The 144,179-nt window shown below is 40.7% G+C and overlaps 1 protein-coding gene across 2 annotated transcripts; it reads left to right on the forward strand.

Annotated features, from left to right (window-relative positions):
- The first annotated feature begins 28,143 nt into the window (after positions 1-28,143).
- Positions 28,144-94,788, forward strand: SAMD5 (sterile alpha motif domain containing 5). Of its 2 annotated transcripts, XM_061428248.1 has the most exons (3): positions 28,144-28,902; positions 77,855-77,912; positions 88,734-94,788. In XM_061428248.1, the coding sequence occupies exons 1-2, from the start codon at positions 28,438-28,440 to the stop codon at positions 77,876-77,878; spliced, it is 489 nt and encodes a 162-aa protein (XP_061284232.1). In that variant the 5' UTR covers positions 28,144-28,437; the 3' UTR covers positions 77,879-77,912; positions 88,734-94,788. The 2 variants fall into 2 exon arrangements, with proteins under 2 accessions (XP_061284232.1, XP_061284231.1); XM_061428247.1 differs by lacking the exon at positions 77,855-77,912 and having other exon boundaries at positions 28,149-28,902.
- Positions 94,789-144,179: the final 49,391 nt, after the last annotated feature.

Raw genomic sequence — 144,179 nt, forward strand, 5'->3', positions numbered from 1 at the left:
CGCGGGAAAATAAATTTCTGTTGTTTAAGCTGCGTAGTCAATTTAGGAACACCCAGTACATTTTAGGGACACTAATTTCACCTCTTACTGAATTAACTTTCAGAAGTATCAGAATTCAATAGTCCATAGATTAATCCTGCCTGTAAAAAGTTCCTCTTTACTGTCAGTAGTTAGCATATGACTTAGCCTACTGAATGTGTTAATAAATATGGAACAGTATGTTATTTGTTGAAAATTTTTATGCATCAAATTATCATTTGTGGTTCCAAGAGTGTACATCTTATCATAAATGTCATCTTCCTTTTAAAAATGATTCAGAACAATCTCTTTTTGCTACAGTTGAAAAATGTTCAAATACGAAAGGAAAATGCACACTACAAATGGTGTATACTCCAAAGTTATGTGTTCTTTGAGAGATCTGAATGCTTTCACATATACATTCAGGACTTTAGATGTAAACATACTGACAAAATCAATTTTGTTTTCTCATGACTATAAATATAACTTTTGAAATACAAAGTTATGAATTGCCCTCCACTATCTCTTGCAATTATAGAAGTTTTCCACAAGTAGGTATAGATCAAAATGAATTGTTGCTGATGACCATCATGAATACACTGAAGATGGTATCTTTATTTATTTATTTATATTTGGCTGCCCTGGGTCTTCACTGCTGCGCTCGGGCTCGCTCTAGTTGCGGGAGGCGGGGGCTACCCTCTAGTTGCAGTGGGCAGGCTTCTCGTTGCGGTGGCTTCTCTTATGGAAGGGCACGGGCTCTAGAGTGTTTGGGCTTCAGTAATTGTGGCATATGGGCTCAGGAGTTGTGGTTCCTGGAATCTAGAGCACAGGCTCGATACTTGTGGCGGACAGGCTTAGCTGCTCTGCAGCACATGGTATCTTCCCGGATCCGGGATCAAGCCCATGTCTCCAGCGTTGGCGGGTGGATTCTCTACCAGTGAGCCACCAGGGAAGCCCCTCAGATGGTAAGTTTATAAGAAGGAAACAGGTAATACATGAGTTAAAACCACAATAGTTGTCTGCTGTTATGGGCTACATGCTGATGGCTGGGCTACATGCTGAGGGCTGGGCTACATGCTGAGGGCGGGGCTACGTAGATGTTTCACTGTGACTCACGCTGTCACAGCCAAGAGGAAAACAAGCACAAGAGCACTTGTTTATAGACCTCAGGAATGACAACCCCTTTGCGCATAAGTCATATTCTAAAACAAATGACTTAACTCTCTGCTGTTTTTAAATTTTCGTGAACACCCAGCACTCCTCCCAGGCAATGTCCCCTCCAGCTTGTATATGTTGCTGCTGCTGAGTTGCTTCAGTCACCTCTGACTGTGCGATGCTATGGACTGCAGCCCGCCAGGCTCCTCTGTCCGTTGTATTCTCTAGGTAAGAATACTGGAGTGGGTTACCATGCCCTTCTCCAGGGGATCTGCCCGACTCAGGGATAAAACCCGGGTCTCCTGCAATGCAGGCAGATTCTTTACCGCTGAGCCACGCGGGAAGCCCACATCTCATATATTCTTGTATCTAAACTCACATGTATTGAGTTTAGATACAGGTGATTAGTTAACATAATTTTATATTCTATAGATACTTAGTCAAACATTTGTTAACATTTATTAATTTGATTCTGCAGTATTCCTTCAAGACATGAAATCTCTCTTTTTTAAAATCACAAATATTTCATGGTACCATGAAAAGTGCATAGGCTCCAGTGTTGTGTTTATGGTGTCCAGTGGATTAAAGAGTCCTGCCATGTTGTAGGACCTTGCAGACCAATGGTTTACTACCGTAACTGACTAGTTGGCTGTGTCTTATAGACTAATTCTCAAGTTTTCAGTTTCAGAAATGGCTTAGTCAGTTCATCTAAAAGCAGTTTGACAAATAGTACTGACAAGCAGTGGAGTGGTAAACCAGAAACATGATGGGACAATTTATAATGAAAAACACAATAATTTGTAATGTTCACATCATCAATATGGCATATAATTATCTCTGGAGGGAGAATGACTTAAGTAAATTAAGTTTGGAAGTCAGATTATGAGTCATTCCTATACATCTAAGACTGAAGCAGATTTGTCTCTTTGGTTACGTGTCTTTACTAAGGAGTATCTGTTGTCTAGGATACTTATCAACATTTCACTTGGTTATTCTGGTTTGAATAATGAATGTATGGCTAATTGTGTACAAACCTAACAAACCCTTCCAAAGTGGCTGCAAAATTTTGCATTTCTCTCAGCAGTGTATGACAGTTCCAGTTATTCCAAATCCTTGTCAACCCTCCGTATTGTCAGTTTTTTTTTTTTTTAATTGTAGCCATTCTAGTAGGTATATGATGGAATCTCATTTTTATTTTAATTTGCATGTCCTTAATCACTAGTGAGATTGAATATATTTTCACACTTATTTGCTGTTTTCATCTCTTTTATGGTCAAATCAAATATTTTGCTTATATTTGCTCAGTATTTTGTTATGGCCAACCAGCAGATTCTGTATAATTTTTGCTAGATCTATCCCTAGATTTTTCTGTTTTTGTAGCTATTGTAAATGGTACTGTAAAAAGCAGTTTTCATACATTTCTGCTATATAGGAAGATGATTCAGTTGTATGTGTTGACCTGGTATCTTATACTATGACTTGGCATATGAGTATTAGAGTGTTTTTGTTTATTCCTTGAGATTTTTATTGTAGATAATCATACCATCTGCAAATAGGGCAGTTTTATTTCTTACTTTTCAATTGGTATGCTACCATCCGATCTATCATCTATCTATCCATCCATATAAAATCTGTCTTGTCTTATTGTACTACTTAAGATGTACTATGCTCAATAGGAATGGTAACAGTGGCCACCCTTGCCTTCTTCTTGATCATTTTACTTTTTCAGTTTCAAAATTTCAGCTTGGTTCATCTTTATATCTTCAATTTCTTTGCTGAGGCTATTTTTCCGTTAGTTTCTAGAATGTTCACAATTGCTGGCTGTAATATTTGTATAGCTACTGCTTTCAAGTCTTCCTCAGATCCTTCCAATATCTGTGTCATATCAGCATTGGCATCTGTTGATTGTCCTTCCCTGTGAAAATTGTCCTGATTCTTCATTATCCCCCAAAGAAATCCCATACCCATTAGCAGTTATTTCCCATTTTCTCTGTTTTCAGGCCTGGTCCTAGGCAATCTACTTTTGACTTCTGTAAATTTTCCTATTATGAATATTTTATATAAATGTAATCATTCAATATAGTCTTTTGTTATTGGCCTCTTTCATCATTATAGTATTTTCAAGAGTCATGCATGTTGTAGCATGTATAAACACATCATTCTTTTATTGCTGAGTAATTGGAAGGACTGATGTTGAAGCTGAAACTTCAATATTTTGGCCACCTGATGCGAAGGGCTGACTCACTTGAAAAGACCCTGATGCTGGGAAAGATTGAGGGCAGGAGGAGAAGGGGATGACAGAAGATGAGATGGTTGGATGGCATCACCGACTCAATGGACATGAGTTTGAGTAAACTCCGGGAGTTGGTGATGGACAGGGAGGCCTGGCGTGCTGCGGTTCATGGGGTCGCACAGAGTCAGGCACGACTGAACGACTGAACTGAACTGAATTTTCCATTATATGGATAGAAGCTACTTTATGCATTCATCACTTGATGAAAATTTAGGTTGTTTCTAGTTATTCATTATTACAAATAATGCTGCTATGAATATTCCTGTACAATTGTTCATGTAAACATATGTTTAAATTTATCGTGGGTAGATACTTAAGAGTGGAACTGTTGGATCATATGGTAAATATATGTTAATATTTTGAGAAACTCCCAAAATCATTTCCAAAGTAAGTGCATTATTTCACAATTTCATTAGCATTGTTTAAGTGTTCCAAATTCTGCACATCATCACTGTCATTTTAGATATAAAATCGTGTATCATTGTTGCTTTAATGTTCCTTTCCCTGATGGCCAGTGGTTTTTTTTTGCTGAGGACTGAGGAAATGTCTGTTCAAATCTTTTACCCATTGTTACTTGTCTTTTTATTGTTATGAGTGTTCTTTATATACACAGAATACAAATCCTTTCTCAGATGAATGATCAGGTAAATTTTTTCTCAATTTATAGGTTGTATTTCATTTTTGTAATGTCCTTTGAAACATAAAAATTATAATTTTAATGAACATCTTTTTCTTCAGTTCCTTGTACTTTTAATGTCCTATCTATGTTTCATTCTAAGACTTTGAAGTTTTACCTCATATACAGAGGTCTCTGAACCATTCTGAGTTAATTTTTGTAAACGGCATCAAGTAGGAGTCCAGTTTTATTCATTTGCATTGTATATCCAGTTTTTGCACCCCTATTTGTTGAAAAGGCTATTTTTATCTTGTTGATTGGACTTGGCATCCTTGCCAAAGAGCAGTTGACTGTAAATATGAGGATTTATTTGTGTACTTTTGATTCTATTCCACTGATCTATTCTACCCTCTGCATCTACCCTTATGCTGGTACCACCTTGTCTTATTCCTGTAACTTTGTAAAAAGTTCTGAAATAAATAAATAAAAGTTCTCCAATGTTGTTCTTTTTCAATACTTTTTTTGCTTATTTCTATTTCATGTACCTTAAATTGACATCTAAATTTTAGGATCATCTTGTTAATTTCTTCCAAAAAAGCCAACCATACTCTGGGTTGAATAAAATTTGTAGATCAATTTGAGAAATACTGCCATTTCAACAATATTAATTCTTCTGAACCAAGAACTTGGGACACCTTTCCACTTCTTTAGGTCTTCTTTAATTTCTTTAAGCAATGTTTTATAATTTTCAGAGTATAAGTTCTGTACTTCTTTCATGAAATGTATTCCTAAGTATTTTTAAATTGTAATTTACAATTGTAAATGATACTTTTCTTCTTGCTTTCATTTTGCATGGTTCCACTGAGTTTTAACTTCAACACTGTATTTTTAATTCCTGAAAGTCCCATTTGTATCTTTTTTCATAGTGACCTAATAATTCAAGCTTTACCATATATTCTTTTAATGTAAAAGGTGATCAGATTTGGTATTTCAGTATATGAAATCTCTGCAAGTATATTCTGCTCATCTGTTCTCATCTATGTCTCTATTGTAGAGATTTCTTTCCTCCTTTGTTTTCCCCCTTTAATTGCATGAATGATGTAAGATTTAGCTTGAAAGTGTTCAGAGATCCTTTGGAATTGCTTCTGCCAGATCTTTGGGGACACCGACAACCCTTATCACTTGGAATTACTTTACCACCAGGGTAAGTATGCATTTCTGTACCAAACCTACCTGGATGTTAGGAATCTTCTAGGGAAACCTGTGTTTCCTCTGACACTCAGAGCCAAATTTGAGATGTTTGCCAATGCTCTCCCTTCATACGGTGATAGTTCCCAGACTTACCTTATTACTGAGGTTATCATCCTCTGTAAGTTATATTTTTACATGGGGGGATCAACTATACAAACCTCTACTCTGCTCAAAGTGCCAGGTTTTGTTTGTGGCTCTTTTTTTTTTAAGGCCTCATATGTTATTTTTCAAATATTTATTTATTTATTTGACTGTGCCACACCTTAGTTCTGGCATGGGGTATAATTAGTTGCAGCATGTGAGATCAACTGGATCTCTAGTTGACCACGATTCAGTCCAGACCCCTGCATTGGGAGAGTGGAGTCTTAGTCACTAGACCACCAGAGAAGTCCTTGTATGGGTTCTTTAAATCCCAAATTCTTGTCCCCCAGAGATTGCCAAATACCAAGGACAAACACCTGATTCCAGCACTTTCATGCCACAGCAAATTCACACTTTATTATCATTTTTGCTCTTATTATTATTTGTACTTTTCTATCAGATCAACCATACGTTATAAAATACTTAAAATTATATAGCAATTTTCCTTTCTTCTGAACTTCATTTCTTCTGCAATATTAACTACAGTGGATTTTAATTAATGTCTTTTTAATTTCACTCCAGCGAAGGTGGGGAATTTGATTCTGGTTCTAGCAACATGACCTTTGGTTAGTCTTTCTTTCTCTCTGTGTCTTAGCAACTCCATCTATGAAAAATGAAGAGATTGGGCTAAATTATCCTTATGGACCCTTTCAGCTGTAAATGTTCATTGCAGATGCAATAATTCTTAATTATGCAGAGACTTCAATAGTTATTAATCACGTAGTGGGAGTTTTTTTTTTTTTTTTTTACATTGCAGGGATGAGATTGTTTTACTCAAAACTATAGTTTTTCTCTGACCTGAGTGGCTCATTCATTTTCTCTTCTATAGTGGGAGTACTTGTACTGGGGCCTGTACACCTGATTGATGACTATTATAATTCCACTTTAAAATATTAGAAGAGTAAAAAAAATACACCAAAATAAAAATTGTTTTTTTCCTTCACTTCGATTTTAATAGTACCCAGAAGAGGTAAAATAGCAATGACATATCCTTGAAAGCAAGATGTTCCGTAATTACTATTAATGACTTTAAATTTTTATTTTATTTTGGCAGCATCACATGGTTTGTGGGATCCTGGTTCCCTGACCAGGGATCAAACCCAGACCCCTGGCAGTGAGAGCATGGAGTCTTAACCACTGGACAACCAGTGAATTCTTCTAAAATTTTTTGAGATATGGTTTGGCTTTCTTTAGAAGAGTTATTGGTTATAGAAATTCTCCAAAAATTTCAGATAGCATTCAGAGATAACTATATATTTAGCCAATTCAACACTTTCAAAGCCATTCAAAAAACAAGCCATAAATCGGCAGCAGACATTGAAAAGGAAAAATCCTCTTGGAGCAAACACTATTTACTACCAAGAACCCATGAATGATAGAGAACAATATAAACCAAAAGGGTGTTTTCTTCTGTCATTTGAAGTTGCAGGAGCAAGTCTATATCCTTGAAGAAATGAAATGCACTGAGACAGCATGAAATACATTATTCAGTTGCTTGCTACATAATGTGATTTAAATTGTTTTTCCTTCCATTATCCTCGGCTCGTGGGCACTTAAGTTGAGGCAGATTTATGAGCAGTTCATAATTAACAAGTGTTCCTCTCCAACAAAGATAGTAGCCTCATCTGGGGGGAGATGGGGTCTTTCTCTCTGTCCCCACTGAGCTTCTCCATCCGCACCTTTGCTTCCCTCCAGTGTACGACTCCATTAACTTCAAAAGCAAATTAGAATCTAGTCTTTTAACTGTAGTTACTCCATTCAAATCAAAAGGTACTTAATTAGTTCGTGTCTAGGATATATTAGTGTAATAACAGCATCTAGTATAAATAGTATAACAGGATGGTCTAAGACGAAGTGGGTTCAGAAAAGATTTTGAACCTGAATTATGACCAACGCCTAAAGGACAGCCTGGACACCATCTGTGATTCTAGCCTACATTCGTTAGACTGTCACCCATTCATAAAGTCTTAAAAGACCCATTTGGCCATGTTTGGTGGGTCATGAGTCAGTCTTGTGACACGAGTTGAAGTTGGAAAGTTGTCTTCTCCAAGATGGTTTCGGCAAAGTCTATTTTCAGCAAATATGAGAAGCCCCAGAAGGAAGTGATTTATCTAGTTTTCTTCTCCTACCTCCAATTTGCCCACGCCTGGCGCTCCAAGCCCCGAGAACCCCTTGTTGTACTGGCAGAGCCACAGCCGCAAAACGTGAGGACAGAAAGGAGGCTTCTGACTGTCATGATGTTGCTTTTCTCTCTGTCTATACCTCGTGATCACCTGGGAGGAAGTCCCTGGGCATATATTAAATTTCAGCTCGCTTTGCCCAGCTTTGGAAAGTGTGATATACATCCTGCTGTGTTTCACAGGATGGTTTAGTGATACAGAAGCCAAGAAAAGAAGTATTTCCAGAGAAGGGAGTGGGTAACTGCATTGAATGCCGCTGAGAGAACAGAGAAGAGCTCTTTAAATTTGACAGCGTGAGGGGAGTCATGGGTGATCTTTGAAGAGGGGAAAGATATTTGACTGGGAGGAGCTAAGGAGAAACAAGAGGTAAAGATAACTCTGGTACTTATTCTATAAAGAATAATAGGAAAGAGGGATGTACCTCAAGAGGATCATGGGGGTCAGGGAAGTGCTCCTAAGAAGGAAAACATCAGAGAAGTTTCTGTGCAGATGACAACAATCCAGTGGACATTAATAATGCATTTCCTCTTCTAGGAACTTACAAATATAATCAGAAATGTGAACAAAAAGAAATGTACAAAAATGTTCATTTTATGTCCATTTAAATTAGTGAAAAAATGTATAAAAGTGGAAAAGAAATGTGCCAAACTGCCAACAGCAGTTATCCTTGGTTGATGGAATTATGAATAAGTAGTGATAAAAGTAAGAAGTAAGAAATTATTTTCTCCTTCATTGTTTATTTTCTAAATTTTCAATGTGAGTATATATTTCTCTTAAAATAAATGTAAGAATAACATTTTCTTTTTAAATATGTGAATGTATCAAATCCCCATTAAATATGTTTAGATATTATTCCTCATGATAACATCTAACACAGTCTGATTAAGGAGAAATAAATTCTTATTTGTAGAGAAAGCCAGAAAAGACATATGTCTATAAGAATTTCAAATTTTTTTATATTCTCCATTTCAAGATGAGAATATTTATTTCCAAACCTAGCCTATGACTTTAAAGATGGAAAAATAAAATTTGCAGGTAATATTTATTTTTACAAAAAGAGAGTTGCTTACTTTCTACTAGACCTGCAAGCATTTCATATGAATACACAGTTCAACCAAATGGATTTAGGTGCATTTACAAAAATTGCATTAGGTGTGCAAATTATGATTGAATAAAATGCGTCATGGTAAGTTAAGTGTGTAAACCAAATGTTTAAGAAATGCTTCTGTTAATATCTTAAGTATAATAACTCTACATGTGCAGGTTGTCCAGTTTAAAACTCATAATTAGAATCTAGTGAAGCAGATGACAAAACAGATGCCTAGAATACAAATGTGTAATTTATCCTTGTATATGATTAATTTATGATCCGCTCTGCTTTGAAAATTTTGAAATAAGCCCATACATATTCCAAAAACTCATTTTTATTAAAAGTGGTTTGTTTCACAGACAACACAATTTTATATTTAATTTAATTTTCATTATTATCTTCTGGAACAACTGTTTTTTCCCTGAAATATTAAAGAAGAAAAATGTTTTATTAGGTATACAATTTACAACAACAGCAGGATCTGCTACTTTATTTTTTATGACATTTATTGTCTTGTGTTTTTAAAAATTCACAAGACAGTAAATTCCTTAGTGAACTATTTTTCCCATCTTCAAAGCATTGGTTTTATTTTTGAAATTCTGGTTATGTCCAAGGTTATAACATGTGTCCCTTATTTTTATGAGCACCAATTTCAAGTATCATAGCTAAAAATCAAGTAAATATCTTTATAAAGAAAAGTAAAATCTGAAACATTTCACAAGAAATACACAATAGACTGTGACCTTATTAAGACTGCTTGACTACCAACCACACAGAAGATCTTGTTAAACTTTAATCCCCTTCTTATACCTTTAATAATAATCACAATAATTTTTTGAGCGTTAGGAGGTACACTGTGGCTCTACAGAAATGCTGTCGGCACCTGGAGAGGCCATTTATCTCCACTGTTACTACCCTTCTTTCTTTCTGTGAAGTCTCTAATTTTACTTTATTTTGACATCTCTTCTGATTTTGACACTGACAGTTGGTTTACTGCCTGCTTCTCAACCTCTTTCTTCAATTATGGAACATCTACTCTTGGCAAGGTTTTTTGCCATTGCTTTTACATAGCTGCCTCTGGAAAGTTTTTAAAAATCAGATTATTTCAGGTGCTTTGATAATTGTTGATCAAGGATCCACAAGGATATGTTAAATGTAATGCAATGAAAAGAACATACAATTTGGAGCTGTGAGACCTGGGGTTGATAATCCTTTGTCTGTCACTTAATAGTTATGTGACTATAAATGACCAAGAGCCTTTCTGAACCCTGGTTTCCACACCTTACAGCGATAAAAATACTTATATCAAGGCTTATAGTGAATGAGGTGCACAAAAGATAAAGTTCTCAAAAGTGCTTTGTACAGTGAAATACTAACGCTATTGTTATTTTAAAACTGTAATGGTTCTGACTTGGTCTTCCTTTACTCCTAGTTGTCTCTGAGGCTTTCCACATCTATAATTGAATCTGCTATTTTCTCTTTGTTAAAATTAAAGTTTATGCTAAAACCTAAATGCAACCATGCTCTGGAGCCCACAAATTAGCACATTATTCTTTCCCAGTTTATCTATAGGACACACGCATGGTTCTAGGCAGAGGAGCGTGCAATGCAGGACGCTTAACTTTAAACAATGAAACGACAGAGATAAATTAGAAAAGTGCTAGGAAGAGCTGGGAAGAATAAGACCACTTTTCATTTTATTTCAAAGTTCTTTGAGGCTGCTCTAATCATTCTGGTGCAAATCTGTAAACACAATAGGCAATCAATGTTTCAAAATAAAATCATCTGAAGGAACAGACCAAGAGGGCCAGATAACTTAGAGGGCTTTAAAAATCCTAATAACTAAGTGTCTTTGCAATCTACAAATGGATTCCAAATAACTGGAGTCATGTACAAATACATTATTACAGTAACATACATTATTCCAATTATGCATATAATGAAAGTATTATCTTTACCAAGAAATTACAGAAATTATGCATGCTCTTTAATGCAAGCTTGCTAGGTCTAGAAGTGCCGTGTGGATTTTTCCACCATGGAGATCTTTACAGATCTTTTAAAGAACTGCTCATCGTTTCTGCATTCATTCTAAAAATAGTCGTTAAATACCTCTCATATATTAGGAAATAAGTATAAACAGTATATAAAACAGCCACTATCCCGCCCCCAATCTCTGTTCTGATTGAACCTCATTAAATATTGTGTCAGATGATAATAAGTTGCAGGGAGAAAAATAAAATCAGGGAGGATAGTGAACTGTGCAGTAGTGGGGGAGAATTTTTGCTTATTTATTTGCTTGTTTGTTTGGCCCTTTAATTAGGGTAGCCAAAAAAATCCCATTTGAATAAAGATGAAGGAAAAAGTGAGGGAGCAGGCCTGGCAGGTCAGATGGGGAAGCTTCTTCAGGCGTAGGCAGCAGCCAGGGTTAAGATTTCAAGGGTCAGCATGTGCGTCTGGCATGCTTGACCATCAGCAAGGAGATGACTGTCCTGGAGCGGAGTAAGGCGGTGGGAAGGTTGCTGGAGCTGTCCATGTATCCAGTAGGGCTTTACAGAAAATCGTGAAACCATTGGTTTCTCTTCTGAGAGAAAAGATGGGCAGACATGGAGGGCACCAAACAGAGGCCTGACTAAATCTGAACGGGATCGCTCCGGCTGCTGTGTGTGGATACACGGGATGGGGGCAAGTGCAGGAGCCGGGAGATAGGGTTAGGATGCTGCTGTGAGAGGTGATGGAAAGCCTGGACCAGGCTAGTGATGCTAAGATTACCTGAAAGTGTCATTGCAAGCATCCAAAATGGTGGCCAGAGAAGAAGGAGATAATTCAATTTAGAAACTCCTGTATTTGTAAGGGCTTCCCTGGTGGCTCAGATAGTAAAGCGTTTGTCTGCAATGCGGGAGACCTGGGTTCAATCCCTGGGTTGGGAAGATCCCCTGGAGAAGAAAATGGCAACCCACTCCAGTACTCTTGCCTGGAAAATTCCATGGACTGAGGAGCCTGGTAGGCGACAGTCCATGGGGTCGCATAGAGTCAGACACGACTGGGTTACTACCTTGGGGGTATTTGTAAGATAGGAAGAAGAAGAGGAAACCAGATAGTCTCAGAGTTCCCAGAGTCCAGGTCTCTGCTAGACCCTCCACCTTAATTTTGGTTCAGATGTCGAGACTGGTAATGCCACACACACCCTGAGAGGTTATGAAAAAGTTGCTTAAATAATTGAGGTTTCTGGGCAGCAGGGATTAGAGGGGAGGGGATTGGAGGGGAGGCTCGTCTCGCAGGTCAAAATGGCCTGAGAGTGGAAGGAAAGGAAACTAACTCAGGGTTTTTATTGTGGTTGAGTGTTGGGACGGTGGTGAGAATTCTAGTGGATGTGCAGAGGTTTGTGTGGTTTGAATCTCCCATTGGATCCACTTGCTCTTTCTTATCAACTTGCCAGTTCGTGACACACCAGGGAGAGAAGGGTAAGGATTAAAAGCTGTGGGCAGTCAAACATCAAAATTGGAGTCTGACTCTTTATTATAGCCCCTAACCCAGTTTTAAAGGAGTTGGGTCCTCTAAAAGGTATTTCTCCTCCTGAAGAAGTAATGCCAGAGATAATATAAATATTAGAAAAAGATATTTATTGACTCATTCACAATTTCTTGTTTGTGCTTGTAATATATTATAATTGCAAAAATAAAAAAATACAGAAAAGTATAAAACAGAAATTAAAATTTCCTCATAACCTTATCATCCTAAAATAATTACAGTGATCCTTTTTGTATATTGCCTTCCTGTATAGATTAGTTTGATTATCAGAAAAATAAGTTTAAAAAATAATGACATGAACTTTTTTCTGGTGTACATTGACCCCTTTCCTCAATTCAATCTCTATATAACTGCTGTTCTCAAACCTTTTTTAACTTATAATAAAGTTAACACTACTGTTCAATTTTGCTTACTGTCTCTGGTAATGCTTTCAGCCTATTCTCTTGTTTTTTTAAACATGGCAGAACTGAATCTACTGTATTTTTTAAAAGTCGGCAAATCTATGTTTCTTTGTCAGAGAAGTGTTATTTTTACCAGGTGTATTTTTATTTTGCTGTCAAGAATCCACGGGAATTTGAACTTGATCTTTACTATTCAATGCCTCTTGGAAAGTTAAGAATCACCACAGGACCACAAACCTCTACACCACTCCACAAAAAATACATTGTATATTTGAAAATCCACAGTCTCTTACCACTCTCATCTTTCAGGTGCTTAAAGAACCTGTCAGATTCAAAGGCAGAACCACGAACTTTTACGTTTAAAAGATTTCATGGAAGTTTGGCAATGGTGCTTCTGAAGTCAACTAGAATGGGCACTGCTTACCCCCACTACTCTCATCTTTTCATATTCCTTACTGCTGTTCCTCAGAGCACTTTTCATTGCCACAACTCAGGGACAAATAGGAAAAAGAATCCTGTGTCATGTGTTGCTTGTCATCTACTCTTTCTTGGTCACTTTTTGTTTGTTTGTTTGCTGTGTTCCATTTAGTGAATATCAACCTACATAGTCAGTTCCATGATAAAGCTAGTGGAGTTAGCTCGGTCATAAGGCGAAGATGGCACGGCCTTGCGCTTTGCAAAGAAAACCCTCAAAGATATGAAGACCTTCAAAGATTTTGGTTCTCAGGGACTTCCCTGGTGGTCCAGTGTGAAGACTGCACCTTTCAATGTCGGGGTTGTGGGATCAGTCTTTGGTTTGGGAGTTAAGATTCAATATGCCTTGAAACCAAAAAACCAAAACATGAAACAGAAACAAGATTGTAACAATTCAGTAAAGACTTTCAAAATGGTCTACGTCAAAGACATCTTAAAAGAAAAAAAAAAAAGACCTTGGTTCTCAAGGTGGTCCCAGAAAATCCCCCTGCATACATGCCCCGACACTTCAGTCATGTCCGACTCTTTGCAACCCCATGGACCATAGCCCACCGGGCTGCTCTGTCCTTGGAATTTTCCAGACAAGTAGAGTGGGTTGCCATACCCTCCTCCAGGAGATCTTTCTGATCCAGGAATTGAACCTGTGTCTCCTGCATTGCAGACAGATTCTTTACCGCTGAGCCACTGCAAAAGCCCCAGGAAATCACCTTATGGCTTTTCAAAAGAAGGTTGACCTTGGATCATAGAAATATGTGAATGTGTTTCCACTTCACTTACATCAGAGACATTTGTGTAAAGGATACAATATAAGTATATGTAGATAACAAACTTTTTCAGGGGGAAATGCATTTCGGGCTCTTTGTGGAATGATCTAGAAGAGTGTTTTCTGATACTTATGTGGAACACAAAGCCTAGAACATTTACTGTTGGCCCTTGACAGGAAAGCAGATCCCTGCCCTGGTCATCCACATTCACACGGAGAGGACTGTTTATGTCAAAGTTTATTAAAAATTGGTAGTTAATTTAGCATTATAACTATATACATTAATTATAAAAACTAAATTATTGTCAGGTACTGACTCATAAATAGTGAGATTATATTTATTGCAAAAATGTCTAGAAATGGGGAATATCATTCTCAGGCAGGACATTGGAATCACATGGTAAAAAGAAACAAAGCAAGTGACTTTGGAAGAAAGCATGTGGTCTTTTGTTTAACTCATTCTTTGTCGTTGTTTTTGTTCAGTCACTCAGTCACGTATTGGAGCTTCAAGGCCTTGTTAGTTCCTGCACTTGAACTACATTGTGATAAAAACCAGCGTAAGACCTACTTTAACTTTATGAACAGTATTAGGTGAGCTTAGCTTGGTGTGATATATACAAAGCTATAAAAATCTACTTGTTCTCTCAAGAAGTTAATATTAACATTATTATTAATAATCGTACTAAGCAGGGGCTGCTGGATCTGAGAATTCATCTTTCACTGGTGTCTTTAAAGCCCATTAATTTGTACTGATATTAAGAAGCAGAAGACATTTTTTTCTTATGTACAAAGAATATTTTGAATTTCCTCTTGTCTTAACTTGATGTAGGCACATGAAAAATCTATATGAAAGGGAAATTCAGATTGGGATTTTATCACAGAAAAATGGAATTTTACAAAAAGAAGTTATGTTAAAATATTTTGCTTACAAATTACTCTGTACTGTGTGAGACACTTAAAAAAAACTTTTAGGTGATTTCTGTGACATATCATATCACATATTTGTGCTCTGTTGCTCAGTCACATCCAATTCTTTGCAAGCCCATGGACTGTAGCCAACCAGACTCCTCAACCCATGGAATTTCCTAGGCAAGAATACTGGAGTGGGTTGCCATTTCCTACTCCAGGGGATCTTCCTGGCCCGGGGATCAAACTTGTGTCTCCTGCACTGGCAGGTGGAGTCTTTACCACTAGTGCCACCTTGGAAGCCCACAGCATTCCCATAAAAGTGTAGGAGCTATGTGCGTCTTAAAGAAAGGCACGACCCTGTATCTTTCTACTACACACTAACATCTATGACATTTATTTCAAATAATTCTGCCCTTACCCAGAAATTCCGTAAGGAATTAGAAAATACACAGACATAAGTTCCTGTAATATTGCATATTTATCATTTTATTCATATTTATCGGGCTTCCCAGGTAGCTCGAAGTGTAAAGAATCTGCAATGCTGGAGACCTGGGTTTGATCCCTGGGTTGGGAATATCCCCTGGAGAAGGGCATGGCAACCAACTCCAGTATTCTTGCCTGGAGAATCCCATGGACAGAGAAACCTGGCAGGCTCCATTCCATGGGGTTGCAAAGAGTAGGACACGACTGAGCGATTTTCACTTCACTTCACATTTATCATTTAGTATTTGCTTCATAGAATTTCTACTTTAGTGGACACCCTAAGTTTTTTGTCAAGAAACTTTTAAACAGTTTTTCCCATTAATCTTATAAAATTTCTTGGAAAAAGTAGTTTTCTTAAAGATCTTCTTTTTGGACGTCTTCAGGAAAAGTCTACTTTATAGCTTTTACATTTTATAAATCTTTCACGATATAAATTATTCCCACCTTCCTTTTACCTTTGGCAGCACAATATTTCAGAATTTTCTGGAAAGAAAAAGCTTAAGTCATTTCCCATCATTTCTAGGTATAAGATTAAATTAATCTAACAAAATTTAGAGAAGAAACTCTTCCTTTCACGGAGCATTTGTGCTCTTTTCTTTTATTTCCTTTGTACCTGAAATTTATGTGCTCAAAGGGATTTGTAAATCATTTTCGCCATCCACACCACTGATCTCAGACACTGGAAAAACATTTTTGAGTCTTGATTTCCTTTCCTGCAGCATTTTCAGGATGACAGATTATACTAAGATAATTTCGATTAGAATGTAAATTGGATTATCTGGAATTCTATCAAGTATAGTCATTTTCTCCTCTTCACTCTAATATCAAGATTAGTACAGTAATGATGTACTGATTAGTACTGTACTGTACTCATGTACTGATACACTGCAATGAGTAACTGATGCTCCTATTTATTACCCCAACGTACCACACTGTCCTCTGAATCAAGAAGGTTGCCAGTATGGTTTCAGTAGTTATTTTATTTATACTAATCCTTTAAATATGTACAATCTTATTTAACAGAGTCCTGTTAGCCAGATTATTCAATTAACTAGATCAGTTCTTTCCTTGCTTTATGTTGGATAACAGAAAGACTGTCAAATTTTAAGTTTGTTGGGTTATTCCACTTTTTCATTTTCTATATGTAAATCCTCTCTTGCATCTTATTCTTTTTTTTTTCTAAGTCAAAGTGTGTTTAAAGTGAATTTTCCAGCAACTCTGCACTTGCACCACAGCACCTCAGTGCCACTGAAGAAGAACACACAATGCTGCCAACTGGTCTCATTCAATGTATGGCCATAGGTGCAAATATGACCCCGGGATTCCTGGCATCCCTGCTATATTTCTCTAGTCAATTCACTCTCCCACTCTCTAGGATGACTGTTCTTACACTATCTCCTATCTCCCTTGCCTTCTTCTTCTTTTTCATCAGATGACTTTGCCTTTGGTCATCAATCAGAACAGAACTTCCACATCCTTCCATCCCCACATCTACTCAGCTACCTGTGTCTGTCCCCACAGACTTGCTTTCTCACCTGTTACAAATGAAACGCACCAGCTGGGCTCCTACCCAAGGCCAGAGCACCCACGCCTGCCTTGGATTCCATTTACATCCCCTCACAGCCACCCAGGCGCTCTGCTCCTGTATCACCCATCCCCCCCCCCCAGATTCCTGAATCCTTCCATTTGGCAGCCCCACATGCAGAAATTTCTCATTACTGAAAAAGACCCTTCCATACTGCATGACATTCTCTAGCCCCCACCCATTTCTCTGGTCCCTTATGGTTACAGCCCCTATATTGTCACAGCCACTTGCTCCCCTCAGTGTCCCTTGAGCCCACCCCCATGGATGAGACTGCTCTGGGCAAGGCCAGAAACTAGCCTTCCTGTTGCCAATCCAGGTCAGCTTCAGTTCTTACACCTCTGGATCCCTCGGCAGCAATGGATGCAGTTGCTCATCTTGAAATGGCTTTACTCACAGGTTCCATGCTGTGCTCACCGGCTGATCCTTCTCCTCTCCTGTGGCTCCTCGGAGTCCCTCCCAGAGTCTCCATGTTGAGGTACATGTTCATTGCATGCCTTCTTTAATCTAATCTCACTTTATCCTATGATTTTATGTACCCAACTACATGCTGAAATGGCCAAGGTGGCTCAGTGGTAAAGAATCTGCCTGCAATCCAGGAGACTTGGGTTTGATCTCTGGGTTGGGAAGACGAGGAGGAGGAGGAGAGTATGGACCAAGCTGGAGGAGGGTATGGAAACCCACTCCAGTATTCTTGCCTAGGAAATCCCATGGAGAGAGGAGCCTGGTGGGTTACAGTCCATGAGGTCACAAAGAATCCAACACAACTGAGCGACTAAACAACACAACAATGATATTTCTACCTCCTGTTCTCCCCTGACTGCAGACACCCCTTGAATAACTCCACTTAGATGACTGTCAGGTGCCTGAAACTTGGTATGTTAGAATGAGGACTCTTGCTTCTTCTCCCTCCCCACTCCCAAACTCACTCCTGTCTCTTCCATTTTAGAAGATGGCAACTGGTCCCTCACTTGCTCATGTCAAATATTTAGGAGTCCACAGCCCACATCTAGCAAGCATTCCTACTGCAGGCAGTCTTTGGAGATATTGCAGGTTCAATTCCAGACCACTGCAATAAAGTGAATATCACAATAAAGCAAGTCGTAAGAATTTTTTTGTTTCTCAATGCATATAAAAGTTATGTGTACACTATATTGAAGTCTATTAAGCGTGTGATGGCATCGCATCTTTAAAAACAATGTACATACCTTAATTAAAAGATAATGCTGTTGGGGAACAAAAGGATGCTGATTGAATTGTGCAACTCAGGGTTGCCACAAACCTCCAATGTATGAAAAATGCAATATCTTCAAATGAGGTATGTCTGTGTCATAAATTCTGAACATTTCTCACCCCAGATTTGCCTCTGTAGGGACCAAGTCCCAGGCTTTGCTAGACCTATTGAGCACTGCTTCTGCCCTTGATCCCTCTGGTCTCTATTCCATGAAGTAGATAGAATAGTCCTATTAAATTATGAATCAGCTCAAGTTCTCCTAGCCCAGAACCCTCCAGTGACTTTTCATCATATTTGTGTGCTGTGTGTTAAATCACTTCAGTTGTGTCCGACTCTTTGAGACGGTATGAACTGTAGCCTGCCAGTCTCCTCTGTCCATGGGATTCTCCGGGCAAGAATACTGGAGTGGGTCCCGATCCAGGAATCGAACCTGTATCCCTTATGTCTCCTGAACCAGCAGACGACTTCTTTACCACTATCACCACCCAGTTTAAAATAGGGCCAAATACCCCTTGCAGCAATTTGGTCCTGCCTCGCCTCTCTGATTCCTCTTGCTTCCACTCTCCTGTGCTTTTCTTTTTCCCCCCACAGTTCATAAACCTTCTCGTTTCTCCCCAAATGCACCACGTTTGATCCTGCCTCAGTACCTTTCCATTTGGTGTTGTGGCTACCCAGAGCACTCCTTCCTCCAGGTATTTCATGACATGTTCTCTTCCCTTTATTTTTCTTTATATTTTTATCTGCATCTGAAATGATATACTGTTTTATTTGAATCTTTCAAGGACAGAAACTGTGTCCCTCTTTAGGCAGTGCTATATCCCCACACTTAAAAAAGTGCGAGAAACATGACAGGCACTCAATGAATATTAAAAGATAAAAACTAATCAATGAAATAAGGTATTTAAAATTTTTTTAGTTCTAGTTCCACCTACTTGCGTACTGGACATTGATTATACTCTTTGAAATGGAGCTTTTGTCACAGGTATGGTTCTAGTTGTCTGCAACTCTGGACCTTTACATAATCTCTCTGATCTCTGTCAGTGTCAACATCACCTCTTGAGAGTGGCGTGAGTGCCCCGTTGGTTCAGTTGTGTCTGTTAGCAACCCCATGGACTGTAGCCTGCTAGGCTGCTCTGTCCATGGTTTTCCCAGGCAAGAATACTGGAGTGGGTTGCCATTTCCTTCTCCAGGGAATCTTCCCAACCCAGGGATTGAACCTGTGTATCTTGCATTGCAGATGGATTCTTTACCATTGAGCCACCAGGGGAAGCCCCCCTTGAGAGTGGTAAGGACTGTAATTACAACAGACCACCTTGTGTTCATTTAAGAGTTTCAAGTCACCCACAGAATAATGTGGAATTTGCGCTGCCTGTATATTTGTTTACCTTTTATTATGAAAATCAGAAAATGTAAGATCGTAAAGAAAATAATATAATGAACCCAATTTAATATCACCCAGCTTCAACAATTAATTAATCGTTGAGCTTGTTTCATGTAATGGATTTTTCAAAAAGTTTGTTTTGGTTTGTTAGCCAAAACTTTTTGGCCAGCTCCGTATCTCAACTTCTTACTTCTCCAGGTTAACTCTGAAACAAATCTAGGCATTATCTCATTTCACCTGCAAAATTTGCATCTCTATTGTGTGGTTACATTAAAAAAAAAAAACAACACAGTTAACCATAATACTGGTATCACACCTTAAAATTATCAATTTCTTAATATCAACAATTAGTCAATATTCACATTTTTCTCATTTTCTTATAAAAATATTTAACAATGTTTGTTTGAATCAGGTTCCAGAAAAAGTCTGTATTTTTTAATTGTTTGATCTGCCTTTTGTTCCTCGTCAAAGTCCCTGTCTCCTAATTCCCCTCCCCACCCACTCTCTATTTTGCCACTTTTGTGGAAGAAACAAGGCCTTTTTTCCCCTGCAATCTCCTTTCATTCTGGATTTTGCTGATTGTACCTTCCACATTTTTATTCTCACACTCTTGTAAGTGTGGAGATATAGTGTTTCCTATAAATTGCTAAAGTGAAAGTGGAGAGTGAAAAAGTTGGCTTAAAGTTCAACATTCAGAAAACGAAGATCATGGCATCCGGTCCCATCACTTCATGGGAAATAGATGGGGAAACAGTGGAAACAGTGTCAGACTTTATTTTTTTGGGCTCCAAAATTACTGCAGATGGTGATTGCAGCCATGAAATTAAAAGACGCTTACTGCTTGGATGGAAAGTTATGAACAACCTAGATAGCATATTCAAAAGCAGAGATATTACTTTGCCAACAAAGGTCCGTCTAGTCAAGGCTATGGTTTTTCCTGTGGTCATGTATGAATGTGAGAGTTGGACTGTGAAGAAGGCTGAGCTCTGAAGAATTGATGCTTTTGAACTGTGGTGTTGGAGGACTCTTGAGAGTCCCTTGGACTGCAAGGTGATCCAACCAGTCCATTCTGAAGGAGATCAGCCCTGGGATTTCTTTGGAAGGAATCTAAAGCTGAAACTCCAGTACGTTGGCCACCTCATGTGAAGAGTTGACTCATTGGAAAAGACTCTGAAGCTGGGAAGGATTGGGGGCAGGAGGAGAAGGGGACGCCAGAGGATGAGATGGCTGGATGGCATCACTGACTCGATGGACGTGGGTCTGGGTGAACTCCAGGAGTTGGTGATGGACAGGGAGGCCTGGCGTGCTGTGATTCATGGGGTCACAAAGAGTTGGACATGACTGAGCGACTGAACTGAACTGAACTGATAAATTGCTAATTATTTGTAGAGCTTTGATCAGAATCAAGTTCAACATAACTTTTAGCAAAACCTCTTCATAGGTAGTATCTACTTCCAATTGGAAGTAATAGTAATATCTGGATGTTCCTCTTTTAGTGATGCTGTCAGCTGTTAACATACTACTTAGATTAGCAGTTATCGAATTTTTTGCCTTATGAGTATATTACAGTCTTAAAAATTATCAAGGATCCTGCAGAGCTTTTGCTTTTGTGGATTTTATCTACTGATATTTACTATTTTAGAAAGTAAAACAGAGAAAACTTTAAAATATTTCTTTTTTGGGAATTAACTGGCAGTCCAATGGTTAGGACTCCACACTCTCACAGCCAAGGGTCCTGCTTTGATCCCTGGTCAGGGAACTAAAGCCCACAAACTTACAATAGTTATTTGTTTAAAATAACAATAATCAAACATTATATGTTAACATAAATAGCTTTTATGTGGAAAACTCTATTTTCCAAAGTAAAAAATTAGCAAGAAGAGCACTGTTTAATATATTTATTAATCTCTTTTATTAATCTCTTAAGCCAGACTGCTGGCTTCTTCCTTTTTTTTCTGTATTCAATCTGTTGCAACATGTTGCTTTACTTTAAGTACATTAAAAAAAAAAATCCATCATCACAAAGATGTGTTGTTAGAAGTGGAAGGATTGTTTTAACACCCTTTTCAGATAATTGTAGATATTTTTCTTGGTACTATATGAAACCTTGATGAACACCTTTAGTTTTCTAAAGATTAGTTGCAATGTGAGATCTAAAACCACATCAGTGAACGTTTCCTATTCAGTTACAGATAGGTTTATCTTCCTTTTTTAGTGGATCTCTCAGCAGGCATGAATTTGTGACAATATTTGGAAAATATACTGATATAGGTAGAACTTCCAAATGTTGACGTATTTCTTTATTCAGTATCAAAGAATCACATTGATTAATAACCACTGGCTATTTTTTAAAAATCTGTCTTAGAAGCTTTCAAGCTCATGGTAACAAACTAAGGTTTCCATAGGGGCCCCAGTTACATGCAGGTTTCCTTTAAGTTAAAGGTTCAAGAGTGTTCAAGAATTTTAGACTGTATATCCCAACAGCAAACTTAAACCAAGTAAGAAGAAAGAGGTGAAAACAAATATATAAAATTAATCTACCTCAAAAAAGAACACTTACAACCTCTCAGTCAATAGGGAGCCAAATAGACCTCAGGAAGTAGCCTCACCAAATCATTTATCCTAAGACCGGATTGGAAATCAACTGTTAGGTGGGAACAACTAATATTTGTTCAGTTTTTGACACCTGTTCATAAACTGAGTGATTTCACAGTTGTGATTAGGTAAATAACTTGCACTTGTCAGAGATAGCTTTCATCAATATTATTTCACTTGTATTGAGATTATTTTGATTATATCAGTATAACCTAATTTTCAGGTGGTAAGTTAACTTTGCAGATTTAAATGAGAAAAAAAAAAAGTTACTGCTAAGAGCTTCCTATCATTTAACAAAATAGCTTCACCTATCATCTTTACCTTGCTGCTGCTGCTAAGTCGCTTCAGTCGTGTCCAACTCTGTGAGACCCCATAGATGGCAGCCCACCAAGCTCCCCGGTCCCTGGGATTCTCCAGGCGAGAACACTGGAGTGGGCTGCCATTTCCTTCTCCAAGGCGTGAAAGTGAAAAGTGAAAGTGAAGTCGCTCAGTCGTGTCCAACTCTTAGTGACCCCATGGACTGCAGCCTACCAGGCTCCTCCATCCATGGGATTTTCCAGGCAAGAGTGCTGGGAGTGGGGTGCCATTGCCTTCTCCATCTTTATCTTAGGAAACACCAAACTAATTCTTTCTTCTGGTTCCTGAGAGCATTTGAAAATATAGAAATTGGGGGGCTTACCAGAATGGTAAAGAATTAGGCTGCAGTGCAGAAGACCTGAGTTCGATCCTTGTGTCAGGAAGATCCCCTGGAGGAGAGCATGGCAACCCACTCCAGTATTCTTGCCTGGAGAATCCCATGGACAGAGGAGCCTGGTAGGCTACAGTCCATGGGGTCACAGAGAGTCAGACACAACTGAGCAACTGAACAGCAGGAGAGTGGACCAGAGATAAGAGTATAAGATTGTTAAAAAAACATATCTCATTTTATTTTCTATCTCTATTAATCTCTTGCTTGGCTCTTTCTGTTAGTGATCTCCAGGTCTCTGACTTTTTGAACTTTTTTTTTTTTTTTTACCCTTTGTTCCTTCCTTAAAGAAAGAAAGGCCTGTTATAATAGTAATGAATTATCTAATGGAATCCTGCTGCTGCTCCCTACTGCTCCATGTCTCTCCTTCTTTCATACACGTGTTGTCACGCACAAGTATAATGTATACGGCTCAGACATATTAACAGACATCCCCGCCCACCCTGCCCCCAATTAAGTTGCCAGCCCAACGCCTGACTCCCAGCCACTGAACAGATTGCCTGTTACATCACTCAAGTCCATTATTCTTTTTTCTCCCTATGGCATATGCTCCTCCTAGATGCTTTTCAGCTCGTAGTTTAAACAGAGGCAAGACATATTCTGCATTTGAAGATTAATATTATATATCCTTGACTTTTACAAGCCTAGACACCCTGGGGACTGACATTTAATAGATGTTAATGGAATTTAATTTTTACACACCCTATGTGTGAACATTTATCTTCAAAAAAAAAAATGGTGTGAAACCTCATGAAACCTTATGTGGCACCAAGAAAATTTCACAACAAATTATTTTTCATTCTATATCCTTAAATCAAGTTACAGAGCCTGAGCAAAGTAGAAAAGCTGTCTTCTGAGATTTAGAATTTAAAACTTGAATATAATTATCATTAATTTATTACACTGAGTATCAACAGGCATTTTGCCAGTTATTACCATTACAAAACAGTTCAAAAGAATGTCTAAAAAGAAACATTTAGAAACTTTGTCTAAGATAGGTTAAAAAAGAAAACCTATTTTATTCTTGATTTTCATCAGGTGAGGGGTCCTCTCTCAAAAAAAATATCTGGCCCCAAACATTAAATAATAATCAGCATCATAAATGTTTTGGACATTTTCTTAAAAAGAAATTCTAATAAAGCAATACCACTTGAGAATACTTGTAAAATTATAGGTACTTGACAATGTGTGTTGAGTAAATTAATTTGGTGTTCTAAGGCTGTGCCTAGAAGCATAATAGCCACTTGTATTTTTTAAAGTACATTTTTGTCTGGATGTAGAATAGTTTAATTACAAATTTTGGCTAATGTAATGATTCATGGAATTTGAATAATTAATTAAAGATAGAAGAAAATATCACCTTCGTAATCTTAATTCATGAACCCACATACAAAAAAACAAAAAACTATGGGTTTATTCTCTACATATTTAGAATGCTGAAATCTCTCCAGTTCCAATTAATGAAAAAAAAACTTCTCTTTTTGCTTCAGTGTCTGGCACTGAAGTGCCTACTTAATAAACATTTGATGAGTAAATGAATGATTTTGACAGTAGCCAGGCGCTTACAGCAAAATGAGGTAATGCAGGGCATTGTGAAGAACACGGGAGGAAACAGATCTGGGTTCCTGTCCTAGATCTGTCACCAACAAGGGGCGTGACCTTAGGTAAGTGACCTGACTTTCAGAGCCTCAACTTCCTTCGTGTAAACATGGATGCTTGAGATGACCTTGAAAGGCCTTCTAGCTCCAAAAAACTACAGTTCTAAATCTTTAAAATTGCCTGTTTTACTTTGGATTTTAGCCTTGTGTCTCTCCCTCCCCTTAAACCTACAAAACTCTTGTATTTGAGATTACACATAGTTGCCTCTGGAACTAAATCTATTTAGAGAGGTTCAATATGCCAAGGCAAGCAGAAGAAAGAGCCTTGAGGGCTCACACATAAAAGGCTTGAGCAAGTGCAGGAAAGGAGAGAGGTTACTAGAAGTATCTGGAAAGTGTTGTTTGGACTAGTGAAGACTCCACATAGCAGGCTTTCTCTAGAGGTAATAGTAAGTTTTATTTATGACTGATTAGCAAGTGATTAATTTAGAAAAGGCTTCCCTTCCAAAGAGAGTACCAGGATGCTTTATTTCCTAATTGGATACTGACTTGCCCATAAATAAAGGGAGAATCACTGCCGCCGGCTGGGGAGACACTTTGACGTAGCAGGTTTGTTCTTGTCTCTGCCCTGATTTACTGTATGACCTTGGGCAAGTCATTTATCTTTCCCCAAACCAGTTTCCCTAATTATAAAATGGAAATAAAAACACTGCTGCCCTTCTCTAAGGATTAATGAGCAAGGTGAACATCTCTCAGCTCACAGAGGGGAAAAGGCTGTAGATAAGCAAGCAAAGAACCCCTTGGTAATACTGTTGGAATTTTCATACAACTGGGGAAAGAAAAAAAAAAATCACAGCAGTACAACATGGACCTTTCACTTTCCCACTCTAAAAACAAAATGCATTCCCTTATTACAACCAGTCAGATGTTTTCTGCATGTTCTCTAGAAGCTTCCTGGCTGAACACAAGCACTGAATCAATGCCTCCGGAGTTCTAACCCTCGCTCTCCTGTGAACAGTGGTGACATCTTGGGTGGGAGGAACAGGGATTCTTTTAGCTGCCTCCCTTTCTTCTGCAGGATGTTGTTGTTGTTTGTCACTAAGTCATGTCTTGCTCTTTTGTGACCCTGGTGTACTAGGGCCCACTAGGCTCCTCTGTCCGTGGTATTTTTCCCGCAAGAATACTGGAGAGGGTTGCCATTTCCTTCTCCAGAGGCTCTTCCCATCTCAGGGATCGAAGCACTGTCTCCTGGAAGATTCTTTACCACTGAGCAACCAGGGAAGCCCCATACTGTATAATAATATGATATTTGCCATATATACAGAGAAATGTGTAGGTTCCTGGCATATAGGAAGTTCCAAAGAAACATCTGATATAACTTCTTTTCTCAGCATTATTCAAAGTGCTGGAATATTTGCCTCCTACAAGTCAAAGGTCCTTATGAAACAGTGTCTGGGTACAACGGTGAATCTGATGCAAAAAATAAACATTCATATTTTAAAAGGGGGCCAGGAACTAGTATAAAACCTTGAAGATACTTCTTTCGCTGAACTAAATCAAGTTTGGGGTAATTTATGGCACCCCTCTCCAGTACTCTTGCCTGGAAAATCCCATGGACGGAGGAGCCTGGTAGGCTGCAGTCCATGGGGTCGCTAAGAGTCGGACACGACTGAGCGACTTCACTTTCACTTTTCACTTTCATGCATTGGATAAGGAAATGGCAACCCACTCCAGTGTTCTTGCCTGGAGAATCCCAGGGACGGGGGAGCCTAGTGGGCTGCCCTCGGGTCGCACAGAGTCGGACTCGACTGAAGCGACTTAGCAGCAGCAGCAGAACACCTTAAAATTCAGTCACGCTATCGCTAGGGGGCACTGTGAGTCCGCCTTGGAGCGAGAGAGGAGGTGAGCCGCGAGGGGCGGAAAGGACTTAGTGATTCTAGCGCCGAAGCGCGCAGAAGACTAGCATCCTAACAGAGCCGACGACTCCAGCTCGAGCTCCGGAAGGGATGACCCGGGTGACCCAGAGGGGATGGGGAAGGGCTACTTGCATCCCCACGGCTCTCCGCGCTCGATTTCCCACCTCCCACCAGGTTCCTTCCAGGCAGATCCTTCCTGGCAACTGTTCTTAATCTGCTAGTCCCGAGGCTTGGGAACCCGGGTCATCCTCTTCCCTCCGCCCCCAAATATAGGGAATATTTTGGGTGCAATTAGGTGCGTTAGTTTCCCGCCTCAAAGGGCAAAAGCTATTTGATTCTTTAAGGGGTCTATATCGCCAAAGGGGTTACACTCTTCTGATTTAGGTAAAGCGGACCCTCTCCCCGCCCTAAAGACCAAATGTGCAGATCTGGAAACGACACTGAAATCATCGTGGTCCACCTCCAGGGTCGGGGCTAGTGGCTGGAACGTCCCCACGGAGACTCCAGGAGAAAAGTCCAGTTCAGGTCCTGAAATGGCTCAGGTGCGTAGCTGAATCTCCCATCCCCGAAAAGAGAGGAGACAGTGACCTTGCCCACCGAGTACTTAGACCCAAATTTCCCGAGCCCAAGAAGAGGTCAAGACACTCAAGGAAACTCGGGCGAGGTACTCGGGCTGTTCAACCTGCTTCTCGGGTCCCCACCCCAGGGGCCTGTTCAGGTATTGAGCGCGAAAGAGACAAGTCGGTAGATTTCGTTCTTCCCAAGAGAGAAAGTGTGGCGGGCGGAGGTCCGCGCGTCTCCTCTAACGCGAGCTGGGTGGTGGTGTATCGAGGTCCACGCGATCCCGGGGCGGGAGGCGTGCGCTCTGCTGCCCAGGCTCCGGGACTGAACACCTCGAAGTGCCGTCCCTGGAGGACAGAGCCACTCGGGGAGGTCGGGCAGGATGCTGGGTGGTGGCGGTGGGACCGGAAGGAAAGCGTAGTGGACACGAGGGTGAGAGGACCCGGTGGGGGACCGCAAGGGATGCGCCAGCGGAGGGAAAGCACAACCCAACCCAAACTTTCGCGGACCCCGGGGTCTAGGAAGCGCGAGCCAGGCAGAACCACCAGCCTCTCCCACCGCCCGGTGCGCCCAGCTGTAGCGAGGAGGGGCCGAGCGCAGCGCGGGCTGGAAACGGGCGGTCCCCGCGTCGCGCCCACTCGCCGAGCCAACGCGCCGCTGCTCCCGGCGCTGAGCGGCGGTCCACCTGAGAAGCCGGACCGCGGGGCTCCGGCCTGCGCGCGGGCTCGGACGAAAGGGGAAATCCAACACGGATCGGGAAACCAGAGTGGAAACTTGACCTCACAGCCTCGCCCCGCCGGGGGAAGTGCCCTTGGGCGGCCGGCGACTGCGCAGGCTGGAGTCAGGCTCGGGAAGAAGTGAGCGCAGAGATTTTCACGGGCTAGAGAAAACGGATTAAAAAGACACGTAAAAAGCCATCCAAGGCGGCCGCTGGAGCCCGGCAGTTTGGAAGACCACCCCCTTTCCCGCTAGGAGGACAACCGTGACTCGCACTCGCCGAGACCAGGCGCTCCTGGGCGGCCTCGGGTCTGCGCGGAGGAGGTGTCTCTCCAACGCCGGGAGCATATTCAGACGCCCACGGCAGCGGCCAGGGATTGAGATGCGGCGCGCAGCCGGGGGACCGTCCCGGCTGAGGAAGGTCCGGGGCGGAGCCGGGCACCGCTGACCTCGCGCGGGTCCGAGGGGTGTGCCCGGGCCCCGCCCGCCTCCGCCCCCTCGCGCGCCCGCCGTGCGCTCCTCCCCGCGGCGGCTGTGGCGGCGAATCCAGGGGCTGCGCGGAGCGGCTCGCCCAGCCGCCAGTGCCTGCAAGCTCCGGGTTGCTTGGGGAATTCACTTGGCTGCTTTGCCGCTACTCCCTCCTCAGGCTTCTGATGGCTTTCTGTCTCCGGCCCTGTCCCTCTCTTTAAAAGGAAAACTTTACCGAGATTTCGTTTTCCCCTTTGGAGGAAGAGGATTAAAAGTTCTCAGAACTGGTGCCGCTCGGGCGCCGGGACGCTGTTTGCCGGCGGGGTTCCGGTGCCACCATGTGCACCAACATAGTTTACGAGTGGCTGAAAGCGCTGCAGCTCCCGCAGTACGCCGAGTCCTTCGTGGATAACGGCTACGATGACCTGGAGGTGTGCAAGCAGATCGGGGACCCGGACCTGGACGCCATCGGGGTGCTGGCGCCCGCGCACCGCCGCCGCATCCTGGAGGCCGTGCGCCGGCTGCGCGAGCAGGACGCCGCCGCCGCCGGCCTCTACTTCACGCTGGAGCCGCAGCCGCCGCCCGCGCCACCCGGGCCGTCCCCGCTCGCCGTCCCCACCCGCCGCCTGGGGGAGTCGTGCGGCGGCCCGAGCCAGGGCCCCCGCGGGGACCCCCGCGGCCAGACGACCGCCCCTCGCGGCAGGGAGCTGGTGAGCTACCCGAAACTGAAGCTGAAGATCATGATCCGGGATAAGCTCGTCCGCGACGGCATCCACCTGAGCAAGCCTCCGTACTCCCGCAAGGTAAGGGGGCGCCGCCCGGACTGCGCGGGGCGCGCGGCTTAGGGACCCGCCCAGCCGCTCGGCTCCGGCTTGGGGCAGCCCATTCCGGGAGACGACGCGAGACGAGGATGCTTCGGGCGTTTGGGATCCTTTTCTGTGTTCTTTCTGTCTTCGCTCTTTTATTCCCTCCTCCCTGGTGTTAAGACAGGACCTCTCACCCAGGTGTTAATAATTCTCCACTAGGACCAAGTCCCCCGCGTAGTCTCGGTCAGCAACTGGACGCTCGGTGCTCCCCCAGTGGGGCCCCGGGCAGTTCTTGATAGCCTCCGTGTATTTTGGGGTCTAGGGGTACCAGAAGAATGGTTAAACCCCACATGGTTCTCGATCTTTCTTTTTTCTCGTTCTTTTCCTTGCCTTTTCTAGAAGCTGCCAAGGGAAACTGGCCAACTCTTTTCATCAAAGAGTGAGAATTGATGCCCTGTTGCTCTCAATTCCATTCAGTCGCATCCCAGCACCGCTGCACATTTGGAACGCGAATGACTGACCTGAACAGTGTAGGGGAAAAGTTAACAGAAAGCCAAGTCGGCCCACTTGGAATAAGTTCCTTCGACTTAGGTAGAGGGAGGTAGTGGGTGCTCAGGGCGTTGGAGGTCCCAGGGCCACTGAAGGTGCGCTGCTGAGTTCTGTGCTGGGTCACCAGTTTGGTTGATTATTAATTCAGGTGAGATGAAGCAGGTGCTACGGACTTCTCAGTGGGTTCGAATGTGGGAAAGGAGGGCACAACCCAAGGAAGTGAGATTTTTCGTCACCAGTGAGGAATTCCCTAGGGAAGGAGCCTGGAAAGAAGCAGGGAAGTTGTGGCAGCCACTGTGTGAGGAAGGCTGAACTGTGGATTTGAGCGTTTAATGATTATTTCTTTCGAGAACTCGGCCTCCAGCTGAGACTGTTCAGCTTAGGCTTCTGCAGCCATCCAGGTAGAGGGGTCCTAACTTGAAAGGAGGAAGTAGACAGTACATGGAATCCTCAAGCCTGCCTGGGGTTACTGTAGGAAAAGGAGCACCTCAACGGGAAAGTCAGGACAGAGAGAGGCCCAGGGGGAAATGATGGTGCTGCTGCTCTTGCTGGCGAGGAGTGAACACCGCCTGCAAACAGGGCCAGGCGGATAATCCACACGTTGTGTGCTTGTCTGGGGCGCTTGCATTGCTTTATAGTCTGAAGACCATAACGTCTGGATTCAAGGAAGTTCCAAAGAAAACTGTAAAAAGTAGACAGAGGAGTTCAGGCCACTCAGACTTCTGTGATAACAGCCCAGGAAGTGAGGTGGGCTTGGGCTGTGAGAGTGTGAGCACCTGGGCACATGGTGAGAGCACAGGTCAAGTCCTGGCCAGAAAGGGATGCCAAGAACAAGTTCATGTCACTTGGTATTGCTTATGCTTCAGGAGGAGAGCTGGGTGCTGGGCTGGGAGGACAGAGGAGAGGATGGGCTGTAGGCAAGGTTGATGTGCAGGAAGTAACACATTTTGATTCTGATGCTTAAAAAGACAGACTAGATATCAAACAGAATCTAAAAAGAATCAGTGGAGGAGGATTCTAAGCTCATGAGTGCCGGGCCATCGGCTTTGGACTGTGCGTTCCTGCCTAAATCAGTGTATGATATGGGTAAGAGCAATTTAATGAAGAAAATTTCAGCTTACATTGTAGTACGATTTACTTTTCATGTAAATAATAATTTTGGTCAACTTCTATATGTAAATCCCATAACAATAATGTTCGATAATAAAAATGTACCCCTTTTCACTTTCTATGCCTATGTAATTCTCTTTCTCAAACTGAAGAATAAAATGAGGCCAGAATGTTTTTGAACCACTTCCACTGATGCTCCCAACTGGGGACCAGAAAAATGTGGCTGACAAATTTAATTGTAAAAATATTCTGTTACTTTATATATTTTTTGCAAGAAAAACATACACTAAATTATAAATAATTATACTTAGAAACCAAAATATAATTAGTATAGTCCAAACTGAGCATGCACGTGTATAGTGCCAGATTATGTTGGTCATTCTGAATTTGTTGCTTATGTGTCCATTATCTCTTTCAGTTTTGGATTTTAGTTTATTTAAGATGTTTTTGGATGCAGCTTGTTTCTTTACAGACAGGTTTAGGACTCCTCTTTAAAATGTGATCCAATTTTTAATTTCCTCAGATTCCTTGGCTCTGTTATGATCAGAAAATATAATATTTATTATGTGCGTTTGGAATTCTGCTTATTAGAGAGGCCTCACCTCTTCTTTATAGTCTGTGCATGGCTGATCCTTGTAATTTTTTTGTACTGTGGTGAGATTATTAGATGGTTTGAAAGCAGATTTTACCAAGGGTGATCAAGGCAGGTAGAGTGAGCCCTTACAGAAGAAAGTAAGTTGCAGAGTTTCCCCAAGAATTATTTGAAAGGACTGTAGGATTGTAGTATTTGCCTCAATAACAGATAATATTACCAGGAACTCTGCCACACTGCTATGTTCATTACATCTTATCAACAGTTGTTAATTTCCTCTTTTAGGTCAGTTAAAGTGTAAGAAAAGTAAGTTTCTCTTTGTTTTCCAAAGGCAGTATAGCTTTGGAAAAAGCGCTGCTTAAAATCTAAAAACATTGAATGACTCCCTCCTTTGCCCTGTCCTTAGCTTCTCTGACTGTGGTGATTTTCTACCTTCATGAAATGAGGACATGTTTTCACAAAGTAAGTATTAGGTAAAGCTTTGTACAAGAAAAAAAGGAAGTGAAGTTGCTCAGTCATGTCCGACTCTTTGCGACCGCATGGACTGTAGCCTACCAGGGTCCTCTGTCCGTGGGATTCTCCAGGCAAGAATACTGGAGTGGATTGCCATTTCCTTCTTCAGGGGATCTTCCCAACCCAGGGATCAAACCCAGGTCTCCCTCATTATGGGCAGATGCTTTACCATCTGAGCCACCAGGGAAGCTCCTTCTCAATACCAAGCTTCTCTCTCTGGAGGCTCTGCCAGGCTCCAGGTTACTGAGATAAGCAGAATGCACCAGCCCTGCCCTCAAGGAACTTGGGATCTGGTGGGGAAGACAGAATAGAATGAACAACAATGATAAGGTATGCTGATTGCTTTCATGGGAGGCACATGAGCCATGGACAGGTGCCTCCAATCTAGTCTCGGGAGGTGGGGTCATGACAGGCTCTCTAGAACCTGTCTTTAGTCTGAGAACTGAAGGATGCAGGGGTTAGCCTGAAGGAGAGGAGCGACCTAAAGAGAACAAATGTTCTAGGCAGAGAGAATGGTGTGCTCAAGGGCCAGAAGGCGAGGGATGGCACCATCTAGCAGGGCAGAGGGGATGGAGAGGGATTCAGTCTGGCTGGAGCACAGAGTGCTTGGAGGAAGTGGTAGGAGGTGGAGACAGGTGGGGGCTGGTCCTGAATGGACTTGGACTGTATCTCAAGAGGGGAGCTATTGATGGATCCTGACCAGAGATGGAGTAAATGATTAGGATGAGGTTGCAGTGTCAGGAGACACGTGCTGCAGCCTGGACTGCTTGGCGACAGCGGGAGGTGCCATGGAGGTAAGTGAGCCAGGATTGGATGACTATTTGAATGACAAGGGTGAGAGAAGAGGGAGGTTGAAATGACAGGTAGAGAGTTCCAGTCTAGGGTTGTGATGCCCTCTCCTGAGTAGGGAACCCAGGAGAAAAGCAAGTTTAGAAACAAAGATGTTGCCTTCGGGTTTAAACACACTGAGTGTCCAATGCCGGAGGCATATTTGTACATATTTATCTAGTTAACAGTTAGAAACATGGCTATGGAGCAGAGAAAAGATGCTGGGGCAAAAGATACAGATTTGGGAGTTGTCCCCATGTTGAAGCAACAAATATGAGTGAGCTGTAGAGGGAGAAGAGAGAAGGGACCCAGACAGAACCCTGGGGAAAACCAGGATTTGAGAGATGGGCGGAGGATGAAGAACCTTGGAGGGAGGTGAAAGGGTGAGTCTTCGGAAGCAGTGTTGCTTCAAGGAGGAGGGACTGGTCAGGAGGTCAGAGTGTGACCAAGCAGGATAAGAAATAAGTGTATCCATGGGAAGTAGCAGCCATGCCAGCGGAGACCTCTGAAATAGCAGGTTAAAGTGATGGACAGAGAGGAAGTAAAAATGGGGAGCACAAACTTTTTCTTTTTAAAGATTTAATTTTTTTAAAGAGCAGTTTTATTTTTTTTAAGATTTTAAAATAAGATTCTTTTATGTGGACCATTTTTAAAGTCTTTATTGAACTGGTTGCAATATTGATTCTGTTTTATGCTTTGGTTTTTTTGGCCATGAGGCGTGTGGGATCTCAGCTCTCCGATCAGGGATAAAACTCATATGCCCTGAATTAGAAGGTGAAATCTTAACCACTGGACCATCCTGAAAGTCTCTAAAAGCACAGTTTTAAGGTCACAGCAAAACTGAGAGAATGGTACAGAGATTTCCTATCTACCCCGGCCCCTACCCAAGCATGGTTGCCTGTCTTATCTGCATCCCCCACCAGAAGTGGTACATTTGTTATGATTGATAAACTTACATCAGTATATTGTAATCATCTAAAGTTCAGATTTTACATTAGGGTTCACTATTGATGGTATGTATTCTGTGACTTTGGACAAATGTATACTGAATGACATATAGCCATCATTATGGTATCAAGCAGGGTATATTCACTGCCCTAAAAATCCTTTGTGTTCTGCCCATTCATCCCTCTCTTTTCCAACACCTGGGGACAAATGATTTTTTTTTTTTTTTTTGCTATTTCCATAGTTTTGCCTTTTCCAGAACATCACATAGTTAAGAGTTCTGTAGCCATTTCAGATTGGTTTCTTTCACTTATTAGCGATAGGCATTTATGATTCCTCTGGGTCTTTTCATGGCTTGATAGCTCATTTCTTTTTAGTGCTGAGTCATATTCCATTGTCTGGATGTACTGCAGACAACTTTTTAACGAAGTCAGACTGAGAAGATAGAACTGAAGCTACATCTGGAGGAAGAAGGGGGAATTTGGGTCAAGCGAGGAGTTTTGTGAATTTGTATTTTTTTCAAGAATGAGAGAAGCTATAGCGTGTCCGAGTGTTGGTGGGAGAATGTCAGGGAGAGGGAGCCTGTGAAGATAATGGGAGAAGGGAGATGACCCAAGAGATCAAGGAAGTGGAGGGAATTGTGTCCAGAGAACTGGAAGGAAAGGGGTTGGAGACGCTTTCTCTGTGACAGAGGGGTAGAGAGGAGGATGGATGAGCAGACTGGGAACTTTGTTGGGGTGACATTGAAGAGTCTTTCTTTCTCTCTCTGCCCACATGATACCAGTGAGGGGATAGATGGATAGATTAGAGATTTTTGGCGAACATTGTGTTAATAGATAAATATTAGGTATTTTGAATCTGGTGTTTATGCTGCTGCTTCTGCTTAGTTGTTTCAGTTGTGTCCAACTCTTTGTGACCCCATGGACTATATATAGCCTGCCAGGCTCCTCTGAAAACTGGAGTGGGTTGCCATGCCCTCCTCTAGGGGATCTACCCGACCCAGGGATGGAACCTGGGTCTCCTGCATTGCAGGCAGATTCTTTACTACTGAGGCATGAGGGAAGCACCTTTGCCTAAATAGAAATATTGTAGAACAATGCTAAAAGGATTTATATAAGTAAACATGAATAGAAACCACACTCACTATTCATATATTTGTGCTGCAGGTTATAAGCTACGTATGATGTTGTGTTTTGTAAGTTTGGCCATGCTTGTGCGTGGGGGTGATGGTAGATGTGGATGGTTCAGTTCAGTTCAGTTGCTCAGTCGTGTCTGACATTTTGTGACCCCATGGACTGCAGCATGCCAGGCTTCCCTTTCAATCAACAACTCCTGGAGCTTGCTCAAACTCATGTCCATCATATTAGTGATGCCATCCAACCATCTCATCCTTTGTTGTCCCCTTCTCCTCCTGCTTTCAATCTTTCCCAGCATGAGAGTCTTTTCCGTGAGTCAGTTCTTCACATTACATGGCCAAAGTATTGGAGCTTCAGCTTCAGCTTCAGCTTCAGCATCAGTCCTTCCAATGAATATTCAGGACTGATTTCCTTTAGGATGGACTGGTTGGATCTCCAAGAGACTCTCAAGAGTCTTCTCCAACAACACAGTTCAAAAGCATCAATTCTTCGGCGCTCAGCTTTCTTTACAATCCAACTCTCACATCCATACATGACTAATCGAATAACCGTAGCTTTGACTAGATGAACTTTTGTCGACAAAGTAATGTCTCTGCTTTTTAATATGCTGTCTAGGTTGGTCATAGCTTTTCTTTCAAGGAGCAAGCGTCTTTTAATTTAATGGCTGCAGTCACCATCTGCAGTGATTTTGGAGCCCAAGAAAATAGTCTTTCACTGTTTCCATTGTCTCCCCATCTACTTGCCGTGAAGATGTGGATGGTAGGGAACTGTAAAAGCATCCTGTTTTCTAGCAGACTTGGGAAAGCGGAAGGGGGCTCTAGGGTGGATTGTGGATGAAGCAGGTATATAGATTTCACTGGAAAATACCTCCTAGGCACACGCTACCAACTAGAGCTGTTTCAGTTAGTATAACCTTACTTAATAATACTATAGGAGTGTTAAACTTCATTCACACCACAGACTTTCATGGTAATAGGGTTATTCATAGGTATCTGGGAGAGATGGCTTGGGATGAAGGTGTTTGGAGGTAGCATGAGGGCTCCTGTGTCTGGCACCAGGGTGAAGGATATAGAAGAAATATTTAGAAAGAGGTTGGCACAGATAGGCTTGTGTCCTTTGGAGTTGTGCCTTGGGTCCTGGCAGAAGCTGAAATGACAATAAATATCCCTTCTCCCAGGAATTTCTGCCTTTATGAAGTTACTTTGGACAGCCTGGAGGTTGGCAAATTTCAGCTTTTTCAAATCAAATCAATATCATCAAGTATCCTCAATCTGGGCAAGAGATGATCTTTCTAGGTTTTTTTGTTTGTTTGGTCTTATTCCCTGAAAAGAATACTGTGGATAAAAGAGAGAGAGAGGAGATGAGCTTGGGTGCTGGCAGGGCTGCCCGTTTCATCATGCTCCTCATAGTTTAGTTTCTATGGAGTTTCAGCATCCCTGGACCCTCAGCCATCCATCCATCCACGCATCCATCAATCCATCCGCCCGCCGTACTTGATGAACATTGAACAAATGCCATGTGCCAAGCCCTTGGCTTTATTGTAGAGAACTAGACAGATATCCTCCTGCTTACTCTTTAATGGACCTTGATGTTGAGGGTCCAGCCCATTGCTGAATGGATGCACCATGTAAAAGTTGAATATTACTTCCAAAAGTTAGCAAGGATTGGAGAATTTTATGCTTGTCTTCATTTCAGATGTTAAAAAACAAGATCAACTGTGGTTGAGACTCCAGTCAGGTAATGAAGTTTAAAATCAAAATGTTTTTCTTCATTAAGTAGTATCAAAGAAGAACTAGGACTTAAAGTGCTATTCTTGCAAGTCATTTGAAAAGAAGATATTGGCAGCAGGGCCAGGACCAAGATAATGCAGGTAGGGTGCCAAGGTGCAAAATTGAAGAAAGGGATCACCCTCGGGGTTGTGCCAGCCTGGGCAGTCTGCCATTAACAAAATCAATCCCTTACCAAAAAATAGTGGATATTTGTGGGGATTGCAGGGAGCCTTCAAGTCGAATGCTGGGCAGTCACCTACCCTTCAGATACTCAGAACCTGCCTTCAACAGCAGGGTGCTGAGAGCCTAGTTAGAGAGCTGAGCTCCCAAACTAAGAGGACATGGTTTCTATGGTGATGACAGCCCATTCAGGTTATCCAGGTGAGAGAAGCATGTGGGTTCCTGTTACTCCTCTGTTGACATGATGGTCTAGTGGTTAAGAGCACAGGCTCAGAAGCAGACTGCAGAGTTCATGTCCCACCTCTGCCCCATGCAAGGTCATCTTTGGCTCCTCTCTCTGCTGTGTGCTTAGTTACCCCGTAGTGTCTGACTCTTTGTGACCTTATGGACTGACCTGCCAGGCTCCTCTGTCCATGGGATTCTCCAGGCAAGAATACTGGAGTAGGTTTCCATGCCCTCCTCCTGGGGATCTTCCCAGTACAGGAATCCAGCCTGAGTCTCTTACGTCTCCTGCATTAGCAGGTAGATTCTTTAGTGTCTGAGCCACCAAGAAAGCCCAAGAATACTGGAGTGGGTAACCTGTCCCTTCTCCAGGGGATCTTCCTGACCCAGGAATCGGACCAGTGTCTCCTGCATTGCAGGCGGATTCTTTACCAGCTGAGCAAACTGGGAAGCCCCTCTCTAAAAAGTAGTAATACTCATGACTCTTAAGGTGATTGGTCCTTGTACAGGTGGCACTAATGGCAAAGAATTGCCTGTCAATGCAGGAAATTTAAGAGTTATGGATTCGAACCCTGGGTCAGGATGATCCACTGGAGGAGGAAATGGCAACCCACTTCAGTATTCTTGCTGGGATAATCACATGGACAGAGGATCCTGGTGGGCTGTAGTCCTTAAAGTGATTAGATGAGCTAATACCCTTGAAGTCATTAGAACAAAATTTCTATCCATTTCTTAGGACTGTGATCATAAACTCCCACAAACTGGAGGTGTGAAAAAATAGGAATTTATTCTCTGCCGGTTCTGGAGGCTAGATGTTCAAAACTAAGGTTCGGTAGAGTCTTGTTCCAAGATCCTAAAGGTCTGCACCGATTTACCTTTGGAGGTTTCCCCAAAGCACCTCCAAACAGCGCATCTCTCCCTGCCACTGAGAGGACAGGCACTGCCAACCTGCTGGAGCATGTGCCCAGATGTCCAAGCTGTCTGCATGGCAGCCTGGACCTGGTGCCCAGCCTTCCCCTGCTCTCAAAGTGCAAGTGTCAGTCGCTCAGTTGTATTTGACTCTCTACGACTCCGTGGACTGTAGCCGACCAGACTCCTCTGTCCATGGAATTTCCCAGGCAAGAATACTGGAGTGAGTAGCCGTTCCCTTCTCCAAGGGATCTTCCCGACCAAGGATTGAACTTGGTCTTCTGCATTGCAGGCAGATTCTTTACCGTTTGAGCTACCAGGGAATCCCTTGGTCTGGGCCCCACTCAAACTAATGGATTTGGAGGGGTCTTTTGGTAAAAAGGCTGAAGCAGCACATCCAGAAGGGGCATAGGTTTTCTCCAGAATCCAAAGGGGCACTGTGCCCCTTCTTTGATTGTCAGAGTGGCCAGATGCAACAGCTCATCCTTACTTTAGATAGGATATCTCAGTATAACCCACACCACTGGACCCCTGAGAGTTGCACTGAGATAGAAAGCCCCTGAATTTTTGTTAGATTTCCTACTTTTTGACATGCAGAAGTCTTACCAGTGCATCTAGAGTAGTTGGTACATCTTGCCCACTAGGTTCAAGCAGCGTGATGTCATGAGTACAGTGGTCCAGTGTGTCATTTTTCAGAAAGGAAAGGCATTTGGAAGAACATTGCCCATGGTGAGGGCAGGTATATCCAGGACCGTGATAGTTATCACTTTTCAAGGTCGTAGTCTGTGTAGAGCTAGAAACAGCATCGAATCCTTGGCTTATGAAAGTTAAGTGAAAGTGAAAGTCAAGTCGCTCAGTCGTGTCCGACTCTTTGCGACCCCGTGGACTGTGGCCCACGAGGCTTCTCCATCCATGGGATTCTTCAGGCTTCTCCAGGCAAGAATACTGGAGTGGGTTGCCGTTTCCTTCTCCAGGGGATCTTCCCGACCCAGGGATCGAACTGAGGTCTTCTGCATTGCAGGCAGATGCTTTAACCTCTGAGCCACCAGAGAGGCCATCCTTGGCTTATAGCTAAGGCTTATTATAGCTAAGGCTTATTATTGCTACTGCCAGCATGTGAGCTAAAGGTTTATAACAGTTATTTTCTAAGGTTTATGAAAAGTGCTATTTGAGATCAAACTGCTGATTTGGGCTTGAGGAGGTTTGGGTGGAGTAGGAAGAGAATCCTTGTTTTCAGTCAATATGAAAATATTAAGGACAAGGAATTGTGGATCATGCCAAAAGGCATTAAGTATACAATCTGTCTTACATAGAGACTAAGTGATATCTAATAGTTTAAACAGATTTCATTACCGCTTCTAATCGAAATAAATGGTCTGATGAGCCCTTAAAACCTTCCTATTATGTTTCCATAAAGTTATAAATACTAACAAAATAAGATCTACCACATTTGGAATATGCTCAAAAGACAAGGAAAACAATTCGTGTGTATTCTTTACCAAAATCCTAATGAACAGCTATTCCAATTTTAAGGTATTTTTCTTAGAGCATAACTTTATAATGAGACTAGAGATGAACCTGTTGATTTGACACCTGTATTTTTTTAGCATTCTACCTCTATTTGACAAGATTATTTTAAGTACAAGTCAGAAAATAATATACAGTATTTATTTTCTTGATTTTTTGTTTTAAACAGTTAACAATTAAAATAAGGAATGCATTTCAGTTTTAAAGAATTCAAATTTAGTAAAACCATTTCATCTATGGAATAGAATTTGCACTTAACCAAACTAACATACGACCCGCTTGCAGTTTGTACCAGTTTGTACTGTGTTCCCGTTTTGACTTTTCAACACAAATGAAAACTCTTTAAGTGGTCACATAAGAATAATAGAATTGAACTAATTCAAGTTTTGTTTGTTTTTTAACCAATCATGCTGCTAACATTGTTTATTTTCAGTCTGTTTGACTTATTCATGTAGCACCATGGGAGAGACATGACCACTTTTACCAGCTTATTTTAGAAAAGGACTCTTAGAACCCAGTTTGTGGGTTGGTCCCAGTTATATAACCAGGAGTTCTGTGAATTAACTCCCACGTAGAACACGATGCTTATAAAACGACAGGTAATAAAAGATGCTAGTTTGAAGTGAATGTAATACCATTATCACTTGACAGTAACTGTGACAGCTAGAAGTTAGGCCAACAAAAGATTTTTTCAGGGAGAAATGTTGTATCACTGACATTGTTTAGAGTTTCTTTAGGGCATGCTCATAATTCAGAGTTTCATTTTCTTTTAAGGGCTCGTCTTTGCCTGCCCCTCTCTCTGCCCTGTCCTTGGAAGACATAAAGAAACTTAATCTTTTTAGTTTAATAAAAATTATTTATTTTGTTAAATGGTGCCAGTATATATCTCAAAAGACTGTTGTGTGAATTAAATGGAATAATATTTATAAGGTTACTTTGTAAATTCTAAAAGAACTATACAAATTTAAAGTGTTCTTATTGATAGTGTATAAATCATTGTTTCTAATACAATTTTAAAATATTTCTGATTGAAAAGTGAATACACTGAATTGAGAAAATTTGGAAAATACTAAAGCAGATTGAGAAGAAATTTAAAATGGTCTGTACAATTTCTAACCCTCATAGTGTATTTCTTTAAAAATTACCCATGAATTAGAATTTCTGTCTTATACACATGCACAAATCTGGTATTGGATAAGAAGACGGGTAAGGCTATTCTTGTGTTAGCAAATATCATTTGATGATTTTAATACTAAGACATATTCCATCTTAGTTTAACACCATAATTAATTCAGTCATTTTCTTATTGGGTTGAAGCCTTACCCATGTTATTATTGATTATTTAATTTCTTTATTATTTGAAAATGTCATGTTTGAGAAGTAGTATTTCATCATTCTTTGAATGATATTTCTTAGATTACCAATCAACATAGTTTTATATTTGTAGCTTTTATATTTATAATTGCTACTGCTAAGTCGCTTCAGTCGTGTCGGACTCTGTGTGACCCCATAGACGGCAGCCCACCAGGCTCCCCTGTCCCTGGGATTCTCCAGGCAAGAACACTGGAGTGGGTTGCCATTTCCTTCTCCAATGCATGAAAGTGAAAAGTTAAAGGGAAGTTGCTCAGATCTCGAAGTTGCTTCGTGATCCCATGGACTGCAGCCTACCAGGCTCCCCCATCTATGGGATTTTCCACGCAAGAGTACTGGAGTGGGATGCCATTGCCTGCTCCGATATTTATAATTACGTAGTGCTTTTAATGGTGTTTGCCTATTTTTTTTGTTGTTGGTCTTACACTATTTCCGGTTGCTTTGCAAGAATTCTTTCTATATTAAGGAAAATAATAATTGTTGCATAAAGGTTGCAGAGGTTTTTCAGAGTGTTGGTTTAGCTTAGAATTTTATGATTTATTTTTGGATGTCCAAAATTTTTAAACTCTTTTGTATTCTACCTTATCAATAATTTTAGTTGTTTCTTTGAGACTGAAGGAATATAGAGGATACAGACTTAGAATTGAACTTAAAATCTTTTTTTTTTTTTTTTACCATTTACTTGGACAAATTATTTAATCTTTCTAAAACTGAGTTGCTCCATCTATAAAATGGGTGCACTATCACCCACTTGTTAAAGAGTGTTGAATACAGAGACAGTATATGAGAAACACCTCAGAGAGTAACTGACGGATAGTAATTCCTCAAAACGTCTGGGTAATGTTTGTGGTATAATACAAAACCGTATGATTATGAGGTTATTCTTAATATGAAGACTTATCTTAAATTATTAGTTTATGTCCTTGTGATTCTGTTGAGGCTAGTTGTTCTTTTCCTAATTTCAAAAAGCTTTTATACTATCAATAACATATATACTTTATTTGTCTGGTATAACAGTTGAAAATATTTTGCCCAATTTACCGTTTGCTTTTTATGGTTTTCTCTTTTTTTAATGAAGAAATATAATCAATCTCTATTTTCATGATTACTTTTATCCTTATAATATTTTATGATATTATCCTTATAATATTTGTGATTATTTTATCCTTAAATTCCTTCTCTATTAAAAAAAATCAGTTAATATTTACCTATATCTCCAATTAATTTTTTTGGTTTCAGATTTACACCAAGCTCTCTAATTCATCTGAAATTTATTTAGGGACATGATATAAGATAAAGTTCTAATGTTATATGTAATCTGATATAGACAAAATTTTGTCACCTACTTTCACAGGAATTATAGCTTTTATTTGTCTGTTCTGGTCTTATTGCATTGGCTAGAGTTTATATGGCAGTGCTAAATAATAATGGTAAGTAGATGTTTTTGTCTTATTCCAAATTTTAATGGACGTGCTACAAGGATTTTGTTAGTATTCTGCCACTGGCTCTCAGCTTAGGGTATCCTTCATGATGTTGAAGAGCATCTTGGTTTTAGTAACTTTGTAGGCATTTTTTATTAGGAATGGACATTTGATTCTAGTAAATGTCTTTTTTTGCAACTTAAAAATAGTTGAGAGTCTTTTTCTTCTTGGGCCTGCTGCTTGATGTATTGCATGAACAGATTTCCTGACATGAAACCATCCTTAAGTGATGTCTTTTGAAGCAACCTGGGTGTGAGGGTAGGAATTTTGTGATCTCACGCCCAGATTATTGTCACATTCTTTTATACTACGTATCTTTCCTTTCACGATGATGTTTGACATTTACCTTCAGTTTGGTAAGCGCTGCGACAGTTGTTGTCATGATATTATTACAGTTGACTTCTGCCAGTAGCTTTTGGAGGTTGTCATCTCTGTCTAGACAAGCAGGAGAGGCAGTGACAGCGGGGAGATGGGGGGACCAGCGCCACACTCTTCTTACTCAAAAGGCAGTTGACACGGAGTTGTGAGTAATGATTTAGTTTTCTGGTTTGTGGAGACATTTTGTCTTTGAACCAGAGGGCAGAGACTCTGAGGGGGGTGAGGGGTTAACTTGAATCTTTATTGATTTTACCGTTTTCGCAGCCAAAATGGGCTCCCCCCCTCACCACCATGTGCAGCTCAGGAAATTGCTCCCAGATTCTAGAATTATATTCTTCTGCTCCTACTCTTCCACTTCCCCCACATACCTTGTATTCCCTGATCAATTAGTCTTCGCCCTTTCTGCCCCCACCCCACCCCACCCCTTTTAGTGGAAAATACAGATGGGGCTGCTTGTCAGATGCCATGTTAAATAGAAAACCCTTATAAAAGAAATGGAAGTGGCATTCATTTTAATGTGAATGTTTGGCTTTGTATAGAAACAACAGTCCACTTGTAATAAAGATAAAACTGGAGAACTCTGTAAGAAATATTATTGGAGCAAGTCCTTGATTGACAAACATTTGTAGAAAGGTCAAATAGAATGACTTTCATTTAAAAAGGCCATTGAAGCGAATATTAAAGATGGGATACAAGAATGGTATGTTTCTAGATGAAACAGCTACCTCAGTTGCTGTATTCTGCTTAGTTTGTACAAATGGATGCACCCAACGCTTCCCAAGCTGGCCATCAATCATGCAGTAAAGATATAGGCACTTTAAAGTAGCCATAGACCAGAGAAGGCAATGGCACCCCACTCCCGTGCTCTTGCCTGGAGAGTCCCATGGATGGAGGAGCCTGGTAGGCTGCAGTCCAATGGGGTCACTAAGAGTCGGACACGACTGAGTGACTTCACTTTCACTTTTCACTTTCATGCATTGGAGAAGGACATGGCAACCCACTCCAGTGTTCTTGCCTGGAGAATCCCAGGGCCGGGGGAGCCTGGTGGGCTGCCATCTATGGGGTCGCACAGAGTCGGACACGACTGAGGCGACTTAGCATTAGTATAGCAAGGTAGTCATGTATCAATGCAAAATGAAATACTGCTGGATTAGGATGCTGTTCTTGGGAAACTCTTGATTGACAAAAGTAGTACTGCTTTAAGTATTAGGCATATTTTCATGGCCAGAAAGTAATAAAGTGGTAGATGGTCTTTATGAAGCAGAAATATTTTACATTAAAAAAGTTGAGTAATTTTTGTGCATGTGTGTGTTTAGCTGCTCAGTTGTAGCTGACTCTTTGCAACCCTATGGACTGTAGCCCACCAGGCTCCACTGTCCTTGTGATTTCCCAGGCAAGAATACGGGAGTGGGTTACCATGCCCTCCTCCAGGGAATTTGCCCAACCTAGGGATTGAATCTGTGTTTCCTGTGTCTCATGCATTGGCAGATGGATTCTTTACTGCTGAGCCACCTGGGAAGTCCCTGAGTAATTCTTAGGACTTGCTAAGTACAGGATCCAGTTAAGATGAAAAGTTCAGTTCAGTTCAGTTCAGTCGCTCAGTCATGTCCAACTCTTTGTGACCCCATGAATCACAGCACTCCAGGCCTCCCTGTCCATCACCAACTCCTGGAGTTCACTCAAACCCATATCCATCGAGTCAGTGATGTCATCCAGCCAACTCATCCTCTGTCGTCCCCTTCTCCTCCTGCCCCCAATCCCTCCCAGCATCAGAGTCTTTTCCAGTGAGTCAACTCTTCACATGAGGTGGTCAAAGTACTGGAGCTTCAGCATTAGCATCATTCCCTCCAAAGAACACCCAGGGCTGATCTCCTTTAGAATGGACTGGTTGGATCACCTTGCAGTCCAAGGGACTCTCAGGAGTCTTCTCCAACACCACAGTTCAAAAGCATCAATTCTTCGGTGCTCAGCCTTCTTCATAGTCCAACTCTCACATCCATATGTGACCACTGGAAAAACCATAGCCTTGACTAGCCGGACCTTTGTTGGCAAAGTAATGTCTGTGCTTTTGAATATGCTATCTAGGTTGGTCGTAACTTTTCTTCCAAGGAGTAAGCATCTTTTAATTTCGTGGCTGCAGTCACCATCTGCAGTGATTTTGGAGCCCCCAAAAATAAAGTCTGACACTGTTTCCACTGTTTCCCCATCTATTTGCCATGAAGTGATGGGACCAGATGCCATGATCTTAGTTTTCTGAATGTTGAGCTTTAAGCCAACTTTTTCACTCTCCTTTTTCACTTTCATCAAGAGGCTTTTGAGTTCCTCTTCACTTTCTGCCATAAGGGTGATGTCATCTGCATATCTGAGGTGATTGATATTTCTCCCGGCAATCTTGATTCCAGCTTGTGCTTCTTCCAGCCCAGCGTTTCTCATGATGTACTCTGCATATAAATTAAATAAGCAGGGTGACAATGTACAGCCTTGACATACTCCTTTTCCTATTTGGAACCAGTCTGTTGTTCCGTGTCCAGTTCTAACTGTTGCATCCTGACCTGCATATAGGTTTCTCAAGAGGCAGGTCAGGTGGTCTGGTATTCCCATCTCTTTCAGAATTTTCCACAGTTGATTGTGATCCACACAGTCAAAGGCTTTGGCATAGTCAATAAAGCAGAAATAGATGTTTTTATGGAACTCTCTTTCTTTTTCCATGATCCAGCAGATGTTGGCAATTTGATCTCTGGTTCCTCTGCCTTTTCTAAAACCAGCTTGAACATCTGGAAGTTCACGGTTCACTTACTGCTGAAGCCTGGCTTAGAGAATTTTGAGCATTACTTTCCTAGCGTGTGAGATGAGTGCAATTGTGCGGTAGTTTGAGCATTCTTTGGCATTGCCTTTCTTTGGGATTGGAATGAAAACTGACCTTTTCCAGTCCTGTGGCCACTGCTGAGTTTTCCAAATTGGCTGGCATATTGAGTGCAGCACTTTCACAACATCATCTTTCAGGATTTGAAATAGCTCAATTGGAATTCCATCACCTCCACTAGCTTTGTTTGTAGTGATGTTTTCTGAGGTGCACTTGACTTCACATTCCAGGATGTCTGGCTCTAGGTGAGTGATCATACCATCGTGATTATCTCGATCATGAAGATCTTTTTTGTACAGTTCTTCTGTGTATTCTTGCCACCTCTTGTTAATATCTTCTGCTTCTGTTAGGTCCATACCATTTCTGTCCTTTATCGAGCCCATCTTTGCATGAAATGTTCCCTTGGTATCTCTAATTTTCTTGAAGAGATCTCTAGTCTTCCCCATTCTGTTGTTTTCCTCTATTTCTGGCTCTACCTAAATGTGAAAGAAAAAAAAAGAATTCGATGAGTTGTTAATTGCATCCAAAGCCAGTGCTCTAGTCACCGTCATTTGTAAAGCATCTAAAGAAAAGATGGGATTAGTTCCTGTCTGGGGTCCCACAAACCCCCTGTATCTCCGGCTTGCTTAGGCTTGCGCAGTAGAAGAATAATTCAGGATATGCATATTACATCCATTATAGATTAGAGTGGAGCCAGGGGGTATGCAAAGTAATTTATTCTTTTGAGACCGACTTCATTATAGAGAGGTGGTGGAGAGTTGGAGTTAGGTTGGTGACATTAACTTTGAGTTTTATTGCCATGTCATTTTAAATCAGAGTTTTTACTGCCACTTCTTGGCAGAGCAGTTTGGGCCGTGTGTTTATCTCTGTTAATATGGTTCCTTATATTGATATACTCACCTTGAAAAGAGTGGTGAATCGAATCTTCTTTTTTTTTTTTTTGAATTGCATCTTTTAATCGTTTATTAAAACATTGTGACAGTGACACGCTTGACCTGCTGAGTCATATTAGTCCTGCTGTCTGACAGGAAGCATGATTTTCTTTATCACCCCCAAGATTGCTGTTTTGGGATGCACAAGCTGAATTATGTTACAAGTGATTTGCAGGAAAAGTAGGAGAGGTGTGCTTTTGGAGGCAGCAAACTTAAAAAGCAGGAGCTTCCTAGAGCAGCGAGCTAACCCTGTAATATGACCACTTCACTGTGCTTCGATTCACTCATTGTGAGATTTAGACGTATTCTTGGTTCAAGGGCTTTCCAGGTGGCTCAAGTGTAAAGAATCTACCTTCCAAGGCAGAGGACACAGACAAGAGAGGTGGGTTTGATCCCTGGGACAGGAAGATCCCCTGGAGGAGGAAATTGCAACCCACTCCAATATTCTTGCCTGGAAAATCCCATGGACAGAGAAGCCTGTGAGCTACAGTCCATATAGGGTTGCAAAAAGGAGTCAGATACGACTAGCGACTGAATACATATACATTCTTGATTTAACCTTATATGAATTAATTATGGATATGTCTGATTTTCCTCTTCAATCAGGAGGGGACTTCTTGACTGAACTACCTCCTTCATGCAGGATAATAATCGTGGTAACAGTCTATATTATTTGAGTGCTTTATCACAGTATTTCATTTTGTCCTCATCACAGGTCTCTGAGAGCAACGTTATTTGTGCTATCCGTTTTATAGGTGAGGAAGATGAGGACTAGTTGTGGGGAAGGGAGTGGATATGTCCTAGAGATTTTCACTTTATTTTTAAAATTTAATAGCATGCTAATCAGTGTAAATTCCACAGGCTCATGATAGAATGAATCCATATTTTATGTTTGATAAGACAAAGAGAATGCCTTCATTCTTCCAACATGCATTACAGATACTGATTGGCAAAAGGAGACTGGAAAGAGACTCATATATAAATTGAATCACATCAGTTTGGTAACACAAGACCCTGTTAATCTTGTGTTAATCTTCATCAGTGTTAATCCACTGATGAAGCAATTAGTCATCATTAACTGTGAATGTTACTGTGAACATATTCTGCACAGCAAATACTAGTTCTTTTTGGTTCTGATTTTCAAGAGTTTTTACTGTATTTTTAATAAAAATTTTTTATTTGGCTGTGCCAGATCTTAGTTGTTGCTTGCAACTGAGCTCTTTAATCTTGGTTGTGGCACATGGGATCTTTAGTTGTGGCATGTGGGATTTAGTTCCCTAATCAGGGATCAAACCTGGGCCCCCTGCATTGGGAGCACAGAGTCTCAACTAGGAAAGTCCCAGTTGTTACTGTATTACTGTCTTTGCTATATATATAACTTGTGATTTTAGTTTCTTTTTTTTCTTAATTATGTTTGGCTGTGCTGGGCCTTCGTTGCTTCACCAGCTTTCTCTAGTTGTGGTGAGCGGGGGCTACTCTTCTTTGTGGTGCTTGGGCATCTCATTGCAGTGGCTTCTGTTGTTGTGGGACTTCCCAAGTGGTGCAGAGGTAAAGAATCTGCCTGCCAGTGCAGGAGATGCAAGAGGCTTGGGTTCAGTCTCTGGGTTGGGAAGATGCCCTGGAGAAGGAAATAGGAACCCACTCTAGTATTCTTGCCTGGATAATCCCGTAGACAAAGGTGCCTGTCCTTGGGGTCGCAAAGAGTTGGGCACGACTGAGCATGCTCCCCCTCTTGTGGAGGCTGTAGGGCACGTGGCTCTGTAGTTTTGGCCTAAGTTGCTTGGTGGCATGTGGCATCTTCTCTGATCAGGGACCCAACCCATGTCTCCCATGCTGACAGGCAGATTCTTTAACCACTGAGCTACCAGGGAAGCCCAATTTTAGTTTAAGATAAGTTCTTCAGATCCAGGGCTTTTCTTCATTTAGAAAAAGTGTAGAATAGCATGGGAAGCGGACGTTTAATCAAGTGATTCTCTTCTTTCTTGGAATACTTCTTCTGAGTTGCTTTTGGAGCCTCCAACACAGGTTTTGAACATCTGTAATATGGTTGGATGGCATCACCGACTTGATGGACGTGAGTCTCAGTGACCTCCGGGAGCTGGTGATGGACAGGGAGACCTGGCGTGCTGCGATTCATGGGGTTGCAAAGAGTTGGACACGACTGAGCAACTGAACTGAACTGAACTGAATGGCATTTTGGTGTTTGAGGTGGGGTTCTGAAACAATTGCAAGTCATTTTAGTAAACAAGTTAGTGTGTGTGTGCTCAGTCACACAGTCATGTCAGACTCTTTGCAATGCCATACTAGTCTCCTCTGTCTATGGAATTTTCCAGGCAATAACACACTGGAGTGGGTTCCCATTTAGTTAGTGGGTAGTCCTATTTTAGTTCCAAATCCCAAACAAATGGATGCTTGGGGCTAGTGCCCTGGGACGACCCAGAGGGATGGTATGGGGAGGGAGGAGGGAGGAGGGTTCAGGATGGGGAACACATGTATACCTGTGGCAGATTCATTTTGATATTTGGCAAAACCAATACAATATTGTAAAGTTTAAAAATAAAATAAAATTAAAAAAATAAAATAAAAAGTAAAACAAAAAATGTGACTGTATGAGACAAAGCTGATTTTCTTAGAAATGTGCATTCTAGGGAGAAATGATTTATTAATATTTTTATCATGTACATAGCGCTACTGTTGTAATAAGCATTGTCTCCCAACAAGTTACTTTTTAAAAGATTTTTATTTTTAAATTTAAAAAATTTAATTTATTGGAGTATGTTTGATTTACAATGTGTTAGTTTCAGATGTTGGAGAAGGCAATGGCACCCCACTCCAGTACTCTTGCCTGGAAAGTCCCATGGATGGAGGAGCCTGGTGGGCTGCAGTCCATGGGGTCACTACAAGTCAGACACAACTGAGCGACTTCACTTTCACTTTTCACTTTCATGCATTGGAGAAGGAAATGGCAACCCACTCCAGTGTTCTTGCCTGGAGAATCCTGGGGACAGGGGAGCCTGGTGGGCTGCCGTCTATGGGGTCACACAGAGTCAAGACATAACTGAAATGACTTAGCAGCAGCAGCAGTTTCAGACACACAGCAGTGATTGTTATACATATATTCATTGTTTTTTTAGATTCTTTTCTCATACAGTTATCACAGAATACTGAGCAGAGTTCCCTGTGCTGTGCAGTAGGCCCTTGTTGGTTATCTATCTTCTGTGGAATAGTTCCTGTGTGTTCATCCCAAGCTCCTGATTTATCCTTCCTGCTACCCTGCTGTGTTTCCCTTTTAGTAACCTTGTGCTCAGTTGCTCAGTCGGATCCGACTCTTTGTGATCCCATGGACTGTAACCTACCAGGTTTCTCTGTCCATGGGATTCTCGACGCAAGAACACTGGAGTGGTTGCCATTTCCTCCTCCAGGGGATCTTCCCAACCCATAGATCAAAGCCAGGTCTCCTGTATTGAAGGTCTCCTGTATTCATTACCATCTGAGCCACCAGGGAAGCCCATATGTTTGTTTTTGATATCTGTGAGTCTGTTTCTGTTTTGTAAATAATTTTACGTGCAATCTAATTTTTTTAAATGATACAAATTTGTATCATTTAAAAAAATTAGATTGCATGTATCAGTGATATCATACACTATTTGTCTTTCTCTAACTTACTTCGTTTAATATGATAATCTCTAGGTTGCTGAAGTGATAATCTCATCCATGTTGCTGCAAACGGCATTGTTTCATTCTTCTTTATAGCTGAGTAATATTCCAGTGTGTGTGTGTGTGTGTGTGTGTGTATACCACATCTTCTTTATCCATTCTTTTGTCAATGGACATTTATATTGCTTCCATGTCTTCATTATTATAAATAGCCCCAAAGGATATGTGCACACAAGTGTTCATTGCAGCACTGTTTACAAAAATTACTTTTAAGGATACTTTTTTTTAGCACATGTGTCTTGATTTGTTTAAAAAATATATTTATTCATTTATAATAAGTACCCCCTTTGCTTAGGTTCATCCATTTTCATGGTCTTACTTTGCAATAAAATTAAGGATATTTGAAATTGAGTAGCAGTTCCAAACTTGGGGAAATAAGCTGTCTTGATCTGAAGAACTAGTTGACATATTGTTGAGTTCCAGTAAAGCTCAGCCCACATTACATCTGTGAGCACCATGTGTGTCTTAACTGGAATATGCCTAGGAAACCTTCAGATCATTTCAGTCTGAAAAAAAGACTCACATACTGAATATGAGGCTTAATTTTGTTGGAAAGAAGGAAAGTTTCAAAATAATGAGAAAGCCTTTGGTTATACTGTAATGTCCGTTAGGATTAATAACTTGTTTTAAATAATATTAAGCTCTATAGTTCTGCTTTCATTTAAGGTATAGAAAGCCACAAGAAGACACTGCTCCCACTTTAAGCATGAGAAAAAGATGCATAATGTACAATATCATGCCTATCTTTTGTTCCATCAGAGATCTGAGTTCTAAAGGCAAACAGGTGATCCAAATTCCAAGGAGAGAAGAGACACATCATGGTCAGTTCAGTTCAGTCGCTCAGTCATGTCTGACCCTTTGTGACGCCGTGGACTGCAGCACACCAGGCCTCCCTGTTTATCACCAACTCCGGGAGTTTACTCAAACTCATGTCCATTGAGTCGGTGATGCCATCCAACCATCTCATCCTCATCCTTCTCCTCCTGCCCTCAAACTTTCCCAGCATCAGGGTCTTTTCCAATGAGTCAGTTCTTCGCATGAGGTGGCCAAAGTATTGGAGTTTCAGCTTTAGCATCATTCCTTCTAATGAATATTTAGAATTGATTTCCTTTAGAATGGACTGGTTTGATCTCCTTGCAGTCCAAGGGACTCTTGAGTCTTCTCCAACACCGCAGTTCAAAAGCATCAATTCTTCGGCACTCAGCTTTCTTTATAGTCCAACTCTCACATCCATACGTGACTACTGGAAAAACCATAGCTTTGACTAGATGGACCTTTGTTGGCAAAGTAATGTCCCTGCTTTTACCAGCTGTCAACGCAGATGTTACGACAACAAGCAAAATTTTTTGAAAAATTTAAAAAGCTAGTATGGGCTAGCAGAACAGTTTTAAGTGGTCACAAACACAAACACACCCCAGACACAAAGAGGATCTGTATATGCTTGCCACTCTTTTCCATAGGCCTTCACTCAATACTCATGAGAAAGATTAGGAGGGGGCAGAAAACCAGAGAGAGCCTGTCAGTGATGCAGGCATGCAGGTGATGGGAGACAGGCACAAAATCCCCCAGTGTCCCAGAACTTTTGTCATAGGATACAAAAGGTGTCATAGGCAGAGGATGGGCAAGAAAGCTGCCCAACCACCTGGATCCAGGTTCTTTTTTTACAGATTAGTTGGTTAGGTATAGAAAATAACTGTTCCAGCCCTGCACTGATGCTGGATAAAGCCCATCTGTACCAAGGGAGCTACAAGACTGAAGGCAGGAGGAGAAGGGGACAACAGAAGATGAGATGGTTGAATGGCATCACTGACTCAAAGGACATGAGTTTGAGCAAACTCTGAGAGACAGTGAAGGACACTGGAGCCTGGTGTGCTGCAGTCCACGGGGTCGCAAAGAGTCGGACACAACTGAGCGACTGAACAACAACCACCACCAAGGGAGGAGTGGGAAATCCATTTATGCCCAGGATCTGAACTGACATTAACCGGGGGTCTGCCATAGCTGGGGAGGAGCAGGCATGGACCCACGGCCCTCCAGCAATGCAAGGTAGAGACTGGCTGTCATTCATGGGTAGAGAAGGAAGGGATGCTGAGAAAGCCTCACCTCGGAAGCTTAGGTGCACAAGGTCTGTCAAAGACATGTGCAACAGGAGAATAAAGAAAACTCCTTTTGACTCCACCATGGAACACTAAGAAAAACTCCTCTGTTACTTACTCCAGATCTCTCACTAAACATAAGGTAGCTGGAATCCACTGCTAGAGGAATTCATAGTTTTTGCTGTACCTTGTTACTATAGCAACAACAAAACACGCATCTACTTCAGTACTCTTAGATTAACACAGCCACTCACAATAATAGCCTGATAACAGAAGAGATGTGCCCCTCCCAGAAGTAAATTCATTTACCTTAGTCTCAGCTGCTCTTTTACATACAGTGTTTTGCATTTAATCAAAACTCATAGATATGCAAAAGGAATGGAAAAGTAAATTGACTTAGCAGAGAAAAAGCACTCAATAGAACCAGACCTAGGAATGACCAGGATGTTGTAACTGAAAGTTAAAAAATGGCTATTAATTATAAAAAAAATACCATAGGGGAAAATGGGTATGGGATTATATGGAAACTCTTTATACTACCTTCTTGATTTTTCTATAAATCTGAAACTTTTCTAAAATAAACTTTATTAAAAATTATATTGTTAAAGAACATATTTAAAATATATTATTAAGGAAATTAAAGTTTAAGCCAGAGACTGAGAGAAAGAATTTGAAAAATGCTTGTCGGATTAAAGGACTGATGCTGAAGCTGAAGCTCCAATACTTTGGCCATGTGATGCGAAGAACTGACTCATTGGAAAAGACCTTGATGCTGGGAAAGATTGAAGACAGGAGGAGAAGGGGATGACAGAGGATGAGATGGTTGGATAGTTGGATGGCATCACCGACTGGATGGAAATGAGTTTGAGCGAGCTCTGGGGGTTGGTGATGGACAGGGAGGCCTGGCGTGCTGCAGTCCATGGGGTTCAGAGAGTTGGACACGACTGAGCTACTGAACCGATGAACTGACTGACTAGAATATAGAAAGAACTCTAACAATTCACCAATAAGAATAAAATCATTTCAGCAGGAAAATAGACAAACATTTTGACCTTCACTAAAGATTTATGGATTGCAATTATGCCCATGATAAGATGCTCAGCATCATTAGTCATTAGATAAATGCAGATTAAAACCACTGTGAGATACTGTTCAGTTCAGTTCAGTCCCTCAGTTGTGTCCGACTCTCTGCGACCCCATGAATCGCAGCACGCCAGGCCTTCCTGTCCATCACCAACTCTGGGAGTCCACTCAAACTCGTGACAGTTGAGTTGGTGATGCCATTCAACCATCTCATCCTCATCCTTCTCCTTCTGCCCTCAATCTTTCCCAGCATCAGGGTCTTTTCCAATGAGTCAACTCTTTGCATGAGGTGGCCGAAGTATTGGAGTTTCAGCTTCAGCATCAGTCCTTCCAATGAACACCCAGGGCTGATCTCCTTCAGAATGGACTGGTTGGATCTCCTTGCAGTCCAAGGGACTCTCAAGAGTCTTCTCCAACACCACAGTTCAAAACCATCAATTCTTCGGCACTCAGCTTTCTTCACAGTCCAACTCTCACATCCATACACGACCACTGGAAAAACCATAGTCTTGACTAGATGGATCTTTGTTGGCAAAGTAATGTCTCTGGTTTTGAATATGCTATCTAGGTTGGTCATAACTTTCCTTCCAAGGAGTAGCGTCTTTTAATTTCATGGCTGCAGTCACCATCTGCAGTGATTTTGGACCCCCCACCCCCAAAAAAAGTCTGACACTGTTTCCACTGTTTCCGCATCTATTTGCCATGAAGTGATGGGACCAGATGCCATGATCTTAGTTTTCTGAATGTTGAGCTTTAAGCCAACCCTTTCACTCTTCTCTTTCACTTTCATCAAGAGGCTTTTTTTTTTTAGTTCCTCTTCACTTTCTGCCATAAGGGTGGTGTCATCTGCATATCTGAGGTTATTGATATTTCTCCTGACAATCTTGATTCCAGCTTAGAATGGTTAAAATGAAAAAGCCTGTCAAAACCAAGCACTGTTAAGAATATAAAGCAAGTAGAATGCATGTTTCTGATAATGCAGAATGGTCCAACCTCTTTGGAAAACAGTTTGGCAGATTCTTATGAAGGTACTCATAAGCTTACCACACAACTAAGCAGCCTCATTCATAGCTGTTCCCAAGAGACGTTAAACGTATGTTCATCAAAAACTTGTGCATGGATATACATAGAAGCTTTACTGAATATAGTCCCAAGCTGGAAACAGCCTGAATCTTCATCTGCTTGTGAGTGTAGAAACAGATTGTCATATATTCATACTGTGAGATACTACCAAACAAGAAAAAGGAACAAATAACTGACCCTTGGCAATAACCTTGGAAGCCTTATGCAAGATGAAGGGAGCCAGATTCAGAAGACTACATAGTATATACTTCCATTTGTATGATATTCTAGAAAAGACAAAAGTATAGTGAGAGAAAAAAAGACCAGTGATTGCCATGGGCTGGGATGGAGGGATGGGAATGACTGCCAGAGGGCACGTAGAAAATTTTTGAGATGATGAAAATGTTATATATTTTATTGTGGTTGTGGTTTCATGACTGTATATGTCTGTCAAAACTCATTGAGACAAATAGATTAAAAGGATACACTGTTGTATGCAAATTATATTTAAACAGACTTATCCCCAAATGCTAGTATACTCTAGAAGGACACATAGTAAGGTCTTAGAAAAAATTTAAAATATAATTTTGAGATCGTGTGATACTTTCTGTTTACAATAATGCTGTGCTATGTGAGGAGGGTTGGATAAGTTACCGCTCTTCTTGGGGCCTTATTTTCCTTATCTGTAAAATGGGATAGCAATCCTTGATACCTTATATGAATTTTTTTTGCGAGCATTTAAATAATACCCATAAAGGACTTAGAAAAATTCCCAGAACACAGTAAGGACTCAAATAATGTTATCTCTGTGTTGCTTTAGCAATTGAATGTAATAGGGGACAGAAGACTTAGATCTCCATGTGTTCTTGATGACCTGAAGTAAGAATCTAGATAAGTGTTACTATTGATCACTGAAAAACTGCAACCTAAAAGTTGAGGATTATGTTTTATTTAGTGGCCTTATGGGTCATAGCCTCTCAGATAACTTGGAGAGGAGGTAAGGGAGGTAAGGGTCTGAAGAGGTAAGTGAGGAGCCAGGGTATATAGGAGATTTTGCCCCCCAAAAAAAATCCAAACCAAACAAAAATCCAGGTAGTCTAAGTATCAAAAGATGACTGCTAATTAAAGAAAAAACAGACACCTCAAGTTAATGAGTTTAGCACTTTTCTCTGTATGGGAAGATGCAAGAGTCTGAGCTTATTCAAATTACTCCTTTGATATACACTTTAACTATCTAGGGCCAGTGTCCTGTTTTTCTCCAGCCTGTGTTCCCCTTAGGTTCACCATCAAGGGTGGCTGAAGAGGTTGATGACTTGATGGCTGCAACACCCTTTGTTTACTGAAAGGCAGGTGCCATTCTTTGTCCATGCTGTTTTACTGCAAAACTGATGTTTGCTTGTGCTGTGCATAAACTCATTTCTGCATTCATTTGACATTTTTTGACTCTCTCTGTTAGACTTTGTTTGTTCGGTGGTGGAATTATCTTGAAGAATAAGACTCAGTCTGTGCTCTCAAGAACTTATTATGAGAACAGACCACTCAATAAGGAATTACAATGCTCTAACTGTGATAAGTACTGTGAGTAGGTGTGGGAGCCTGTTATGAGAGTCAATGGGGTGGGTATCTGATCTGGAAAGCAGGAAGATCTTATGTAGGAGGTGATGATGTGGTTGACCCCTGATGCAAGCTAGTCATCAGTTGGCCTGTTTGGGAATGGAAATACATTTTTAAAACTTCATGGAAGACCCATACAGAGAGAATAGAACCTTAAAAAATAGAACTCAATCTGTATAAATAGTATTCAGTCTTTAAGTAAAATCAGTTGATATCCAGAGTGTCCATAGCTAGAGCTTACAAAGGATCTGATTCAAACCTTTTCCTGTTTGTGACTTGGCATCATTGTTAGTCATAATGGAAAGGTCAGACTTAAACCACGGCCCTCAAATTGCTAAAGAGAGCAGTTAGGATTGTAAGTTGAGGTGTGAACCATGGTGGTTGGTTCCTGTGTGGGCAAAATCAGCTGAAACCTGTGTCACAGAGTCTCATGAAGAGAGAAACATCTGTCAACCTGTGTTAGAGAAGTGCTGGTTATTGTCAGTGTCCCTGAATGTGCTTGACAAATTCTGCTGCTTTTGAAGGATCAGTCTGTTGATATGCTTACCTACAGGTAGAAAAGCACAACCGAGACAGCCAGTATGCCATCTGGAAAGCTAGATGGTTTATGATGTTCATTTCAGTTCAGTCACTCAGTCACGTCTGACTCTGCGACCACATGGACTGTAGCCCGCCAGGTTCCTCTGTCCATGGGATTATATAGGCAAGAATACTAGAGTGGGTTGACATTTCCTCTTCCAGGGGCTTATTTAGTGTAGGATGCAGCTTAGGGCTGGGCTGGGTTTTTGGGGTGCTTTGCTTTAGTGCTAAGGAGTGTAGAATTTATTCCATTGCGTGGGACCTGTCAGGTATGTTTGACCAGGACAGTTACCTAAACCTGTTTATTTTACAAAGCTTCTTTATGCTTTCACCATTCTCTGTTTTCTTCCCTGTTATCTCCTCAGGAATTCTGATTCTCTTTCTCCACAAGCACCAGTTTATTGGGTTGCTACCCTCCAACTTCAGGGCTTTGATTTAAAAAACTGTCTCCTATATTTCTCTAATGGTAATCAACTACTTTTCCTTTTTTGTTGGTCAAAAGCATATAATTCAGGATATTCCTGCAAGGGTTGAACATGGATTTAATTGCTAAACTGTATTAGTTGACTGGGGCTGCTATAACAAACTACCACAGAGTGGGTGATATAAACAACAAAAATTTATTTTCTCACAATTCTGGAGGCTGGAAGTCCAAGGTCAAGGTGTGGGCAGGGTTCATTCCATTCTGAGGACTCTTCTTGGCTTGCAGATGGCCATCTTTTCCCTGGGTCTCCTCTCTGTGCGTTGTCTGTGTCCTAATCTTCTGATCGCCTCTTATAAGGGCACCAGTCCTATTGGATGAGAGCCCACCCATATGACCTTATTATCCTGTAATTATCTCTTAAAGACCCTATCTTCAATACAGTCATATTCTGGAATTCTGGGGCTTAGGACTTCAACATGTGAATTTTGGGCAGGACACAGTTCAACCCATAACACTGACATAAAGGGGTTGCATCTATATTCTACCACCTGACAGGCAGTCATGCTGTTGGGGTTTAAGTCAATCTGGGTCATGTGTTGGGATCTGAGCTTGACTCTAAGGCTGAAAGTGGCTAGTTGCTCAGAAGCTGATGGATCTAGGTGGTTGCTCAGTGAAGGTGATCCGTTCTGAAGAGCTCTGTTGCTGCTGTCACTTCAGTCGTGTCCGACTCTGTGCAACCCCATAGATGGTAGCCCACCAGGCTCCCCCGTCCCTGGGATTCTCCAGGCAAGAGCACTGGAGTGGGTTGCCATTTCCTTCTCCAGTGCATGAAAGTGAAAAGTGAAAGTGAAGTGGCTCAGTCGTGTCCGACTCTAGTGACCCCATGGACTGTGGCCTACCAGGCTCCTCTGTCCATGGGATTTTCCAGGCAAGAGTACTGGAGTGGGGTGCCATTGCCTTCTCTGTCTGAAGAGCTCAGTCTCTCCCAAATCCAGAAGCAGTCCTTATTACAATAGTTTTAAGTAAGTTTGGAAAGGAAGAAGATAAGTCCGTAGCACAATTGCATGATGTTTACTAGAGAACAACGAACTAAGCAAGTGCTCAACAGCATGTATAGTTGATGAGATCCCAGGCACTCAGGTCTTATGCCCTGCAACACCATATATAGTTGATGAGATCTCAGGCGCTCAGGTTAGATGCCCTGGGCTCCATCATTTTTGATTTGTGTAACCTCCAACAGAGATGGCTTAATCTTTCTCTGCCACTCTTTTCTTATCTATAAATGAAAGATAATGTTCCCTACCTTATAAGATTGTTCTGAAGATTAAAGGAGAAAATGTATACCAAGCATTTATCACAGTGCTTGGTACATAGTAAGCATTCAGGAAGTTAACTAATATGTGTTCAATGTTTAGCTGCTGTTAGAGATAAAAATGGTGAATCTTTTCACAGGCATGTTAACAGTAGAACTATTAGCAAAATATTTGTCTTTCCAGCCATATTTGTATAAATAAAGTAAACTTTTTCTTATATATTTAAAAAATATTTTATTTTTTTTATTTTTATTTTTTTTTTTCATTTTAAAGTTTTTTTTATTAGTATAATTAGTTCTGGTAACCTTATCAAATAATGTGTACTTTTTATTCTTGTGTACACCATAATATTTTTGAAAAATAACTCTCCTTGGCCTTAATCCAACAATTTGAGAAATATCAATTTAGATGTAACTTCAATTTCAGTTCAGTCACTCAGTCATGTCCGACTCTTTGCAACCCCGTGGACTGCAGCACACCAGACCTCCCTGTCTATCACCAACTCTGGGAGTTTACTCAAATTCATGTCCACTGAGTTGGTGATGCCATCCAACCATCTCATCCTCTGTCGTCTCCTTCTCCTCCTGCCTTCAGTCTTTCCCAGCATCAGTCTTTTCCAATGAGTCACTTCTTCGCATCATGTGGCCAAAGTATTGGAGTTTCAGCTTCAGCAGCAGTCCTTCCAATGAATATTCAGGACTGATTTCCTTTAGGATTGACCTAGGTAGATTTATCTTCTAGAATTGAACATTTGATTCTGTTAACAGTATAAATTTAATTGTCTTACTTATGTGGAGTAGATGCAAATAAGTTATTTCTTTGTGTTAAGATACCCAGAACAATTGGATACCATTACCATTTTGTTACAGATAATGTTATAGGAAGGTTTGCATAAAGAAAGGATGGCATTCACAGAAAATGCTGAATAAACTCACTGGTAATGATTTTCTTGAACCTTTTGTGCTTTCTGCCTACTTCTTCCCACTTTGAGCAAAGCAATTTATTATTAATGCTTTTCATACCACTTTGCTAGTCCTATACTCACTTTAGCATATTTTGAAACATCCAATAAAAATGAGTTGGGCACTTATAAATACTTTGTAATATATGGCTGTTTTTTTTTTTAACAAAGGGATTGGATTTCATTTTGGCCACTTGTGCTTCAGCGATGGCCACAGAAGGAAAGAGCTATATGGCTATTTCGAATAGTATCATAAAATAATTCTTTCAAAAGTTGCCCAGTTTATACAATGCAAATGGTAACTGAGATACTTATGATTTGTATTGCATGTTTAAAAGAATAAAGTCAGCAGAAAAGGTTTGTTAGTTTTAGTAACAGATTGAAAGGACATTTAAAAATGTCATAAATAGTTGGGACTCTTCAGCATCTTTTTTTTTTCCCTTAAGATAGATTAGTCTTTACCACATATGGAAAAGGTACTTTTCTAATATTTATAGTCTCCTTTAAACAATCCTACAAACAGAGCTATCCAGCAAACATATTCAGAGGTTCTGCCACAGGAAAGGAAGTATTTGTTCTTTGTGATTGGGATTTCTCTTTAGCAATAATTACCATAAGGACAAATATCATATGATACTGCTTATATGTGGAATCTAAAAAAGTACAAATGAGCTTATTTACAGAATAGAAATAGGGTTATAGGTGTAGAACACAGTCTAATAGCTACTGGGGGAAAGAGGTTAGGGATAGCCTGGGAATGACCTATACACACTGTTACATACGAAACAGATAACTAATAAGGACCTACGGTATAGCACAGAGAACTCTCCTCAGTATTCTGTAATAACCTCCATAGGAAAAGAATCTAAAAGAGTGGACATATGTATAACTGATTCATCTTGCTGTACAGCAGAAAGCAGCACAACATTGAAAATCAACTATGCTGTGTGTGTGCCTCGTCGTGTCCGACTCTTTGCGATCTCATGAGCTGTAGCCCACCAGGCTCTTCTGTCCATGGGATTTTTCAGGCAAGAATACTGGAGTGGGTTTCCATTTCCTTCTCCCGGGCATCTTCCCTACCCAGGGGTCGAACCCATGTCTCCCGCTTTGCCAGGCAGATTCTTTAGCTGCTTAGCCATCCAATACAAATGAAAAAAAATTAACCTTTTAAACTACAAGTAGAGGTGACTAGGAAAGGAATCAGGTTAATACTAGTGTAGGAATGTTTTCAGTAATAATTACTTACCACAGTCTTATACACGTGTGTCACATACACACATGCACATTTTTCTTGTTGGCATTTACCTTGGAGCAGGGCCGGTGGGCAGTGTGCAGGAGGCAGGTGCAGAGAGCTTTTTGTAAGTGATAGGGCATGTCAGTTCTCATTTCCTTTCTGCAGAGAAGTGCAAAGTGAAACAGCCCACGGTACCCTCTGGGGCCTGCCCACTCCTTCCTTTTGCTGGCATCCTAGAGACGTGCCATCCAGCCCCCACCCCTGCCTTCTCAACCACAACTGGCTGGTCGTTTTCGTTTTTTAAATCTTTGTGGTGACTATTGAGGGTTGTGAAATTAATTAATTAAGCAGAACAAACAGTGAGAAGCAAACCTTACCAAGGCTTTGCTGTAAATGCTAAGGATCACCAACTAAAAGGCAGAAATCAGGGGTGCAGAGTGGCTTGGGCTGGAGTTGAGGAGTTGGCAAGATGCATGGCCGGGCTGTGCTTCCTAAACTCTAGGAGAAAAGTCCTTGGTTCTGAGCTCTGGGCATTTTGCATAACCAGCCTTCTTTGCAATTTCTGCCATTTGACGTCTTAATCTGTTATTCTAAGAACTACCAAATCACATTACACAGATCCAAGTTAATCCAAGTTAACCTCTGAACTTGACCTACTTTCATTTAGAATTAGCCTTATTTAAAATTGTAAACTACTGTCTTGACTGTGGCACATTAAACAGTGTTCTGTTTATGAAACATGCCTTTTTCTCCCCACTGTAGATCCCTTCTGGCTTGAGAAGTCTCTGTAACAAAACCAGAATATACATTTCAATTATCCCAGGGCACTTGAACTTTCAAGGATTTAAAAATAATGTATATATTTTTCTTTTCCATTTTGGAAACCAAAGAGATTCTTTAGGATTGAAAACGCTCAATTGGTTTTTGTTCTAATGTTTCCAAAAAAAATTTAAACTTGTTTTTGTGAATGAAGTCCAGTCCACATATGAAATATATACCCAAGTCACAGTAGTTATGATTATGTAAATTGTAGAAGTGAATTTGGCGCAACACTTAAAATATTCTGCCTGAAATTGCAGTACTTAATTGTAATCTTAGATGACTGTCAGGATAATTGCTGTTTTAAGTCTCTTCAGTCTATAAGATGTGAAGGCAGGCCCTTGTCTTATTTACCTCTTCAACCCCAAGGCAGGACACCATGTCCGGTGCCTGGCAGGCACCCACTGAATGGAATGTGCGCTAAGAGGACACTTGCCTCCATTTTCATCTTGCTGATTAATTTCAACAAACGAGCAACCAACATTCAGGTCAGAACCATGCTATTTATTATTATGGGTTGGCTTCCAACACAAGCATTCAGCCCAAAGCAACAAAAGCATACTGTGAGAATCACTTGGGTATTATGGAATTTATCATAAGGGGTGTAAGTGTTAGTTGCTCAGTCATGCCCGACTCTTTGCTACTGCATGGACTGCAGCCCACCAGGCTCCTGTGTCCATGAGATTTTCCAGACAAGGATACTGGATATCTTTTTGTAAGTGATGTGCTATGCATCATTTATATCAGTTACATGTGTAATATATTTATGAATGTATCCGTGTGCATTCATTTCCCTCCTGTGAAAGTGAAAGTCGCTCAGTCATGTCTGACTTTTTGCGACCCCATGGACTTTACAGCCCATGGATTTCTCCTGACCAGAATACTGGAGTCGGTAGCTGTTTCCTTCTCCAGGGCATCTTTCCAACCCAGAGACTGAACCAGGGTCTCCTGCATTGCAGGCAGATTCTTTACCAGCTGAACTACTACGGAAGCCCTTCCAGCTTGTTGTTGTAATTCAGCAGCACCGTGCCCTGGTGGGTCATGGTCGCCACCCTGGGTCCCCGCTGCTGCAACCACGGTTACCACCTCCCTGCCGGCACCTGCGCACTGCCTTGGTTTGTCCTGACCCCTGGGGAGCCAGTTATTAAATATTAACTGAACTCCACTGAGGAGGCCTTATTGTGTGAGTTACCTTTAGGAATTTAAGTAGTCAAAGTTAACTTAAATTCTTCTGAGCTGAGATTTTACACACCTGCCATGCAGCTTGGTCCCAGAAATGGTCAGACCTTGGGCAGGGGAGGAGTCTGGTGGCACTGCCAGAGGTGGGGTGGGCAGGTTAGGAGCTCAGACTCCAACTGGGGGCCCAGGCCCACCCATCTGTGGAACCCAGGGATGGAGCCAGGTCTTTTGGAGATGAAGGCTTGCCAAATTGAGTGGGTGGGCCACTTTCAAGGAACAAAATGCACAATTAGGTCAAAGCCCTGGGAAAAGCCCAGGTATGAAGCCCAGAAGCTTCAGTGTGTATGTGTTAGTCACTCAGTCATGTCTGACTCTTTGTGACCTCATGGATTATAGCCTGCCAGGCTCCTCTGTCCATGAGACTTTCCAGTCAAGAATACTGGAGTGGGTTGCCATTTCCTTCTCTAGGGGATCTTCCTGATCCAGGGATTGAACCCAGGTCTCCTGCATTGAGGGCAGATTCCTTACTATCTGAGTCACCAATGAAGCCTTCATGGCAGACCTGACTTTGATCAAATAAAGGGAGCATTTTAGGGATCAGGCAAAGCTTTCAGGGACAAGAGGATTGTAAGACATGATACCCAGGAAGCTTAGTGGTGGCAAAAGACAGTAAGAGACTTGCTGAAAAAGGGTGAGGATTCTGTATTAGAGGATCAGAATAAATCAGTAGGGTGTGTGCATGGTGTGTGTGTTTGTGCATGTATGTGTGGAGAGAAAAAGAAGGAGAGAGTGAAAGTCTGATTTATTTTAAGGCATTGGCCCACATGATTGTGGGGGCTGGCGTGTCTAAACCTGCAGGCCAGGCTGGAGACTCAGGAAAGAGCTGATGTTGTGGTCTTGAGTCCAAAGTCAGTCTGAAGACAGAATTTCTTCATTCTTGGGAGACCCGGTTTTTCTCTTAAGGCTTTGAACTAACTGGATGAGACCTACCCATGTTGTTCAGGCAAAACTGCTTTAGTCTGTTGTAGGTTGATTTAAATGTTAACCACATTAAAAAAAAAATATCTTCATAGCAATGTCCAGACTGTCTTGGGGCACCATAGCCAAGCCACATTGATACAGAAAATGAACCATCGCAAACCCCAATGTGAACTCCCCACTTGGACACAACAAAGGGTGGGAGGGGGTCAGGTCACCTCCTGCCACAGTGTGATGGTCTGCCATACCTAGCACGCAGCAGAACGACACAGGTGGATTTTGGGGGGGTTGATCCCTGCTTTACCATTGGCTACTTTAGTTTGGGGTCTTGAGTGAGGTGAACGCTTTAGCCTTTTCAGCCTGTCTCCTTCCTTATAAAATGACAGTTTTTGTAGAGACATGCTTTGTCAGAAGTGAAATGGCTGGGGTTTTCAATTTTTTTGTAGTACCCTTTATGAAGCAAAAATCTCATAAGGAATTCCCAAGCAGAGTTAACAGGAGCTTGTCTGAAAGAACAGTTAGGGCAAGGAGTAAGAGTCAGATAACACATACACAGCAGGTTGGGTAACTCATTGGTTTGAGAATCACTGATTCATGTCATTCTAACCCTCTTTCCCATCCTGGCTTTGACAAAATCAAGATTTGAAGTCACATTTCTCCTGGCTGCAAAATTGGCTAGAAAATTCTCTGTTGAAAGTTGTGTCATTTACCCTGGTTTGCACTGATTTGCGTAAACACAAGTGTACATTTTGACATCTAGAAACAATTTTTTATGATTTTTAAATGAGAATTTCCTCTGCTCACTCCTCTGGAGAAAGTTCTAGTGAGAACAAGTCAGAAACTTAGAAAAAAAATTTATTGGTGTACAGTGGATTTAAGATGTGTTAGTTTCTACTGTCTAGCAAAGTGAATTGAATTAATTATACATCTGCATATAACCACTCTTTATTATTTTCCGGTATAGGTCATTACTGGATAGTAAAGTCAGAATTATGGAACTTACTTGAACTTATATAAAAGTGAGAAAATTTTAATTAAAAAAAATTTACTATCAGAGTCTTTGCTTTGCCATGTCTATAGGTTTGATTTGCTTGGAGCCAAACTGGATATTATGACAACATTTAGGTCTAAATAACTTGAGGAAGAACATCTAAACCTAAAATTATGGAACTCTGGAGTATTGGGAATTATGGGCAGTTTTTAAGAATACTTCAGCACGACGAGGGCATGATTTCTGTTGATGAACTTACAGTTGATAAGAAAAATTTGTGAAATATTACATGTGTAAATTAAGTGATAGCTTAAGGCAGCAAAGATGGGGGAAGCAGGGGGGCTGCTAGTTGAACTGAGTTTAGAATAAGGAGGATGAATCCTTCAGGGTGGGGTGATCTGGGAATTTCTAACATAAAGGATGAAATTTGAGTCAGGTTTAGATATGAATTGAGAGGAGGAATGGAAGCATTCCAGGAGAACATGAAATATAAGCAAACACATATAAGCAGTGGGAAAGGAATGTTCAAGGGAGAGCAGAATCCTTTTTTTTTTTAAGTATATTCAAAAATAAGATACTCAAAGGAGATTAAGGCCCTTCAGATGCCAGTGCTTTGTGATTGGAAAATTATAATGCATGCAGTTTATAAAAAGGCTCCCTATGGTGGCACAACCTCATTAAAAGAAAATTGTTAGTTTTGCAGGGCTGTAACCTCTATAGTGGACATTAGGCAAATTAGTAGGAGTTAGTATATAGGAAATTTAATTTTAATAGGATGGTTACACTGCATGCTGAACCCTGTGATGTAATAGTAAATACTATAGCTACACAGATATGTGCATTCATGTGAATGCCAGTATTTATGGAATATATTTAAGAGGCAGTTATTACATCATTAGCTATTAAACTTGCACATAAAGTTATGTTCATAATATCACCATCCCTTCCAGTGGCTTGGTGGCCCTGTTCATTGCTCATATGTGTGCCGACGAGAATGTTGTCATTATAAACTTTTTGTAAATAGAGTGACATCCTTTGGTCATTTTTAGTAAGGAGATTGATGCTGCTGCTGTTGGGACTGTTGCAGTCCCCATCACATCCGATTGGTGAGGGTGGCTGTGGCAGTGATTTGTTGTTTGTTGTTCAGTCTCTGAGCCCTGTCTGACTCTTTGCAACCCCATGGACTGCAGCATGCCAGGCTCCCCTGTCCTCCACTATCTCCTGGAGTCTGCTCAAATTCATGTAAAGAGTCACTGATGCTGTCTAACCATCTCATCCTCTGCTGCCCCCTTCTCCTCTTGCCCTCAGTCTTTCCTAGCATCAGGGTCTTTTCCAATGAGTCAGCTCCTTGCATCAGGTAGCCAAAGTATTGGAACTTCAGCTTCAGCAACAGACCTTTCAATGAAGATTCAGGGTTGATTTCCTTTAGGATTGACTGGTTTGATCTCCTTGCTGTCTGTCTAAGGGATTCTCTGGAGTCTTCTCCAACACCACAATTCGAAAGCATCAGTTCTTTGACTCTCAGCCTTCTTTATTGTCTAACTCTCACATCCATACATGACTACTGGAAAAACCATAGCTTTGACTATACGGACCTTTGTCATCAAAGTGATGTCTCTGCTTTTTAATATCCTGTCTAGGTTTGTTGTAGCTTTTCTTCCAAGGAGCAAGCGTCTTTTAATTTCGTGACTGCAGCCACCATCCACAGTGATTTTAGAGCCCAAGAAAATAGTATCTGTCACTGCTTCCACTTTTTCCTCTTCTATATGCTGTGAAGTGATGGGATGCCATGATCTTAGTTTTTTGATGTGGTTTGGGGAGGGATGCACTGTTTAATATGCTGTTGTGGATGGTATATTCTATTTATCTGTTCTGTTTTTCTTTTTTCATATTATGATTTTCCTTAGAAATGTAAAATCCTGGTGATTAAGAAACCATCCACATAGTTTTGCTCCAAAATTGACTTCCCCTAATTTGGCAGTGTAAAATGCTCTTATTGCTTGAGACAAAGCAAATGCTTTCAAAGTTAATTCTGAATAGCTGAAATTCTTTGGCAACAAAATAATTCTGAATACTAGCAGAAAATTTATGGATTTCAATTAGAGTTTGTAGGGTATCATAATTCCAGTTTTATATTCCATGCAGTTCAGTGTTTTGGACTTTTAATGGGGCCAGTGCAGTAATAATAAAAGTGATTCAAAATGCACCCAGTAATTACAGAGATTTGCTGTTGCCTTTGCATTAAAAATGATGATGATTTACACTCAGTGAAATTGCGGTCTGTGGCTCTATTTAGGGTATTCTTGCTATTAAGCTGCTTATTAGTTATGGTCAGTGATTTAAAGCTTAAGAGCTGTATTAGAGGGCTGTGAAATTATTTATTCTTTAATAGATAATAGTAAATTTGAAACAGACGTTAGGTTAATTATAATCTTGTACATTAAGAATATGTATTAGCCCTTTGTCTTTTCTTAGGTCTTTTGAAATTCATTTCAAGTAAATGGCAGATGGGTGATTAGGTTAGAAATCCTGGTATATTCACTGCTTCTCCTGGTTTCTAAATGGTTAAACACCTTTTCTGAATGTTCAGGGAAATAATTTGACTTCTCATTGTGAGTCCTTCTCTCTGCTAAACAATTGCTTGTTTTTACTTTCAACTTGTCCTTGTTCCAGGTTGACATTGCTTAAATTTGGCTGAGAAGATCATAGGGTTAGCCCCATCTTCTGACGTGAGGGTCAGTGTGGGACAGAGATGTGGTTGAGGCCAATACACTTTTAAAACTGGTACTGCAGGAAGGAGTTTGTCATTATTCCTACTGCTGATAATTACATGTATGTTATAAATTTGCATGTGTATATGTGCTCCTCATTGTAGTTTTATGTAAGACAGAAATTATCCAGTGTAAATATCAGATGTGTCAGAATGTGAGTTTCTCATAACAGTAATTAAATTTGATATTCAAGTTCCTGTGTTAATGTCCTCGTATAATGCTTAGATGTTGCACTGAATCAAGAAAAAGTCTAAGATAAAGAGATTCTGTCCAAACTTGTTAAATTAAATCAAATGAGCAAATACACATGTATTATTTAGGATAAATTAATATTATTAAGTTGTGCCATAATAAGAAAATGACCCCCTACTCAATTTCAAAACCTTAACAGATACTTATGTATGGCCCCAAGAAAGTCTAGTATTTGTTGGTGGAGGCTGTCTTCCACACAGTGACTCAGAGATCCAGACTCCCTCTATCTAGTGTCCTGTCATCTCAGCACAAGGCCTCTTCAGGGACAAGAGTGCTTGAGATTGGATCTTGCTATTTTTAAAGAGTGTGACCTGGAGATGACTTCTATTATTTCTACTTAAATCCTGTTTGCCAGAACTCCATCATATCCCTAACATATTTGTAGGGGAGCCTGAAGCAGTAATCTTCCTTTGTGCCAAGGAAAAGGCAGAGCCGTCAGCGTGTTCCCTCTGCTGCAATATGCAAATACTTCTGAACTCTGTGTATAATCATGTGAATTTATCATTGGAAAAATGCCAGGAAGGCATGACATCATTTGAGCAGTTTTATCATCCCCCCATCCCCCTATTCCATGTGCCAAGAATCGATAAGAAAATCAGCTGGTTGTACCCAGTTTCCTGTCACTTGTGCTGCGGCACATTTTAGTTTTTCCTAGCTTTTCTCTTTCCTTCCTTTAGAGAAGTTGGTGACCCAGCACAGCTGAGACACTGCATCTGGGCAGGGTAAATCATACAGTATGTTCGCCCTGAATCTGTCCCACATTGGCTCCCACTTTTTCATCACTGATCCTCCTCCCTTTTTGTTCCCAGAAAATTCCCCTCATTTCATTAGAATTAATGATGCACATTCTGAAGGTGGGAAGGAGTCATTATTTAGCCATTTAAGATAAGGAGCAGTGGCTGCACTTTGCTGGAGCAGCCATGAAGAGATACCCCACATCCAAGGTAAGAGAAACCCAAGTGAGATGGTAGGTGTTGCGAGAGGGCATCAGAGGGCAGACACACTGAAACCATAATCACAGAAAACTAGCCAATCTGATCACATGGACCACAGCCCTGTCTAACTCAGTGAAACCAAGCCATGCCATGTGGGACCACCCAAGACAGGCGGGTCATGGTGGAGAGGTCTGACAGAATGTGGTCCACTGGAGAAGGGAATGGCAAGCCACTTCAGTATTCTTGCCTTGAGAACCCCATGAACAGTATGAAAAGGCAAAAAGATAGGATACTGAAAGAGGAGCTACCCAGATCGATAGGTGCCCACTGACTCATTTGAAAAGATCCTGATGCTGGGAAATATTGAGGGCAGGAGTAGAAGGGGACGACAGAGGATGAGATGGTTGGATGGCATCACCGACTCAATGGACATGAGTTTGGGTAAACTTTAGGAGTTGGTGATGGAGAGGGAGGCTTGGCATGCTGCGGTTCATGGGGTCACAGAGTCGAACACGACTGAGCGACTGAAACAGAACTGAACAATAGAACACTAGGTTGATAAATCTGGTTACATGTTGTATTAGTTTTCTCTTGCTGCATGACAAGTTTCCACCAACTTAATGGTTAAAAATAACCCTCATTGGTTATCTCACAGTTAGTTCTGTAGGTCCACACTCTGGGCAAGTTGGCTGGATTCTCTGCTCAGGGTCTTAGAAAGCCAAAGCCAAGGTATCAGTCAACTTGGGCTCTTATCTGGAGGATTTGGGGGAGAATCTGCTCCTAAGATCGTTAAGTTGTTGGGAGAATCCAATTTGTTCAGCTGTAGATTCGAGGTTCCTACATTTTTGCTGGCTGTAGGGTTGGAGACGACTGTGTGACTTCACTTTCACTTTTCACTTTCATGTATTGGAGAAGGAAATGGCAACCCACTCCAGTGTTCTTGCCTGGAGAATCCCAGGGATGGGGGAGCCTGATGGGCTGCTGTCTATGGGTCACACAGAGTTGGACACGACTGAAGTGACTTAGCAGCAGTGCTGGGCAACCAGGGGCTGACTGTATTCCTTCTCATGTAAGCCCTTCCATCTTCACACTGGAAGTGGTGAGCCAACTCCTTCTCTTGCTCCCAGTTTCTCTGTCTTCTAGCCAGAGGAGCACTGTGTTTTAAAATGACTAGAATTAGATTAAGCCAACCCAAAGAATCTGTGTTTTGTCATATAGTGTAATTTAATCATGGGAGTGACATCATGTTTTCATGGGTGTCAGCCTTACTCAAAGGGCAAGGGGTTTAGACAAAGGCGAGAGTCAGTGACGACATTCTTCGAATTCTGTCTCCCTTAGGTGTTTCTGCCCAGGATAGGTTCGAAAGGAAGTTTTTGTTGTGCAGAACCTGTTTTTTTTTTTTTTTTCCTCCCCCAAACACAGCTTTGAAAGGGAAGAAATCTTTCTACAACAAGAGTTAAATGCAGGTAGGGGAAGAGGAGGAAACTGAGGTTGGTGAGGTGGGAGGATGAATTTTCTTGCAAAGTATTCATGTTGTATACAAAATACTTAAAAAGCAACTTAATTTGGATAATGGGGATATAAAATAGCTTATTTTTTTAAAATTAAGACTGCTGCTGCTACTGCTGCTAAGTCGCTTCAGTCGTGTCCGACTCTGTGGGACCCCATAGATGGCAGCCCACGAGGCTCACCCGTCCCTGAGATTCTCCAGGCAAGAACACTGGAAAAATTAAGACTATAATCATAAAAATGCATTTAATAAATAAAGCGAGGAAAGAATAAAATACTAGGCAATTAAAAGAGAGATTTAGTGGAGAATGGGACATGGGGGAGAGCACAGAGACTGAAACATTCAGAAATCTTAGTAGAGTAGCAATAGCCCTTAAAGGATAATGTTGCTGTGTCTAACAGCCAGGTTGCTCTTTACATACACAGTGTCATAATTTTCTTACATGTTGCCGGTTCAGAGAGATCACCACTCAGAGATGGGCATCCCACCTCTCCCCTTCAAACTGCTAGTACTGTCTTTAAAGACCTGCCCTAATTTGAAGTTGTCTCGGTTATTTGCACATCTCATTGTTTATTCTCTCTATCCCCTCCCCCTCCCTAAAGTGTACACTCCATGAAGGGAGGGGCATAGCTGCCTTGCTCTTCTAGGCATTGCACCCAGTGCCTAGAACTGTGCTGTGCACAGGATGAGCACTCAGGAAATACAGATGGAATGAATAAACAACTGGAATGGTCTACCACCCTTTCATCATTGGCCCCTGAGGCAGATCAAATTAAATAAAGGCTTGGAGGTTACAGTTTTCTCTCCCAAATAGGGACTCCCTTTATTTCAATGAGACTCTTCTAACCTCTTCCCTCTTCCCACTTGGTTGTTTCATCTAATAGAATTCTGATGATACTTAAGTTTGTATTCATACAAAGACCTCGATGTTTCTGGTCAGCAGGCTGATATATCAAATGTTCTAACTGTAACATGCTTACTTGCAGTGGTATTTATTAATAAATTAAATTGAATTTTGTCTTGTCGGGGAATGCTTGCCTTGCTATTTAAATTGTTTCATTGTTACATTAAGTTGTTAAATTAAAAAAAAAGAGAGTTTCTGTAAAGTGTTTATACTTTTCAGGTAACTTGAATATAAAATGATGATGAATGTTCCCTATCAACCTTGCCCTGGAATGGGAATACAGAGAATTGAAGCCTCGGCCCAGGTCTGTCATTAACGTCCTTAGAAGTCAACATTATTTGTGATTTCTGAGAATCATTTCAACATCCATAAGATGAAGAAATTCACAGCATAGGACGTGTGATGTTTTCTTATCCTTCCCCATGAGGTATCCCTCATGCTTTTTTCTTCTTCATTGGAAAAAGATTTAGTTTCTTTGATTGAGACTTAATATTCCTAAATATTGATTGCCATGTGCTCAAAGAAAAGATGGTACCATGAAAGAATTTTCACAGGGTTCCTTAAAGTGAATCGCTCCTCTTACCCTTGGCTTTTCTCCTGTGAAAATGAAAGTATAGAGTAATAGACTGTGTTACTGTATTCTCAGTCACCTTGCTACATTATACGCCTTTCTCCCGAAGGATTATATATTCCAGCCCTTTGAATTAAATTTAGGCAGATGGCATGTTTTAGTCAATGAAAGGTGAGTAGACGTGATACGGACCTCTTCCAGGCAAAAGCTTTATAAAACCGTGCAGAGTTCACAAATTTAATATCTTCCGTCAAACCGCAATAATCAGCTATGTTTTTGATGGAGACTGATTTGTCAGCTTTGGTCCTAGAGTCATGAAAATGTCCCAGAATCATAGCATACCCACCTTGGAATTGCATCATGAGTAAAAAGAAAGCTTTGTAGTTGGAATTCATTGAAATCATGGGGTCATTTGTTACTGCAGCATAAGTGGCCCATCCTCACTCATACACATGCTGATGCTTGTGTACATCAGTTCAAATCATCTTGGCCTTATTTCTTATCCCACTCACTGCTGAGTGAACAGTTCTGCACAGGCTTCAACAGGTAGCTCTGAGATGTAGCCTGACGGCTCATTGGCTCAAGCCTGTGCTTCTTGTTTTATAGCCAGGATCTCCTTTGACTTTGTCAGTAGCTCCTATGAGAGCCGACTGGGCACTCAACGTGTGTAAGCACGAAGTGCAGAAAAATGACCACCCACGAAGCAAACCTTGACAAGTGGGTAATAGAAGATGAGGGCTAAATGTTTCTTCTTTCTTCTCTCGCATGCATGGTTTTGAAATGCATTTCCTGAGGTTCCTCTGACCATCTTACAGAATCAAACAGCACATCACAGAGTGGTCAGTTGCATCCTTGTGTTTATTTCACTCTCCCTGGCCACTATTTCTGCTCTCTGGGATCACATTCTCAAATAAATGACTGTACCTAAAGCTTTCATCTCAGTTTCTGTTTTTGGAGGAACCAGTCAGACATTTTTTTAATTGACCCAATTAGAACATTATCTACCACTAGAGTGAATTCTTTAAGTAATTCAGTGGTGTCAACTTTAACTTGACACTGTAAAGGATTTTACTACATTTATAGAAGCTCGTGAAGCAAGCATAAGCACTTTGTTACTCAGCCTGGAAGTTATTGTTAGATTTGCTGATTCCAAAACACGACTTTCCCCTCCACCTCACAGAGATTAATTTCCTGTCCTGAGTTCTCAGTCCATTCTGATGCTGTAACACAGACTTTATTTGGGAGGAATCATGTATTTTTGAGGTTCAGTGATTTATTGACTAACATACTGTTGGGGTTCCCTGGTGGCTCAGATGGTAAAGAATCTGCCTGCAATGCAGGAGACCCAAGTCCTGTCACTGGGACGGGAAGATCCCCTGGAGGAGGGCATGGCTACCCACTCCAGTATTCTTGCCTGGAAAATCTCATGGACAGAGGAGCCTGGCGGGCTACAATCCATGGGGTCACAAAGAGTCAGACATGACTGAGTGACTAACACTACTACTATTACTACTAGGCGAATGTTTATTTGTTTAAGTTTTATTTATTCATTTAAAAAGCCAATTAGATCTTCACCTTTCCTCAGTTGAATTTTCTTTTATAACAGGTGTCACAGAGTTCCTTGCATGAACAATGGAATGGATTGAATAAAGTAGGCAGATGTTTAAATGTTAATACAGAATTGTGGTTTTGGTGAAACTGTTGCTTTGGGGAGCTCCAAGTGGCCAGTCCACTGACAGAGACAAGTGGAACGTGTGTCTGCATCGTGGGAGATACTGCCTTGCTTAGGAACTGAATTGGCCAAGTTCCCATAGCGTCTTGGCTCTGTTTCCCCTTCACCTCCTTGTCAGTCTGTTCTCTAGAAGTCTTAAAATCACAGCATGATAAGACCAGAGGGTATCTGAAAATCATCTCATCAAACTCTGTGTTCCATAGATCAGAGGACAAGCCTGTAAAGGTTAAGGAAAATGACCCACTTTGGTGGTAGAAGCAAGAGAAATGGAGGGGGTGCCATTTTGGTTGTTAAGAAGCTACCATTCTTTTCTGACATAATTAAATTCTTGATTGTGATGCTCTTAAATGAACCATGAAATTCTAAGTGCTTCCGATGCAAGTGTGATTTTTAACTAAGGCTTTTTTCCCCCCTAATCTGAATGTTAAGGTGGCAGATGCATAACTAATCTTAGCTGAATCTATATTAAGAAATCAGCAAGGTGTCTTTATTTAACTTGCATCATCTGTGAATATAATGTAGTGTCAAATAACATGATTTTGCACATGATATCCTAAAATAAAAACAACTCTGCCTTCAAAGTGATGGTAGAATGCAGTTATGTGAGAGGTGATTTTACATTAGGTCCCAAAGGAAATGAGAAACACAGAAGAGAATAACTGAAGAACTGGTTCCTAAATGTGATTTCAGCAGATGTTTATACATATTTTTTAATGGGCTTCCCTGGTGGCTCAGAGGGTAAAGTGTCTGCCTGCAATGCAGGAGACCTGGGTTCGATCCCTGGATCAGGGAGATCCCCTGGAGAAGGAAATGGCACCCCACTCCAGTACTCTTGCCTGTAAAGTCCCATGGACAGAGAAGCCTGGTAGACTACAGCCCATGAGATAGCAAAGAGTCGGACACGACTGAGCGACTTCACTTTATACATATTTTAAATACAGTTTTATCTGAGGGACAAAAAGTCAGCTCTTGGGATTGTGTTCCATGTCATACAAGGGAAACTCCTATCAACAATAGGGGGTTTCTGAAATCTCTTGTTATCCTAGTTTTGAATTGTCTGAAAGATGTGCAGTCCATTGAACTTCTCTGTTTTTGCTTGGGGATGTTTCCATGGATCTGTATTAGTTTCAGGAAATTTCGGTCCTTTCTATTATCTCTGGAACCAGACATGATTCTTGCAGAAACTACATGGGATTATCTGTTTCTCTTTTTTTTAACATCTTTGTTACAGTGGGTCAGATTCCTAAAGGAGTAAACAATGAAAAATTGTCAGGCTCAACTGTGGAAGATTGTGTGAAGATGAAAGCAAACTATTCTGATTTAAGTCATAAAAAATGTTGGCCTTTAGCTTATTGAAATACTGCTGTATTCAAGCAGTACTGAAATACTTCTTGACTGGCATACTCACCCATGCATGACTGGAGCAACCACACAGTGTTAAAGAAGTTGCAATTCTGGCATTTGACTTTCACTTGGTTAATCTTTTATTTTAATGTATTTGAATTTCTTTTAAGAACATGATCTTAGTTTCTGATGATTCCCTTTCTTCTGTGAAAGCATCTTCTATCATGAGAAACCGAGACTCTTAGGAATTAATCCAAGGGTCTTGGAACCTACTTGGGTACCAACTATTCTCAGTGGATTTTTACATAAATACTATGTTTCATATAAATTTATTTGAAGGAGTTCTTGAATTCTTGGTCACTTTTTTATACAACAATGTACATTTTATTTTATTTTTCCTTATTTTTGACTGTATTATGGGGCTTGTGGGATCTTAGTTACCTGATTAGGGATTCACCCACATCCTCAGCAGCTAAAGCTCAGAGTCCTAACCATTGGACCACCAGGGAATTCCCTCTTGGTCACTTTTAAAGCAACAATTTTTCTCAAACAGTGGAAAGAAAGTAAGAAGAATGTAATATGAAGTTACTCTCTTTTGTGGTGTATAGTGGGGGTGTGGGGGTGCATACACACATACCCTATGGCAAAAGTGGGCGGTCTTATGTTTTAAAACAATTAAAAAGAGGTTTTTATGCTTGAATAAGCCGAGAACGACTGCTATGGGAGTTATGTTCTATAGAGCATGCTTCACAAAGCTAAATGAAATTTTTAAAAGTTAATGGCTAGACAGTGCTTAAAGCATACACATTATTCCTGATTTATTCTAATAACATTTGTGGATGACTAACTTAATAATGTTGCCACACATCCATTATGTTTTTGTTCTGAAGATGTGTCTAAGTATCTATGCCTCCTTAGGGGTGGGTTTATATCACTCCCTGATTGAATGAAGAAATAGAATTCCATGCCTGTTATGGGGCATGTGTTAGAAAAAACATTCAGACACTTATATCGGCTTACACTGTGCCAGATACTGTTCTAAACCGTCTTGCAACTATTTTCTCTTTTAATTCTGATAATAACTCTCTGAAATGTAGGTAGCACTGTGGTTCCCGTTTCAGATGGGAAAGAAGCACAGAGAAGCTCTGTGTCCATGGCTACCCATCTAGGAAGTCGTCAGCCTGGAGTTTCCTTCCAGAGTCTGAGCATGGATCTCTAACCCTGCACTGCTTCCCCCAGGATTTCACTTCTGTCCTGGCAGGAAGGGATGTGATGATTGCTGAGGAATACCTGGAGGATAGGCTGGTTTGGTTTGAGGAAGTAGACCCATGCTTCCTCCATCCTCCCCCACCCTCCCCGCCTCAACATCTCTCTCACACACATACACACATACAGAGCCACCCTGGACTTACTCTGGATACCTGACATTAGGCTACCTTGAACTGTAACTGTTTGAAGCCCTCTGATTTGTGTTTTGCACCCAAACCTTCTCAGAGTACCACTTCATAACAGCAAGTGTATGTGTGCAAAAGACCTTCAGTGTATGATGGAACTCAGTCCTATTTACATGTTTTGCTGCTTCAGGTAACCCATTTACATGTCCTCAGAGTTCATTTGGACAAGGCTAACATTTTGAGGATTATTCAGAAGACTTCATAAGTACTGTTGATTTCTTTAAAAAAAAAAAAAAAAAACAGTTAGCTGATGGTTCTTAAGACCCAGAACAAGGGCATCAGAGTTTGTGGCTTTCTTGAGACGTTTGAAAGTGTCCCTCTTTCCCCTGCAAAAAATCAGAGAAGTGGAGTGATGGAAAATAGCAGAGATCCCCTGAGTAGTGCTTCACTCTGCTGCCACTGAACATGCAAATGTGCTTTCCAAGGAATTGCTAAAGAGGATTATGACAGTTGTCTTGCTTCCCTGCCCATTCCAATTTGGCAGGTGAGGTTAAAGCCCAGTGGAGGCCACGCTTCAGTATTCAGGGAGCTGGGACTGGACGCCAAGAGACAAAGGGTTATTTTTGATCAGAATTGCCTAAGTCACTTCAAAAGCTCTTGCTTTTGTAAAGGCTGGCAAGCACAGTCCCTTTGAGAAGTGTTTCCCTGCCCACCCCTTCCACCCAAGCCAGCCTAGCTGTCTTTACAAACCCTCTCCCCAGAGGAGGAAAGTCAACTCACCTTCAAGGCAGAAAGACTATCTACAGACTTCCTAGTTTCATGAGGTTGAGGCAGGTAGGGAGCCAGGAAGGTAAATGAAGAGTGGTTGGAAGGAAGAAGTTATTGCAAAGGGCAGAATTATATTCCATACTGATGCACTGGTCTGAGATCCACTGGTGATTTTGTGTGTGTGTGTGTGTGTGGCCTGTATCTTGACTCTGGTGGTTCTCAACGTGTGGTCCACAGATTCCCTGGGGGTCCCCAAGACTAAGTTTGCAAGGTAATAATTATTTCATAACAATACTCTTTGACATTATTTGCCTTTTTCACCTTGTGGACAATTGCATTAGTAGCACAAAAGCCATTAAGTGTAAAAATGCTATCACATTAATGCCAATCAAGGCAGTGACACTAAACTACGGTAGTGCTTATGGCATTCTTGTACACATGCCAAAAAAAATGACCATTTTTCTTAAAATGTCCTTGATGAAGCAGTAGAAATTAGTAAGCTTATTAACTCTCAACTTTTGAGTACATGTTTTTTGATAACCACTCACAAAGATTTCTGTTGCAAATGGAAATGAATGTGAACCTTGTCTCTCTTACCAATCCCTTCTATTGTTGTCTAAGTTACTAGCTCAACTAGCTGCTTTAGTCGTGGAATATCATTTTCACTTAGAAGAACACTATGGAACAAACTATGGTTACCTATTGGATATTTGGCAGCTAAATTTCTTGAAAGTGAGTAAAGTGAACCTTTCCCTGGTGGCTCAGATAGTAAAGAGTCTGCCTGCAATGTGGGAGACCCAGGTTTGATTCCTGGGTTAGGAAGATCCCCCGGAGAAGGAAATGGCCACCCACCCCAGTATTCTTGCCTGGAAAATCCTGGGAGCCTGGTGGACTACAGTCCATGGGGTCACAAAGAATCATTCACTACTGAGCAACTAGTAATATTTTAAGAAAAACAATGGACAATATATGTTAATGACAAAATTTGAATATTTAAGTAAAACTTACATTAAAAACTTGTGTATGCCACAGTAAAACTGACAGTTTCCCAAGACTTGAAGCCTTTTTTGATGGGGTGGGTGGTGATAGTAGCATATGTTTCTTTTTTGACATTGAATGATGATTAAGTGTTAACATTTAGAAGATTTGCATAACTCAGGAACCCAGTACTTTCCAGATGATTAATGCATGATATTACCAAGTCACATATGAGAAAGGATCTGTTAATAGTAGAAGACAGACAGATTTTCATGTAGTTAATGGAGTACAAAAAGTTTATTGATATGGTTTCAGATTTCACATTGTAACTGACTTAAGAAACTATACGTTATCAATTTTGGCATGGTATCATAAGAAGTCTACAATTGTTTACCTAGAAAATCTATTAAAATATTTTCCTCTTTCTAATGACAGATTTCCTTCATATATTTCAACTAAAACAACATACTATCACAGTTCAAGTGTGGAAGATGTAAGTACTCGGTAGCCTATTAAACTAGCCATTAAAGAGATATGCAAAAATGCAAAACAATGCCATGTTTGTTATTAATTTGTGGGTAAATATATTTATCTTTCATAAAAATGTTGTTTATGTTAACATGATGAATGTACTATCTTAATTTTTAAATGAATTTAATATTTTAAATATTTCACATTTGCAGTTTCAAATATGGTAAATATCGAGTTATTTTATTTATATATGTGTATATATACATATATAATACATATATATATACATATATATACACATATATATATGAGTTACAATTCATGAACAAAAGCTCTTTGAAATCCTCAGTGGTTTTTAAAACTACAAATTGTTCCTGGAACCAGATGTTTGAGAACTGCTAATATAGAAATTGCCATGTTGACTAGCTGGAGGTTTCTGAACTGTTAAAGGAGTCAAAAAAGTTCTCCAGGTTGGGAATAGTAACTCCTTCATTACATATCTTTAAGTGTACAATGGAAATTATTTAAATATTTTCCTCTGTGAAATGAAGACCTCTTGGAGCTCAAATATGCTTACATGGCACGTTAAACTCTCATTCTTCAATTCTTCAATAACTGATAGCAGAATAGAAAAATACTGGCGTTTACATTCATTTTTAACTTATTGGAAATAAAAATGCCCACGTATATAGTATGTGATTTGTAGAGAAATACTTACAGGTAGTCACTGAAACCTTTTTTCTTATCTTGCAATTTAAAGCAAATCATAAATATTCAGGTATATAAACTAGTGGACATCAAGCAAAATAAAAACGTTCACCCCAACTGCTGACTATTTTATATTTTTGATCTTGTAGGAAATAGTTAAATCTCAGTCTGCATCCTAATATACATGGAGGCCATGCAGAAACACAGTATTTAGTTTTTAATGTATTTTTTATAAATCATATTTTTCCTATATAATTAAATAGTTGGCATCATTTATTTAATAGGATGAAGTTAAAATTTTCTTATATATTATGAATGACATTAAATATAATATCTAAGTAAGTATTATGCACATTTCTTACCCTGAATAAAAATGAAATACTTTTTGCTTAAAATCACATTTGCATGTACTGCTGAAAATGAAGTGATTAAAAATACTCCTAAGCTCATTTGAGAAATTATATATTTCTATGAAAGGGTTCCATATTAGTTTCTGAGGGCTGTACCACAGACTGAGTGGCTTAAAGCAACATACATTCACTCTCTAGCAGTTTGGGATTCCAGAAGTATGAAAACACAGTTTTGGTGAGGCCATGCTCCCTTCCAAAGCTTTGAAGGGAGAATTCTTCCTTGCCTCTCTCCCAGCGTCAGGTGGCTCCTGGCATCACTGGGCTTGTATTAATAGCTGCATCACTGCATTCTGCATGTCCATCTTCATATGGCCTTCTTCTTTGTGTGTCTCCTCTCCTCTTGAAAGGACACCAGTGATGGCATCTGCAGAGCTTACATCATTTGCAAAGGCTGTATTTCCAAGTTCACATTCTGGAATTTCAGGTGGCTGTGAGTTTGGGGGGATGTTATTCAACTATTGTACATTCCCAATCAAAAATGGTGGGGGGAATTCCCTGGCGGCCCAGTAGTTAAGACTCCTTACTTCCTTTTCAGGGAGCATGGGTTCAATCCCTGGTTGGCTGAGTCCTGCATGCTGTGCAACCAAAATAAATAAGTAAATACATAAATAAAATAAAACAAAAATGATGGGGAGTGCAGACATACTTTTACAAGGGTGAGCTTCACTGTTGGATAGAACGGTTTTGCCACTAATTTGACACTCTCAGGATATCTACACTTGAAAGCCTCAGATTCTTTGTAAAACTGAGTTCAGGACAGCCATCATGTGGGCTTATGGTAAGAAGTAAAGGAGATTATGTTTAAATATGCTGTGTCCTCAGCACAGTGCCTGGCACAGAAGAAGTTTATTCAGTTAATATTAGTAGCTGTTGACTGTTACTGAGGTAGACTTTTTATAATCATAGTATGTACTATAAAGATAAAGAACTAAAGGAACTAAAGAGCCTCTTGATGAGGATGAAAGAGGAGAGTGAAAAAGCTGGCTTAAAACTCACCATTTAAAAACCCAAGATCATGACATCCGGTCCCATCACTTCATGGCAATTAGATGGGGAAAAAGTAGAAACAGTGACAGATTTTATTTTCTTGGGCTCCAAAATCACTGTGGACGGAGACTGCAGCCACAATATTAAAAGGCATTTGCTCCTTGTAAGGACAAACCTAGATAGGGTATTAAAAAGCAAAGACATCTCTTTGCCAACAAAGCTATGGTTTTTCCAGTAGTCATGTATGGATGTGAGAGTTGGACTATAAAGAAAGCTGAGTGCCAAATAATTGATGCTTTTGAACTGTGGTGTTGGAGAAGACTCTTGAGAGTCCCTTGGACTGCAGGGACATCCAGCCAGTCCATCCTGAAGGAAATCAGTCTTGAGTGTTCATTGGAAGGACTGATGCTGAGGCTGAAACTCCAATACTTTGGCCACCTGATGTGAAGAACTGACTCACTGGAAAAGACCCTGATGCTGGGAAAGACTGAGGGCAGGAGGAGAAGGGAACAACAGAGGATGAGATGGTTGGATGGCATCACCGACTCAACGGACATGAGAACCCATGTCTCCTGCATCTCCTGCATTGCAGGTCTTTTTTACCACTGAGCCACCTGGGAAGCCCTAGTATTCAGCATCCTGTAGCATTTAATCATTGTTTCTGTTCTGGAGTTCTATTGAGCGTTTCTAGGCCTGTGTCTTGATCACTATTTTGGGTAGCATTTGGAGACTTTGAAGCATAGTACAGAAAGTCTCTAAAAGCCCTTTCTTTGTAATTCTGTACCAGCCCTGCCCAGCCCAGCCTAATCTGTCCTCTTGGAACTGTCAAACTGATTTCATGTCACACTTCTCTTGGTGACTGTTCCAGATCCCCCCATGCCACCTTCGGGTGCCTTAAAACTACCCCTGCCCCCTCACCTCCCCTTCTGCACACGGCCTTGGCTACGTCATTACCTAGAGCATCGAGTCTGCTGCACAAGAGCTCCCTGCCTCTCCCCTCCTTCATCTCAAAGTGTGTTGGCATCTTTGCCCATCTGTTCTTTGTTCCCTGTTTCTGGTGAAGAATTGCCCTCTCCCCTCTAAGACTAATCCGTCCTCTGGGTATCTACTCATGGCCCTAGTCATAATTATGGCCCATAATTATCCCTTTGTTTTCTTGCATTTGGTCTCTCTCCATGGAACCCTTCCACTCCTTCTGTAAACGTGCCCAGATCCTTCCTTGTTCTTAAAAGCACTGTCCCCTCCAGCTACTATTTTGCCTCCTTAACTGTGCTATTATACTTCTTGAAAGTGTGGTGACCTAGCCCCAGCTTCATGTTGTGACCGGCTGTTAATTATTATAAAATTGCTGAAAGAACAATTCAGAATTCCTAACAGTTCAACTCCTGATAATTTCTTCCTGGTAGAGATAAGTCAGGACCAACTCTGGGCAGTGAGGGAGGTCCTAGGCCTCTTGTCTCCAGTTTTCTGCAGCTTGCAGACCACAGCCCTGTGGGCTGCTCTCCATGTGGGGGAATTTTAGCATATTTGGAATATGCAATGACTGCAACAATGTGCTTTTAAGAAATCAGGAATTTACATAGCTATTCAGTTGGAAAAATTATAAAGCCAGTTAATGCCTGGAGGAGAGAATAAACAAAGACACTTTTGTCTTTTAACCTCTGAGTTTTTTCCTGAGGGTTTGCTGAATAAGAAGGGGTAGAAAAATTTCCATCCTCTCCAGTATGTTTCAATTTGCTGAAAACCTGCAAATTTAATCCTGAGTGAAGCCTAGAACTCTGTGAGTCCAGAGAAAGTGGTAAGTAGCAGTGCAGTTTGTTATAACCCATTTAGTTTTGTCCAGGAACTAGCTAGTAAATCAGTACTTAGCAAGGACACTCCATACATGAAGACAGTTCAGTTCAGTTCAGTCACTTAGTCGTGTCTGACTCTTTGCGACCCCATGAATCGCAGCACGCCAGGCCTCCCTGTCCATCACCAACTCCCGGAGTTCACTCAGACTCACGTCCATCGAGTCGGTGATGCCATCCAGCCATCTCATCCTCTGTCACACCTTCTCCTGCCCTCAATCCCTCCCAGCATCAGAGTCTTTTCCAATGAGTCAACTCTTCTCATGAGGTGGCCAGAGTATTGGACTTTCAGCTTTAGCATCTTTCCTTCCAAAGAAATCCCAGGGCTGATCTCCTTTAGAATGGACTGGTTGGATCTCCTTGCAGTCCAAGGGACACTCAAGAGTCTTGTCCAGCACCACAGTTCAAAGGCATCAATTCTTTGGCGCTCAGCTTTCTTCACAGTCCAACTCTTGCATCCATATATGACCACTGGAAAAACCATAGCCTTGACTAGACGGACCTTTGTTGGCAAAGTAATGTCTCTGCTTTTGAATATGCTATCTAGGTTGATCATAATTTTCCTTCCAAGGAGTAAGTGTCTTTTAATTTCATGACTGCAGTGACCATCTGCAGTGATTTTGGAGCCCCCCAAAATAAAGTCTGACACTGTTTCCACTGTTTCCCTATCTATTTCCCATGAAGTGATGGGACCAGATGCCATGATCCTAGTTTTCTGAATGTTGAGCTTTAAGCCAACTTTTTCACTCTCCTCTTTCACTTTCATCAAGAGGCTTTTTAGTTCCTCTCACTTTCTGCCATAAGGGTGGTGTCATCTGCATATCTGAGGTTATTAATATTTCTCCCGCAATCTTGATTCCAGCTTGTGCTTCTTCCAGCCCAGCGTTTCTCATGATGTACTCTGCATAGAAGTTAAATAAGCAGGGTGACAGTATACAGCCTTGACGTACTCCTTTTCCTATTTGGAACCAGTCTGTTCCATGTCCAGTTCTAACTGTTGCCTCCTGACCTGCATATAGGTTTCTCAAGAGGCAAGTCAGGTGGTCTGGTATTCCCATCTCTTTCAGAATTTTCCACAGTTTATTGTGATCCACACAGTCAAAGGCTTTGGCATAGTCAATAAAGCAGAAATAGATGTTTTTCTATGAAGACAGGATAGTGATAAATAACGGTTTATATTGCATTTGGGTATTTGTGTTTACAGTCAAAAAAAAGAAAGTATACACAGATCATTCTGGAACGGGCAAACATTTTTCTGGTCTATAGAATCCCTAGGAAATCTACCCTGTGGAACTCCTGTAGCAGGAAAAAGAACATCCATGCCAGCTCATTGTGTAACACGACATCGTGTACTCCAGACTGTTGTTCTGGGAGGCAGCCTCAACCTTCCCAGGAGCTCAGAGGCACCCCTCAGAAGCCTTTGGAGGAACTGAAAGGTGACCATGAAGATACTGATGGGATTAGTGAACATATTGATATTTTTTTCTCGGCCGTGGAGGCAAAGGTATCTATACTCCTGTCTGACTTGCTAGACTTAAATTTCTTGATAGCAACTTAGTTTACTGAGAAATTGGATGTAAAAATTTTACTGTGGACAGTTGAATCAGCCAGCAGCAGTAGTATGTGATGTGCTCTATAATATTTCCAGGGTGGATATTGCTGTTGTTGCTCAGAGGCCAAGTCCTGTCCGACTCTTTGTGACCCCATGTTCTGCAGCAAGGCAGGCCTCCTTGTCCCTCACCATCTCCCAGAGTTTGCCCTAGTTCATGTCCATTGAATTGGTGATGCCATCCAACCATCTCATCCTCTGCTGCCCTCTTCTCCGTCTACTTTCAGTCTTTCCCTGCATCAAGGTCTTTTCCAGTGGGTTGGCTCTTAGCATCAGGTAGCCAAGGATTGGAGCTTCATCTTCAACATCAGTCCTTCCAATGAATATTCAGGGTTGATTTCCTTTAGGATTGACTGGTTTGATCTCTTGCTGGACAAGTGACTCTCAAGCGTCTTCTCCAGCAGCACAGTTTAAAAACATTAATTTTTTGGCACTCTGCGTTCTTTATGGTCCAACTCTCACATCCATACATGACTACTGGAAAGACCATAGCCTTGACTATATGGACCTCTGCAAAGTGATGTCTCTGCTTTTTAGTACACTCTCTAGGTTTGTCATAGCTCTCCTTCTTAGAAGCTGTCATCTTCTAATTTCATGGCTGCAGTGGATATAAAGAAGTGTAAAATGTGGTTATGCCTTTGGAGAAATTTGAAGCTAAAATGAGGCTGGATTTATACACACCTGCCACCTCCCCAGTCTGTTAGAGTATTACCAATCTTCCTTGGGTCCATCATGATAGGTAGTGTGACATGGCTAAATGTTGAGAAAGTCATGCGGTAAAAAAAATCGTGTGTATCACCAGATTAGTGCATGTGTGCCATCCAGGCAAAATTTTTACTATTATTTTTAATTTATTTTTCCTAAGAGATAGTTGCTGCTGCTACTGCTGCTAAGTCATTTCAGTCGTGTCCGACTCTGTGCAACCCCATAGATGGCAGCCCACCAGGCTCCCCCGTCCCTGGGATTCTCCAGACAAGAACACTGGAGTGGGTTGCCATTTCCTTCTCCAATGCATGAAAGTGAAAAGTGAAAGTGAAGTCGCTCAGTTGTGTCTGACTCTTAGCGACCCCATGGACTGCAGCCCACTAGGCTCCTCTGTCCATGGGATTTTCCAGGCAAGAGTACTGGAGTGGGGTGCCATTGCCTTCGAGAGACAGTTGACCCACCCCCAGTTGTAAGGAAATTGCATGGACTATTATTGTACAGTCACCAGTTTTTTGTTTTTTTAAATCTCAGCTACCAAATGTGGAGAATTTATTGGTTCTACATCTGCAGTGGGGCTACCTCCTTTTAAATACTATCACAATAGCAAAATAACTTCTAAATGGCTTATCTTGCATCTGACACTGATTGCCTTTTAATTAGGGGGAAATTAGAAGCTAAAAAGTGTAGCAGACCTGAAGTCAGTTAAAAATCAGAATAATCAGCTAAGAAAAAAACACACATTATCTCATAAAACTTAATATTTAGCCACAGGATAATAGTTTTTTATTCTCTCAATAACTTTTTCTGTGCCTTCGTGCACCCCCTTCGTTTCTCCGATTGGAACTCTAACAGATTAGAATTGCCAGATATGTGGGAAATGAAAGACTTCCTCTCTTCTTCTCTCACCCTCCTTAATAGCCTAGAACAAATAAAACTGAGAAACCCACAGTTCAGCCCAGGAATTAGGTTTGTATGGCCCTGAGGTAAGAACTCTGAGTGTCTCAAAGCAGGTCGGGGAAGAATTAGGCCAGCTAGGGTTATAAACGTTTTAGTAATATCTTCTCAGAAATAGATAATAATTTGGCACATTACAGACTATAGCCATTCAATTTTTATAAACTCTGTCTTTAAAAACAGTAAAGCTTCAAGAACGTTAGTAGAACCAAAAATATAATTTACCATTTATTGGTCTTGTGGTCTCCCTGATAGCTCAGTTAGTAAAGAATCCGCCTGCAATGCAGGAGACAAGGTTCGATTTCTGGGTCGGGAAGATCCCCTGGAGAAGGGAAAGGCTAGCCACTCCAGTATTCTGGCTTGGAGAATTCCATGGACTGTATAGTCCATGGGGTTGCAAAGGGTTAGACACAACTGAGCAACTTTCACTCACTCACTCACTCATTTATTGGTCCAGAGATGGAATTTTGTGAGTTTTGAGAAAGGACCAGATTTGAGGCAATTTTTTTCATGATTTTTTTTTTCTAAGTCAACCTAGTCCTATATCCAAAGAAGGCTGTAAATGCTTATAAGGTGTGTGTATGTGTGTGTTCTCAGTCATGTATGACTCTTTGTGACCCCATGGACTATAACCTGGCAGGCTCCTCTGTCCATGGGATTTCCCAGGCAAGAATACTAGAGAGGGTTGCCATTTCCCCTTCCAGGGGATCTTCCTGACCTAGGGATGAATACGCGTCTCTTGTGTCTCCTGCATTGGCAGGCGGATTCTTTCCCACTAGTGTCACCTGGAGAGCCCAAACTTATATAAAACAGATTTTTGTTCCTTGGAGGAATGAAGAAAGGGCTTTTTTTTCTTTTTTTTCCTCTCTGTAGGAATATGCTGGACAATTTAGGGGGAAAATGAAATGGAAAAATGTGAGCTGATAGGAGCAGCTCTGTGAAGTGAGACTGGACTGACATCGCTTGTTTGCCCATAAGACGTTTTTTAGCAGTTATCTCCTTAATGCTGATCAGAGTTGTAAACGTGTTCATTTCTCTTCTGCTTGAAGAGTGGGATCTATAAGGAGCAGGATCTAGGATGTCACGGTGCATGCCAGGTGCCAGAGCGCCAAGGAGCCTTCCTAGCAGGGAAATTACTAATGTCTCCTGTGATCATGAAGCAACATGTGCTCCGCTAATTACTGTTCTCTGAGACTGCTCTCACATCTTGAAACTCTCCATGACCCAACTGCGGAAATCCTGTTTGTCTGCCTCCCACCCTTTCCCCCAAAGAATGAAAACTAGCAAATGGCAAGGCTGGGCTTGTTTAATCAATGCAATTTGTTTTTGCTGAACCTAAGATGCAAGAGGTTTCAGTTGGGGCTGTTAGCTTGATGCTGTATTTGTGGATGACTTCGTGGCCCACATCTTTAGCTGAGTTTAATGTGGAGGGTGCCTGCGTTTACTAGATGACAGCCTGGCCAAGGCGTTTTCTTTCTTTCCATAGGTTCCTGGAAGACGATGATCTTTAACACAGTGACCTTTAATGGTTGGCAGGGGTATCTTGCTGACTCCAGGCAGAGCTGTATCAGGCACGGTGCAACACCTGAGAATCTTTTGTTTTAACAAGAGTCTTCTCAGGATGGTGTCGCCTTCCTTGGAGACTTTGTCAAAATTCAGCTGTAGTCTTCCTGAGGTCTTTTGCTGTTCAGTTGTCCAGTCGCTCAGTAGTGTCCGACTCTTTCCGACCCCACGGACTGCAGCACTCCAGCCTTCCCTGTCCTTCACTATCTCCCAGAGCTTGCTCAAACTCATGTCCATTGAGTTGGTGATGCCATCCAACCATCTCGTCCTCTGTCATCCCCTTCTCCTCCTGCCTTCAATCTTTCCTATCAGAGTCTTTTCTAATGAGTCGGCTCTTAGTTGCCCTAATGCTGTAATCAGAGGCTCCTTCTGGTTTTTCAGGTAGAAATAGCAAGTTAACTCACACTCTAAAGCAAATACATTTTTGTTGCAGCTCTTTTTCATTTATTCATTTATTAGAGCATTAAAAATGAAACAGTTTTGCCTTCATGTTAAGCTAAATTTCCCTCACTTCTCCCCTCAAAAGAAAAAACACCAAAAAACTTAGCTTGTCAAGTTAGATCGAACGTTGCTTTTACATAGTTTATAATAGGAGCTTAATTTTCATAGAAGAATGGATTGGCTTGGAGATGAGTTTATCTGAGTGACTATTTGAATATATTAGTGAGTACTAAGATATTATTACTTGGTATTACAGGGACAAAAAGATCTCAAAACAGCCTGATTCTCTGGGGAAAGAAACTTTCTGAGCATGGCTAGTAATACTTTCTGTCCATTTAGATGCAATTGTTGGATGATTTTGCCCAAAGTAATTAATAGTGACACATTAGTTAACATATTGCTATCAGCAGGTGGCTGTTTGAGCAGGGGTGAACATAGCCTGTGCTAAAACAAATTATTGTACCCTAGAGAAATGTGCAGAATCATTTTTTAAAGTCTTTCGATAATGCCTGCAATACAATTTTTCTTCAAGAGATAAAACTGGGGGTAACACTGGAGAGTTGTAGACTAGAAAAACAAAAATGAAAGAGAGCATAAGTGATTCAGCCTTTTCCAAAAGCATTTTCAGTTAAGCAACAATAAAAACAAACACACCAAAAAACAAGTAAATGGTTCAATACAAGCAGCACAGTCTGCCTGTCGTATCAAAAATCAAGGGAGAGACCCAGGCATCCTCATTCTTCCTTTACACTCCTTTTTTTTCCTTCTCCTTTGTCCATTCTGATCTGTCAAGGGACTCTTGGCCCAGGACACAACAGTGACAGATGGGCAGGAAACTGGAATCTGTTGCTGCTTTTCATTTGTGGAGGAATCATGGTGACCATGAAGGGGTTAAAAGTGTCAACACCAATCAGAGCTTGGCGATAATTAGTATAATATCAATCCCAGAACACTGGTGCAGACGACCACACAATAGCAGATGAATTTTGCTAGGTTACTGCTTTGTAGGAAATCCTTATTCATCTCTTTCCAGCTTATGCACAAATATGCTTAAAAGCCTGTGTGAAAAAGTTACTGTTTGTGCACACAAATGATTATGATTAAAGATGATTGTGAATCTTTTATTTAGGAAGGTGCATTTTGAATTAGCCTTTACACAGACAAGCTGGATAGATACATACCTCCTGAGCACGAGCTAGGTAGCGTTTCAAATATTTCAAATATTCTGCGGTATGTTGACTGATATTCTATGACTAAGGCCTACCAAAGTGTAGAGTTGAGTGATGTGATTTAGGAAGGCAAACTATTACAAGATATATTTTTATTTAATTTTGTTTTACTTTCCTATTCTCATGAGAAACATTAAAGGAAAGAGAAGTAGACCTTTTTAAAAAAACAGATAAAGGCTTGAGAAGAATAAAATACATTTTCTTATTATTAGCTTCAAAGAGAAAATTGGTTGATAAACAACAGTCTTAAAGTTAGTTTTCAAAAGTCCATATGGTAACCAGAAAAGGACAAATATGACTTAAAACATGGAGCAGAAATCCGTGATGGACTAGGGGAAGAATGGGTAAAGGAGAACTTAAATAACCCCGATATGTTCAAATCCACAGGTCCCAATGGCTGGCATCCTAGAGTTCTTAATGAATTGGCCGAAGTCATCACAGAACCGCTAGATATCATTTTTGAAAACTCGTGGAGGACTGATAAGGTGCCTGAAGACTGGAAAAGGGCATATTTAGAACCTTCTTTCAAAAAGGGAAATGGATGATGACCCTGGAAATACTCATCAGCCTAACTTTTTGCTTGGAAAAATTCTGGAATTATCAACTTAGTACACTGGGTAACACATTCATAATAGCTAGACAAAAGGCAGTGAAATATCACATATAAAGAAGTACTGAATTCATTTTTTAAAAAACATACCATTGTTAGAAACAGTCTTCTGCGTGTTTGAGGGTTCTGCCCTCCACACTATACATTCTTGATGAAAACAAATGAGACTGGCTAAGCTTTTGGTTAATCTGACTAATTTTAAGTGTGTAATACAAGACAAAAAAGTTTCTGGCAATAGCTAGATATTATATCATTTCTAAATTAGCCTTTAACTTGAAAACAGTCATTTTAATTTTGTATTTAAACATTTTTTTTTTCTGCTTCATATAAGATTGTGTTTTCATAGGTTGAGATATTTTGCATAATTCTATATAGAATAGTTTGGTGAAGGAGCTCTTACTTTAGGTGCTTTAATATAGTTATTTCACATATAAGTACAATGATAAAGGTGACAGATTTATGTTCCTTATAAGATATACTTATAAAGAAAGAAAAGCAAAGGAAGAAACTTTTTTCTAACTTCTGTTTTTAAATTTCATCTGACTGAACTTGAGTGTTGGGACCTGTAAGAGTGTCTTACTCTGACGTACGTTAAGCAAGGGCCAGCTGTGTGGCTTGATGGCTGGTTTTCCTCAGCCCTGGACGCTGCTATGTCCCAGACTGCCTCCCCAGATTCTGATTTCAGGCCTTTGGCGGGGGGTGAGCAGTGGGAGTGGATATTAAGAGCCCTTTATAACAAGAGACTAAAAGGAGAGTAGAAGGAGGTGAGAGGAGGAAATGAAGATGAATCTTGAATTTTTTCTGCTTCCTGATGTTCTTGCCTTTGGATGTTGGCAGTTTTCTTTTCTGCTTAGAAAATGCAACCATGTTGAGAAGACCAAAAACTTAGTTGAAAGGAGACAATCAAAAAGATCTAGAAACACAGCCAGCCCCACGGTCAAACAGCTTCTGAGAACAGCTAGGCAGAACTGTATTCCAAAATCTTCTCTGGACTGCTTAGATATACATAAGAGATAAAAGTTTACATCACATAATACTCAAGAGTAGGAAACTCTCAGAAAAAAAAAGAAATTTACCTTCATTTTTTTCCTGGTGCATACTGGAATGGGTAGGCAGTTAAGGTCTCCAAGGGCCATTTTAATCACTTTAAAAATATCAGGTTTACATAGTTTAGCCACTTCTAAAGATTAATTTAGACTGGGTAAATTCAGTCTCATTCTTAAGTACAAATGCAAGGAAATTAAGCTCTGAAAGTATGTATCCATTGTCTTTTAAACAACGTGCTGTAGCTTGCAGCTCTGTAAGAGTTATATTCCAACCAATCTTTCATCATTATTTTTTTTAAGTGAACTAGAGTCTTTAAAATTTCCAAACTAGGTTTTCTTTCTTTTCATGGAGTGGGGATCTCTATAGATTTATAGATATGATTTATTGTGATAATCAATGGCTTCCTGTTCTAGACCTCATTTCCAGGTGCAGCATCTGTGGCAGATTTATTTCACAGATGTACATTTTCATGCATTTGTTGAATTGTTGCTGGAGAGGACCCGATTTCTGAAAAATCTATTATTTTCACCCTGGGCATTATGATGCGATCTACAGGAACTAGAAAATTCTTCAGTCATTTCAAGTTTGATTTTCTTTTTGTATAATATGTACCTTCAATTATTTTGCCAAGTTTAAATCTTCTCTTTGGGTTTGCTCTTAAAATTTGAAAATGATAATCCTCTACCGACATTGCCAGGAGAAATATCAACAACCTCAGGTATGCAGATGATACCACTCTGGCAAAATGGCAGAATGTGAAGAGGAACTAAAGAGACTCTTGATGAGGGTGAAAGAGGAGAGTGAAAAAGCTAGCTTGAAACTCAACATTCAAAAAACGAAGATCATGGCATTCAGTCCCATAACTTCATGGCAAATAGATGGGGAAACAATGGAAACAGTGACAGACTGTTTTCTTGGACTCCAAAATTACTGCAGATGGTGAGTGCAGCCATGAAATTAAAAGACGCTTGCTCCTTGGAAGAAAAGCTATGATAAACCTAGACAGCCTATTAAAAAGCAGAGGCATCACTTTACCGACAAAAGTCTATAAAGTCAAAGTCCATAAGTAGTCATGTATGGATGTGGACCATAGAGATGACTGAGTGCCTAAGAATTGATGCTTTTGAACTGTGGTGTTGGAGAAGACTCTTGAGAGTCCCTCAGACTGCAAGGAGATCAAACCAGTCAATCCTAAAGGAAATCAGTCCTGAATATTCATTGGAAGGACTGATGCTGAAGCTGAAGCTCCAATACTTTGGCCAGCTGTGTGAAGAGCTGACTCACTGGAAAAGACCCTACTCATAGGAAAAGATCCTCATGCTGGGAAAGACTGAAGGCAAGAGAAGAAGGGGACAGCAGAGGGTAAGATGGTTAGATAGCATTATCCACTCAATAGGCTCGAATTTGAGCAAACTCGGAGAGAATGGAGGACAGAGGAGCTGTGGTGTTCTGCAGTCCACAAAGTGGCAAAGAGTTACATGACTTAGCAACTGAACAACAACAGCAATCTAAATTAAGAGGCACAATCTAGAACAGTGAAATAGCCTATGGAGTTGAAAGATTTCTTACCTGAAAGTAGAGGAAGAAAGCTTTAAGCAGAAAAGTATTGAAGGAAGCCCATTAATTCCTTTGCATTAAATGCAGATGAGTTAAGAGTTAGACTATAGATATGAGAAAGGAAGTAATCTTACCATGAATTGTATCTGGAGATAATAATGCTTAAGAAGAGTAATTTTTCACAGTGTTTTTTTCTTCTAATATTCATAGTATCCTTAATTTTTTAAGGAGAAGGAAATAATGGAGGGATAAATAAATATATTATCAAAACTAGAGGATTATCTTGATTTGTATTTCCTAGACCATCGAGAGAGGTTAATTACAGACTTCATAATATTGAGGAATTGGGAGGATTATAGCAAAATTTTCTTCATTTGATCTAAAATTTTTGAAATGAAGATTTTACTTACTCACATATTCTTGGCAGAGTGAATGCATAATTTTAAGAGTTCTTTCCTCACAAAGGAAATTATATCAATTTAGAATAGCTGTTACTCAGGCATTTTTTCTGTCTAGAGAAATTTATAGCATCTTGATGTTGTGAAATTAATAACAGAAACAGTAAGCATTGAGTTTTCATTTTGGAGTTCCTCAGATCTGAGTTCAAATTCTAGAATCATGTTGATAGCTTTTTCCTGTGGTGATTGTGTTATGAACATAAGCTAACTGTTATATATACAAATAGATAATTGATAAGGACCTACTTATTATATAGCACAGGGAACTCTAGTGAATACTCTGTAGTGACCTATATGGGAAAAGAATCTAGAAAAAAGACTGGATATATGCCTGTGTATAACTGATTCATTGTACTGTACACATGAAACTGACCCAACATTGTAAATCAATGATACCTCAATAAAAATTTTAAAAAAAAGAAGACAAGCTGAGACTTTAGCACGGGAAATGATCTTGAACAATTACTGAACTCATCAAAGACTTTTTAATCCTTGTCCATAAAATGGGAAGAATAAATACCCTTCCTTAGTTCTTAGGAGGCTTAAGAGTTCTGCAACAAACCCACACAGTTCATGGTGTTTGACGCATAGTAGGTGCACAGTGCCTCACTCTCTTGCCTTCTTTTTTTCCTCTTATATAAAAGAGATTACCTTGAAACTAACTAGACCACTCAAGCATAAATTGACATGTCCTTGTGGCTGTCTTCAACCCACTGAATAAGGCCCTTTGCTTTCTTTGGAGTGTGTGTTTGTGTGTGTGCTGAGTTGCTCAGTCTTGTCTGACTCTGCAACCCCATGGATGGTAGCCCGCCAGACTGCTCTGTCCGTGGGATTTCCCTGCCAAGAATATGGAGTGGGTTGCCATTTCTTTCTCCAGGTGATCTTCCCTACCCAGGGATTTAACTCACATCTCTTGCATCTCTTGCATTACAGGCAGATTTTTTACCACTGTGGCACCTGGGAAACCCTTGCTTTCTTTTAGGAAGGATAAAACAGGATTTCAGTGCCTGCTCATAGTAGGGTTGAAGAAGCGTTTATTGATAGAATGAAAAGGCTGTGATTTTTAAAAACAATGAACCAATGACTAAGATCAGTGTTTTTCAAGTCTGGGGTAATAGTCACATATAAAGGAACTCTTTAATTTACCTCTTTTTAAAACAGCTCTAGATTTATAAATTTGCTCTGCAAATTAGTGAGGGCAAATGTGCATTTTCCTTTCATTTTATGACTGTGATTTACAAATTAGGAGTGCACGTGGGCATTCCCCCATAGCCTTTTCTGAGATGAATCCAGCCAAGACACGAAGCAGATGATGGCGGATCAGCAAAATCTTCTAGATGAAGAGAAACCAGATGTGCTATGCCTGGGATGCACCTGCCAGCAAACAGAAGAGCCTTTCTGGTTTGTTCTCAGTGAAGAGTCTGGGTGTTATAAAAAGGTCTTTGCATGAGCACTGAGCAGTAACAAAAAAAAGGTCAAAGAAAATTTAGTTCTTGGACAAAATGATTAATATTTACATGTAATATTTAATTATGTGTTAAAATATCATGTTCAGACAGGCATAGCATTTCTGAATTTCAAAATAGAGAAGAAGATTATATCCAGAGACATATGTAAGACATAAGCAAGAGCTTCACCTTAAAAATGGCCAGATCTCCATTCATACCAAGGACGGAGTAATAGGGAATTCTTAGAGTAGATCAGCTGACAACTTGTGCTTAGAAGAAAGCCATCATAGATCATAGATGCTGTATTAAATTAAACAAAATTAGTTCTGCAGAGCAAAGTGAATCAGCTGGGCTTTCTCTTTTAAATTTCCTAATTTTATTCTTATTAATAGTCTGAGTGGTAATCAATGAAACATTCCTATATCAGGTGTTTTACCTATCAGATTCTTTGATTCAAAAATCCTCTTCAGTTTTCTGTTATTAATCTCTTAAGGAGATAAAATATAATCATTTTGTATTTCATGATCATTATTTTAGATATTTCCATAAAAGGAAAGAAAAAAGAACAGTAGTTCAGAAAAATGAACAACCTTATTTTTTAACTGATCAAAATAGAGATTTTCTTTTAAATTGTTTAAATTCCTAGAAATTAAATTTTATTTTTTATTGTTATTATTTAAAGATAATATTTAGAGGAAAATTGCAGGTTAAAGACTATTTCAAGAGCTTGGTGGGTTTTTTTTTTTCTTTTTACAATTTGGCCAAAATTTCTTCCACTAGAACAAAAGGAAAGAAGTTGGCTATTTAATGTTGATGAGAAATACCTTTTATAGATATATTCTGTACCATGCCCTTTGTCAGATGAATTTTCCTTTGTTATTCCAAAAACTGAGATGCTGTATTGAGTATCTTGAGGGCAAAGTGGAATATTGATTAAGACAAATGTTAGAAATTCTGTTGTTCATTGAAGTTGTTGCTCAGCTTGATAAACTGGACAGTATTCTCAGATACCCTGTGGGTTATGAAAGCATTGTTCTTTGAAAAGTTCTAATCATACAAAAATGTGTGCACAGGCCTGAAAAAGCACGTCGTGTCTGTCTAGGCAGTAGAGCAGAGATGCATTCTAAATGAAAGTTGCCCTGTGGTTTTGTATATGTAATTGCAGTTGACACCTTTTTCCTTTCAGTTACCGTTTGAAAAAGGGACTGTGTGAGAAAGCTGAATTGGAACCATGTTATGAATCCTGGAATGTATGCTCATGCAACGCTGTGATCTGCAAACATATGTCCTCTGTTCAATAAATGTTACAGCTTTCACTGCGATTCCCGCCTTGGCTCTTTTGTGATCATTTACATTTCAATGAATGGGACCTAGTATGTGCGTTATTTAAATGGATGATATATAAATGTTTACGATACTGGAGCATTATGGTTAGCATGGGAAATCAGAGTGCTAACACAGAAGAAAGGAGAAAGCCTGGCTCCCCACACTGCATGCAAAATTCAAATAAATCCTTAATGATGTTTGCTTGGATGCTTTTGTGTGATGGTTATGTATATGTGTGTTGTGGCTTCTCCCTTCTCTCCCCACCTCTCTTCTGATTAAAAAAGTACTTTTGAGGGTGATAAATAGCATGCAATTCTGTTCCAGTTATTGTGGCCCCCCAGAGTGGGAGGGAGAGTGCTGGGATATATTAGGGGGTCAGTGGGGTCATTTGTGGAGTTTCTCCCATGGATTCTGCTGTGCTCCCAGAGTCCCTGAAACTCCATCACCCACAGGTTGATGTGATTCAACTATAAATAAGCGGCATCTTGGGGGTCATGAGACCTAAACATTTAAATTCCAGCCTTACCACTTTCTGCCTCCAGGACCTTTGAACAAATAGAATAATTATTGTAAATGCTTAGCACACTAATTAGCACATGATAAGCAGCCCCCAACATTAATTCAAAGAAGTTTTGAAATAGTGTTTTGGGTTCTCTATATATGGTATCATGTGGTATGTTTTGATGATAATGAATAGCTGTTTTTATTCACACTGAATACAAGATGAGAGGAAAGTAAATTTAAAACCAGGAAGATGTGGAATAAATATTAGGAAGAAATATGCAGATTTCTGATTTTTAGAAACGAAAAAGGACCTGAGGAAGACCTAAACAGATTCAGAAACTGTGTAGTTAAGACACACTGGAGCCTGGACTGTGTGACAAGCCCACCATGACACTGGGCTGGTGATAGACAGTTGAGGTTTTCCCAGATCCTCTAATCCTGGCTTTTTGTCTGATGTCAGGTCCTAGAAAGATACCTACAGGGATCTGTGGCATCTTAAAAAGAAAAAAGACCCATCTTTGTAGACTGGCTTTAATTTCAACTTAGTTTCAGAAGTTTTCAAGACATGCTTTTGTTCATAAACTAAAGCTCCAACCAGCCCCTGGGTTCTGCGGGAGCCAGCATTATGGTATGAAAACCTAATCTTTCAGCTCTAAAATCTCATGCTTCAAATCTTCCTTGATCTGTTGAGCATTATTTAGAAAAGTCAATAATGTTGGTGAGCAGCTGCAAAATGTATTTTTTAAAAAACGTTTCCCCTACGAGCATGCGGTAGTGATCCCAAGTAAGGAGGATTTAATAGAAAATAAGATGGTTTATGTTATTAGTAAAATCACTTCGCCTAAGGCAGCCTTTAAAGTCTGTCAACTGAATCCGGAAAATGAATACCTTTTAGTTTGATTGCAGGTCATATGCTGTCCCATTGAGGATTTCTTAATTTATAAGAGGAATCTTGAACAATTTTAGTGAAAAGCTTACTTCCCTCCCTCCCTGACCTTAGAGTTACTCTGAGGACAGAGTGTCTTCATATAATTATGGACACTTTTTTGGCCCACTTTCTCCACTTTAATACATCCACATACCATTAACAGGATATCTGTGGAATCTCATCTGTCTCTTGGTTGAGTAATGAACACCAATCATAGGTTGTATATATTTGGTGTGCATTCTTGTACATCTGCCGAGCTCCATCAATTCAACTTCAACTTCATTTTGGAAATTAATCAATCTACATACTAGCATTTGCAAAAATAGCCATTTTGAGCGAAGAATATACATTTAGTCTTTTTTCTAAATCCTGACCTGTAAATCAGAAGCCCTGATTGCAATCTAGTCTTGGTTTTTCTGGTGAGTAGCTGTTTAACCACTTCCTTTCACCCCTTTGCTCCTCTCAGGTCTGTAAACATGTCCACTGGACAGCGTTGCCTAAACACACCCTGTGAAAGGTCTGGGAAACAGATGGTATCTGTGAATAACATCATGTCCTTGAGAAGAAAGTCACTGAGCGGCATGGTCTGTTTTTTGACTGTGACCACCCCAAGGCTGTGAGCACATCTGGTTCACCCCCACTAGAGTTGTTCCCTGCTTATGACTGATCCTTATGTAGTTCTGGTGCATTTCTGGTATGTGGTAGGTGTTCAGTAATGTTGTTGAATGAAGAGCCAAGTGAATTGCTCACATGAATAAGGAAACTGAAGTCAAGTTGTGTCAGTTGGTTCTACCAGGGCACTTCTGGTCTCGGGGAACTTGCAGGAACTTGATGGCCTTTGTGTTTGAAGGAGAGCATGCCTTTCACTGGGGCTTCCCTAGTAGCGCAGATTGTAAAGCTTCTACCTGCAGGGCAGGAGACCCAGGTTCAGTCCCTGAGTCAGGAAGATCCGCTGGAGAAGGAAATGGCTACCCACTCCAGTATTCTTGCTTGGAGAATCCCATGGGCAGAGGAGTCTTGAGAGCTGTAGTCCGTGGGGTCACAGAGAGTCGGACACAACTGAGCACACATACGTGCCTTTCACTCCAGGACCCAAGAAACCAAATTTCTCTTTATCAGAAGTTCACCTGGAGGTGGGGTTTATTGTTGTTCAAATCCTCTGGGTTTCCTGTTTCCTTTTGTATAAAACTATAAATGCAAATATTTTATAAAATAAAAATTTACATGCTCATTTAAGTTTTCTTCTGCAGAAATATATCAAATATAATTTGTGAAGGCGTCTGAAAGTACCAAATTGCCACACTATTGGAATTATGATTTTCCTTTGGTTATATTTTTCTAACATGGATTGTGAAAAGGATATCACCTATTCCTGCAATTAAAGTTAATAAAATATAAATTTATTCTTGCAATTAAAGTTAATCAAACTCTGATGAATGTACTTATCACATGAATGCTAGTGTATGCTGTGTTACTAGAGAAGATGCAAAGATACTTTGATAACCTGTCCTACACAAAGAGTGAGGCTTCCCAGGTGCCACAGTGGCTAAGAACCTGCCTGCCAGTGCAGGAGATGCAAGAGGCACAGGTTCTATCCCTGGGTTGAGACGATCCCCTGGAAGAGGAAATGGAGTGAGTAATACTCGCTCCAGTATTCTTGCCTGAAGAATGCCATGGACACAGGAGCCCAGCAGGCTGTGGTCCATGGGGCTGCAGAGAGTCAGGCATGACTGAGCTCCTTAACCTTTATCTACGTTTTATAGGGTTAAATTATTATGAGACCACACATGTGCTTAGTCGTTCAGTTGTGTCTGATTCTTGTGATCCCATAGCCTGTAGCCTGCCAGGCTCCTCTGTTATAAGGGCCTTACATTAAGAAGCAGGAGGGGTCAGATGTATGAGAGAAAGTTTATCTTAAAAGATGGTGTGTTAGAGGGGTCAGGAGACAAGGGGAAGAAGGGGTGAAATATACTGCCAGTCTAAGGTGCTGTAGAGGGTAAGGCCACTGGTAAGTGCCACTGGAAGAGAAGAAATGTTCAACTAGTACACCATACAGCTTTTTCATTAAGATTTTCTTTTTAGCTTATCGGCAGAGCTATCTTGATATTTATGCTTTATCACTCAGACACACGCAACTGTAAAAGTAAAGCAAAGGAAGCATGAGGTCATCCTCCAGCGTTTTTCTAGGCAGACTCTTCTGAGTCACGGTTGGACTCAGGTCTGTCTTCACAGTGTCCTGGTCCGCAGGAGGATGGCTGACGGAGCCTGTCTGAGAGCCCCTGTCATCTCTGGATTTCATCCAAGCCCTTCTATTCATACGAGTTTAGATGGTGGTACTATCTTGATCTTACTTGTCTGCAGAAGGTTTCCAGACAGTGTCTCATTCTTTCTTCAAATGGTGATTAAATGGTTTGTTAGCTGAAGTGTAGGCTGGAGTCTCTGCAATTGTCCTACCAGGAATGGCATCCGAGTTTGCATATGCACACCTCATAGCAATTGTGTCACTAGTCCTGGGTCGTCAGCTGTAGCTTCCCTTCCATTGTTCTCTGTCCTGATGTCATCGAAACAGGACAAAGTGTGCTTTCAAATCCACAAAATACACTTGTCTGTAAAATTATGAGGAAAATTAGACCACCCATCTCATTTTACTTTCTCTTCCTCTCTATATTATATATTAGTAAGTTTTGATAATTCTATATTAGTAATTTTGTCTGTAACTACCTTAGACTGCGTAAGAATTTCTTTTGACCTTTTTTGTAGTTGAGTCTGTGTTAATATTATTCTGTGGTCTTCTGATCTGATTTACCCTACAGTCATGGCATATATGAGCTTCCCTGTTGGCTCAGGTGGTGAGGAATCTGCCTGTAATGCAGGAGACACACCCAGGTTTGATCCCTGGGTTTGAAAGATAACCTGGAGAAGAGAATGGCTACCCACTCCGGTATTCTTGCCTGGAGAATCCCGTGGACAGAGATGCTTGGTGGGCTATAGTCCATAGGATTTCAAAGAGTCAGATAGGACTGAGCAACTAACACACACATACATACACACACAATACATACTGGTAAATTTGGTTTACTGTATTCTGTATTTCGTGGGGATCTCTGGTTCATGGAGAGTCTTTAAATGATGATTTAAATATTATATTTTATAAAATGTAGCACCTTCTGCTATGGAATGATAATTTTTCATTTGAGTCCTTTAATGGTGTATGAAAGTCATTCAGTTGTGTCCAACTTTTTGCAACCATATGGACCACACAGTCCATGGAATTCTCCAGGCCAGAATACTGGAGTGGGTATCCTTTCCTGTCTCCAGGGGATCTTCCCAACCCAGGGATCGAACCCAGGTCTCCCTCATTGCAGGCGGATTCTTTACCAGCTGAGCCACCAGGAAAGCACAAGAATACTAGTGGGTAGTCTATCCCTTCTCCAGGGGATCGTCCCAACCCAGGAATTGAACCAGGGTCTCCTGCATTGCAGATGGAGTCGTTACCAACTGAGCTATCAGGGAAGCCCGAGTCCTTTAATGATGATGCCTTATTATAGAGTTAACCATCATAGCACCAGTGTCCCCAACCACTGCTGAAAGCAGGAGTTTGTTCTCACTAATGCTTCAGGGCAAGAAATACTCTATATTGTAATTAGAATTCCAAGTGGCAGCTCATAATTTACTATTTGACCTTTAAATATTAGGACCCTGTTAAAATATTTGAAGTTTCTAAATGTCCACAGGAACTATTGGTCTTCCATGCCTTATGCTCAGAGGATGTGTGGTGAAGCAGAAAGAAGCTGGGGCATTGGGAGAAAGGAACCCCAGCTCCCTACTGAGTGGCCTTGGTGAAAAAATACCCAGTGCTTTCACTGGTCAGAGCAAGGTATACAAATTCCATTTAATTCTTATAATAACCCAATAAGGTAGTTGCTGCTGCTGCTCCATTTTATAGGTAAGGAAGCTAAGACACAGAGACTTTTTAAGTCTTAGGAAATTCATTTCACCTCTTTGATTTCAGGTGTCCTTAGATTTATAAAAGGTATGCTTGTGCGTACTAGCCATATCCTGAAAAACACACTGCATATATCAGGTGATTGAAATGGAAACTAATTTTATTACACTGGCTTTTAATTACTTTTTCCTCCTCCATGAGTGCCCCCTAAGGTATAATAATTTGCCATTTGAAATCACTTTATACATTCTGAGAGGAAAACAAACATTTTGGAATTTTTGACCCTCCCCCAAATCATTTTCTCTTACACATATTGATTCTTCTTGTTTTGTCTTAATTAATTGATAACCTTTTTTTATATTGGAGTATAGTTAATTAACAGCATTGTGTTAGTTTCAAGTGTATAGCAGAGTGATTCAGTTACACATATACATGTATCTATTCTTTTTTCAAACTCTCTTTGCATTTAGGTTTTTCATAATATTTGGCAGAGTTCCCTGTGCTATATAGTAGACCCTTGTTGGTTATACATTTTTAGTATAGCAGTGTGTGCATGTCAATTTTTTTTTTTTTACTAATATAACCCAGTGGGCAGCTTTGTACCAAGATCCAAACATTTCCACATGTCTGTGAATATTCTCCATGATGCCTGAACTGAAGGAATTTGGTGACCAAATTTTTTTTAAATTGGGCCTTTGGGGAGAAAACGTAGTATCTTCTCTACTTTGAATGAACCGATGATCATTCAGTTAGACATATAACAAACTATAACTTCCAATAGATCTCATCTTGATAAAATCCCAATATTAGCATTAGAAATATTATTTTTAGAAAATTACTTTATTGCCCCCCATGAAATACAAAACAGGGTAATATTTATGTACATGTTAAGACAAAGGAGTTCATTGAAGAATTTGATAGAGGTAATTGACTAAGGCATAGTGTTAGGAAACACTGGACTCATTGCCTCAAATTTTTGAGGCTGTTTTCTTTCCTTCTTTCTTTTTCTCTCTTTCCTTCTTGTAACTGACAACAAAATGAGTCAAATATATCTCTTTTAGCCCACAAGTCCTATTCATCTGCTTTTATTTTTCTATGCTTTAATCTCCCTCCAAGTACATTCAAAGAATAAGTAAATATGTTTTTTGAAAATCTTGGCACATTTCCTAGATTTTAGAGGTGTGAGGAAAGGGTTGGCAAAGAAGTGACTTTTGAATGAAAAATTAAATCTCTACTTAGATTTAAAATCTCCAGACATCATTGATATAAACCAAAATAGTGTTTGTAGTATGGAAAACAGCCAGTTGTATGTGATTTAGAGAAATGAGTTTTTTAAAAAGCATGTAGCAACTAAATCTGTATATAAATCTAGTGTTTGGTGTTTTTAAAACACAAACCGTAGTATAAATCTCAACCAATACTTGAAAAGAATAAACTGATGAAGGCTATATTCTAGCATGGAGTATACTATTTAAAAAGTACAATCTATCAAAATAATAGGTCTGTTAAATGCAATAATAGGAATAAGGCAAGGCCTCTGACTGTATCATTCAATGGGGAGAAGTTGGAACACATTTACAGAGCGTGCTTCACAGAGTTACGTACAGCTGACGGAATAAGGACAAGAAAGTGCTGGGAATTAAGCTTACTGCCATCAGAAGTTTATTGCCCTTCTGCTTTATATTTTGAATCTTGCCTTTAGATTTTTTTGACTCGTAATTAATAGTTGCTTAAGGTTTACTCATTTTGATACTCTACTGCTTAGCTGTGGTGTTGCCTCCTGCATTGGCAGGTGGGTTCTTTACCTCTAGCGCCACCTGGGAAGCCCCACGTTCGGGGCCTACTTATATATAAATTCACCTTGTTTCATAAATAGTAAATAATCTTGGGCAAATAAAATGCTATGCCCATTTTCATTCCCACCTCTCAAACGAAGATTGACTTCCAGTTAGGAGAGTAACTTGGACTACCCAGTACACCTCTCTGCTCACCTTGGGGATTCCAAGGGAGCTTCTAATTATTGAAAAATTGCATGAGTATAAATATGTCTTCACAATAAAGGATGAGTTTATTTTTTGCATGATTCAAAAACAATTCTAAGGCATTATCTGGTTATAGGAAAAAATTAAGCATAATTTTCCCCTTGATGGTAAACTTGGTTACAGTAGACATAGAGCATGATAAATATTAATAGGTTATAATCCACATCCTGTAGTTAAAAATGCTTTCAAACATTTTGGAATTAACATCCACAGGAAAAACATACAGCAGAGGTTGAGAGTTGTCTGTGGGTAACACTCATTCATATTTTATAGAGTCATATATTCAAAGTGAAAAAATTAAGCTGATCCACACTTATTACAGATCATAAAACACAGTGCAAAGAAAAGAAAACACAAATGTTAGTGGAAAGAAAAGAGTTACACATGGATTTGACTTCTTTCTGCCACCTAAATCCATGTGGCCTTGGGTGAGTTACCTCACCTATGTCAGGGTTATATGAACTGTTTATGTAGTTCTGTGCTCAGATATGCAGATGACACCACCCTTATGGCAGAAAGTGAAGAGGAACTAAAAAGCCTCTTGATGAAAGTGAAAGAGGAGAGTGAAAAAGTTGGCTTAAAGCTCAACATTCAGAAAACGAAGAAAATGGCATCTGGTCCCATCACTTCATGGCAAATAGATGGGGAAACAGTGGAAACAGTGTCAGACTTTATTTTTTGGGGCTCCAAAATCACTACAGATGGCGATTGCAGCCATGAAATTAAAAGACGCTTACTCCTTGGAAGGAAAGTTATGACCAACCTAGATAGCAATTCAAAAGCAGAGACATTACTTTGCCAACAAAGGTCCATCTAGTCAAGGCCATGGTTTTTCCAGTGTTCATTTATGGATGTGAGAGTTGGACTGTGAAGAAAGCTCAGTGCCGAAGAATTGATGCTTTTGAACTGTGGTATTGGAGAAGACTCTTTAGAGTCCCTTGGACTGCAAGGAGATCCAACCAGTCCATTCTGAAGGAGATCAGCCCTGGGATTTCTTTGGAAGGAATGATGCTAAAGCTGAAACTCCAATACTTTGGCCACCTCCTGCGAAGAGTTGACTCATTGGAAAAGACCCTGATGCTGAGAGGGATTGGGGGCAGGAGGAGAAGGGGATGACAGAGGATGAGATGGCTGGATGGCATCACCAGCTCGATGGACATGAATTTGGGTGAACTCCGGGAGCTGGTGATGGACAGGGAGGCCTGGCGTGCTGCAATTCATGGGGTTGCAAAGAGTTGGACACAACTGAGCGACTGAACTGAACTGATGCATATAGTAAGTGCCCAATAAATGTTAGCAGTTTCCATCAGAATTCACTTTCACATTTGACAACTTTGCTGTTAAGATTGTGTGATGAACCAAGGCCCAATTCCTAAATGACGCTATTTGAGGAGAGTTTATTGAGCAGTGTTCCTGCAGGTACCACAGTGGGCTCCTGAAGGGACCCCAAGGAGGAATGAAGAAAGTATTTACTGTGTGTAGGAAGGAGGTGGGTGTATAACAGTGCTTGTTGTTCAGTCGCTGAGTCCTATCCGACTCTTTGCAACCCCATGGACTTCAGCACACCAGGCTTTCCTGTCTGTTACTATTTCCTGGAGTTTCCTCAAACTCATGTCCATTGAGTTGATGATGCCATCCAACCATCTCATCCTCTGTTGCCCCCTTCTCTACCTCCCCTCAATCTTTCCCAGCATCAGGGTCTTTTCCAGTGAGTCACTTCTTCGCATCAGGTGGCCAAGGTATTGAAGCTTCAGCTTCAGCATCAGTCTGTCCAATGAATATTCAGGACTGATTTCCTTTAGGATTGACTGGCTTGATCTTGCTGTGCCAAGTAAATTCCTGTTGCATGATGTGTATGATTTAGATGAACAGTCTTAAAAGCTGGGTAGGATTTTGATTTTTGGGAGGGTGAAAGAGGAGTGAGGGGGAGGGATTCTCCAGTAGGGGAGCTGCTTGAGCAGCTTGAGGCCTAAAGGGATGAAAGTGTGTGGTGTTTGTGGAGGAAAGGATGTCGGCCAGTGGCTCTGGAGCCTAGGCATGTAAGGACGAATAGGTGAATAAAGGGAAGATGTGTCTGTTGGCTTGGAAAGTGGTCTCTGATTCCTAAATATTATGAATATACTGAGAGGCCCTACTTTATTTTTTAGGCTGGATATTTTCAAGCTCTTGTTTCTCAAGGTGTATGGCTGTCGGCATTCACATGCCCAACGTATTTTCATATGACAAATGTGTATTGATGCCTTACTCATGCCAGACACTGTTCTAAGTGCTAGGGAAAACGAGACATAATCCTGCCATCATGGAGAGTGATTTTCTGAAGAAATATAGGTGTGGGTCATTTAGTGCTGTATTAGAATGCAAATCCATGATAATCTGGTTATGATAGGAAGAGCCTAGTGCATAAAATCACCAATTATGCACAAACTGCCGCTTTAAATATTCTTGTCAGCAGATTACTGGTACACTGAAAATCCACACCAGCTCTTCTGGGTGTCTGGCTCCCAGCACTGACAACTGCTGCTCAGGTCTTTGAGGAGGGAAGTGATGTCATCTGAGAAGAAACCAGAGCATGCTAATATTAAGGCTAGTCTTGATTTCCCTGGTGGCCCAGGGGTTAAGCCTCTGTGCCTCCACTGCAGGGCGCACAGATTTGATTCCTGGTCCAGAAACTAAGATCTTGCACGCTGTGCTCTGCAGCTAAGGAAAAAAAAATGCTAGTCTTCCTGTGAGCACCATTATTCTGAGAATTCATGACAGCCTTTCCCTGGTTCTCCCCTGAGACTTCCTCCTTCTTATTTGGTCGTCACCACCTTTATAAAGGCCAAAGGCACAGCTCTTGTCAGCGCCAATCTACCACTGGCCTTTTCCTCTCATTCAGTCTTAGCTCCCTCTATTTTATTTCCCATTCTCATTAATTATATTTGTCTGGACTGGCCCTGTCAGGTAGCACTCTGTGCGGTGATGGGAATGTTTTATTCTGCCCCATTCAATACTGTAGCCACTAGCCATACGTGACTGCTGAGTGTTTGGAGTATGGCTCATGCTACTGAGGATTCAACATTTTAAAATTTAATTTTTTAAAATTAATTAACTTACATTTAAATAGTCTTAGGTAGCTAGCAGTAACATGTTAGACAGTATAGAAGTAGATGTTCATAAAAACTATCCAAGTCCACATTCTGTTTGGTTGACAATCATATTTCTGGAAAATTCTTACATTCGATTTTTCTAGTTTTCACGTACCTGGAATTCCTTTTTTGCAGCCAATCTATGATTTTTTTTTTTAATGAAAATTCTCACCTAGATCTAGGAGCAGGAAGGTGACATTACCTCTTGCTGTTTGTCTACACATGGCCTTCCAGCCATAGCAGCAGGCAGGAAAAAGATGCCATATTGGGGGTACAGCTTTGTGGTGGCTTTTTATTCTATTCTACCTCTTGTCAGTCTCTCACCAAGGAAAAGAACAGTATTTTTTTCTTCCTCTCTTTTTAAACAGGCTTCCTCAAGGTAAGAGTTGCAAGAGAGAAGAGATAATACTGTTGAGACAAAAACGTACTCTGAAAAGTGATATGATTCCCCTTTACTGGCTCCTGCTGGTTGGGGGATGGGAGATGAAGGAGAGGGAGGGGTCATATATGACCTGACAGGTATCTCCATGAATGATGTCATTCATTCGTGAAGGATGCACAAGATAAGGAGTCTGTTAGCAGGGCTAGGGATATGTTGAACTCCATTTTGGATGCAATGAGTTTGAGGTCTTTGGGGTGAGATGTGCAGTTGGATGGAGAATGTATTTCTGCACCTCTGGAGAGTGATCTGTGCTGGAGATAAATGTCTGGGAGTCATTGGCATATGCTAATTAAAACCACAGGAAAGATAGGGTGGCCCAGGCACAGTGTGGAGAGTGAGAGAAGGAAAGGCCAAGAGACAGCACATAGCCCTAAGCATCAGTATTCACATGAACCCATGAAGCATAGGAGCTTTGACCAAGGTAGGAGGAAACAGCCAAGAGAAGATCATCACCAAAGACAAAAAGAGAGACAGTTCCAAGAAAAAGAACATTTGACAATGTCATGTGTTGTGAAAGGTCTAGGTAAGGAAGGACTGAAAAGTAGCCATTAGATAAAGTCCCACGACATGGAAGGTAGAGACTCCAATGAAAAAGGGTGACGTGGCTTTGACAGATGGATGGAAGGCGAGCAAACAAGGCCTGCAAGAGGGGTCCACTTAGAAAAAGTGTGGCTGTGAAGGGGCGGGAGCTGGAATGGCTGGAGCTGCAGTGGGGAGATGGCTGGAGAGGTGTTTGGATTTGGTTTTGTTTAGTTCTACAGGTAGGTTAGTGATGGTTGAGGGTCTGTAGAGAGAGGTTAAAGGTGAGATGTGGGAATAGAGTGAGCAGATCATCCAGAGAGGGGCTCCTAAGAAGGGTACAGGTAGAGGGGGAGACAGCAACCTTAGGCAGGGGGAGGAGGGTGTCTTTCCATCTAAGATAGAAAGGACCAGTGTGGAAAGTTTATAGGCTAGTAGATAGTGAGAAAATCCTGAGTGCTGGTTTTGTTGAAGCTAGTTTTATGTCTAAGATTCTCTGTATCCGTAAAGTGACCTTTATATTTGACCTAATAGAAATAGTAATATGCTCATCAAAAGAGTCCCCATAGGAATAGGCTGTGCTCCCGAAGTTGATCCAGGGCTTTACGAAAGGGCCTGGCCTGCTGTCCTCTGCAGAAGGACTTCTTGGCAGCAGGCAGTATGCAGGCTCTCAAATCAAGGGGAGCTCTAGGTATCCCCCTTGAGTATGTTAAAAGCAGAAAATGAGCACAGTAACTGTTTTGGCTTTTCCTCTCTGCACTTTGTATTGCAAATGTGTGGTTTTAATTTTTAAAACTCTATGAAAACACCTCCCTGAGTTTCTAAGTCGTACCATATCATAGTATGCATGTGTGCTCAGTCATGCCCGACTTTTTGTGACCCTGTGGACTATATCCCACCAGGCTCCTTTCTCCATGGAATTTTTCAGGCAAGAATACTGAAGTGGGTTGCCATTTCCTCCTCCAGGGGATCTTCCCCACCCAGGGATCAAACCCATGTCTCCTGTAATCCTGCAGTTTCAGGTGGATTCTTTACCACTGAGCCACCGGGGAAACCCAAGTTTGAGTCTCTAAGGTGCAGAGCCCCGAAAGCTGTGAGCAAGACTTTGGATTGTACCAGTACTGCATCCAGAGGCCTGGTGTTAGCTGCACCTGCTTGTGTGCGATGGGGTTCCGTGGTGCCTGCCTGCCTGCCTGCTGTGGTGCACAGCTGAAACCTTCATTGTTTTTGCAGGTGCTAGAAAACACAGTTGCTTTAGGCGGATGGGGTGGGTTGGGGTCTGTGTGGCATCAGCTTCTGGGAAAATCTTGTTACACGAAATGAAAATCTGACTAAACATTAGAATACTTAATGATTTCTTAAAATAACATACCCCTTTCATTACATAAAAACAGGATGTATAAAATCCATATCCAGTTTTAAGCATAAACATTTCATTATGTGAATATTTTTCCAATATGAAACAGAGCAGCTGTTTCTCCAGATGCCAGATCAGCGCTCTGGAGGGAATAGTTGCTCAATCCAATACCACAGTGAGCTGGATATTGAAAAAAATGCTGCAAGATGCATCTGGTCTAATCAGTAAGCCTCAGTGAACCAAAATCTAAACACACAACACGGAATTAATGCAAGAATTTGGATTACATTCTAAACAAGGGAAATGTAATCGCTATGTTTTTGAGCTTATCATGTTCTAATTTTTATTATTTAAAACCTATTAAGGATCCATCACAAGAAACCCTCTTTGTTTTTCCTACAATCAGTTGTCATTGTGGCAGCCAATTGTTTTGAGAGAGAAAGTACAACATGATTATTTATGAGAAAGAGCTGACACATACAATCCATATATTTAGCTGACTCTAGTATGCCTGGGCCAGCATATTAAATCATATGCATAACTACTTGAAAGATAGATCCAGAAGGTTACAGGTAATTTTTATGCAGGAACCATCAGCCCTATACTGAAATGAAAAACTGCTCATAAAGTAGTCCATAACCTCTTGCCATTCTGCTCGAAGAGTGGTAAAATGAAGAGCAAGGGAAATTTATGGAAGGATTCTGTTGCTCTGGAATGAGTTACCTGATAATTATGTGGAATTAAAAAAAGTCTGCAAAAATTGGCAATTTACCTGGAAGAAACTTGTTAGAAAAAAAACTAGTTCTTTTTTTATTTTATTTTTTGCAAATAAAGCTACATCTCTGGAATATTCGTCTAAGATGTATATACTTAAAATGTTCAGTTATATTATCAAGTTTAAAATACTTTAACCTATTTCAGAGCATATAGGATTTCAGTAAAAATTTATACAGCCTATCCATGTAGGAAAAATACCAGGCAGTATGTAACAATTTTTATCTTTGATTGGTTGGATTTATAGGCCTTGTTATGATTTTTCCTTTATTGATGAATATTAGCTCTGAGCGTGTACTGCTTCCATGATTACTAAAAGACAGCCCATAAAAAAAAAAAAAAAACAAACCAACCTGTTTCATACATTTTTATGGACAGTTCATGGAGACCATTCAGATGTTCTTGACTAAGGACTTTCTTTTGTTTTTCAAAGAACTGTCATTTGTCTTTTCATATTATTTATAAAGGAATTCTTTAATCTCTATAGTGTGATCCACTGCTTCTTTAACTCTTTGCCACTCATGTTCCTTATCCTAAGATACCAGAGACCCAGTGCTGGTTCTGGGTAGGGCTTACTTAGCCTGAAGCTGCCCAGAGCCTACGCCTTCCACTTGCTTTTCTAGCCCAGCCAGTGTTGCTCTGTACTCACAGCTGCTGCGCTGGCCAATTCCTGGCCCACACCCCTCTGCTTATTACTGGATAATGAAGCCCAGAGACCATGCCAGGCAGCGTGGGAACATGGCTTTGGGTGACATTTGCTTCCTTGATTCTACACAATGTCTTACCACTGATGAATTATTATATAAATTCCAATTATATACTTATTTTGTTAGTGTAACATACCTTCTTAGAATAAATAAATGAGGACACATACTTATCGTTAAAGGGTTTCAAGCCACTAATTAGATTAGCTCTGTGAGTGCCTGGCAGAATGTAACTTGTGTGTTATCTTTGGCAAATGTGCTATCAACTATAAAACCCTTAATAGGAAATGTGACAGGAAGAAAAGAGCATGAGAGAAAATCATTGAGTTTTCAAAAGTAGCTTCCTGATAGAAATAGCTATAACAAACAAATGGTTCTTAATATTATCAAGGATATATAAATGTATAGCTATGTTAAGCGTATTTTGGAGGGGAGGTTCTAAAAATTGCACCCATCCACATTGACTCCTGGTGGCTCAGATAGTAAAGAATCTGCCTGCAGTGCAGGAGACCCAAGTTCAATCCCTGGGTCAGGAAGATCTCCTGGGGAAGGGAATGGCTACCCACTTCAGTATTGTTGCCTGGAGAATCCCATGGACAGAGGAGCCTGATGGGCTATAGTCCATGGGGTCTCAAGGAGTTAGATATGACTGAGCAACTCACATTACCAACACACTGACTTTTTAAGTTTTATTCCCAACCACTAATGCCCTAGCCCTTGAACGAGTGTCTCTTATTTATAGGAGGTGTATATGGTGCAGACAAAAGGTTGAGAACCACTGATAGTGATACAAGAATCTGGAGAATGTCGTGGCAACTAGTTGAGGATCTATTAATGGAGAGGGATGGAGACCAGTGGTTCCCTGGTGGCTCAGATAGTAAAGAATCCGCCTGCAATGTGGGAGACCTGGGTTTGATCCCTGGGTTAGGAAAATCCCCTGAAGGAGGGCATGGCAACCCACTCTAGTATTCTTGCCTGGAGAATCCCCATTGACAGAGAAGCCTGGTGGGCTACAGTCCATGGGGTTGAAAAGAGTCGGACACGACTGAGTGACTAAGCACAGGAGGCCCGTGGAGGATTTTTAAACATTGACAGTTTCAAATAAAAAGCTACAGAGATAATTCCAAATGCTGCTGTAAATATTATCAGAGGGAAAGGATGAGGCTGGATGGAGTTATAGCATGAACCCTTTCCCCAGTGATTGTTAAGTCAGAAAACATGCCCCCAAAGTCAATAATTAATCTCACCAAAGAGAGTAAGGTGTTGCTCTTAAGAGCAGCAATGGGCTTGCTCCTGCCTCTTATGAACTTTATGAAATGGGCAAGAACTATTAATGAGAGGGCAGCAAAGTGCTTCTGTTAGTAGGTGCATTGAGTGTTCAGGTCACTAGGAATTCATTTAATAAATTACTACTCTAGCATAAGAAATTACTTCTTCATAGCTTGAAAAAGTGTTCCAATGGAGTAGCAATTTACTTCCTTCTTTTCAGGAGGAACAAACCCTATATACAGTATGAAGAACCTGCCATTTTTTGGTGTCATTTAAAGGATTTTTATTTTTGGTCTTAAATTATGGATTTGTAAAGAACTTTGATTTTCTTAAGTCCTAATACCATCTCAGTTTGAGAGAGGAAATATATACATATATTCACACCATGAATGCAGAAAACAGCTAGTGAAAAGTGAAAATTACGTGTGAAGAAAATCAAAGTTCTTTTAGTGGTAAGGACCACAAAAAGATAAGAGTTGTAGTTTAAGTGAAATTTTCTTGGGGCCTCATTCTGAACAATGTGGTCATGACAAAAAGAAATGGGTCAGATCAGAGAACGGGGTGGGAAGTGAATATTAGCTTGGAGCTGAGGTAGCAGTCATCCTTAAGGGTGGCCATCACAGGGCGCCATGATTAATTAAGGAATCTGCCAGTCATATGGGCCTGTATCGTGGCTTCAAAAGGGCAGAATGCCTAGATATTTACACAGGGATCATACACTCATATTCAGAGTGTTGTCACCGCTTCTCTTGGCAGCCTGGGACTTGTTGGCAAAACGTCTTCAATTATGGGCAAACTGCCTCGTTTCATATCATCACACACCAATTTGTTAGGATGTGTGTATTTGGAAAGCTTTGGAAACAGACGTATTTGACTTATTTTTTAAAGGGTGGGGAAAAATCCTTGTGTACATATATTCGAAAACACCCAATCTTCTGAAATTTCACTCATATAAATATTTAATAAGAATGCTTCTGCCTTTCGAAAGGGAAACAAACTAAAGGAGGGATATCTGTATTAATGTTGATGTTAGTACCTCTTTGGGTGTTTACAGAGAGATTGCTGAGTGGAGAGTCTAGAATATTTCTGCCTGAATATCCCCCCACATTTAAACTAATCAATAATACCATGGTTTTTCTCTAAATAAGTCCATACTGCCTAGGTTTTTCTTTTTATCATTTCCTCCATACTCTGTGAAAATAATAGGGGTTAAAGTATTAGCCATTATAATTCATATTGCAATAATATAAAGATGTAAGTGATATAAAGATAAATATAAAGACACAGAAAGAATGGAAAAGGGCCTTGACAGCAAAAATAAAGGCCAATTAATAAAAGTCAAAATGAAAAAAAATTTAGCATCCTTCCTTTTTTTTGCTCCTCACCTGCCTTTCTCTAATAGGCTGAAAGAAAAACAATCATGAGAAATAATAAAGAGTTATTAGCACATAAATGATGTATTCTGCTGCACCTCGTCTATGGTTTTATATGTTATTTTAAGCTTTGAAGAAAATAGCTGTTTTCCTGCGACGTTGATTGTAACATGAATGCCAATAAAATGAATGTTGTTTTCCTGTTAGATTTAGGGAGTTTGACAGTCTTTATTTGTGTGTGCTAACTGCTACTGCTAAGTCACGTCAGTCGTGTCCGACTCTGTGCGACCCCATAGACGGCAGCCCACCAGGCTCCCCCGTCCCTGGGATTCTCCAGGCAAGAACACTGGAGTGTGCACTTGTTTAATTCTTGTCTTCTCTGCTAGACTGTAAGCTTTTAGCGATAAGGCCTGTAACTTCTTCTCCATTCTGTTCCCATCACCTGCAACAACTATGCTGTTACTGTTCAGTCTCAAAGTCACGTCCAGCCTCTGTGGCCCCACGGACTGGAGCACGCTGGGTCTCCCTGTCCCTCACTATCTCCCGAAGTGTGCTTACGTTCATGTCCATTGAGTTGGTGGTGAAATTTAACCATCTCATCCTCTGCCACCCTCTTTTCCTTTTGCCTTCAATCTTTCCCAGCATCAGGGTCCTTTCTAATGAGTCAGCTCTTCTCATCAGGTGGCCAAAGTACTGGAGATTCAGCCTCAGCGTCATTCCTTAAACAACTCTATTTCTTGCTAAAGATATTTTTTTAATGACTCTTGAAGACATGCTGTTCTGTAAAAGTATCATCAAGTATAATAAATCTAAAATCTTGTAAAATAAATGAATATAGATAGTTAGATATTCTCCACTCGTGTCATGGTGAATTTACTAAAACCAGCAGGGATGCACCTGTAAGCCCTTGAACTGACTGTGTGATAATTTTTTCTATTGCAGCCTTTTCCACACTTGATGGGACTTCTCCGCTTCTGTGTTTTCCCTTCCACTGTCTAAAATGCTTTGCCCCTCTCAGCCTGCCAGAGCAATGACTTATTTTTGTTGTTTAGTCTCCTAGAACTTAGCCTCTCCCTCTGTTCCATTTCTGAGTTTATAATACCAAATAAAGTTGGACTGTGAGGACTCATTTGCTGGAAAGATAGTCTACAACCTGGAAACTTTCCATGTTTGAAGCTTTGCATTTTTCAAAACGAATGAAGATCTGTTTCCACTTTTAAAATTCTATTGATTTCTTACAGTGGTAGATACTTGCTACTATAGGATTTTTAAAATGGAAGCCAAGAAATTAAGGTGAAACAAGCAATAAAGTGAGTCAATAGGAAGATGAGAAGCAAAGGCCAGGGTAAAGTTGCTTTCAATTTATCTCATTTATTCTTGAGAATCATTTTTATGCTAATTAACAAGTCTTCCTAGGAGTCTGAAACATCTAATTTGTTTTCAAGTATTTTAGACAAATATATCATGTGAATGATATTACCTGGTTTCAGGCAATTATTTCAGTTCCCTGAATAAAATTCATTTTCTTACTCTATGATATGATTTTGAAATACATTTTAGAGGACTACTAAAAAAAATCATCTGTTTGTCAACATAATTTATACTTTTGTTGCTCATAAGGATCACCTAACCTAGAGAAAGTGGTATGTGGGTTATTTTTCCTATGCATCTTTTTACTCACTTCAACTAATAAGGTGAATCGCATCAGAGTGCTTTTGGGTGATCACACCTCTTGGTTTATGCCTGTTGTCTGGGTATTATTATTAACAGCATCCATTTCACTTTCAAAAGTTTGGACAGTAACTTTTGTGGTTAGTCAGTCTGTAAGACCTTTTAGAACAACTTCTTCATACTCTAAACATGTCCCTCTTTTCTCTAACTCTGCTTCTCAAACATCAAGCTTTTCTTCCTCATATATGCCACAGAGACGAATCTAGCATGGCCATCATACCACCAGGACATAAAGGATTGGGAGCTGGAGACAGATGACCTAGTTTGAGAGCCCAGCTTGGCCACTTGCAGGGTACGTGACCTTGGGCCAGCCAGCCAGCCTGCCAAGCCCCAGCCTTCATTTGCACGTGGGATTACAGCAGCATTTCGTGGAAAGGTAGTTGCAGGCCTTGACTCGTGCCCAACTGCCTGAGTGCTCTGCCATAACATAAGACTACGAGAGCCTTAAATAAGACGACATATTTACAGGCTCTTAAAATAGAACCTGGCTCATGGAAAAATAAAAGTGTTAATTGCTCAATCATGTCCAACTCTTTGCGACTCCATGAAATGTAGCCTGTGAAGCTCTTCTGTCCATGGAATTCTCCAGGCAAGAATACTGGAATAGGTTGCCATTTCCTTCTCCAGAGGATCTTCCCGACCCAGGAATTGAACCCGGGTCTCCTGCCTTGCAGGCTGTGTCTTTACTGCCTGAGCCACCAGTACTAGGTATGTGATAGTAATTGTTTCTAGTGCTCTGAGAGAATTAAATATGATATAAATGCAAGTGCCTAACACATAGTCAGCACTCAGTAAATGAGATCTAGTGGTATTACTGGACACTAACCTGATGTGTCTCTGGTTTTTCTCCCTCCCTAATTCCATCAAAAAAGCATTCATCATAGATATTCTAAATATGTACATTCATGTGTGTGTGTATATGGGCCCAGAATAGGAGCTCTGAGCAGATATTGCTCTATATTCCCAAATAGATGGTTCAGTGCTGCCAACTACAGTTAAAAAATCTAGCAAAATGCCAACACATTTTGAATAAGATGCAAATGTGAAATTCACTTGCTCTTAGAGGGTGTATAAAGGCCTTGCTAAATTAGAAATGCAGAGAAGGGAGGGTTTATTGGTCCTGTTTATTTGAAGTCAGAGCCAGAATTGTGATGGTTTAATGCTCCCAAATATTTCTTTGGGTTTTTCCAGGAGAGAAAGATTGTATTTATCTCTTAAATGGCCCATAGCTATTTTCACATAGAAACTGGGAGAAATTATTTTTCTTTAGCATTCTTCAAAGAAGGTATAACTCCCGTGGAATACAAGTTCCTTCAGTGAATGAAGTATTTCGTATCCCTCACGTGCCTTGCATGGGTCCTGTACATATCAGAAACTAGTGAGCATTTGCTGAAGGCAAGGAGGTCACACCTCACATGAGGGGTGCAGCCACTACTTGATTTCATGGTCTTTTTTTTTTTTTTCTTCCCATTTCCTGTTTACCAGGAACAAACTTCAGTAGTCAGAAGTCGGCTTGACCTCACTGAGTGACATTTAAATGAAAAGTTTTGAAATTTTCTTTGTGATCAGCTTATGATGATTTTTTTAAAAATATGAAGTCATGTCCTGGGATACTGCAGAGGTAATTAAGGCTGTGTAGAGGGAAGAGCGCTTCCCAGGTGGCTCAGCAGTAATGAATCTGCCTGCCAATGCAGGAGATGTGGGTTTGATCCCTGGAAAAGCAGATGGCAACCTACTCCAGTATTCTTGCCTGGGAAATCCTATGGACAGAAGAGCCTGGTGGGCTAGTCCATGAGGTCACAAAAGAGTCAGACACAACTTAGTGACTAAACAACAATAACAACAACAGAGGGAAGAGAAATTGTGGTGAAGGGGAGTGACTTCACTTGGTCACATCAGAAGTTCGTGGCCAGGGCTGAATTCTAGTACCCGTGTATTTGCCCACTCATTCATTCTTTCATTTATTTTATTGAATATTGAGAGGCTGCTCTGTCACCCTGGAAAATATATGAATTTATAATGGCAAACAAAATAGACTTGGTTCCCTGTCCTAACAGAGCTTACCATCTAGGGGAGAGGCAGACAAAATACTGATATGAATAAATATTCAAATAAATATATGATCAGTGTACTAAAACCAAAGTACAGGAGACTAGGAGGAGGGGTAGGTGACCTACTTTAGACCAAGGAAACAAGAAAGGCTTTCCGTACAAAAAGTTGCCAATTTAATAGACCTGTTATTAGTACTACAGAATGATTGGTTAGTACTTCTGGTGGATTCCTTATAGTTAATGTGTTTGGAATTGTAGCTAATGCCCAAGCTTTGTATAGTGGTGTTGGGTACCAGGCATTTGCAGTTGGCTGCTGCTGCTGCTGCTAAGTCACGTCAGTCGTGTCTGACTCTGTGCAACCCCACAGACGGCAGCCCACCAGTCTCCTCTGTCCCTGGGATTCTCCAGGCAAGAATACTGTAGTGGGTTGCCATTTCCTCTCCGCAGTTGGCTGAATGCAGTACTTTCAGGCTGTCTGTGTCTGAAAGGTTGTCCCAGATACTGGCATGACTTGAGCCTGAACTTCAGAAGAATTAAAACTGCAAAATCATTCACTGACATCAGACTCCATTGTGCTTTCTTCTCCCAGATCATCTCTTGTAGTTACTTTCCGCCTCTATGTCCTGAGGCTTAGCAAACACATCCATTTTAGGAGGTCGACTTAGTCTTTCTGCAAACTCATTTCTGTGAAGGTAAAAATACAAAGCACCAGAAGCCAAAGAGAAAAGCACAAGCAGGAGCACTTGCATTTCGCAGCCTTAATTATCCATTGGTATTATCTGGGCACTTTGATCTTCTTTGCGCCCCTCCCTTGTTCTTTCTCTCATTTCTTTGCTTGTTAAGACTTCATCAGAGGTTAGGGAAGAGCAGGAAGAGGAGAATGCAGTAGTCTCTTTTCCTTTTTATTAACAGCTCTTGTAAAAGGTTTTGGTGGCAGGGAACATTGAAGGTAAAATGAGATTATAATGAAGTTTACAGATAATGCCATTGACTTTAATTATACCAAGTTCTGAGCAGCAGAGGTAATTGAAACTGAGTGGATTTTTACAAGTTTTCATCTAATCCATTATGTGACAAAGGTAGGTATTGGTAAATAGCTGTTTCCACTTGAAGGTATATAATTAAATGGATTTCAGAGAGTTATTATGATGGCTGATTCTTTTCAGAAGTGAAAGGAGAAAGATACTAGGCAGGAGTATGGAGCAAGGAGGTGGGTGTTCGGAGCTCATCCACACTTGAGACATATTACTGGAAAGGAAACTCTGAATAGTCTTTACTAACAGTCGGTTAATCAGAAATTGTCACCAACTTGCATGTCTGTGAATTCTGGCCATTAGAGGAAAACTGAGGTTCAACCTGACTGGTCCTTGGGTAATTCAAGAGCCTGAAGCATCTTTGAAGACTTACAGAAATGCTGAAGTAACTTCGATGTCATTTTAAAATGTATGTGTAGTATGTGTGTATATTTTCCTCTGGAGAAGAAATGACAACCCACCCCACTCCAGTATTCTTGCCAGGAGAATTCCATGAACAGAGGAGCCTGGTGGGCTACAGTGCATGGGGTCACAAAGAGTTGGTCATGACTGAGGGACTAACACTTTCACGCTTTCCTTAGAAGTCGATGTGTGTACCTTAAAATGTGACAATTCTATTTACTCAGTTGAACGTCCCTCCTCCAGGCGCAAATGGAGGACAGAATGTAGCTTCTCTAAAGCTACAGAAGAAAACCTTGGTAAAGCTATTAATTTAATTTTATATGGTAGAAAAATTTTCATCAACTGCCTTAGAACTTCCTCAACATGATAACACCACTGCATAGTATGTCACCCTGAAAACTGATCCTGCTCTGAGACCCACTGCACCTTGAGCAGCCCCCTCAAAACTCCCCATTATGTGTGGAATGCTCACACAGACTGTGAAATCTTTTTTTTTTTCATACTGAAAACAATAAGTATTACTGTTTTAACATGGTGCAAAAAGCTTTATACACAATCAATAACTTAATGCTCACATCAGCCTTCTGAGATCGAGGCTATTATTTTTCCCAATTAGTACTGCAGCTTAGAATAACTTCCCAAGGAGCTAGTCAGTAGAGTTCAGATTCTAACTCAGGTCTCTAGTGCAGCCCTTATGCCCTTGTTTTTTGTCCTCCCTGGTCGTGAAGGTGTTCTGGGCTACTTGCCCCCCACTTCCCACCCCATCTCACAGTGATTGCAATACTGAATTTTTAAAAAAAATTATTGCTTTATTGCTTTAAAAAAATTTATTGCTTTTGTAAGTATTGAATTACAATGTTGCATTGATTTTCAGTTCAGTTTAGTCGTTCAGTTGTGTCCAACTCTATGCAACCCCATGGACTGCAGCACACCAGGCTTTCTTGTCCATCACCAAGCGCCGGAGCTTATTCAAACTCATGTTCATCAAGTCAGTGATGCCATCCAACCATCTCATCCTCTGTCATCCCCTTCTCCTCTCGCCTTCAATCTTTCCCAGCATCAGGGTCTTTTCAAATGAGTCAGTTCTTTGCATGAGGTGGCCAAAGTATTGGAGTTTCAGCTTCAACATCAGTCCTTCCAATGAACACCCAGGACTGATCTTCTTTAGGATTGACTGATTGGATCTCCTTGCAGTCCAAGGGACTCTCAAGTGTTTTCTCCAACACCACAGTTCAAAAGCATCAATTCTTTGGCACTCAGCTTTCTTTTTAGTCCAACTCTCATATCCATAGATGACTACTGGAATAACCATAGCCTTGACTAGACTGACTGTTGTTGGCAAAGTAATGTCTGTGCTTTTTAGTATACTGTCTAGGTTGACAATAGCTTTTCTTCCAAGGAGCAAGTGTCTTTTAATTTCATGGCTGCAGTCAGCATCTGCAGTGATTTTGGAGCCCAAGAAAATAAAGTCTGTCACTGTTTCCACTGTTTCTCCATCTATTTGCCATGAAGTGATGGGACCGGATGCCATGATCTTCGTTTTCTGAATGTTGAGCTTTAAGCCAACTTCTTCACTCTCTTTCACTTTCATCAAGAGGCTCTTTAGTTCTTCCTCACTTCTGCCATAAAGGTGGTGTCATCTGGTATTTATCCTGGCAATCTTGATTCCCACTTGTGCTTCACCCAGCCCGGCATCTCTCATGATGTACTTTGCATATAAGTTAAATAAGCAGGGTGACAATATACAGCCTTGACGTACTCCTTTCCCAGTTTGGAACCAGTCTGTTGTTCCATGTCCAGTTCTAAATGTTGTTTCTTGACCAACATACAGATTTTTCAGGAGGCAGGAAAGGTGGTCTGGTATTCCCATCTCTTGAAGAATTTTCCACAGTTTGTTATGATCCACACAGTCAAATGCTTTGGTGTAGTCAATAAAGCAGAAGTAGATGTTTTTCTGGACTCTCTTGCTTTTTCAATGACTCCACGGATGTTGGCAATTTGATCTCTGCTTCCTCTGCCTTTTCTAAATCCAGCTTGAACATCTGGAATTTCATGGTTCACATACTGTTAAAGCCTGACTTGCAGAATTTTGAACATTACTTTGCTAACGTGTGCTGCTAAGTCACTTCAGTCGTGTCTGACTCTGTGCGACCCCATAGACAGCAGCCCACCAGGCTCTGCTGTCCCTGGGATTCTCCAGGCAAGAACACTGGAGTGGGTTGCCATTTCCTTCTCCAATGCATGAAAGTGAAAAGTGAAAGTGAAGTCGCTCAGTCATGTCCGACTCTTAGCGACCCCATGGACTGAAGCCCACCAGGCTCCTCCTTCCATGGGATTTTCCAGGCAAGAGTACTGGAGATGAGTGCAATTGTGCAGTAGTTTGAGCATTCTTTGGCATTGCCTTTCTTTAAGATTAGAATGAAAACTGACCTTTTCCAGTCCTGTGGCCACTGCTGAGTTTTCCAAATTTGCTGGCATATTGAGTGCAGCACTTTCACAGCATCATCTTTTAGGATTTGAAATAGCTCAACTGGAATTCTGTCACCCCCATCAGCTTTGTTCGTAGTGATGCTTCCTAAGGCCCACTTGACTTCGCATTCCAGGATGTCTGGCTCTAGGTGAGTGATCACCTAGATGGGTCACAGGGAACCATACTGAGTATCTTGTAATAATGTATAATGTAAAAGAATCTAAGAAAGAATGTATATATGCGTGTAGTTCCCTGTATTGTACAGTGGGTCCTTGTTGGTTATCTATTTTATATAACGTATATATTTTAATCCCAAACTCCTGTGTAATTAATCCCTCTCCTTTCTTTTCCCTTTGGTAGCCATAAGTTTATTTTCTGTCTGTAAATCTATTTGTGTTTTGAATGAGTTTATTTGTATCCTTTTTTTAGATTTCACATGTAAGTGATATCATATGATATTTTACTTGTCTGACTTACGTCACTTAGTGTGATAATCTCTAGGTCCACCTTTGTTGCTGAAAATGGCATTATTTCATTCTTTTTTATGGCTGAGTAGTATTCCTTTCTGTATATATACTAATCTTCTTTATTCATTCATCTATTGATGGACATTTAGGTTGCTTCCATGTCTTGTCTATTGTAAATAGCCAATGAGTATTAGGGTGCATATATCTTTTCAAGTTATATGTGTTTCTCTTGAGGTATGCCCAGGAGTGGGATCACTGGATCATATGGTAACTCTATTTTTAGTTTTTTGAGAAATCTCCATACTCTTCTCCATATTGGCTGCACCAGTTTACATTCCCACCAACAGTGTAAGAAGGAACCTTTCTCTCCACACCCTTTTCAACATTTATCTAAATTTTAATTTGTAGGCATTTCATCCATACCCTTCAATGCCTCTGAGTTCTTATCTGGAAAATAATGATAACAGGAGTCCTTTATACAACTCAGTATTATTATTTTGTCTTTATGATACAGATGAATGTGATATAGGCTTATGCAGCATAGATTTTGCTGGCATGGGTATCTAAGGAAAATATATTTGGACTACATCCTGTTTACATGATGTATTAGCTGGAACCCCTGCTGTGTTTGCTGGGTTCCCAGTTAGGCAAGGTACTTAAGGCCATGTAAAAGTAACTAAAATTTATCTAGAAAATCACATTATTTTAGTATTTCTTTTATTTTCATTAATGTTTTCTTCTTTGCCAGGATATGTACTTGTCTTTTTTCCCTCCGTTGGTTTTTTTTTTTTTTTTTTTTAATACCTCCTCTACTTTTGTCAAAGAATATGTCATGATGTAGATGGACTTACTGGTCCATGACTGTTTTTGTTTCAGCACAGTCATTACCATGAACTTTCTTATACAGTGTTCTCAAGTTGTGAAACTTAATGTGGTTTGCAAAAATTGATTAAAAGTATATTTATGACTGCCTGTTTATTAAACTACTGGTGTTTCATTGTGGCCATAAATGCTACTTTGGCAAAATTTTTGATTCTGTGTATGTGTACTTGAAAATTGGAGACTAACGTCTATTCTCTAAACACACATTTTCCAGCGAAATGACATTATATTTTGCTCTAAGAATGCCACTTGAAAAAAATTCTATTTGAATAATGAGTTATCAAACGCTCAAGTGTTTCTCTGTCCCCAGTTATTAATAAGCTGTTTTCCCAAACCATTTTTCCTCCTAACTTGACAAACATGCCCATTTATTAATATTTGTACATGCCTGCTTTATCTGTTAGATAGGTGATATGGAATAAGGTTCTGTCTGTTTCTGTTTCATCTTGAAAAATGTCATATGGACCAATCATGCTAGCTCGTGGCAATCTTTCTTTAAATTTATTCGGAGCCTTCTTTCTAGGAAATGGCATGCTTTATTTTGGTGTCACATGTTTCAAGTTTCAAATAAACACCATCCAGGGACTTCCCCTTCATGCCATGAAGACTTGTGGGGTTATGATGGTGGGGGTGAGAGAGGAAGAGTGTTGACCAGCTGAAAAATCACCTTCATGGCACTGAGCATCCTGGTAGCTGTTGTCCGGTTAGCCAGTAAGTGCTTGAGAAGGATATTTATCATACAGATGGGGCTTTAGACAATCAGCAGTTTCTCAACTGTAAGGTTGTTGATTTTTAGGATTAATTAGTAGGGTTATTAATCCAAACAATTAAATTCTCTCCTAAGAGTACAGCTGTCTGATTAATTAATCTATTAATTAATCAGTGGCTTGTCCAGATGTCTGTTGAGATACTGTCCCCTGAGCACTGCTGGGATGTGTGTTCAGACCATGAATTAATCCCTTTCACTTACTCAACTTTACAGTAAAAGGAGACTATTTATAACAGAGCTTGTTGTGGGTTTGCTGTGAGCAAAAATCTATTTGTAATTATTTCAGGATATCCTTCTCACTCTCATATGAGACATACTTTGGTGTCATGAATTGATAACATTTGATAAAATCTTAATAGCTTTTCAGATATATTTCCTCTCACCTTACGGGAAAGTGTACTTACAAAATTAAACATTCCTGCTGAAAAGAGAAGAGTCATCACATTCTAAAACATGATTTATTTATTTCAATAAAGCAAGAAAATTATACCGATATTTCTAGTCATATAAATTTCATGACTTCTTTGAGAGCCACTGTTTTCCAAGGTAAAACTTTTCATGGCAAACTGTGTTTTCCTGAGTCTTAACTCCAAATCCATGACTGACTCCAGGTTCCCAGAATAGCCTTTCTGGCGCAATACCTGGGACTCCCCAGAGAGCCACTGTCTGTAGGTAAAGGAATGCCTTGCTCCTCTGGGCATGGCTGAATTACTGTGGCCTCTGTTTACTTGTCTACTGCGAGAATAGGGCCACCTCTCTCCCCTGCAGGCCGCCCATCACCTCAGCTCTGCTTGGCCAGTCCTGCTGCGTAGCTGTCTCCTTCCTGGAGTTATATTACTTTGGCTGGATGATGCCAGTCTCTCTAGTGCAGCCTTACCAATCCACTGATGCAGTGGAGTCCATGAGGTGACAAAGCTTCTGAGTATTCTTTTTAAAAGTGGAAAAGAATGGTTCTCCCCTCTTTTTGTGGGAACATATAAAATAGCAAAAGATAACATGAGTTTAGAACCAGAAAGACTTGGATTTGGGCATTCATCCATCTATTGTCTTGTCGGTCAGTCACTCAGTCGTGTCCGACTCTTTGAGACCCCGATGGACTGCAGCACGCCAGGCTTTCCTGTCCTTGATTAGCCCCTGGAGTTTGCTCAAACTCATATCCATTGAGTCAGTGATGCCATCCAACCATCTCATCCTCTGTCTCCCCCTTCTCCTGCTGCCTTCAATCTTTCCCAGCATCAGGGTCTTTTCCAATAATGAGTCAGCTCTTTACATCAGGTGGCCAGAGCATTAGAGCTTCAGCTTCAGCATCAATCCTTCCAATGAGTATCCACTGTCTACATACATTAAACAGAGGGTAGTGATGATGATGGTGACTTTACAAGGGTAGCTTTGAGCTATTGCAAGATTGAATGTAATCCAGGCTCCTCTTTGGAAATTCAGCTATTGATTTCCCCAGCAGAGTTAAGAACGTTCTGTAAATCAAACGCATGCATGCATTCATTCATTCTTCAGTAGGTACTCAGTGTGCATCCATTGTGTCCAACACTGTGTTACGTCTTGAAGATGTGAGCCAGGTGCATAAGGGTGTGGAAGAGGACCAGAGGGAAGAATATGCCATGGGAAGTAGTTGAGGTTGTGGACCCATTTGAACTTACTAGCAGGAATGTGTGGAAATTTGAAAAAAAAAAAAAAGACTATTGATGGACCTTTGGGCAACGGAGACATTTACAAGGAGAGCAGAAGAAGGGCCGGTAATGAAAACTGAGGAGATGTGATCAGTGGGGTGGAGGAGAACCAGGAAGGGGGATGAAAGCCTCAGTGGGTGGTGTTACAGAAGACAAGGAAAGAGTTCCAAGGAGCCAGTGGGCAGAGGGACACATTTTGAATGCTAAGTGTCTCTTGGATTAGGCAAGACCAAGGCATTGGTGGCCTTGATGGAGTCATGGCAACGGATGCCAAACTGTCATAGTTTTGGAGGTGGATAGGAAGGTGGAAATATAAATTTCTTGAAAGAAGCATGGCTTTGTAGGAAAGAAGGCAATAAAAGAGGCAAGGAGAGTCAAGACAGGTTTGTTTTTTCAGATGAAGGAGATTGAGCATGTTGTGATATGTTCCAGATAGTTTTGCTTGCCAAAAAAGTGTAAAATTTGCAATGAACTAAGGTTTCTATAATTATGAAAATGGAAATTAATCTGTCACCTCCATTTTAATGATTGAAGTAAGATATATATTCTAACCTAACACAGTTATTGTATTTGTCAGAGTTGGAAGGGAAATGCATTTACTTTAAATTTTTTATTCAGTTTTTCCAGATTAAACCTGATATTTTGACTTGTGAAATACTTTGGGGGAAAAAGACCCAATCTAAACAGTTTTCCATGAACATCTTTGACGCCTCAGTGTTCAGCTCAGATGTTTCCTTCCTGAGTTGGAATTAGAAGCAATGAGAACCAGACCCCTTGTCAGGTCATATTTCAGTCAGTTCCTTGTCATAGGAGATTTGTAGAAAAGAGAACATCTTTGCCTGACTGCTTGGTTAAACTAAAGATCCTGCTATATCAAACTGACCCTGGGCCCTTTCTTTCAGTCATTACATAGATTTTTACTGGATGAGCCTGACTTGTGAGGTCAGGTCACCCTGAGCCCAGCAAAAAAAGCCCAGGTCAGTTTAGCAGCTGACCTGTGAGCAAAAGCTGCTAAACTCAGGAATTTTGCTAGGCTCAGGGTTCTCCCCATTTTCCCTCCCCTTTTTGTCTTCCCCTGGATTCTTATTTTTAGGAGGGAGAGTCACACTATTAACAGAGAGAGGAAGGAAAGTGACAAGGAGATAGGACTCTCTTTGCAGTGTGGTCAGAACTGCTGCTTGTTCAGCCTCTGGGTCCTTGAGGAGCTCCTTTAGGGCAGGAGAGCGTAGGGCAAGGACCCCTCTTAGATGTTCTGTGTAGCAGGGGATGGTGATGATTCTTGCAGTGGTTCTCCCTGGTCCTGCCTCTTCTGGCTAACTTCACTCCAGCGCTGCTTCAGGGAATTCACAGAGGAGTCAATGTATTCCTGCAAAGGAACTAACCAAGTGTCTCAGTTTGAGATGCCAAACATTATTTTCTTTCTTCCCTCCCTGCTTTCCTTCCTTTCTTGCTTCCTTCCCTCCTCCTTCCCTTCTTTGTTTCCTTCCTTCTTGGATTCAGATACATTCTTTATCCCTTGATAGGTAAAAGAGGTCAGTAAACAGAACTGAGAAATGGCTAGCTTCCCTGTCTTTTCCCTTTTGGGGAGTTTCATTTGCAATTCTTCTTCCTCACTTCTCCTCCCAACCCCCAACCCCAGTCTAGCTCAGAGTGCTCCCTGGCCCTCTCGGGTTTATCTTTCTTTCTCTTCAATTTCAAAATTAGATGAATAAACACATCTATTCTTGGAGTACATTCCTTTCCCTCACTTTCCCTCTCCTCATTTAGAATCCTGTGTTTTGACATAATTTATCATGGGTTGTCACCCTGGATGATTAAAAAAGGCACTAATGAGAGGAAGCGTGTCAAGACTCGATCACAGGGTCTCTACATTCTGTCTGATGGTAATAGGACACCTTCAGGAGACTTGGAGAAAGTGGGAAGTGTGAGAACAAATTATGGATTCTTGTGGATGAGGGCAGAGGTGAGGCGAGGAGATGCCAAATCAGAATTCCTTAAGGAAATCAAACAGCTCAAGAGCAGTTCTGTTCCTGACTGTGTGACTACTTCATCAAGCGATGGGGGTGACTGCTAAAGCTTAGAACGACCTAACCACATGAACAGACTCTTCAAAAATAGGTGTAGATTTTTCTTGCAGTGTTCGGGACTGGACTGTGATGATTGTGTAACATACATAATATGAAAGGCTAGCAGATTGATTCATTTTCCATAGATTTCACGTGGAACTCACAAGCTGACTCTGAGACATACCGAGTTTATTTGCTTCTCCAGTGGGACTTCTTGTATGAGGTCTATCTCTTACTCTGAATCAGTGCAGCATAGCAGGCAAGTTGGCAGTGGTTCATTAGGAAACGAGTATACAAAAATAAGCAAGTCATGAAATCCATCAGGTTTCTGCCACAAAAATTTATAGATTATAAGTTAATAATATTGTTCGGTATGTACCAATTAGATCTTTTCTGCTGATCTGCATGCAACTGTTTCATTCAGATGTTTAATCAGGTTACTTTTATATCCAGAACAAGTCCTCTAATTCATGTAAGAGTTTATTTTAGTTCAAGACTTGTATTTAACTATAACTTGTGATTTATTATTTTTTTAAAAGACCACTGTATGTGTGTCTGCTTAATATTGTTTTAGAGACTTGAAACCTCGGTACATCTTGAGGACACTTTCTTCACAAACCTTCACAGAATGAACACATATCCACATTGTGTGAACATAAATGTACCTTAGATTACAATCCCCAATCCTAGTCATGTCAGAAAACTTCAGTTCAGTTCAGTTCAGTCGCTCAGTCGTGTCCGACTGTTTGTGACCCCTTGAATCGCAGCACGCCAGGCCTCCCTGTCCATCACCAACTCCCGGACTTCACTCAGACTCACGTCCATCGGGTCAGTGATGCCATCCAGCCATCTCATCCTCTGTCGTCCCCTTCTCCTCCTGCCCCCAATCCCTCCCAGCATCAGAGACTTTTCCAGTGAGTCAACTCTTCGCATGAGGTGGCCAAAGTATTGCAGTTTCAGCTTTAGCATCATTCCTTCCAAAGAAATCCCAGGGCTGATCTCCTTTAGAATGGACTGGTTGGATCTCCTTGCAGTCCAAGGCACTCTCAAGAGTCTTTTCCAACACCACAGTTCAAAAGCATCAATTCTTTGGCGCTCAGCTTTCTTCACAGTCCAACTCTCACATCCATACATGACCACTGGAAAAACCATAGCCTTGACTAGATGGACCTTTGTTGGCAAAGTAATGTCTCTGCTTTTCAATATGCTATCTAGATTGGTCATAACTTTCCTTCCAAGGAGTAAGCGTCTTTTAATTTCATGGCTGCAATCACTATCTGCAGTGATCCTGGAGCCCCCCAAAATAAACTCAGACACTGTTTCCACTGTTTCCCCATCTATTTGCCATGAAGTGATGGGAGCAGATGCCATGATCTTCGTTTTCTAAATGTTGAGCTTTAAGCCAACTTTTTCACTCTCCTCTTTCACTTTCATCAAGAGGCTTTTTAGTTCCTCTTCACTTTCTGCCATAAGGGTGGTGTCACCTACATATCTGAGGTTATTGATATTTCTTCCGGCAATCTTGATTCCAGCTTGTGCTTCTTCCAGTCCAGTGTTTCTCATGATGTACTCTGTATATAAGTTAAACAAGCAGGGTGACAATATACAGCCTTGACGTACTCCTTTTCCTATTTGGAACCAGTCTGTTGTTCCATGTCCAGTTCTAACTGTTGCTTCCTGACCTGCATACAGATTTCTCAAGAGGCAGATCAGGTGGTCTGGTATTCCCATCTCTTTATAAAAAATAGTTCAGTTAAAGCATTATTTTTGTCTTATATTACTGTGATTCTCTTCTCATATGGTACAAAAAGATTAATCATGGTATGTTGGCTGACCTATAGAACTGATAGAGCTAACCACATTCACTGTGAATGCGATGATGCAGTTCAGAATTTTCATGAAGAAGCAGCTGCCAGAAGGAATGTGTGCTGGGGAGTGTTCATATTTTATGAAAACTATCTTGGTCCATTGCCTCCTTCCTTGAATTAGCGCTCAATTATCCTTAAGGAAGGGGCTGAAGGCTCAGCAGAGCTGGTAAGATAACCCCCAATCTCGTTAGCACAGCAGCAGCTGCCTGAATTTGCTCATACCAAATTGCAGCAACTTGTTTCGTTTCATTTGTGCTGTCTTAGTTTGTAAAAGAAACAAATGTATTTTACACTTTTGAAATGTCTTAGCACAGATTGAGAGCTCTGTAACAGCCTGAAAATTGGTAAAAATCTCTCACTTATGAAACATCTTTCATTCCCCTTTGAGGTTGGACAGGCTGAAAACCTCACATTCTTTTTTTCTTGGCAGTGAAAGTTCATCATTTTCAACATAACATTTTGAATTCAGAACACAACTTCTGGATTAAAAAGAATGGTGGGGCTGAATCAGTGTCATAAATTCTGCAGTTTTTTTGTTTACTAAACTAATCTATTTTAAAAATTACATATGGGGGTAGTTTATTAGATCGTATTTCAGAATGTGCCTTTACTCTGTTTGAAGGGATCATTGTGGAAACATAGTCACAAAAGTTTCTCACCCTAGGAGTATAAGTATAGTTCCAGAATAAGGAAAATTGTTAGGTAATTAAAAATAGCAAAGGAAAATATTGGGTCAAGAATACTGAAGCAAAGGTGTAGGATGGGAAATATAGGGACCCTGAAAGCACACAGTTTACTAGGACTCATGTCAAAACAGCTACATTACTTGAAGTTGATGAGCCTCTACTAGAATGGATGTAATGGAAATACATTGTCTATGTATGAAGCAGATTAACATGCTGTAATTTTAAAGCCATGTAAAGGTAAAGACAAAATTGAAAAGATAAGACTTTAAGTTCAAGATTCACATTCTTTTAAAAAGAAACTGATCTTATGTTTCTTCCTAAGGAATTGCATCGAGTATGTTAACTGAAGTTATTTCTAGGTGATTACAGCAGAAATTAAATTGGATATTAGGGAGGAAAAGATCCCATGTATTAATAAAACAGACTCTGTTGTCAGCATAATTTTAGGCCAACTGGTATAATATTACCCAGGCAAGTGTGATGTTTTTCGTGCTTTGTGCAATAATTTTGTGTGTGGAGGTCTATGTAGATATTAATGTGGGTTTATATTGACAAAACGAGAGATACTGTTTATTGGATTTCTAGTTGAAGGCACTCCTTCCTTTCAAGCTACAGGAATCAAAATCAAGATCTCAAAGCAATATTTGCACTCCCTTACTTATTGCAGCATTATTTATAATAGCCAGGATGTGAAAGGAACTCAAATGTCCATTGACAGTTGAATGGATAAACAAAAATAAGGTTTATATTTGCAACAGAATATTGTTCAACCTTAAGGAAGAAAGACCTCCTATGAAACGTGATGACTTAGGTGAACTCGGAGGATATGAAGGTAAATGAGATAAGCCAGCCACAGAGAGACAAACACTGCATGATTTCACTTACAGGAAGTATCTACAATAGTCCAACTCATAGAAGCAGCAAGTAGAATGGTGGTTCTGGGGCTGGTGTTGTTCAGTCACTAAGTTCTGCCCAACTCTTTGTGACCCCGTGGACTGCAGCATGCCAGGCTTCCCTGTCCTTCACCATCTCCTGGAGTTTGCTCAGACTCATGTCCATTGAGTCGGTGATGCTGACTCTGGAGCTGGAGGGAGGGGGAAATGGCAGTTGCTGATCAAGGGATAGAAAATTTCAGTTATGCAAGATGCCTGAATTCTAGAGATCGCTGTACAACATTGTAGCTAGAGTTAATATCTCACTGTGCTCTTAAAAGAATTGTTGAAAGGGTAGGTCTCGTGTTAAATATTCTGACTCCAAAGAAAAAAAGAAAAAAGTTTAGAGAATCAGTACTTCAGATGTGCTCCAGTTAGAAACTAACAATAATAAGTAGATTGAGTTAGGGGAATGATGGGCGTTCGGTGCCCTCTCTCAGAACCCCAGGACCCGCGCCTTCACTGATGTCTGCTCTTTAGCTTTTTCAGTGTCCATTGAGGGAGGGTTACAGAGCTAGTTCTCTGTGGAGTCAGGTCTGGAATAGTGGTTTCCCAAGTTCCTGACCAATCGCTTTCCATTAAGTTGTTACACAAAGATTTCAGGTACATTAACATTTTAGCAGATCTGTGAATGGAGCAAAGTCATTTGATACACAAAAAAACTACCTTTTCTGTGAGATAGAGGTTTTTTAGATCTTTCTGTATTTATGCAGTAATTGAAAACTGGGCATGACAGACTGAGTTCCTGTGTGCGTCTAACTTTCATTGGAAATATCCTCTAGGAATTTTTCTAAAAGAAATTTGGTGTTAGTTTATGAGGCCGTGTGTGTAGTTTTAGGCCTTAATTTTCCACAGAGGCTAGATTAAAAATACACAATTTTAAATTTAATATATTTTTTTAAAATTTAGAACATAGACTTAATATTAGTAGAAAGCAATGTTTCATTTCTTAACATGAAGACCAACAGCTGGAGAATTTTAGATTTAATAAAACCATCAAAAATGAGCTATGACAAGATTGTGAAAAAAATCTCATTTTTAATAAATTTATGTATTTTAAATTGAAGGATAGTTACAGTATTGTGTTGGTTTCTGCCATAGGTCAACATGGATCAGTCATAGGTAAAAATCTCATTTTTAGTACTACTCTTAATTTTTCCTACTACAAAGACCTGGCAGTTCTCGATGAATATAGTTTGAAAAGACAGCACAAGTGTTCTGCAGTTGGTATGAGATTGTGAGGAAATTATACCCTTTTCCCTCCGACCAGGTAGATCGGAGCCAGGAGATAGATTCCCTGTCAGATTAAGTGCTATGTAATTACAAAGTCGTTTTCAAGGTAGGCGGGTGAGGTCAGTTGTCAGGTTTGGGGAGTTTTGAAACACATAAGCATGTGCCAGCAGTGTTAGATGGGAATTCAGTTTCAATTCTAGTTGTTGAGGAGGGAACTAGCATTGGCTTATCTTTCCTTCAAGTACCATGAATCCTTTGCTGAGCTTGGTGGGAAGAATTCTTTTGATCCTCTGACACATTGACTTAATATTGGCTTAAAAGCTTCAGCATCATGGAATTTGTGAACCAAGGCTGGCAAATTTACCAAATGAATTAATGTCGGGTGTAATTGCCTTACTGATAGCTTCCCAAATACGTCTTCTATGACACCTTCTTTCCATACCTGCTGTTGTTAGGAAAACGCTAGGCTGTGCCTCATTGGATAACTGGAGTGACAAGAGTAAGATAATTTTAAAAAAAATTGGAGAACAAAAATTTTTACTGTAAGAACTTCTGAAGCTCTGAACTGTGGCCACTGATTTGTATCTTGAGGTGGACAGTCAGAGCCTCGGCCACTAAAATACGGTCTGGCTGCGTTTTTGCAGCCAAGGTTTCTCTGATGCTATCTGTGTGTCACTTCCCGTGTCCGGTCAATGTCGTGCTCATGTTGCTGCTTTTAATTTTGAATTTTCTAAAATGTGTTGGTAGGAATGGATGGTGAAGAACTGAGTAATCTCTGTGGCTTTAGTCTTATTCTGGAAACCAAAGAATTATGTAGGATATTTGAAATAAATTTAAATATTTTTCAAGTTTTTAAAAACAAAATAGCCTACGAAAAATGTGAAGGATAGAAGGGATGTTTCTAAAAAAATATTAACACATTAAAAAAATCTATTGAAATTCCATAAAAGGCAATCATTTCCTTAGTTATGTTTTCTTCAACAGAATTTACACTAATTAGATCACAACATTTTGCAAGTTTACCATGCAGTAATTCAAGATGGAGTGATGAGCTGAACAGAAATGATAAACAAATTAACTGTTAGGACTGAAAGATAAACAAATTAACCATAAAGATTCTATCTGGTTCTGGGCAATATACTTTACAAGGAGAAAAATTCTTTTAAGTAGAAAAGCCAGAGTGGTAAAGGGAAAAGAACTATTTCCCATGAAGGATGTTTGAGGCACAAGACTGTTTACCATAGACAGGATTCTAGTTGGAGTAGAAATGTGTTGCCATATAGTACCTACATAGCAAATATTTGTTGAACGCACGAATACCTATCTTCATAATGCTTGGGGACTGTCATGTGAAAGGAATTAGATAGGTTTGTCCCATCGATAGAGTTAGGATCCGGTCTACTCAATAAAAGGGAGAACTTCCAACTGTATAAAGAGGGACCAGCATCCCCTGGGTGAGTTTGCTGAGTAGTACAGACTGCACGGCCCTTTGCTGTGGTTGCCATGGAGAGGATTCAAGAAGTGCACGGAAGATGGGGTCAGGGGAGTTTGCTGGCTTTTTCTTTTTCCTTTTGATTCTGACATGCTGTAAAGTGATCTTCTGTGTTTGTTTGTTTTTCTTGGATTCCTACTCAATTTCCTCATTCTGTTTTGGCAAATGTTGAGGTTTTATAATACCAGTGCCTTTGGATTTATTGAAACAGAACAAAACAAAATGGAAAAGCCATGCGTGAGATGAGGCAGGCCTGGGTGGCCGTCACTGGATCCTCTCTCCAGCAGTCCCCAGCATTTTCGGCGCCAGGGTCTGGTTTTGTAGAAGACAATTTTTCCATGAGCCGGGGTTGGGCGGGGGGCGGAGGGGGATGGTTTTGGGATGATTCAGCCACGTTACATTTATTGTGCACTTTATTTCTATTATTACTCCGTCAGCTCCACCTTAGATCATCAGGCAGTAGATCCTGGAGGCTGGGGACCCCTGTCCTATACGCTGTATGTGTGGCAAGAGGAGCTGATGTTTCCACTCCATTTTAGTGTTTAGAATTCTTTTATAAACACTGATGGAGTTTAAAATTCCAATTACATTTTAAAAGCTGCTTACTTTCCTGTATTAGGTAGGTAAGAACTACCTTGAAAAGCTGTTATTTTTAAATCCCCTGATGTGGGCTTGACTGTGTCTCCCCTAAAATTCCAGAGAAGGCGATGGCAACCCACTCCAGTACTCTTGCCTGGAAAATCCCATGGATGGAGGAGCCTGGTAGACTGCAGTCCATGGGGTCGCTAAGAGTCGGACATGACTGAGCGACTTCACTTTCACTTTTCACTTTCATACATTGGAGAAGGAAATGGCAACCCACTCCAGTGTTCTTGCCTGGAGAATCCCAGGGACGGGGGAGCCTGGTGGGCTGCCGTCTCTGGGGTCGCACAGAGTCGGACACGACTGAAGCGACTTAGCAGCAGCAGCAGCAGCCCCTAAAATTCATTTGATGAAGTCTTTAACTCCTAATACCTCTAAATGTGATCTTCCTTGAGATACGGTCTTTATAGAGGTAATCAAGTTAAAATGAGCTCATTAGATACAAATACAATACAACAGTGTGTGCTCAGCGTCTGACTCTTTGTGACCTCTTGGACTGGAGCCTGCTAGACTCCTCTGTCCATGGGATTCTCCAGGCAACAGTACTGGAGTGGGTTGCCATTTCCTCTTCCAGGGGATCTCCCCGACCCAGGGATCAAATTCACGTCTCTTGTAGCTCCTGCACTGGCAGGAGCTCATTAGAGTGGGTGCTGATCCGAAATGACTGGGGTCCTTATGAAAAGAGAAATCTGTATACAGACACATGTATAGGGAGGACACCAGGTGAATGTGGAGACAGACATCTACAAGCCAAGGAGAAAAAGCTGGAATGGGTCCTTTCCTCACTGGCCACAGAATGAACCAATCCTGTGAACACCTTGGTCTTGGATTTCTAGCCTCCAGAATCATCAGACGCTAAATCTCTGTTGTTTAAGCCATTGAGTTTGTGCTCCTTACTTAGCTACTTGTGCTAGCAAAGTCATGCACTCCCTAAAAGACAGTACTTTACATCTCTACCGGGTCCCTAACAGGGGAACATATTTGGTAGATAAGAGAAAACGGTTGCTTCATATGAAATATTTATTTTCCTCAGATACACCTGGCTTTAATTTTTCTCACAGTCCCATTTACGTTAACACAACTCGTTGCGACTTTTGTCACTTCCATTAAACAGTTGGGAAAAGAGCCACCAGCAAAGCGTGAAGATCCCACATTATACTCTGTGCTGTGTTCTGTAAACGAGGCACATAATTTTCGCGCTTATGAGATACTTTCCATGCCGGGCACACACCTCTTGTCACACATCTGACACTGTCCCTGTTCAGGTTTCCATTTACATTTATATGTGAACAGTATTTGGGCTGGCTGATAAACACACAGTGGAGGGAAGGAAGTAATTTACCTGAAGCATTTAGTCCTTTGCAACTTTTATTATTCCTAGCTGATCTGCCCCATCGGAGTAAAAACAGGAGAAAAATGTCCCTTTTCAACAGAGACTTTATTCAGGACATGGCTGGGTCTCAGGCAGTGACTGCACTCCTGGGAGCAGTTGTCAAGCCGGGCGATGTTGTGTGTAAGCACTGCCCGGGGGATGTGATTCTCCAGCAGTCTCCCCACCCCCAACCATCTGTTGTGCAATGTATCTCCCACAAAATCGTATTCAAACATGGAAGTGAAATTTGTCTTATTACCAGTATTTTACTATGAGTGAGACACTTGCTGGACATGTCAAAGTAACAGCAGACGGTCTTTGAAATTCAGATCACCTACTAGTCCTTTAAATCAGACTTTCACACACTGTCCTGGAGCCGAAGTCTTCTGATATGGCCTGAGGTCCCTGAACCAGTCACTTGGGGGAAGGTCTGACCTTCATTTTCCTCGATGCCACAAAAGGTTTGATCAGGATTTGGGGCTGGGCCCAGGGGCATGACCTGGCATGGGTGTTCTACTGAGGGGAGACAAGGAAGAAAGAGCCGGGGGGGTCCGTAAAAGTCAGAGGTCTTCATAGGAAATTAGACCTGGCTCTGGATGACCAGATATTCTCAGATGGAAAGTGCAAGTGAGGAAGGTGAGAGAAGAGACTGAGGACTGATTAAAGTGGAAGCTGTCCAGACGTACCCAGGCAGCGGGCACGCCCGACTCTTTGTGACCCCATGGACTGTAGCCTGCCAGACTCCTCTGTCCATGGAATTTCCCAGGGAAGAATACTGGAGTGGGTTGCAATTTCTGCCTCCAGGGGATCTTCCCAACCCAAGGATCAAACCCGTGCCTCCTGCTTGGCAGGGGGATTCTTCACCATTGAGCCACCAGGGAAATTCACCCAGAGAGAGTGAGGGGCAATCACCCTGACCTCAGTGAGGTGTTCCACGATAGGAATGGACTCCTCTGAAGACTAGAATGGAGCCAGACAGTCCTCAGCTTTTCTGCTGCTTAAATTATTTATTTAGGAGGAACAGAGACTCCCTGAAGTCACCTGGAGTAGTGCAGTCTCATTATAAGGCTCTAGGACAGGAATCTCACTTCAGTTGCCTAGAGCTCCAGGAACAGTCATACAAATGTCATTTGGGAAAAGGATGGTTGTCATCAGGGCTCTAAGGCAGCTGGGATTTCTGATTCTCTTCCCGCCTCCCCAGCTCACCAGACTTTAAATAAATGTCTGTTTTCCCTCCTGTTCAAGTTCTTATTGAATAAGTAAGCTTTCTTATTTAATAAATCCTGGAATGCAAAGTCAAGTGGGCCTTAGGAAGCATCACTACGAACAAAAGTTAGTGGAGGTGATGGAATTCCAGTTGAGCTATTTCAAATCCAAAAGATGATGCTGTGAAAGTGCTGCCCTCAATATGCCAGCAAATTTGGAAAACTCAGCAGTGGCCACAGAACTGGAAAAGGTCAGTTTTCATTCCAATTCCAAAGAAAGGCAATGCCAAAGAATGTTCAAACTACCACACAAATGTACTCATCTCACATGCTAGCAAAGTAACGCTCAAAATTCTCCAAGCCAGGCTTCAACAATTCATGAACTGAATTTCCAGATGTTCAAGCTAGGTTTAGAAAAGGCAGAGGATCCAGAGATCAAATTGCCAACATCCGTGGAGTCATTGAAAAAGCAAGAGAGTTCCAGAAAAATATCTACTTCTGCTTTATTGATTATTCCAAAGTCTTTGATTGTATAGATCACCACAAACTGTGGAAAATTGTTCAAGAGAGGAATACCAGACCACCTTACCTGCCTCCTGAGTAATCTGCATGCAGGTCAAGATGCAACAGTTAGAACTGGACGTGGAACAACAGACCAGTTCCAAGTCAGGAAAGGAATACAACAGGCCCTGCTTATTTTACTTATATGCAGAGTACATCATGAGAGATGCTGGGCTGGATAAAGCACAAGCTGGAATCAAGATTGCCGGGAAAAATATCAATAACCTCAGATATGCAGATGATACCACCCTTATGGCAGAAGGCAAAGAAGAACTAAAGAGCGTCTTGATGAAGGTCAAAGAGGAGAGTGAAAAAGTTGGCTTAAAACTCAACATTCAGAAAACTAAGATCATGGCATCCGGTCCCATCACTTCTTGCAAATAGATGGAAAAACAATGGAAACAGTGAGAGTCTTCATTTTGGGGGGCTCCAAAATCACTTCAGATCGTGACTGCAGCCATGAAATTAAAAGATGCTTGCTCCTTGGAAGAAAAGCTATGATCAACATAGAAAGCATATTCAAAAGCAGAGACATTACTTTGCCAACAAAGGTCCATTTAGTCAAAGCTATGGTTTTTCCAATAATCATGTAGGGATGTGAGAGTTGGACTATAAGGAAAGCTGAGTGCCAAAGAATTGATGCTTTTGAACTGTGGTGTTGGAGAAGACTCTTGAGAGTCCCTTGGACAACAAGGAGATCCAACCAGTCCATACTCAAGGAAATCAGTCTTGAATATTCATTGGAAGGATTGATGCTGAAGCTGAAGCTCCAATACTTTGGCCACCTGATACAAAGAACTGACTCACTGGAAAAGACCCTGTAAAGATTGAAGACAGGAGGAGAAGGGGACGACAGAGGATAAGATGGTTGGATATCATTACCAAGTCAATGGACATGAGTTTAAGCAAGTTCCGGGATTTGGTGATGGACAGGGAAGCCTGGTTTGCTGCAGTCCATGGGGTTGCAAAGAGTCGGACATGACTGAGTGACTGAACTGAACTGAAAATTGAAAAAAAAAAAAAAACAAACAAATGTGGCGCCATTGATGCAGTTCATGTCTCTCTCTGATTCTGTTTTCCTTTATCTGTCATGGCTTCCATTGCCCCCACCAATTGCTGATCTATCATCGTAGGTCTCAAGTTCATACTCCCACAAAGCAAGGGTGGTGTTGGTTTAGTTGGCTTGACTATGACCTAGTTGCTGTCCAGCACGAAGGTGGGCTGATCTTGGGTCAAGGACCCGTCTCTGGCTGTAATGGGGTGGTCACCTGGTATCTTGTGTGGTGCTTGTGACAGGGGCTGTAGGTTGTACATCCTGTGACCTGGCCACCCAAACAGAAGCAGCACCATCTGTCACGGTGTGCATCAGTGCCGCTCTAATGCAGTTCCCATTGTTTTGACTTGAATCTCCTCTCGTTAAAAAATCCTTATTTTCGTTACTGTTTCCCAAGGATCAAGTTTGCACTTTCTTACTTGGAGTGCAAATTCTTAGTAATCTGACTTCAGACTACTTTCCTCACCTCCCCTTCCATAACTATTCTATTCTGACCTTCCCTCATATCTTGAATTGCTCTAAAATTTATTTCCCTAATAATTGTACTCCTGAGCCTCTTTTTTTAGGAAACGTGGTAGGCACAATGCTAGAATTGGCCTCAAAAGAAAAAAAAAAGTAACAATGCTGGAGAACAGAGGAAACTGCTGTGTGATATTGGATAAGTTACTAGTCATCTCTGGGCCATCGTCTCATTTACAAAATATACTAAAGTACATCATGTTATCTAAATTTCTTTCTTCCTCTTATATCCCGTGGAGGGCTGAACCAGTGCCTGAATTCAGTCTTATCTCTCTTTTTCTTTTCTGAAGTCATTGCATTTGAAATCTCAGCTTTTGTTTGAAAGTTCATTGTGATATTTTATAGAGTCACTCGCTCTATTATCTGCCCCCTTGCTCCTGCACCCTCTATAGTGGCTGTACAGTGCAGGGGAGCCCTGTGAACCTGTGGCTTTGCTTCCCTGTTGAGTGTCCTGAGCCTCTTATTAAACGCCTTCTTTGAGCCCCATGCGCTAGGAGACCAGTCTAACCCATAGTCACGGTCTGACACCTTCCTGGCCAGTTAGATATTTGGGCGCTTGCCTGGTCACACGCGCAGGGATTACTCTGTACTCCTAACAGCTCTTCTCTTCCATGGGCATAATTGAGTCACTCATTTTCTTCTCGTGATACCCTGTTCGGTGACCACTGGTCATGTCACCTGTTGTCTGGGCTCAGTAGCCTGATATTCCATTAAATGTTTTTCAAGTGAATTGACTAACACAAGAAAAGAAAAAAAAAATGAATGTAAAAAAAATAAAGAAAATTAAGAGACACAGGGGGAGATGGAAGGGGTAAGGAAGAAGGGGAGGGAAAGAGTAGAGAAGAGGGAGAGGTGGAGAGGCCAGAGGAAAGGAAGGTGGCAGAAGAGGCAGGAGAGAAGGAAAATTGTGAGACTAGATCTTTGCCTAGATTACACATTTTTCTCAACCAGCACTCCACAGCTGCACCGCCCGTTCACATTTATCCACTAAGTGACTATCCATCTGGTCTTCTCTCCTTTACTTCTCCTGCTGATTGCTCTACAGAATGGGGGCATCAAACCCCAAGAAGCAGATTAAAATATGTTTTAAAGAAAAAGACATGATCAGAAAAGGAGCTGCTAATGTCTGCGGAGATGGAGAAGTGCTTGATGAAGGAGATGACACTGGGTGAGCCCAGCAAGATCAGCAGGCTGTGTTAGGCAAAGAAGGAGGCATCTGAGTTGAGTCCAGCCTGCAAAAAGATGTGTGTGTGTGTGTGTGCGCGCACGTGTGTGTGCTTAGTCATGTCCAACTCTTTGTGACCCCATGGACTGTAGCCCGCCAGGCTCCTCTGTCCATGGAGTGTTCCAGGCAAGAAATACTGGGGTAGGTTGCCATTAATGACTCCAGAGGACTCTCCCCGACCCAGGGATCAAACCCATGTCTCTTGCATCTCCTGCATTGGCAGGTAAATTCTTTACTACTGGACAAATAGACGATCTGATACAAATGAAGGAACTACTGTTACATACAACACCGTGGTCTCAGAATCTCAGAAACACTATTTGAGTCAAAGCAAGACACAAAAGAGACATTCTTATGACCCCATTTTATAAGGATGCTTGCCTGCTCAGTCGCTTCAGTTGTGTCTGACTCTTGGCGACTGTATGGACTGTAGCCTGCCAGACTCCTCTGTCCATGGGATTCTCCAGGCAAGAATACTGGAGTGGATTGCTGTGCCCTCCTCCAGGGAATCTTCCCAACCCAGGTGTCTTCTGTGTCTCACGCATTGAAGGGGGATTTTTTACCCACTGGACCACCTGGAAAGCCCTTTATAAAGGTGAAGAACAGGCAAATTTAATCTTTGATTTTAGAAGCTGTAAAGTGATTACCTGGAATTGAGGGTAATATTCCATGGGACAAGGAGACTAAAAACTTTCTGTGATGTTGTAACTTTGCTATGTGTTGGTTTGGATAGTGAGGAAATGGGAACATATGTATGTAAAAATTCATCATTCTGCAAACGTAAGGTTTTTGCATGTCCTTATGTCTGAAATATACTGCAATTAAAAAATACTAAGTAGAAGAAAGTTTACATGTAGAATTGTACATTTAAAATAACAACAGAAAGTCTATTAGACAACTAGCCCTGATTTTAAAATGTATATTTCTGTTTTTTTGAAGCTTGTTGAAATTTAAAATTAGGCTGCATTAGTGCCATGCAAATACATTATAGTTCTGATTTGAAGGTTAAATTTAATAAATGAGTACCTTTAAATATTTATCAACTTAAAAATAGATCACTGGTAATGTTTGTCTCATGCCATTTGGGCACCTGTTTTTTATGACTTGGGGAAAAGTACTCATTTTTATTTATATCAACAACTAGTAAAATTGAAAAAAATTGTTATTTTTATTTATTTGAGGAGCAAAGTATCCATTATTTCATTCATGACTGTGAACTTGTTTTTATAAACGCCCTGCACAAATAGTTGAGGAATTTGCTGTGCATGCTCTACTAGCAAAATCCAAATATTAATAAATGTTTAGTTCTTTGAAATATGCCTGGGGTGTGTGTCAGTATAAACATACTTTCCTTAACATAGTAATGTGAAAATATTGGCTGGAAGGATTCATATTTTTTGTGAACTGAAAGTGTATCCATAAGTATTTTTTTAATAAATAAATTATATTAGGCACAGTTTGAAATATACCAAAGACATAAACAGTTTCTTCACTGGAACTCTGCAGCTCTAGACTGAGGTCATGACTTTAATCTTGGCTTTGATGTTGGTAAGAGAAAATGCTGCAAAGGTCCCAGGGGACTAAATAACCCAATGCCTCTCCCCTTTTCCCTTGGCTATTAGGACGTTCAGATATAAATGCATGTTCACTTAAGTACGTAATTCATTTCAAGTATATGGTGAGTTTCTATTTATTTTTTTCATTTTAGCTTCCCAATTTTGTATATTTCTTTTAAATAAGAATGGGGGAAGAAGTTACTTATGAATGATTTGAAAGCACATCTCCCATTTAACTGTGTTTTTACAAAGAGTTTCAACGTCCCTTATGTGCTCGTTGCTTCCTTCTTGTCTGACTCTGTGACCCTTATAGACTGTAGCCCACCAGACACCTCTGTCCATGGGATTTTCCCAGCAAGAATACTGGAATGAGTTGCCATGTCCTCCTCCAGGGGATCTTCCCAATCCAGGGATCGAACCTGAATCTCTTTACATCTCCTGCATTGGTGGGTGGGTTCCTTACTTGCTGAGCCATCAGGGAAGCCCCAGTGTCCTTGAAGGATGAAGTAATTTAGAAAACACTGGTGAGGAACTTCCCTACTGTACAGTAGGTAAGAGTCTGTGCTTCCAGTGCAGGGGGCCTGGGTTCACTCCTTGGTTGGGGAGCTAAGATCTCACATGCCTTGTGGCTGAAAAAATTAAAAAAAAAAAAAAAAAACAGAAACAGAAAACCTCATCGTTGAGCCATGGAAATGTACCATGGGAAAACAGGGATTCATATTCGAAGAGATGAATCCCTGGGTAGACACGTGTTGCTTAAGTGACTTACTGAGAAATGGAATCCCAGCTCCTAATACCTATCTCCATGTGTAGCCTCGTGAGATGCGAATGCATGACAAGCTATAAACACAGGGTCTGGCATATGATAGGTGCTCAGTGAATGCTTCTCTCCACCCTTCCTTTCTTGCTTTTCCAGAAATTCCATGGCCACTGTGATCCCTCTATTAGCTATACTTACGGTAGCTTTGGGGGCTTCCCTGTAGCTCAGATGGTAAAGAATGTGCCTGCAATCCAGGAGACCTGGGTTCGATCCCCAGGTCAGGAAGATTCCCTGGAGAAGGGAACAGCTACCGGCTACCCACTCCAGTATTCTTGCCTGGAGACTCCCGTGGACAGAGGAGCCTGGCAGACTACAGTCCACAGGGTTGCAAAGAGTCAGACACGACTGAATGACTAACTCTACTACTACAACAGTAGCTTTTAATAGTTCTATTCACTGACCATATGGTAATTTCAGAATATATATTAGTAAGAAGAGAGTGAGTGATCTTTGGTTCAGATAGTTTTTCTCCCTTGTTTTCAGTGTTAATAAATACGTTCAAGTGGGACCTAGCAAGTTGAAGCTATGGGATTTCTCATCTGTGAATTTGAATAATTGGGGTCATGTGGCTTTCTCTCTTTATCATCTGAGGGATACTGTGGACAGTCTTTCTCCGAGCAACTCTTACCTGGTGTAAAGATGCTGTTCCCTGTAGAGGAGATTTGCATAGGCTATGGTGTCCCAAAAACATATTAAGAAAAATTAATAGTATGTCTTGAAAAGTAAGTGAGAATCACAGGAACCTCAGTTGAAGCAGCGTCTCCTGTGTAGGCTCTGTGCACAGCACTGGCTGCCATGCCACGAGGCCCCAAAGGACTGAAAAAGATACCTGGGAAAAGCAACTTTTCAGATTCATTGGCCTTTGGAATTGGTTTGTGACTTATAAACTCAGCTTAGAACATAATTATGTCATTTCCATCTTCGCAAATGCGGCATGCTCTCAAATCTAAGCTGCAGGGACTGCTTTATGAAATGAAATTGCTCCATAGTGCTTTCAATGGAAATTGCTGCATCAGCTACATGGTAGTGTCTATTCTGGAAGCTAATTGAAATTGCTCTGGCAGATGCTGGAAACAAATGCTGGGTTGCATTAGCTTATGGGGGTCACTTTCTCCACTGTCACATGTAAAACTTGTCAAACTGGCTTGCATTCTAGGAAAGCGCACAGGCCTTGGAGAAAGGGAATTTGGCTGCTGCCCTCCATACAATGCATACTTGTGGTGGCATTCCAGCCCTGTGCCTCATACAGTAATAATACCTACTTCTCATCATGGGGCTTCCCTGATGGCTCAGATGGTAAAGAATGTGCCTGCAATGCAGGAGACCCGGGTTCGATTCCTAGGTCAGGAAGATCCCTTGGAGAAGGGAATGGCTCTCCACTCCAGTATTCTTGCCTGGAGAATTCCATGGACAGAGGAACCTGGCAGGTTATAGTCCAAGGGATTGCAAAAAGTCCGACATGACTGAAGTGACTTAGCATGCATGCATGCACTTCCCATGATTGCCACATAGATTTGTTGACACATTGTATAAAAGGAAAAGTCTACTGAGTATGTGTGTCTTGTACTTCTTAATATTGATTTTGTCGTTATAAAGTGAAAGTGAAAGTCACTCAGTCGTGTCTGACTCTTTGAGACCCCATGGACTATACAGTTCATGGAATTCTCCAGGCCAGAATACTGAAATGGGTCCTAGGGAAGATAATGACATTATATTCATTATATTCCTATGTCATTATATTCACAGTCATTTATTCAATAAACATTTATCAAATGCCTAATAATTTTGTTATTTATTGAGTGCTTAATAAAAATGGTTAACTTTTATTGAATGCCTAGAATATGCTAGAACACTGTATTTTTTATGTTTTAGCTCACTTACTTCTCACAATAGCCCTATAATCTCTGTTTTATAAATGAGAAAACTGATATAGCTGAGGCATAGAGGTGAAATGATTTGATCAGCATTTGTTGAGTGCTTTAAATCTAAAGCACTTTAAAAAGTGTTTTAAATATAAATAAAAGCAGCATTTTTTGAGTGCTTGCACTGTACTGGGTGGTAGGAACACACAGGTCAATAAGATACAGCCTGAAGTATGAGAACATTAAAGCCTAGTTGTGGGTAAAACAAGAATAGGAAAACTGATGGGCCTGAAGATGGAGAACTGGCTTGGTCCTCGAGGAGCTCCATGGAGGGACACCTGGAAGCATTTTGGACCAAATGATGGGGAAGGGGAGTTCCAGCGGCTTGGGAGAAAGCTTGGACTAAAGGGAGCCTGGAGCATACACGAGGCAGCTGGACTTTGAAGCCAGTGGTTAAACTATCAGAAGTCAAAATAAAGGGAGCTTTACATTTTATCAGGAACTGAACAGACAGAGCAAGTTAAGGTCAGCAACTCGGGGGGACTGTCCACTCCCAAAGCCATATGTGAGGAGACAGAGAAGACCCTCTAATGCCTAGACCTTAATGGGGAACCCATTTTCTAGCAAGCCTGGAGAGCTTTGGTTTCTGAGGAAGCTTAGAACCAATGACGTACTTTGTCAATTTGGGACCTGTCCCTCAGGGTACCTGGATGTCCAAGCTTGTTCTTCTGAGTGTCTCATTTTTCAGTTTAAGCCATTTGAGCAACATAAGTCTGCCTATAGGATTCGTCTCTTTCAAGTATTGTATTCCTTTGGTACATTCCCCTGGCTCGACAATGTTTCTTAAGTTACTTCATCTTTTAAGGAGATTGTGTCTCTAAGTAGAAAACTGGAATTCTTTGCAGAAACATAGTTAAATGGGAGCTATGCTTTCAAACCATTCAAAAATAACATCTTCCCCATTCTTATTTAAGAGAAATATATGAGATTAGAAAATTAAAATAAAAAATAATAGAAAGTCATCATGTACTTGAAATGAATTAAATACTTAATTGAACATTGCATTTATCGCTGAACTTTGTAGAAGCCGAAGTATAAAGGAAAATGCTCTGGATCCTTTAGTTCCTATAACCTGACAGAAAAGAAGCATAACCCCTGATCTGGAGAGAAACTTTCCTGAGTTCTCTGTAAGCATTTTCTCTACAAGCATGGCGGGTATGCTACTCTTGAGGATACTTTCAAGAAAAGATACTCCTTGTTACTCCTAAAGTCACAAATTAATACAAGACGAGATGCCTGGTTTTTGTCTCTAAATAAATGAATTGGAGAGGAAATCGGACCAGTTGTGCTCCATTGTGTTTTCTAAGAATGAGGGAGCATAGCCTCCTTTACAAATTCTTGAGGAACAGAGCAGACAGGGGAACTGTTCTCAGTATCAGTGACTAGAGACATCTGTTTAAGTGCAGTTGGCTGCAGGCGTGTTTGGACCATAGTCACTGCTATCCTCAGTCTAGAGAGGCCACTCGCGTCTCAGCTAAGCTGCCCCCTTGTGGTGATTACCCAAAAGACTGGCACCCCGGCATTAGGGTTCCAGGAGCCCCTGCAGGCTTATGCCCCCTGGAGAGGTCTGGTGGAGTCCTAGTAGACTAGCGAAGCTTCCACTGAAGTTCTTTTCTGGTTAATGGACAGGTGATATGTGATCACCATTTCAGTTGTGGATTCTGTAGGAAGTATAATGTTATTTCATCAAATCAATTGAGTGTTGGTGTTTCCTCCTTTAAGCCACATGTACTCCTTGCGGGAAAGAGCCAAGGCGC

This window comes from Bos javanicus, chromosome 9 (assembly GCF_032452875.1).
Source record: "Bos javanicus breed banteng chromosome 9, ARS-OSU_banteng_1.0, whole genome shotgun sequence".
Lineage (NCBI taxonomy): Eukaryota > Metazoa > Chordata > Mammalia > Artiodactyla > Bovidae > Bos > Bos javanicus.

Bases quoted from the DNA above. Each gene is read 5' to 3' on its own strand.
- SAMD5 (XM_061428247.1), top strand. From the start codon at position 28,438: ATGTGCACCAACATAGTTTACGAGTGGCTGAAAGCGCTGCAGCTCCCG. The intron at 28,903-88,733 runs GTAAGGGGGCGC...TCAAATCCACAG, and splicing joins AGCCTCCGTACTCCCGCAAG to GTCCCAATGGCTGGCATCCT.